This window comes from Megalobrama amblycephala, linkage group LG2, assembly GCF_018812025.1.
Source record: "Megalobrama amblycephala isolate DHTTF-2021 linkage group LG2, ASM1881202v1, whole genome shotgun sequence".
Lineage (NCBI taxonomy): Eukaryota > Metazoa > Chordata > Actinopteri > Cypriniformes > Xenocyprididae > Megalobrama > Megalobrama amblycephala.
Window position 1 is genome coordinate 16183115 of NC_063045.1, and position 144179 is coordinate 16327293.

At 37.0% G+C, this 144179-nt stretch overlaps 5 protein-coding genes and 1 long non-coding RNA gene across 9 annotated transcripts in view; 3 read left to right on the plus strand and 3 right to left on the minus strand.

Moving 5' to 3' along the window:
* The window catches only part of tle5 (TLE family member 5, transcriptional modulator), a 40783-nt gene extending 22416 nt beyond the window's left edge, over window positions 1-18367 (minus strand). The window contains exons 1-2 of one of the 2 annotated variants that reach the window (XM_048183080.1): window positions 17957-18367; window positions 3123-3211 (exon numbers count right to left, since the gene is read on the minus strand). In XM_048183080.1, the coding sequence (XP_048039037.1) occupies window positions 3123-3211; window positions 17957-17983 (116 nt within the window). In that variant the 5' untranslated portion in view covers window positions 17984-18367. The remainder of the gene's footprint in view (window positions 1-3122; window positions 3212-17956) is intronic. The other variant, XM_048183079.1, reaches the window with a different exon arrangement.
* Window positions 18368-21347: 2980 nt separating this feature from the next.
* gna11a (guanine nucleotide binding protein (G protein), alpha 11a (Gq class)) lies at window positions 21348-49460 on the minus strand. 2 transcript variants are annotated; one of them, XM_048183082.1, is made up of 7 exons: window positions 48505-49460; window positions 35146-35330; window positions 34627-34781; window positions 32007-32135; window positions 26284-26413; window positions 25403-25556; window positions 21348-25253 (listed from the first exon to the last, which is right to left on the minus strand). In XM_048183082.1, the coding sequence occupies exons 1-7, from the start codon at window positions 48638-48640 to the stop codon at window positions 25063-25065; spliced, it is 1080 nt and encodes a 359-aa protein (XP_048039039.1). In that variant the 5' UTR covers window positions 48641-49460; the 3' UTR covers window positions 21348-25062. The 2 variants fall into 2 exon arrangements, with proteins under 2 accessions (XP_048039039.1, XP_048039038.1); XM_048183081.1 differs by lacking the exon at window positions 32007-32135 and adding an exon at window positions 31539-31667 and having other exon boundaries at window positions 48505-49458.
* Window positions 49461-49617: 157 nt separating this feature from the next.
* LOC125263823 (guanine nucleotide-binding protein subunit alpha-11-like) lies at window positions 49618-67308 on the plus strand. Its single transcript, XM_048183083.1, has 8 exons — window positions 49618-50831; window positions 55687-55832; window positions 57444-57628; window positions 57811-57965; window positions 58142-58270; window positions 60433-60559; window positions 66631-66784; window positions 66902-67308. Exons 2-8 carry the CDS (start codon window positions 55709-55711, stop codon window positions 67096-67098), a joined length of 1071 nt encoding a protein of 356 aa, XP_048039040.1. The 5' UTR covers window positions 49618-50831; window positions 55687-55708; the 3' UTR covers window positions 67099-67308.
* Window positions 67309-69304: 1996 nt separating this feature from the next.
* LOC125263826 (guanine nucleotide-binding protein subunit alpha-11-like) lies at window positions 69305-78912 on the plus strand. The gene is made up of 8 exons (XM_048183086.1): window positions 69305-69473; window positions 72717-72883; window positions 73657-73841; window positions 74809-74963; window positions 75161-75289; window positions 76614-76743; window positions 76822-76975; window positions 77090-78912. The coding sequence occupies exons 2-8, from the start codon at window positions 72739-72741 to the stop codon at window positions 77290-77292; spliced, it is 1101 nt and encodes a 366-aa protein (XP_048039043.1). The 5' UTR covers window positions 69305-69473; window positions 72717-72738; the 3' UTR covers window positions 77293-78912.
* A 4616-nt stretch (window positions 78913-83528) lies between these two features.
* LOC125263824 (guanine nucleotide-binding protein subunit alpha-11-like) lies at window positions 83529-103304 on the plus strand. 2 transcript variants are annotated; one of them, XM_048183085.1, is made up of 8 exons: window positions 83529-83977; window positions 84717-84872; window positions 87545-87729; window positions 90812-90966; window positions 93726-93854; window positions 94947-95076; window positions 97882-98035; window positions 102909-103304. In XM_048183085.1, exons 2-8 carry the CDS (start codon window positions 84722-84724, stop codon window positions 103109-103111), a joined length of 1107 nt encoding a protein of 368 aa, XP_048039042.1. In that variant the 5' UTR covers window positions 83529-83977; window positions 84717-84721; the 3' UTR covers window positions 103112-103304. The 2 variants fall into 2 exon arrangements, with proteins under 2 accessions (XP_048039042.1, XP_048039041.1); XM_048183084.1 differs by lacking the exon at window positions 102909-103304 and adding an exon at window positions 98876-100831 and having other exon boundaries at window positions 83536-83977.
* On the minus strand, window positions 98775-104979 carry LOC125263827. The gene is made up of 3 exons (XR_007183906.1): window positions 104924-104979; window positions 103018-103147; window positions 98775-98906 (listed from the first exon to the last, which is right to left on the minus strand). It is a non-coding gene; the product is annotated as an uncharacterized LOC125263827 (long non-coding RNA).
* Window positions 104980-144179: the final 39200 nt, after the last annotated feature.

The following is a 144179-nucleotide window of genomic DNA, read 5'->3' on the forward strand; positions in this document are numbered from 1 at the left end:
TTCACATTTACATGCAATGCAAGAATTCCTTCCGTTTTTGTCAACTGAATCTCTTTGACCAAATATATTTACTTGAAGTTCCCCTTGAGATTTTACATTAATAAGTTGGGTCACTAATAAAATTAAGTTCACGGTTCTCTGATGTTGGTTAATGGTCACATGACATGCATACGGAAGAGGATTAGGGCCAAGCAATAATAAAAAAATAAAACCATCTCAAGATTAAAGTTGTTAAATTTCGAGAAAAAACTCGTTAAATTTCGAGAAAAAAGTCGAAATAAAATGTTGAGAATAAACTCGTTAAATTACGAGAAAAAAACTCGTTCAATTTCGAGAAAAAAGTCGAAATAAAATGTTGAGAATAAACTCGTTAAATTACGAGAAAAAAACTCGTTCAATTTCGAGAAGAAAGTCAAGATAAAATGTTGAGAATAAAGTCATTAAATTACGAGAAAAAAACTCGTTCAATTTCGAGAAAAAAGTCGAGATAAAATGTTGAGAATCAACTTGTTAAATTACGAGAAAAAAGTTGTTAAATTACAAGAACAAATTCGTTAAATTATGAGAAAAAAGTCGTTACATTTTGAGAAAAAAGTCGAAAAAATGTTGAGAATAAACAAATTACGAGAAAAAACTCGTTAAATTTCAAGAAAAAAGTCGAGATAAAATGTTGAGAATAAAGTCATTAAATTATGAGAAAAAAGTCATTAGATTATAAGAACAAATTCGTTAAATTATGAGAAAAAAAGTAAAATTTCAAGAAAAAAAGTCGAGATAAAATTTTGAGAATAAAGTCATTAAATTACGAGAAAAAAGTCATTAAAATTATGAGAACAAATTCGTTAAATTATGAGAAAAAAAGTCGTAAAATTTCAAGAAAAAAAGTCGAGATAAAATGTTGAGAATAAAGTCATTAAATTACGAGAAAAAAGTCATTAAAATTATGAGAACAAATTCGTTAATTTTTTCTTAAAATTTAACGAGTTTTTTCTCGTAATTTAATGAGTTTATTCTCAACATTTTATTTCGACTTTTTTCTCGAAATTTAACAACTTTAATCTCGAGATGGTTTTATTTTTTTTATTATTGCTTGGCCCTAATCCTCTTCCGTACATGCAGGTTAACAAATACATTTTTAAATCATATTTTGTAAGAGTTTATTTTGATTGTTTTTTTTTTAATGATTTTTATGATTTAATTACTTAATAGCTTTTCATAACATTCACAAAACCCAGTCTGAGAAACCCTGACATAATGTAGTATTTAATGCACAATGTTGTTGATGACAAAGAACGGAAAATATTTCTTTCTCTTTGTATATCAATATGGTACAAGACTATCATATTCAAATCAATGTGATGAACGAGATAGGTCAAAAGTAATCTAAAAGTAATCAAAAAGTAGTCTGATTATATTACCTTAAATGTGTAATGTAATGGATTACCTAACTACACTGCCTCCAGGTTTGAGTGTAATGATTTTGGCTACATTATATTGTAGCCAAAAATTGGAGAATATTCATAATAATCATGCTGCAACAATAAAAACAACAACATTTAAAAAAAAAAAATGAAATCAGTGTATTCCGATTATTCCTCTGACAGTAACTCGAGCAGTATGCAGCTCCTCATTTATCTCATGACTATTGCAACACCGGCAGCACTGACAATTGCCTCGCTCAGATAATGCTGCACATTAAAATGGAAGATTATACAAATGGTAGGGTATCATGGTAAGGCTAAATAAACCGTTTCAACTAAGTGTATTGTAATTGTCTTGCCAAAACTGGCGATCGTCCATTGACAATAATGAAGGCAGAAATCTGATTACGCTACTAAATCAGAGCCGGGTGTGACAACATGGAGAATGCGATAAAGGCCTGTTGACATCTGACTCACTAAATCACAAGTCATTATTTTTCAACTTTCCATGTGCTGGTTGCTCTTTTCTACTATAGTCGGATTAAAGAACAAATGACTCCTATGAACGGTTCTTTTAATGAATAGAACAACTTTGGGTCTGAATCAATCAGGCGATCACCTCACAGAATGAACTCAATGAATCAATCAGAGCAGTTGACTACATCTGACTACTTTCTGACTCATCGACTGTAGTCTGATTCAACAACAAATGACTCTTATAAACAAATTCTTTTAATGAATTGCACAAGATGACTTATGGGTCTGAATCTATCTGCTGATTCCTTCACAGAATGAACTCCCAGAATCAGTCAGAACAGTTACTGAATTAACATCTGATTCACTCACCGACTCACGAGTCATTGTATTTGCATTGTAATTGCATCGAAAGCTTCAAAAAGGACGCAAAAGCACCTGTTTTATGATACTTTAAAGGTCCATACAGCTTGAACGTTAAAGGGTTAGTTCACTCAAAAATGAAAATTATGTCATTTATTACTCACCCTCACATCGTTCTACACCCGTAAGAGCTTCGTTCATCTTCAGAACACAAATGAAGATGTTTTCGATGAAATCCGATGGCTCAATGAGACCTCTATTGCCAGCAATGTCACTGAACCTCTCAAAATCCAGATAGGTACTGAAGACATCTAAAGAAATCGTTCGTCACTAGATATTGCTGAAAAGTCCTTATTTTATTTTTTGGTGCACAAAAAGTATTCTCGTCGCTTTATAATATTAAGGTAGAACCACTGTACTCACATAAACTGTTTCAAATATATCATTAGTACCTGTCTGGGTCTTGAGAGGTTCAGTGACATTGCTGGCAATAGAGGCCTCACTGAGCCATCGGATTTCATCAAAAATATCTTAATTTGTGTTCCGATGACGAACGAAGGTCTTAAATTCAATAATAATTTTCTCAATTACTAAAAAAAAAATGAAATAAAGCTTAAAAAAAAAAAAAAAAAAAAAAAAAAAAAAAAAAAAAATCACAAAAGCACATAATAAAATTACTAAAACTTAAAGCTGAAAACATAAAAATATAAGCTAATTCAAGGAATTAATAAAATAGTAATAAACTAACACTGCCACAGAAGAAAGAACATCACACAAGTTTGGAACGACACGCGAGTAAATGATGATTATTTTAATTTTTTAAGTGAGCCATTCCTTTAAGGTGTTGAAAATGTTGGTGGATACCTGTGGTATTGTGCTTGAAGGAACTGGAACTCGTCCTTGATGCGGTCGCACGAGTCTGACGTTGTGAACTTCAGCTGCTGCGATGAAGCCTGAAACGAAAGCAATTTATGGCGGTCAATCACATTATTCAGAAAGCGTGAGTCGCAGCATCATCTGGGCATCCAGGGGATGGACCACCGCAGCGGTTTCAATGCCAAGAACAGAAAATTCCAGCCAAAACAGATGCAGCTTTCTAAACAGGAAATTTTGTAATCAAGAGTGAATTCAAGTGTACTGTATAAAATGCAGCAAATAAAATCTCACAGGGCTTACTGCAACATTCACAACTCATAATTTAGAAGGCGTCAGTCATGTCTGGAGCTCGACATCACCCAAAGGTTTTTGAATTACATGTATTCGGCTTGCAGGTGAGCTTATTTCCCTTGAGTGGGGGCCACACCTGCAGGGAAAATGCAGATGTTATTGGAACCGTTTTGCACTTTTCAGGGTAGATTTTTCCTAGACTTGGAGATATGTTGGCGGGTTTCCCAATAAGCAACTGCCATACTCGAATTTTGATGAATGCAGGCCTTCCAGCTTTCAATGTAATTCTAGCAATGCTGGAAAAAAAAAATAAAAACCCAAGATGATCTCTGCTGTTACCAATGTTTCAGATTCTGGCTACCGAAAATGAAGTCAATGAGTCAAATGAATTTGAATCTTTGGTGAAAGACTCACTTACTGAACCACAAATCATTACTATTAGAGTCAAAACAAAGCAAATTTTTGCAAAACTTGAATTAAAGATAAAATGTTCTGTGGTCTAGGTGTATTAAGTTTCATTAAGACATAGGTCAAATGGACCATTTAATTTACCAATAATTATTTTTTTTGATAACTTTTTGCCAACACCATCCCTAGCTGGTGTGTGCCTATTTGGTAAAGATAGGGCCAATGGCCTAAGAGTTAGAAAAAGTACGTTTTTCAGAAAATTCAAAATGGCCGAATTTTTTATAGATAAGATACACAGAGTTAGGTTTAGGGAAAAAAAGGGGTAAAAATTTCTAGCCCTTAGGTTTCACCTTATTATAGCGCCACCTAGTGTCGGACAGGTGTGTGTCTGTGTACCTGAGTAGCGGTGTAAGATTAGAACAATTCTGCCAATTCTGGGGTCTCTACGATTTACAGTCTCTGACACCCATATACTTTTAGGGCAGAAAAATGAAGAAGAAAATAAGTAAAAACACAATGGAGTTCCGGCACCTTACCCTAATAATAGTAATTATTATGTTTTCATGTTTGATCTTATACAAGTAAAAAGGTGCAAAGTTAACAAAAGAGAACCAAATTCAAACACTAGTCATCCATCAACATGCTGGACTTGGTTGTGTTTTATTCGGCACTCTGATCTCTTCTGAACAATCCAGAAGCTAATTCGTCATGTTATTTTCCAAATTGCCAACCCATTCTTGACTCCTTTCGAGTGTTTGGTTTTTTCCGTTTCAAAAATCCTATGCCACTCTGCGGGTGAGATCTCGGCGGATGAAATTCTCAAAACCCACGGTACTAGCAGACCAACCTTTAACACAAACTGTGTACTTAGCCCGAGCGCTCTGTGCTCCACTGCATATGAAAGAGAGGCTTGTGTCAACAGCGAGCACTTAGTGCCCAAACAGTCAAACTTTTTCAGACGCCACTAACAGTAGTCCTCACATTTATGCATGACCGCGGGAGATACGGTTTCCTTGGGGAATGCTGGGGCTGATTGGGAAAGTTTTTGAGTCGATAGCCCCTGGAGGAGTGTTGGGGAGATCACGGGTGTTACGTATGCACAATACTCGCTTTCAACGGAGGCCACGCTGACCTGCTTGCCACACCATAACGTCATCTAGACGGTTTAAGCAGGCGCTGAACAGTTAGCTGTGTGCTAAGCAGAGAGAGGGCTTTAAAACGGTCATTAATACATTAATACAAGCATGCTGAAACAGAAAAAGTGCTTAAGAGTCCTAAAGAAATGAACAGCGAGCAGAATTATGGTTCTTTTTTATAATGATTGTGAACTTTGCTACTTTGACATTTAAGTGACGTGTTTATTCAAAGCAAATTCAAGTACACTTACAAAGTCAATCCTTTTATAGAGTAACCTAGGGTTAAATGCCTGGCCCAAGTGTGCAATGGTGATTCACATTTACACATACTTAGTGTTTTTAAATATTACATTTTAAGTTACTAAGTTTAATAAAACTCTTAAATGTAAGCTTCAGTAATTAAATAGCAAAATTAGTATTATGTTAAAAGTAACAATAGGATTATCATTAGCATTATTCAAGTAAAATTTCATTTTTTACATGTGAATTGAGCAAAAGAATCACAATTTATGATACCACTTGTCAGATTTTAGTGCTAATTTGAAATATGTTATTCAAACAAAACATTTCACACAGGAGATTCCTGTCTATTCCCATTAAAGTAGATATGATCTGTAGTTGTATAACTGGAAATGGGTTCTCGGAAATATTGCAAAAATAGCTACTGAGTGATCAGACTTTCTTTTAGGGTGCTTTCACACTAGCACTTTTGGTGCACACTCGAGTTCGATTGACATCAGAGTTTGGTTCGTTTGGATGATGTTGTGAAAGCTGTCTTTCGAACTCAGGTGCACACCCACGAACCGTATAAAACACTTAAAAATGGAGGTCTGGGGTACGGTTCATGTGAACTCCAGTACGGCTCGCTGCTGATGTGAATGCAGTCGTATTAAAAATTGTGGAAGTGAACCACTATTAATGACATATGCAAGCAGAGAGTTGTATATTTCATTTCTGCTCGCCTTCAGCGTTCTTTAGAGCATTTGCAGTACATTCGCAGCAGACAGACAAGTGTCGTCACGTACTGAAGCTTTGGAAACATTGAATTGATTTGGTTCGTGAATCGCACCTTATGGGCTTCAAACCTTCAACCTTTTGGTTAGCAGGACAAAAACTACTAAGCAACACCAGCCTTAATGAAGTGATGGAAACCTTCAAGGTTGCAAAGCTTAGTCTAATGATTTTAAGCTTTAGAGCAAATCCCATATTCACTTAAAAAAAAGAAAACCACGCACAGACGCACTCATGCAGCACAAGAGCCAAAATATGGGACAATCCCTAATTTGACTCTGCCTCTGTGCGCTTCTCCTTTGAGATGCAATTAAACCATTAAAAGGCTTTATACGCTGGTGGGCAAATTGTGAGTCTTCTGTGGCTAAATGGGATTCATCATTCCCGTAATTTACAGTTGTGCCTCCCACCCCACCGTTTAACAGAAAAAGAAATGTTCTAGAAAATTCTTTCAACTCTAATGTTGGCAGTTTTTTTCCCCATCCCAAGGGATTACATACAAAGACCCAGATGTAGTTATCTGAAGAGGAGAAGAGAGTCTTTTTATACTTGAGTTACAGTGAATGTGGTTCAGTGAAATGCCAGCAAACCAAGAGGCACTAGGACCACTATAGCCCAATCCTCACCCATAGTCTTCCTCTATCTGATGCTATGTTTGGAATAGCAAACTACTAATAGCATAGCACTATTTCTGCAGTACACAGTACGTGTACCACGCACAGTATACATATAAAACACTTAGTGGACTACTACATTAGTCAAAATGTGAGGTATACAACATGCTGTGTGGAATACTGCATCCCACAATGCAATGCAATCAACTTGAACTTCCATTTCTTGATATTAATTATTTGACCAAACAGGGTTAAAGACTCCAGACTAGTATAAGAGTCGTAGAGATGGAGGAAGGCCTTTAAATGAATGATTATTATAGTGATATTAGTGTATTTATTGCACCAAAAAGTCAACTTACCAATGATTAAGCATGATTTGACCCATAAACATACACTAAATAGTAAGGCATTCACTTATTTATCACTTTTTATTGAAAATTTGGTCTGATTCATGGAGGTACAGGTTTTAAATTCTTGCATATTATTTATTATTCATTTTTAAAAATCTTAATGTGACCATGGTAACCAGGGGTAAAAACTATGCATAAATCCCAATTACCATAGTGGGATGTAAATATGATTTCTATAAAACAAACTATGGTATTTGTATTCCCAAGAAATAAATGTATACCTTGAACACAAATGAAATCAAAAACACAAAAAGAACAAAAACTAAAACTAAAAGCAACAACAACAAAAAACAGTTTAAAAGGTTAGGGCTCTTAGATTTATGTACAGTTTGACTCGCTTAAGCATCGAGTCATTTGAGGTTCTGACAGGGGTTTGTATTGATTCTGGTTGTACTGGTTCCAGAGAAAATGACAGCACATAGGGCAACAAAACATTTTGTGGCATCAACAGGAAAGAGTTCTAAAATGCAACTATGCAATGTAAAAACTTGACGATTTAACAAGAACAAACTTCTTACTTGGTAATTAAAACCTGTATCCACATTAGACTTACACCGTGTCTACACTGAACACGAGCGGCGCAATGCGACGCGTCAAATGACAATAGAACCCATTACAATCAGTGATATTGTCTACACTGGATGCGGCGCGACTCAACAAATTCCCGACAGTAAACAGATTCCCCGTTCTATTTCTGACGTAGTCCAAGTGCTTTGCAACAGTCAGTTTGTTGTGTTCAGTGTTCAGCTTTTAGCTGTTGCGGTGCGGCGCGACACGACACCGGTCAGTCTGGTAGACATGGTGTAAAGTGTTTCTTCAAAGAGGCAGAAGCATCATAGGGGCTGGTGAACCGGAAGCCACACTGCAAAAATAATGGTGGTGGCTAATCATGTTTGGGGCAGGAAGTTGATTTTGATGATTATCTCTTCACCAATCCTCGGTCACTGCTAACCCTAAACCTCTTTCGCTTTTTATGAGAAATGGGGTTATCCCATTTCCCGCTCCAATCCGTCCTCATTGATTCGTTTGAAAGGGAATTATTCAACTTATCATCACTTCAGGCGCCACATGCTCCCAAACACAAGCTTCCTCTCATTGGAAAGGCCGACGGTGGCAGTCAAATTACAGACAAATAGCTGTCACACAGCATGAAGGATACACAACACAGTGGGTAGGGGGTAGTGAAAGAGAAGAGGATCGAGAGAGCGAGCGATGGGAATGTCTGTCAAAAAGAGAGCGCAAACAGCACAGCGGCTCACGACTGAAAATTAAAAGCAGGAGGGTCAAGGTGATTGTGAGATTACAGACAGAACAGTAGCGATCGTGATTGATGCCATGTTGGTAAAGAGCTCGGCATGGGTCAGAGACTCCGGAAGACAGCCGATTACTCCTGACTCTGTAACAAATGGCACAGCCATGGGAGGCGAGCAACTGCCCACAAATAATGACCCCTTGGAAAGAACCCTGCAGACTTATGGACTTCATGTTTTGTAGTTAAACCAAATTAAGGCCAGATTGGGTTATTAACATTCTACTGCAAGCCTATTTATTTTATCACGATTATTATTAGGGTATTTTGAATTTGCTTTTATTTTTAGTATTCATTTTAATGTCAGTTTAAGTTCTGGTCAGTTTGTGTGCTTTTTTTATACTTATATTTAGCTTTAGCTTCAATTTATTTCTATTTTAGATTTAGTGATATTAGTACTCCAAGTACTATTTTATTTCAGTTTGTTTTAATTATAACTTTTTATTTTTGTCTACTTTATTTCAGATTTTTAATCATTTTAGCTTTAGTTAACAATAATAACACTGATGCAAGGTAATACAACTTAGAATCCATTGACAGCATCTGTCCACATTCTGACAAATACCAGACACCGGAAAGTGCTTTTACCTTAAAGGCATAGTTCACCCAAAAATGAAAATTTGATGTTTATCTGCTTACCCCCAGGGAATCCAAGATGTAGGTGACTTTGTTTCTTCAGTAGAACACAAAAGATGATTTTTAACTCCAACCGTTGCAGTCTGTCAGTTGTATAAAGGCAGGAACACACCAAGCAGACGCCAACGAACTAGTGACAACGAAAGCAGACTGCAGGGTTGGCTCACGTCGGTCCAAAGTTGCCCTGACACACCAAATCGATGCTCGACACCCAACGGCCAAGTAGCACGTCCATTCTGCGCGTTGAGCATGCACTCTGATGCCGGAAGTGATCGCTCGCACTCACTGACATATGCGCGAGAGATCACTTACGGCATCAGAGCATGTTTTCAGACCTCACCAACCGGATGCTCAAAGCAGTTGGACTAGTGGTGTATTAGAGGTAAAAAATTATATAAATACTGTTCGGTTTCTCGCACAAACCGATCGTTTCGTGTCATGAGCCGCAGGGTTTAATTTGGATTTGTCTGTGCATGTTTTTTTTTAATCTTATAGATGGAGTTCCCATTGCCATGCATTATACGACTGACAGACTGCAACGGTTGGAGTTAAAAATCATCATTTGTGTTCTACTGAAGAAACAAAGTCACCTACATCTTGGATGCCCTGGGGGTAAGCAGATAAACATCAAATTTTCATTTTTGGGTGAACTATCTTTTTAATTCACGTATAATGGAACAAAATATAAAATCTCATAGACTTCTATAAAAATACTTTTGAACATTTGAATCAGACATGACAGAAAAGATTCAGTAAGGGAGTCAGTTGTTAGAATGACTCAAATAACATATGACTTTGAGACATGATTCGAAATTCATCAGAAAAGAACCGACTCATCATGAATTGGACGTTGCTCATCATGTTGTTCATTGTTGTGCGCAACGAACATTCTGGTGCGGGAAACACCAAAAATTAAATCAACACTTCTCAAATTATTAAACCAATAAAATGAGGAAATAAAATATGGTTTTTCAACTTTTTTTGTCACTTTGCAACAAATTGTGTCACAATCTAAAGTCCTGCTACCACTGTAAGTGCATTACTGGTAATGTTCTTCATTTTTTTGAATGAGTCAAACTTAATTCATTAGTACCACTGATATTATAATCAATTAAAACTAAAGCCATAAAATAATGCTTCATTATTTGAAATAAAATAAATGTTAACTGATGGTAGGTTTACATGACAACGATGTAGGGCTGGACAATTCATTGAAAAGTAATCGAAACCAGAATTCAGAACCTCTAACCGAAGCAATTTTCCCATGTCGGTTATTTTGGGTTTTTAACCCTGTTAATACTTCCCCCTTACAAAAATACTTGCGTGTGTAGCCACGTCCAGTCAGTGGCATAAAAGCAACACGGAGGTGAACGCCGGTTCAACAAATAGTGATGCCGCATGAGCGGTGAGCCTTTACTAAACTTTATCAGTTGTATTTGTTTTAAGGTTTGCCAGTTTGGACATTCAAGCGATTTTAGACGATTGGATGTATACTATTTCGAGCTACCGTGCTCGCGCAGCTGCAATGTGGCACGAACACTCATACAAACAGTAGCTGCGCAAAACGTGAAGATCGTGCGCACAGAGAGGAAAGCAGAAACTAGTTGTCAGCGTTGTCCTGTGATTTATCACTAAAGTTGCTTAGAAACTCAAAAATTATGGCACATATTTTTCTACTTTTGAAGGAACTATTTACAACCCACAGCTTCACGACTAATTCACACACGCAATCACTCGTACTGGTACTGTACTAATATATCTTTATCTGATTTACAATGAGCAGAAATTTGTATGAAATGTTACGATCCAGATAACTGGATCAAAGTGAGCTGTTATGTCAGATCACTCTTTCAATAGGAAAAAATATCCCACCTTTAATAGTCAATCATATTTACAGTACAAACCTTGTCAGTGAACTATGAGGGCAAAAAAACAAAACAAAAAACAGGAAACAAAATAATCGTTCATTAATCGTAATCGAGGTAAAATGTTCAATTAATCGAGGTTTTGATTTTAGGCCTTAATCGTCCACAGCCCTACAATGATGTACTAAAGATGGAAAAGTTTTCCCTTGCATTTATGAAAATTTTAGCGTACAGACGACAACGTTGTCAAAATGATCTCCGTTCATATGGATCTGCAAGAACGACTATAAACACGGTATTATTCATGCCAGGCAAGTAGTTGGCGATGTCACTTTGAAAGAAATACTCCTCGCCAATAGACTGAACACATAATACGCATGCACATGATGTCACCGTTTTCACAAATTCATATTTTTGTAGTTTACACAGAGATAATTGTATTTCTTTCAAAATATTTCATTTGCAAAAAAAAAAAAAGTTTGCATTTTCAGGCCCCGAAAATGCTCGTGTGAATAAACGGACAAAACGCAAAAAAAGTTTTCCATTTTTTTGTTGAAAACTGCGTCGTGCAAACGGCCCTGAAATAAAATAGGTTTACAGCTTTTTCGATTTTATTTTATTTCAGTTGCCAAGGATACATCTCATTTTAATTTCTTGATGTACTAAAATAACAAACTGAAAGAAAAACAATACAGTCTATAGACCCCTTAAAAGTTTGTAAACACTGCAATGTTTCCTGGTGGGCGGGGCTTAGCTGGAGGCAAAAAGAGACGCTGGACTCAATGTTGACAAGCGTAAGCTAGCATGTTTTAGGAGGGATTTATTAAACATAGATGCAGAAGAAGATTCAGAACTGTCCGAATATGTACAGTCACTGGCTCTGCGTGACCGTGACAGCTATTTTTGTAAATTAACTTAAGTTTTGGATATTTCCTAGACAACATATGAATTACTTCAGGGAATTTTGTCAAGGCTTATTGTCTAATGTAACCTAACGCTGAGATTATGATTATGGCTAGCAAAGTGGATTATTTTAAGAGACCATTCAAAGGATGGCACACACATCTATCGCTGTATGTTTGTTTAACATTTAAGCTAGCTAGTGCGCTGAAAGTTGGCGACTTTTCACCTATAAAACAGAAACTTGCTGATTTGTACTAGATAAAACCAACACACCATTACATATGCATCGATTATTTTACCTGATATGAAGTGTGCACTGCAAACACGAGTATTATTTATGATCGTCTCCGTCCAGTCTGTACGCCGTATTGCATATAACCACAATTATCTTTTTGATTTCTGTGAAGGAATGTCTGCCGGGATCTGGTAAACCTTCAGTTTTGAACCAAAAGTCCTGTTCCTTCTATTCTGGCAGCCAAAAACACAAGACGACAACATTTTAAAGTCAAAACCTCAAACTTTTAACGCGCCTGCTATGAGTTCTTATTTATGTTTTGCCTCCAGCTAGAGCGGTGACGTCACAGTGACGTAGGCGATTAAGGGGTCTATACAAACATTAATAATATTAAAAATGACAAATGACCAAAACAACATTTCTAAAACTTTAAATGAAAATGTAAAATAAAAATAAAAACCAACTCAAAATATTAATAAAAATTATATTAGTGTCCCAATGATAGTAAAACACTGATCAGTACACAAAGACACAGTGAGCCTATGATAATTCTGCACTGCATGATCTACAAGAAGTGTAAGAAGAGAGCTGCTCGTGGTCTTTGGCTGTGGAGGCGGAAGCGCTTTAGGAAGGGTTCTTTAGCCCGGTGTGTCTGTCGACAGGCAGGTCTGTGCGAGGTGCTGCCACATTAAACAGTCCCCCACCAGGCTGCTTTGTTCCAGACCGCTGCTTTACTCTGGGGCGCAGCTTTCCCACAGCGCAAGTCCATCACTGCCAGAGAATACTGATGCAGCCCGTCTGTCTCGGTGCACACACACACACACACATCCAGAAACATGCGTGCAACATACAAAGCCTCTAAGCCACGAGCAACTGGCAAAAAACCTGCGCTAGTAAAAATAATCCTGCGACGCAATTATCCCAGCACGCGTCCTTCACACCAAAGGCCAAGAGGAACACAAACAGTTAGACAAGCTAATTAAGCCATCCGTGCCTCGTCCTTTCACCACAGTACAGGCCGAGTCTATTCACAGCGGATGCAGTATTGTCACTGGCTCTTTTGAAAGGGCCTGAATTTCTCATTTAATGCTGAAAATCAGGGAAATAAAAGGAATCAGTGACACCTATGTGCACTCTTTTTCCTTGTCCTCTCCACATACACTTTTTCAGGTGTTCGAAGACCTATTTGCGATGCTAATGAGCAGATTTGCCATCAACGACCAAGACATCTGCTCGGGAGTGTGCGTGTTACAATTTCAACCTCCACAAATAAACACTGAATTTGTTGCTCCTTATTTACCTGCTATATGGGACTAGATTGATCAAAGATTATTAGTCATGCTTGCTAAGGCACGAATTACAACGGCTACATGTTTATTAATATTTTCTTTATTAAAAATCATATTTTATAGTAGAGAGCTGCACAATTTATCGTTAAAAGATCACAATCTCGATTCAATCACCCATGCAATCTCATTCCTAAATGACAACGATTCGCCTGTGTCTGTTTAAAAAAAGAAAAAAGAAAAAAAAAAATCACTGTTAAATATGTATTTGTCATTGAATCGTTCAAGATATTCGTTCAAAAATGCTGATTCATCCAGTAATGAAACAAGTGAAATGAATGATTCAATGACTCACTAAATATACATTTTTTTAAAATAATAAATTCAGATTAAAATTAAACATTTTAAGTTGACTGCTGCAATTCACATTTTTTCAGAACCTCTAGTAAATTTCATTCTAAAAAAATCATTCTCTATTTATCCAGAATCATGCAGCTCAATTTTGTTTTTATATATTAGCAGTGCTTGTTAAGGCAAGCATTATTATTACTAAACATTTCTAAACTTGTATTAAATTACTTTATATACTTATACACACATATTATATTATATACATATATACATACATATACATACACACACACACACACACACACACACACACACACACACACACACACACACACACACACACACACATATATAAACACTTATGATGTATATTATAATATAAAATACAAAGGTTTGTGCTATACATGAAACGTGAATAAAGTAGTATCGCCAACTACTAGGGCTGCCCTCGACTAAAGATTTTTCTAGTCGTTCATTTAAGCTATTACTCGACTAATTGCACGTATATATTAATCAGCCATAAATCATAATAATGAGCCTTTAATTGCATATATAATAGGTACATAGCTTAATCAGCGCTCAAACGCACACTTAATGCTTGCCACAGCACACCGGCAAACGTAATGATTATGAGTGTGTCGTTAAAAAAAACAAAAACAAAAAACAGAAGGAGACTGTCTAAACATTTTAATAATTTATTGATAATGTTTTCAGTGTTTTCTGCTGCGGAGATTAAGTCCACGTTGCCGACTCGTCATCTCCGCAGTAGTGGATGCGCCTATATGCAAGTTTCATATGGATTACATAAAATATTTATTTTTGATTTGAATAGGTCCATTTAAAAGTAGACATTTCAAGCTTTCTATAGATATAATTATCATGTATGTAAGGCAAGTATACACAGAGTTTCGGTTCATTTATGTGACATGGCTCAAGTTCACTCAGACGGCAGAAAAAGCATCCTGATTGTTTTCATTATTTTACAAAAGCACATTTTCTTGTTATTGTGAGTTTACAGAAATAAAAGTAGACCGTTTACAGTTTGCATTACTCTAATCTGTATGACCAAAAATGATGGAGTATTTTAAGTTAAATGCAAGTGATCGCACCGGCGCCTATATGTCATGCAGTAAGCGCGCTCCCCACACAAACACATGGAAACGCACCTAATAATAGCTCACATTTATCTAGGCTAACATTAGAGCGAGTGGACTTGTAAAGTTGCTACTACTCACGTTTCAAGTGATGTGCAGACCGATCGGCGTATGACATCAAAGTACCGCGAGAGCATTTGGAGAGCATACGACTCCTTATGTATTAGATCGCTCTCCCTGTATTTTGATGTCATACGCTAATTTGGTCAGCGCAGCGCCACTGCATCTCGAACAAGCCTAATGTTTGGATTTCCTGGCGTTAACGATATGTCCGTCACAGCACGTGTGATTTCACCACTTCCTGTGGAGTTTTTTTTTCTGCGACTAAATGACTAATAAAATTTTGGTCGACCAAGCCTTTTCTAGTCAACTAACAGTTAGTCGACTATTAGGGGGCAGCCCTACCAACTACCTCTCAATACAGATTGCAATACTTATGATACATGTATTTACGATATTACCGAGTGACATCTGAAACTGTAACTCTTGCAACATTCACTTAATTTTTGTCGAGCAGCACGTCTAAATGTTAATTTCAGAGTTTATTAATTTAGACAACCACCTTTTCCATTAATTGAACTGAGAAATAACATGAATGAAAACAAAATGATAAAAATAATGCAACATTGTGAGGGAAAAGCCACAATATATTAACATATTTGAAGCACATTTTTTTCATAATTATTTCTTTTTTTGCTATTCATATTTGTTACTTCAATATTATTTTTATTTGCTTTTCCTTTTTATAACAGGACAGGAAATGGAAAAACAGACTAAACTGGCAAGTGACATGAGCCAGAATTAAACTTTCACCACTATACAAGCAAATAAAACATTTTTAGCGTGGTAAGAAAAGTAGTTGCAGTACGCAATAAATTTTTCGTAACATGCATAAGCATGCAGGGAATAAATGGCAAGTATGTGTGTGTGTGTGTCTAAGTTTATTTAATGAGCAAGATGTGGGACAACAGGGATTATCCATGGTGTTGAGGGATCTGGGGAGGGAAAGACGGAGGTCTGTCCTGCTCACTCAAGCAGACTTAATAAATCTGCCCCGCAAGCCCCACCCAAAGCATCAGGTTGGGGGGCAGCACAGAAACACACACACACACACACACTGGTGCATGTACGTTTCTGTGCCAACTCTCGCTTCTCTTTCAAGCCATTACTGCAACAATGGCTTTCAGAAATGACTCCTTGAAAAGCCACAATCAATGGCGCACTCCAATTCACAAATCCCCACCATTATGACATCACTTGTCTGGATCTCGATTCAATGAACAAAATGGAGGACAAAATGCTATTAAGTGTCATCAGACATACAAAAAATGAGATATGGTTCCAGGTACTTACTACAGTAATGTTCGTACAACGCTAACTAAATATTTTCTGTATTTTAAAGCACACACAGCGGGACGCATTTCCAATCTCTGGGGTTAAATCTGTAATCCCTGCTTTTAACTTGGTGTGTTGGGTCTTAATACTCCAATTAAGAAACGTAAGGGTTTGAAAATTTCATCACAAGGACACAAACCTCATTAGATGACCTCGGAAAAAACGGTCGCGGTGGGCTTGCAAGATTAAAAGGGCTGCGTGTACGACTACACCGGGGTGAACAATTGAAGTCATGAACTGTTCAGGCTGGTCAGAGTAAACACCTTCTGTGTCAAGTCTGGTGAGAAGTCGTTGCTATGGAGTCACAGCGCCGTGGCAACAAAGTAGTGCCGACTACAACTGGGCCCACATTTTCACATGCTCCCTGTCGGCCCTTCATTATCAGGCTGTAAAGGAGCCCTACTATCTCATCTCAAACACCTGAAAAAATGGTATATATCAGCTGGATGACCTATTCATCCAACAATTAGCCCAATGCAAAGAGGTACTGATGTTAGTCTACGTGACATCAAAACTGATCCCATTTACTTTCTTAATGGGTCAATGTCATACAAGAGTATCCACGATTTAAAAAAAAAAAAAAAAAAAAAAAAAAAAAAAAAAAATGTAGTTTAAAACAAGTGCAAAGTTTGTGTATTCTTCATATGATTTTGAAAAACTTCTATTTTCAAGGATAATTTAATGACTAAAAATGTCATGTGGTTTAACCATCAAGAAAAATGTCAGAACAGTTTATTTTTATTCTATTTTTCAAGGACAAAAGTTTGTACATTTTACAAATGTAAAAATTCATAAAAATCCTTGTTTTTTGGGGAGTCGCACCACATGACATTTTACAAACTAAACTAACCTTGCCATTTAAAGGGGAAAACATGATTTGTATGTGATATTACGTAAGATAAAAGACTTTCATTATGAAATCATCCTTATGACAGTGCTAAAACAAATAAATGAAAAATGAAACATGATCATCACAAAAGAGATGTATTCAAGTCATTGTATGTATAAAATGCATTTTGCAAATAGTCTAAACCCACTTTTAAATCACTTACCTGGGTTAGTTAGGCTGATTAGGAAGCGATTCGTTATGTGTAACTCAATCCATAAAGGAGTTCATAAGCAGTGTTAGAGACTCTACTTTGGCAAAAGATCAAGAGGTGGTGCGCAACACACACCTCGGATGTGCTGTAAGGAACACATCTTGCACAATGCAAATGCATGTCATTACAGATTACACCTTCGTTTTTTGCTGTTCTTACAAAAAAAAAAAAGTGTTCATCATAAAGGCCTGTGATTGTAGTGTTAGTTAATACATGGATTTTGGCACTACTCCATTTCAGCTACTGGCAAAATGATGAGAGTTCATCAGAAAAGACTAATACAACCTGAGATGTCAACATAAACATTTGAAATCTCCTAATTTCAAGCGTTGTTGCAAAGTACAGACTAATAAACACATATAAAGGGTTACTAAAATAATACAACACATGTTTTGAGACTGAAGTTGCATATATTAATATACAATTCACCAACTGTTAAATGTCACAGGCACTCCAAGCGCACAACATCTACATTGTTCCCATTTGCAAACAGTTATGCACTGCCAGATCACGAATTAGTGGATTTTAAGGCAAAAATGTGTGGTTTGGAAATATAAAAGGTTATAAGACGATATTATAAAATGTACGTTAAATATTTAATCTTTGCGATAAGTTTCAGCATACACGCACTTGCACGGATGCCCCTCTTGCCAATGCTAAGCTCAAGCCAGCTAACAACATCAACACAGCGCCAGCAAACGGCTCGATTTACACTCACCGAGTGCCTGGATTGTGGAAACATCATGTCAGTTTTGGTCTTCGGGGTCTTGCCTTCTCCTCCTTAAAGAATAGGGAAGCAGTTTGCTCAGTAGACGTAAATATTTGTGTGTGTTTTCTTTGTTCCGTCGCTAGCTCCTGTGCCAGCTACAGGCAGCTCGCGCTGCTGCTATGGCAATAAAGCAGCCTGATGTGTGCCGCACTGAGCGCGCTCTTTAACACGCATTCGGCATGGAAAAATTATCTGTAGATGATTTGCTGGAATCTGCTGGATTGGTATGGTGTCTCTCCTTTCCCTTTCCACGTTGAGAATGAGCTCAGACAAGGGCTGGTGTCTCTCTCCTCCCTGGTTGGAGGAAATCGAGTGGCTGTGCAAGAGATGAAGTGGAGTTTGGGAGCTGATGGCTGCTGCTGTTTTTTTTTTTTTTTTTTTTTTAATTTTGTAACAATATCAAAACGGAACCACCAAATAACAACAATATCAAGTTATTATAAAAAATATTATAAAAATATTTATTTTATATAATATGTATTTTATATATAGGCTATATATATATACACACACATAGCCTATATATATATATATATATACACTGTTTGGATTAGGCAAATGCTTAAGAGTCTTTGACTGGATTATTATTGCTGTGATTATCATGTTTCTAACATGTTATATGTTTGGCAACAGTTCACCCTAATTGATTGAGTGTGTAGCTTTTCATTTCTTAAAAAAACATGTAGGAAGACACATCATGGCCATATTCCAGGGGCCTGTTTCAGAAAGGAGGTTAAGTGAAAACTCTGAGTATGTTAACCCTGAAATGAGGGAAACTCTGGGTTTTCCGTTTCATAATGGGAGGTATGTCAAACCCGAGAAAGCAGGTTAAGTCAAGCCTGTTTCTGAAAGAGAGTTGTTGAAACCATAGTTATATTAACGATGCTTTTGGGAAACGCACCCCTGGTTGGGAGCAGGTTTTCTTCGGTAAACCCAGAGTTTCCTTCGGTCTCCTCCCACTTTTTAAAGTGCTAGTGATGTTTAAATAGTTCACTCATTCATTCACACTGCAAAAATGCTTTTCGTAATGAGTTTTTTTTTTTTTTTTTTTTGTCCTATTTCAAGTACAAATATCTAAAATTTCTTAAATCAAGATGGATTTTGCATATACGAAAATGATAATTTGTCATATTTAGTCTTGTTTCCTGGGGGGGATCTAAATTAAGTGCATTTTACTTAAGAAAAATTATCAATATCTGCCAGTGTGGTAATAAAAATAATCTTAATTCAAACGGAAAACAAGATTATTCGGAGTGTCTATTACTAAGTGCAAATTTACAGTAGCTCCGCCCACCAATGTCAGACCAGATTAAAAGTGATGCACGTTCTTGTGGCTGCAGTGATGTAGGCAGTAATGTGTTGGGTGCAGAGAATTAAGTCAATCGTGATGCGATTGACTGCTGGGTTCGAATTCGCCTTCTGCCGAGCTCGTTATTCTCACATATCACATCAGAAAGGCATTTATTTTCAATAAAAATGAAGAAAATGTTCTAAAAGTGGAAGCAAATTGCCTAACGAGTCTTTAATAATGATAAAATCATTTACACTCTTATTATTGCATCCTATTAAATCATTTTTTCTTCTTTTTTTGCATGTGGGATACCATGAAGATAAATATTAATTCAATATCTTACCATTCTACCAGTTTTCACCTTTGATATTATAACAGTGATAAGAATTAAACTTGTATTGACTCAGAAGTATGCGGACGTCCTTTTGTCACGTGCTGTTGCCATGGTGAATCGTAATATCGGAGCTCCATTGGTGATGGCTTTTCATAGTCATAGTGCACGTGCTTCACTCAGAGTCGATTGAACTAACTCAATTCAACTGTTCTGAAACAGAAAACTCAGAGTTTCCCATTTTAGGGTAAGTCAACTCAGAGTTCAAGTTTTAACTCAGAGTTGGTTGAACCTCCTTATTGAAACGGGCCCCAGGATGACAATGTCAAGATTCATCAGGCTCAAATTGTACTCAATGAATGGTTCAGAGAGCATGAAGAATCATTTTCACACATAAATCCAAACATTAAATTCATTTAAAGTCTTTGGGATGTGCTGGAATAGACTTTACAGAGTGCTCGACTCTTGCATTGTCAATACAAGATCTTGACCAAAATTGATGCACCTTTTGACAGAAATAAATGTTGTGATGTTATTTCCATTAAGAGGTGCATCAGTTTTTGGTGCAAAAAATCTTGACATTGTCTTCCTACATGGCTGTTTTTAGAATTGAAAAGCTACAGACTCATATAACATGCTAGAAACAATAATTACTGCAATAATGATCAAGTCACAGACTCTTAAGCATTTGCCTATCTAAATTTAAACAGCAACTTTTTTTTTTTTTTAGCCGGGCAGTCTGAGCGCGTATATACTGTATGAATATGCACCAGCAAACAGCTTGTGTAAATATATAAAATAATTCTATGTGTTTTTTAGTTTTATTTGATATATGTTTTATTTACATAATTTATATAAAACCTTTTAATATGTGACAATATTAGAACCACCACATAGCTCAAATATTTGTAGAGAAACATTTTTATATTTGAATTTTATCTACAATTATATAATATATAACAATATCTATATACATGTATATTATTTACATTTCATAATTTTTATTTACATAAAAATTGCAAATGTGTATGTGTATATAACATCGAGTACAATGATCTGATTAGATTTCATGGTCATTTGCATTGATGCTGATTTTAAAGTGTATATATGTATATAAAATATATATAAAGTTATGTATATATATAAATATATATAAAGTTATGTATATATATATATATATATATATATATATATATATATATATATATATATATATATATATATATATATATATATATATATACACACACACACACACACACACACACACTACATATATTGAAAAAAAATCAGCATCAATGCAAATGACTGAAGTCTGATCGGATCATTATACTCAATGTTATGATAAAAAAATTAATTTTTTTAAAATATTTACTTCAGTTTTCCTGTTCAAATAAAAACTCAAAATTAAATAAGCGCATGTAACAGACATCCAATAAATATGCTGAAATGAGACTTGATGACATCTCTGCAGCTGAAGTTATAATATAATATGCAATCTCTGCTGAACAGTGTATAAATCATTTTGTCATTCATTTAATTCTTCATGAGAATGGAGGGTAATACCAAGTTCAAATAGGGCATTTTAGTGGAAACTAAGATTATCATTATAACTACAAGGACTCTTAATGTAGTTCGTGTTTTACCAGGAGGTCCATCTACCTTATTCATCTTTCATGTAATGAATGACAAACAAAAGCTCAATACAGACCCAGATGTATAGGAACAAATTTTATTCCAATTTAAAATGGATATTTTTATCTTTAAAGGAGAAGGCTATGAAAGTCATTTTCATGTATGAATGAGGTTCAGGCAACAGTGGTTGAAATGAAACATACAAAAAGAGAAATATGTCTAAAATACTGTAAATGAACAATAATTAAGCCCCTTGTCAGCAGGGTTTTGCGTTAATACGGTTTCTCCTTTACCCGACCCTCTCCACCAAAAACAAACACATGCAATTAAAATGTCATTTCTTTTTAAAAACAGCAGTTTGTCATCTTTAATCTTAAATACAGAATAAAATTGTCTTTTTCCTGTTGCGCATTTTCCATAATCACATACTTAATGTTTTTTTGTTTTTAAAAACCGGACCATAAAATACACGAGAGTCCTTTTTAAATGATTTCCACAACATTGGCACTTGTAAAGAGTCTGGCTCTACAAATCAAAGGGATTGGCACACTCAATATAGTACATCATTTACATTTGGTATGCTTTAAAAAAAAAAAAAAAAAAAAAAAAAAAAAAGAGCCACCAACTGAACAAGAAATACATTACAAAGTAATACAATACTTTGATTTTATACACCACTACACAAAAGTTTATTTTTACCGGTTTTATCAAAAACAAATGTATTATATTAAAGTGTCCTACATAGAAGTGTTCAGGTAATGCATCGACATCAGAAAAAAAATAAAAATAAAGTAAAGATAGCTTCATATTGTACGCATCCATCACGTCAGTGTGGACCTCAAGCAAAAGCGTCATTTCTATTCATTAGTGTCTGCATTTCTCAGAGTACCAGGAACAAGTTTGGAGGAACAGATACATCACATGAGTGGAGTTAGTTTCATTACTGCAGAGTTGGTTCAGTGCATTAACCCAGGGAGGAAAAACAAATTTCATTGCAAATTGTTGAGAACGACCAAAAAACCCCTTACACACCAGTTGAATACCATATCAAGGCTATTTTTACCATCTGCACAACGTATGATGTTTTGGTACTTTTGTACTTAATGGGTACGAAATGACTGGCTGTAGTGTTTGAGTTGGATAAAGAAAGAAAGGTGTTTCTCAGATTAGGCCTAGCCCTTTCAAATGAAAAGCTGTATGTACAAGCTTCAAACGTTCACGTTCAAAAATGCCGTCATAATTTGCAGGTCCACTATTTGTACAACGAAACCGTTTGAAATTGGCATATGACGACTGACAGTACCATCCCACCCAAGTAAACATACAGTTTAAAATGAATGAAGCAAGAAGCCCCGCCCAGAAGCATGAAGGTATGCAAATTCTGGATGTTTGGGGAGAGAGGGAAAAAAAAAAAAAAAAAACTTAACTGGCCTGGCACGGGAGAATTGTTTAGTTGAGCAAAAAAAAAAAAAAAAAAAAAAAGTTCTCGTAATTTGGCAAACAATTTGTAAAACGCACCAAAAGGTCCAAATGTATATGTAAAGAAGGCTTGTAGGATTAAATGCGACAAAACAGCAAATATACAGCTGCGGTTGGGGGAAAATGCGTATAAACAACATCTTCAAAAGCCTTGTGCACTGACCAACGCTTCCAAACTATAGAACTCGTCACAAATAGAGAAACCTCCTAAAATACATTCAATTACAGGTTTAAAACAAAACAAAACAAAAAAAATTGCGCCAATAAGTGACAGTTGTGATTCAAATATTTCACTAAATCATAACGTGAGATTTTGCTATTTTTGCAAATTCCAACGAATCAGGTTCTCTCAAGCTATTTTGTTTCAATAATACAAACAAAGCCAATAAGACTGTACGAGTGCTAATGTGCGATAAATTCATAGCCAATTGGCTGAAAAAGGTGTGCGATAAATGAGTAAACGGGACTCAAAAGCGATACCGTCATGGCCCCCAAAACCAAACATGGCAAATAGAATAGTGCGACACCACCGGCACCGAGTAAAACAGTTAATACTTCATCCATCAACTTACAGAATCAAAACAGCCCATCCAAAGTCGCTTAACTTAGGCAAGAAATAGCATACTTTTTCCGCGTATCACAAGGGCCTCACAAAAGGTGCTCCCTGGATGCACTGCAAGTTGAACCTACGGAAAATGGCAACTCCTGTGGCGTCACCCGTGCTGTCCCTGATTCAGATACCCACTTCGGCGTACCTATTGCTCTATAGTCTTCATAGAGTCGGTTCATTCTCCGCCCACAATTAGCCCTTGTAATGAAAAGTATGAAAACTCACCTGAATTACATTGTAAAGATCCCAAAAAAGCCAGCTAGCTATGGAATCCAAAAAGCTAATCAAGTGAGAACTAAGATATGATACTACGAAACCAAGAGCAAACTCTTAAAAAAAACAAACAAACAAAAAAACAACGCAAGCAGAGACCAGTTAAGAATTCAACCACTGATAAAATTCTCATTTTCCTATTTGCATAAAGCGACGTTGATGAAATGGAAATTCAACTTCCCATTTTCAAGCATTTCAAATATTCGGGAAAAAAACAAAAAGAACAGAACTGTGACAATCAATTTACCAAATACCAAAAAGAAAAAAGATCACTTGCCAATGGATTTTTTACAGCAGTTGAGACTCAATCCCCGCTTTCGTTGTAGTGCGCTAATGCGGAAAAGTGAGTCCGATTACATATCTGGTCCATAAATTACATAAATAAAAAAAATAAAAAAAACTAATCGATTTCACCCTATATAGCACTTTTGTGTTGTACTGCGTTGAGTGTTTACAAACATTTCAATCACTGGATATTCATATTTCAATGTTATACCGAGTAAAAACGTATATGAATCAGCTGGGAAAGGCGTTTATTTGATTCCTTCAGTCAAACCATAAATTCAAAACTGATTTGTGTCGAAGCATGTAAACAAATCACAATCTTTAAGTAAATATCTTTGAATACTAGCTGGATCCATTTAATTATACTGATTAAACACCCAATACTGCCAACTATTGGACTGGAGGAAACAGTTTGGCGCCTAAATGATAAATTCAGCGGATACAGATGCGAACTGGGTATTTGTTGGAAAATTTCAGGACAGTTGAACACAATTCCATTGAAATCACACTTAAAATCTGCGGTGGCTCTAGTTACTCATTTTATCTTCCTCGTATTTCGGAAAAAGTCACATGGTCTTCTCTAAGTACTCAAGTAGTGATGGGAAATCTCTATACATCACTCCTAAAATAGTATTAAATCAAATCATCCAATCACCTCCACCTCTAGCTAGTGTTATAGCACGTGATTGCACAACTAACACCTGGTTAATTCAGTGATGCGAGGTCAAGTCTTTCAAGAATGTCGCCCGCTCTTCATCACGGTCACGTGCGCCTCCATCGAGTGTTTCCGTTAAGTTCGTACCTCAGTTTCATTCAGGTAGAGCCCACCTACAGCCCATCTACAGAGCAAACGAATGCTCTTTGTCATTAGGCACCGGTTTAGCGGCCCAGCCCTCGTGTTTGAGGAAGAGTGGATGATAAAGCTATCAACTGGAGGGGGTCGACACTCAGGAAGAGAGGAAAAAAACAGGCAAAGAAAAGGACTACATGAAGATCCAGTGCCTAATGGGAGTGAAGGTGTGTCCGCGCGGTTCCCGTGCGTGTGTGTGTGAGGTGTGTGAGGTGTGTAGTGCTTTCGGCCGTATGTGGGCTGCAGGTGTCTCGCTCTCTTTTGGTCTCTCTCTCTCTCTCTCTCTCTCTCTCTCTCTCTCTCACACTAGGTTGTACTCTTTGAGGTTGTGCTGAAGGATGGTGTCCTTGACCGCCGCAAAGACGAAGCGGATGTTTTCGGTGTCTGTGGCGCAGGTGAAGTGCGAGTAGATGATCTTGTCGCTGTCCGGGTTCAGGTCCACAAACATCTTCAGGATGAACTCGCGACCCGCCTGGGCGTCCCTCTGTGGACCTGCGAGTCGGTAGATGAGATAATCACTGATTATGGAGACAAAACAGGCTTATGGAAGTGAAAAAAAATGTATTTGGAAGTGGTTGCAGTTCACAAGTCTACCACATGGTGTCAGTGTAGGCTTCATCTGAATTTTAAGAGGCTGTTACCATCAAATTCAGGGAAGTAGTCCACCAGGTGAGAGTACATGATCTTCTCCTCCAGAAGGTCCTTTTTGTTCAGGAACAGAATGACTGAAGAGTTCTGGAACCAGGGGTAGGTGATGATTGTGCGAAACAGAGCTTTGCTTTCCTCCATGCGATTCTGCAGATTTTAAAAAAAAAAATACCACAATGAAAGTGCAGCCTGGCTTTGACCACCAATTACCAATTAAATTCATCAATGCATTTCCAAACATACTATATTGTACAAAATAATAATAATTATAATACTGAACTACTATTTCATGTTGTTCTCAAGATAATCCAGGGTCAAATGTGGGGTCAAATTTAAGAACAGATTGAAGAAATATTTATGTTGATGGTCAAGGGCCTTCCCATCATGTGGAATGATTTATTAGAATGTATTTAAAAGAAAAAGAAAAAAAAAGTAGTAACTAAAAATAATATTTTATTTTACATTTATAAATGTATATTATATTAAAATGTACATTTAATATTTTTATACATTACTAAATAATATCTAATAATATATTAATACATTTAAAATCTAAACAAAACATTAAAATATCACTTTAATTTATATTAATTTGAATTTTTATACGTTATAAAATAACCAATAATACTAATAATAAAAATAAATGTTAAAAACCTATAAATACAATGACAATTAAAAATAATAAAACACTTTAATATACGTATATTAATTCATACATTATAAAAAAAAATATATAAATTACTAAAAATAATAATGATAATAGATTAAAAACCTATAAATATAATAATAATAACTAAAATAAAATATACTCATTTACACTCATAAATAAACATTATAAATAAATACATAAACTATAAATAAAAATAATCATCACCTCATTGTCAGATTCAACAAGGACCTGGTCATATTCGCTCAAGGCAACCAGGAACATGATAGATGTGACATTCTCAAAGCAGTGGATCCACTTCCTGCGCTCTGATCTCTGCCCTCCGACATCCACCATCCTGAGACAGAGGTAACAAAGTATGAGTAGACATAAAGAGAATTAGTAAAACTTCCCACTTTTCCACTTGCATATGGTGACCAATGAGTACCTTGAATTAAAATTACTTTAAACTAGTCCTTAAAAGTTATGTTGGTTGTCGAGAAAAAAGCGGGCCATTTCTGAAAGAGGTTTTCACTTCCCCATGCACCATTTTCAGTGGAAAAGGGCAACTAGATTTCTCGAAGACTAACAATATTCCCCATTTATTAAATCAAATTACATCTAGTGGCCCTGCATCGCCAGCAAAATAAATGGGCACTTAAGGATGGGAACCACTTGTCATACAAAATTAGATGCACCTCAAAAATCACATGTCGGTTATCATTATATTAACATTTTGGCAGGAAAATCATGAGGTTAATCATATTACATCTGGAATTCATTCTCACAAACATGCACAAATTAAGTCGTGCGGTTTCCAGGTATCAACTGTTTGAATGATAAAACGTGAACCGAACAAGACCAGCTCAAAACATGACAGCAGAGGTTAAACATTCCCAATTTAATACAAAGAATCACAGAAGTATCGAAACGGGAAAACAAGCACGTAATTACGATTTCATCATGCGACTAGAGAGTTTGAGGGCGGGAGAACGAATCTATGGTCAAGTTTGGAGCCGGCCGTCTTCAGTTCTGAAAGAACAGTGACATTGTAAGCTGTGAATTTCACAAAGGAAGCAAAACTTACACACAAACCATTATAGATAGGCCACAAACAAAAGGAGAACTGTAGAGTTTCAGATGCACGCTGGGATTAGTAACATCCATGCAAAGACAATGAGAACAATGGACACGACGGATGGGGGGGGTGAATGAGCGAGGAAAAAGAGTGTTCAGAGACTTTGGCACTGTATCAGTAAAGCTCCGGGACAGATGGAAAAACAGATACGCAATTCTAAGGTGTTCCAGGACCAACCACAAACAAAAGAAAAAAAAAAAATACGCGCTAAAAGCTTATTCACAACAATGGCGAATATTGAAGATAACTAAATGTATATTCCTAGGTCTTGGTATATCATGGACAACAAGTAATATGACGACGGTAGACTTTTCTTTATTTGGCAAATCTAAACCTCATCGACCAATAAGATGTGAGCTTTTGGCTACATGGACGTTTCTTCATCTGTGGGCTCTTTTGGCCCTGTGGACTAAAAAAAAAAAAAAGCTTTTAAAATACTTTTCACACCAGTTTAATTAGTCCAGTAACATTTTGTGCAATAGGGAATATAAAATGTCATTTCCACCACATCTCAAATAATGTTTTTAATATTCTGTGGTAGAAAATACATCTGAAACTTTTTGGTAGCTAGCATTTATGTATTTTAAATACACAATTAAAATAGATTTTAGCATTTTATCATTTGACAATCACAGCTTTATTAGAAATGACACAAAGATATTTACTGATATTTTTCTGTTTTCTTCATACATCATGTTTCATCTCAAGCAAGCTCTTTATGAACACTTTGTTAGTGTTTGGTAAACTAAAATGTACCCTAAAAAAAAGAAAAAAGAAAGAAAATCATTAGGGCAAAAGAAATGTTTAGCATGATGCAAGTGCGTGCCAAAGTGGGACAGTTGTAAATTATTTATTTATTTGGTAATTAATCATTACACAAATATTAAAATTACTTATTTATCTCTCACTCTTAATTGTTTAATTATAATATTCACATTACATAGCTTGAAACATGAAAAAACTAATTTCTCTGCAGATTTTTATATTTTAGGTGAAGGTCTAGGGTAAAACTCGAATCCAGAAATAAAAATTAAAGAATGGTGTTTTAAAAAAATAATTCAGTAATGTCAGAAACATTGACTTTTTTTTAAGATTTTACTTTTAAAGTTTTTTTTTTTTTGTATGTACATAGTTTATGTCAATATTATTTTATGGAATTTTATTTCAGTTATTTTAGTACATCAATTTAATTAAAAATGAAAAATTTTTTACCATGTCAACTGAATGAAAATGTATATATTTTTAAAAATTCAAGTTCATGTTCATTTTATTTCAAGTAATTATTATTAATAAAAATAATAATGCCTACACTGTGCCTACAGCCAGTGTTATTTCAGAATCATTATATTAATCATCATATTAATATTTATAATTTGTTTTTATTTTTATATTTTACTTTTGAAGTTATTCATTTTTTTGTGTTTGTCATTTTTATGTGAAATCTACTGTATATCAATATGGTACACAATAATCCAATTCAAATCTAAGTGATAAACAAATTAGGTCAAAAGTAATCTACGAGCAGTCTAAAAACATTACTTAAAGTGAGTAATTATTACATTACCAACTCCAATTTGTAATCAGTAACGGAATACAATTTCCAAGTAATCTTCCCAGCGCTGATTATATCTTGCATTAAAGCAGGCGAATAACCAAACTGCTTTTCTGTGTCACTCCTGGCGTGAACAGACCTTAACACATTGCCTAAAATTACAGCGCATTACAAGAATATGGGCCATTCCCAGATCAGCAGTCAGGTAACGCTCACTGCTCCTAAATTAATGGAAATGTACGGAGACAACTCACTGGAGATTCCAGCTAAAACAAGGGAATAATCAGAGCAATTCTCATCTGTGCTATTTTTTTTTCCCCATCACACCTGCACTCGGCCTCGGTAAGGGAAAACATAAGAGAAGGGTTTTATTTTATGTAGGCAACACAGTCTCGCTAGCTCAGTCTCTAGCGGCCAGGCGTAAAGCTTTGATAAATGGACTCCTTCAGGAGCTACAACCTAAAATAAAGCCTCTTCAGCCAGCCTCCATTCCTGCAGGAGGTACAGCTGACCTACTTACTAGGATAAGCTCTCTTACTCTGGAGGACGAGGAGCCGGAGAGGAAGACAACTCAACCTTGTTACAGAATGTTTAAATGGCTGGGGTTGGGGAGTTTAGTGTGCAACCATGTAGGTTACTTAACCAAAACACTTCACCTGTATTTCATAACATCGCCTACAGGTTATTTGCATTTAGTAGTATGCAACACCTAAAACCACAAGTGGCCTTGAATGTACTAGCTCTACCTTGACATTTACCTGGAATGTGACCCAGCAACCTTCAGTTGTTTGGAAGCGTTTGGGTTTTTTTAACGCACAAACATTCACAAATGCGTTATTTGTACGTGTCAAGCACGGATCAAGAGGGAACCTTGTTGTAAGTGAAGTTATTTCTGGCGCCAGCGTGCGTAGGAGGGGTTTGACACGCTGGCTTCCAATCGATTTGCGGGCTTTTGTGATCACCTCTCTTCAGAGGAATTCTCTCTCTCATCTCGGCTCTAAACAGGGGGGTTGTGGAGGGCTTCTCGTTGCCACATCACCTGCTGAGCTGTGGTTCGTAAATGTTCCCCCTTCACAGGACTGAGCGGTAATGTTCTTTTGTGTCCTTTCAGACATTTAGTTGCAATGCGTAAAAGGTAAGATTGTGTCCCAAGCTGATTATTGTCAAAGAATTGCCTTATGAAGAAAGCGTAACGCCTCTCGCAGTTCAAAACGCTTACGTTGCGCCCTACGTCGCATCAGTTTCGTAAGTTGAATACGTAAGTTGGCCTGAAGCTATTTTTCTTTATACCCTTGTTAAATATGGATATGTTTCTTACACAAATGCATCGCTTCGCTTCAGAAGGCCTTTATTTCTTGAGCTTCATACTCGTCGGTTCCATTCACTTCCATTATAAAGCTTAAACGCATCAGGATATTTATTAACATAACTCGATTGTGTTCATCAGAAAGAAGAAAGTCATATACACCTAGGATGTCTTAAGGGTGAGTAAAGCTTGGGGTAATTTTCATTTTAAAGTGAACTAATCCTTTAAAGCATTGCTACCATGCTAGGATTTATACAGTTTCTGTAGCATTAACTTTGTGGTTGATAATTACTAGAGCTGGAACGACATGTCGACGTAATCAATTGCGTCGATTACACATTGTTTATATTCAACCCTAATTACCTGTGATGTTTCACACAAAAGAAAACTCTAGAGCAGATGCTAATGGCTAATACGGCAGCGCCGCTTTACAATACGATTGGGTTGGTACAGCATTTTGTTTTTTACGAACGTGAAAACCCCATTCTATAAACAAACTGACACAAACGGACTCACACCCACATTCTCGAAAAACCTGCACTGAATGAATGGAACCACACTTGACAACTAGTCATCTGCCACATCATATAATGTAAGAGCCAGTGAAGTGTAATAATCAAGAAATGATGATTTGCGTTTATTCGCAGAAGTAGATTTGGTAAATTTGCATCCAGGTGTGAGCATTCAAGAATGTCAAACAAAACAAAAAAAACAAAACAAAACAAAACAAAACAAAACAAAACAAAAAAAAACAAAACAAAACAAAACAAAAACGTAAATAAAATGAAAAAAAAAAAAAAAAAAACAAGCTTTAGAAAATGCATTTCATCATATCAAAGAAAAAAAAAAACCTTCAAATCACCTATTGTTTAATTTGATTGCTAAACATTGCGAGTTATATTTAAATCCCAAAAAAAAAAAAGGCAAAACAAACACGAAAGCGAAAGGCAAAACAAAAGCTTTGGTATCAAAACGTAAAATAGAAAATAAAATAAAGCACAAAACAAAAAAACACCTATTTCTTGAATTTGATTGTTAAATACTGCTAAATATATAAAATACACACAAACCATATAAAAAATAAAATAAATATATTTTATATTCAAAACAAAACTAAATAACTAGCTAAATATTTAAATATTTAAAACAAAACAAAGGCAAAATGTTTGATGTTTGACAAAAACATCAAAAAAAAAAAGAAAAAAAGAAAAAAAAGAAACCCCAAATCATTCTTCTCAATTTCGTACGCATAAAAAAAACAAAAGACACACAAAAAAAGATGAATGTTAATGAAGTTAATGATGCAAAGAGGTTAATGACTAAGAAGGACATTAACAGCCAATAACGCCACAGAAGTGGATGAACTCGTCGAACCTCGTTCTTTCAACTGGCCGAAGTGGACCAGATCATCGCACTGATTTGAAAAATGTTACAAACATGAAGACATTCAAACTGGGGGAGGAGTCCTCTCCGACATTATGATCTACCTGAAAATGATGCTTTGCAAGTCGAAGGGATATTCAATAATCCCTGTGGTAGGGATGCGAACCCTAAGCACGTCTTGTTGAGTCGGCAGATACGACGGCTCTGCGATACGGTCCAAATCACTTAGATAGCTAGAGACAAGGAGAGACGGAGAGAGAGAAGGAAGAAAACAAAATAAAGCATGGCAGCAGATCCCTTTAAGAGCTTGAGAGCTTTGGAAAAGCAGTGAGAGAATGCCGCTCGGGATCCTGGGATGCGACGGCACAACCTTCTGCTTACTCCGGTGAAGATCTCTAGTGAGTTCCCCAAAACAAAACTCTTTAAGAGTAGCAAAGAAACAACAACAGCAAAGGCTGAGCCCCGGGTGGGTGTGAGAACGCGATCAGGGAAGGCAGCAGTGCAGTTGCAGCAGCAGGTTAAAGGTCAGGAGACAGCGGCGGCAGTGAGGGTGTGCCGTGGATTGGCGATACCTGAAGATTATATTCTCCAGATCAAAGGGATACTCTATGATGCCTGTAGTGGGCACTCGGACCCTCAGTACATCTTGCTGGCTGGGCACGTATCCCGAAGTTGATATACGCTCTAAATCGCTAAGGTAACTGTGGGATGAACCGGTAAGAAACACAGGCATGTACATGTGCATATACAGAACTACATATGTAAACCTACATGGAATTTACAAACTTTTCAAATATTCCAGGCAGTTTTGGGAAAAACTCACCCTCATTCCAAACCGGTCTGATTTTCTTTCATAAAACAAAAGATTCAAGGATTTTTACGCTGCTCTTTTTTCCATTCAAACTTGCCGCAACTCATTCGGTTATGAGCCACATAAGAGTCAACAGCACGCCAAACAGATTATGATATGAGTGCGAATGAGATTCAAGGGGATTTGCAAAGCTGTAGTTAGTTCGCTTTTTACGATTAAAATGGTTATAAATGTTGCATTTTCTTCTTGGTTCGTTTTTCGTTCACAAGCCAACATTTTTAACTGACAATTTTTTTAATACAAGTCACATGTGAGTTAACCGTCCTCTTACTGGACAGAAGTGTGGCATTGACAACATTGCCACAGGCTTGCAGTTTTCTTTCTAGTAAATATATGATTTTGAGCTGGAATCACGCATAAAGATATTCACCAAACTTGAACTTTGGAGTGCAGCAAATTCACACGAGCAGATTCTTGTCCCCTGTATTCGTATGCAAATTGACTGAAGCGAAAAGAATGAAAAAACGCAGTGTGACCGGACCTTATGATCCATGGGGGCGGGTGGGGGGGATCTTACATTTCAGTTTATTCTTTTCTCAAATATATCATATGAATGCTCACAGTCACATGGGCTACTTTTATGGCATATTCTTGGGGTTTGACTACCCTGTCTCACTATAAGCTTTCACTGTATTAAAAAAAAAAAGAGCAGCGTAAACATTCGTCAAAATGTTATTTTTGTATGTGTGTGTTTTACGGGGGGAAAAAAAATTTGGAACATGAAGGTAAAAATATTAATTTGAGAAGTTCCTGGGAAGAGTGTAGATTCCATGTGGGTGTAACAAACCAATTATGCAATTTTTGACCAAAACAAATTATATTACTGTATTAAATGGCCCGTTCACACCAAACCATGATAATTATAAATAAACAGTTTTAATGAACGGTCTCATTCTATGGCCCTGTTTCCACCTGGTATTAAGATGAGTTTTTGGTCGACTGGATCACACGTGGACGACGGTAATACAGGTGTAAACGGGGTGACAACATTTTGAGCTTGTCCACTTTCGACCACTTCTAAAGGTAGTCAAAAACGCATTCGACCGGATTGCTTTCATAGTGTAGACGCTCAAGTGGTCGAATGTGTTTCAACAGCCACTAAAGACCGCCTACTCTCCGCCTACTGACCTAATGCGTAAACATTGAAAGCGCACGCTAGCCAGACGGGATTTAAACTTTGTCAGCTGAAGACCCAAGTTTGATTTGAAGTCGAAAAATGTACCAAGCACAATGTTCTCTCACCATTCCTGATTTCTTCACAGCGTTCAACGTGTTCTTCCGTCATCTCCAGGCGCGATCATATGTAAATTGTGAGAGCTTATTTTGTCTATTAAGCAAGGAACACACTAAGCCGACGCAAGTGACGACGAAAGCAGACTGCAGGGTTGGCTCATGCCAAACCGACGCTCGACACTCGACGGCCAAGTAGCACGTCCATTCTGCGCCCGTGTAAGAAAAAAATGCCTTTCCATACCAGCAGGTGGCAGTAGCTGAACAGCCAATCAGAACGATCAGATGGCCGACTGACCGTCGAGCTCAGATGATTCAACATGTCGAATTGGCTGAAAAAAAGCAGACGAGGACCAACTTCAGACAGAACACGCTGAGAAAACTTAACCAGCCGACAAACAAAAACTGCCCGATGAAAACTGGCGACCGTCCGCTTGGTGTGTTCCGGGCTTTAGATCGAAAGATCTAAAAGTGCCTATACATTTACCCGCCCATAGTCCTTCCACTTGGGGAAAAAAAAAAAAAAAGAAAAAAAAAAATCAGGACAGAAGTGGTTTAATATGGACAAAAGAGACGTATTAAAATACCAGGTGGAAACGGGTATGTGACTCCCTCGTCCACTTGTGATCAGATAGACCAAAATGCATTTTAATACCAGATGGAAACAGGGCCTATGAGAATAGAGAAGTCCGCACCACAACTATAATAAAAAACGAATCCCTTTTAGGAATCCCTTTTACAATGATGTTTTCAAGCTGATGAACGATAAAACATTGACAGCCAATCAGAATCCACATCAATTTAAAGAGCTCGACCATTTAAAGTGGCAGGCAACATAACTGCAGTGCACGCTTATAATAAACTGAACATAATCGCTTGTTGATTTGGACTCTAATATAGTTATTGGTATAGTTCTTGGTGTGAATGGGCCTTAATACTGCATTTATACATATATGACTTCATATATGACTCATTACATGTCAGAAAACAAATATGCTTCTGACTGACCTCAAGTAAAAAGAGCATTTACAAACTCATTTAGAGCAATGAAGTTAAAAGAGCTAATGGCTAATGACAGCACACACACTTACTATTTAGTGGAGTCAGAGAGCTGGTACTCTCGCCTGCGGTCGTAGGCTTCCTGGATGCCTGGATCCGTCCAGAGCATCTTTATTGCATTGATAAAGGGCTGGTCGAAGGAGCATACCTTCTCCACGTCGACCTCTCGCACCAGCAGAGCATTGGACTGTGGATAACGACACAGTACACAGTTAACAGCCCAGTTTATGACTCAATGGCTGTGTAATACTAATGACTTCCAGAGAGATTTAGAACCAACTAGGTCACAAGTTGTTGAGTTAAAGTTTAAGGATCTTCTTTAGGAAATATTAACTGATTCTTTAAAACCAAAACATGAGAATAATTAACCCATAATCCTGCTCAGAAGAAAGACAGATGACCATGGTGTGACAGCAATAAAATTTACAAGTGAGGCTTGTAGTGCTTTTTATAGCCACGTTTATGGCCTATCTGGGTTTGATTTGCATCTCGACGTGCACTCTGGGCATCAAAGAGATGATTACAGCGCAGTGACGGCCAGGGATTGTCACCTTGTTCTCTTCATATTTGAATGGGATCTTGAGGTGCTCGGTGGCACGGATCATGGCCTGCATGGAGGTGAAGATGTTCTGGTAGACGAGTTTGGTGAAGCCGCGCTTGTCCTCGTCGGTGTAGCCTGTCCCGTGAATGATGCGCATCTGTTTGATGAACGTACTCTTGCCGCTCTCTCCTGTGCCTGAAGAGAGAGAAAGAAAAAAATAAAATAAAATTGTGGAATAGGGTTAGATAATATATTGGCTTCAGTATGATACCAGCCTCTAGTATCTCAGTAAATCAATACTTTCGAGCAACAATTTAAATAAATAAATAAATAAATAAAAAAGTATAAAAGACAGCACCCCAAACAAACTACAATAATAATATATTTACTATTACTGCTACATTAATTTATTATTAGGCTGTGTCCACCAAAGCATTTTTATCCATTTAAAAGGCCAGTGCTAAGGCCAGTCTGAAAACACCTTGCTGTGAGTGCTTGAGAGTGTTTTTTCAGCTATATGTGCTATGATACGGAATATCCACGAAACTGTTACTAGTACCTAATTTTGCAAATATTTTGTTTCTGAATATAAAAATCTCGACACAATGTAACATACTTGCTCTGGCACTAGTTTTGAATAAAGAGATGTGCTTCTTGTTGCTGATTGTTAACGTTGCGATGGTTGGTCGGGGTGGTATTTGTCCCGCCCTTCCTCCACTGTGATTGGACAGCTGGGTAAAAAGTGATAGTAACGTGTGCCGCGTTTTACCCAAAAATGAACACTGTTCAACTCTTGGCAAATGGTAAAAAATGCTGAACGCTCAGCGTGAAAGAGACAATGTTTAAAAAAAAAAAAAAAAACTCAGGAAATTATGCCTTGGTGGACACGGCCTTATAGGCAGAACTAAGAACACTAGACACTTATTATACTACAAAGCATTTAATAAGGCATATTGGCAAATATTGATTTGTTAGGTGTAGAAATTTCTTACAAAACAATTAATTACACGTACACTTAATAACAGCCTTCCAAAGGTATAAAGGACAGTACCACAAACAAATAATCTACAATACATATTACAACAGTACATTTATTATTATTATTATTATTATTATTATTATTATTATTATAATACATTTGATTTTAATATATAGTAATTTGTTAAACTGAACTAAGATCACTAGACAATTATTGGCATCAGAAATCATTTAATAAGCAATGTTGACATATTGACCAATTGTTTTCGTACACATTTTCTACACTTTTCTACACTACACTTTAATTTTTTTTTTTTTTTTTACATAAATAAGCAAACCTTCACACTAGGGATGTGACTGTGAGAAAATTCTCCTACCGGTTATTCGGCATGTGACAACACTGGTAATACTGGTGTTTTTTTTTTTTTTTTTTTTTTAAATCGCTTATGAATGCCGGTGTGGCCGTGTGCATTTTACTTTCAAATTAGCGGCAATTGCTTGAATGGTGGGTTATTGCTCTTACTGAAAAACACAACAAGTACAACAACAAACATGCTTATATTAAACATTGAATGTTTATTAACAAAACAAATAAGAATACACCATGCAAGGCCTAATATAAAATAACAAATAGGCTAACTTACACAACGTTTATATAAAAAAAAAAAAATTAAATAAAATAAAACCATGGAAACTGTGGAACCAAATAAGGAACAGAATGTTTAAGTTCTTTAGTCAAGAGCAGTGAGCAATTCTAGTGCAAGTGATGAAACCAGTGCTGTGACTGAACACCGGTAACACTAACTATTGACAAGCCTACTTCACACATTTAATAAACTTAAAATTATAAAAGACAAAAAAACAAACAAAAAAAAAACGTATACATTGGATTTCAATTTTGGTCATGTGTTAATGTGTCTTCATCTTTGTCAGTATGGGCCCTGGCAAACTCTAGGCGGGCTTTTTTGTGCCTGGGCTTTAGGAGAGGCTTTTTTTGTGGACGGCACCAATGCATACCATTCCTCTGCAGTGTACACAGTATTGTGTCACGGGAAATAGTCACCCCAGTTTGGCTTTCTACTTCTTTAGAGAACTGCAGTGAACTTGCATGCCGATTTTCTTCAACCCTTCTCATCAGAGGACGCTCCCGTCGAGGTGTTAACTTTCGTGGACAACCTGGACGTCTCTGTGAGATTGTTGCAGTTCCATCTTTTTAAAATTTTTGTACCACTTTTGCTACAGTATTCTGACTGAGAAGTAAAGCTTTGCTGATCTTCTTGTAGCCTTCACCTTTCTGGTGTAAAGAAATTATTTTCTTTCTCAGGTCTTGTGACATTTCTCTTCCATGTGGTGCCATTGCTGACAGCATGAAATGGGAAGGGGTTTTAACACCCTTTTATAGTCAACTGTAAACTGGACACCTGTGTAATGAATAATTAGACTCACCTGTGGTTGAATTCTTGTTAAATTAGACATTTGTAGTCTACAATTTAGCTTTGCTCCATAGACTTTCAGTGGGGTGTACTCATTTTTGCATCACCCTAATTTGAGTAAAACTGAAAAATGTGTAATCTAAGTTCTATTATTAACCTTACTTTCATGGTCTAAGTTAAACAGATGTTATATAAAACTTAGTCTTGTCAACATTTTTGAAATTGCTTTAGTGTTCATTGAGATATCGTTTAAAATATTACTTTTCAAAGGGGGGGGTACTCATTTACACTGAGCACTGTATATTAGGGCTGGTTGACAATTTTCACGATTCAATTCGATTTCTATTCACATGCTTTTGATTCGATTGCGATTCGATTACGATTTCAATTCGATTATTTTGAATCAGTTACAGTATATGCCAAATTTTCTATAGGAAAAAAACTACACATGGGAGTCAGTTGGTACTACTATAATAATATTGAAGGTCAAAATGAACTTATTTATATAGAAACACTTAAATTACACTTAATGATTTTTTTTTATAATAAATTAAGTTTAGACTTACATAATCATATTTCTACTCCAATTCTTTTTTCTTTTTAAACAAACATTTAAATCGCGGCTGTCATAACTAATTTATTCAAACATGAATTAAATATTGAAGAACATTAAAAATTATAATGAATATGTAACGTGCATAGCTATATTTATCAGAATGTTGCTTTCTAGAGATCATTTTTCTAGCTGACTAATGAGTTTATGGTCACTGAATGTTTTTCTAAGGTAAACGTGACGTTACGTGACATTGTTTACAAGCTGTTTTATTTTACTGATGTCTTTCCGAGGTTGAAACACTGATTGAGCTATTACACGAGGCATGATACGGATTTCGGTAAGTTGTACTGTATCTTTTAACATACCTTCAGATGTTTAGTCATGTTTATTTCGTGCTGTAACTGGTAATAAAGTGGAGGAGAGGATGTTCACATGCGCTCGTGCTGCCGCTTCTCTTTAACTGAGGCGCTACAGCGATCTGTCACACATTGAAGATCGCCAAAATGGTATTTATTTTCGGAATCTCATAATAAGATGGACGTCATTTGAAATCTGAGACTTTGCTTCATATCAAAAGTAACAAAGCACAAAGATTCTTGCAATTTATTGGATGGGAGGAGCTACATGTTCTGTTCATTCATCAACTGAAAACAGACTAGACTAATCGATTCTTGGGATTTAAGAATCGATATTGGTTTGTAAAAACGAGAATCGATTAAAAATCGAGAAATTTTTAATTTTTTTTTTTTAAACACAGCCCTACTGTATATTAGCCCTTATTGGTCTTCTGTACACTTTTTCTACACTTAACGTCATACTGCCTGAACTGCCAAATCACTATTGTACAGGAGAAACAAGTAATTTGGGTTGAGTTGGTATATGACACTCCTATATTAGAAGTAAATAAATAAATAAATAAATAAATAAATAGTATGTGGGGGGTATTTTGCCACAAAATCAACTCTGAGGAGGAGATAAAAACTTTCATTCGTTCAAGTTCAGGATCTAATCTTGCGATTAACAATATTAACATCATGTAGAGTAAATAAATACAGCAGCACTTTAAAACAGAAATCCTATAAAAAGAAATATCGCCCCGTGAATTTCTTTGGTCCTGATGACTCAAGCCAGTAAAAATGTTTAAGCCATCCCCAAAGTTCAACAATATGACTTCCCTGGAAACTTGGGAGGTCTTGGACCAGCAGGGGGAAAAACAAGTCAAGTAACTGTTCCAGTTTTCGAAATGTATTACGTTCTTGACAATACAGTGTCAACAGTTGGGAAAGTCATGCTTCGATTGGTATGATAACCAGTTCCACAAGTTTTATCTTGGTATACATACGATTGACATCCTTGACAACTGCCATTTCTTTAAATAAACAAAAGAGGCCAAATTGAAAACCATGAGTGTAGGTCTATTAATCTTGAATGGCTACATAAAAACCCACTTCTCAGGTAAGGAAACAAGCGATTTTTTTGCAAGGAGAAGTTGCATGTGATGTCATTTTTCAACTTTAAATGTGCATTGCAGCGGAATCAGACTTTGTGAATTTGTAATTAAATTCACCACAGTGTTCTGGGATTCAAATTGCACAAGTCACAAACACAAGCTTTTTAAAATTACATTAGTCTCAACCAGGCTTTAGAAATCTTTTCTAGAAGCCAAGGCCGAATGGTTCGTTTACACGCTCAAGATATGCTAAACCCGTAATGGGTGATGCAGGTTCGATTTCCCATCAATTTCCTGTCTCATCTCTCCCTGAGCCGTTTCATGGGTAGTTTTAACTCCAACAGCTGGACTGTCAAGCTCCGGCCTCCCTGCTGACTATCTGCTCCCTGTCTTCATCTCCGTCTGTCTCTCTTTGTAATGCCAGTGGTTTGCTGACAGGGGAAACCCAATAAACAGCTTGGTTGCATAACCGTTGCACTCCTGGCTCCCTCAGCTTGCCAAATAGCTGCACCTCCCTGCAGCTTTACAACAGTTGCTCCATAGAAATAGCACCACAACTGTTTGAACATTACTGGAGCACCTTGATATCAGGTTTTCCTCCATATTAGGTCATTTTGTGGGAAACAAACACACAAAAGTTTGGTTGAATGACAATACAAAGACCATAAAAAGAAACTGGAGACCTGGGGCCTGTACCATGATGGTAGATGAACAAACTCAGGGTTATAGGATTAGTTTTGAGTTGACAAAACCAAACCCTCATCTGGCTTTGTTGTACCATGATGCTGATCATCAACTTTCTCTGTCAACTCAGGCTTTGATCCTGAGTTTGTGGAGCGTGTGCCTGAATCCATGACATCAGTGGCAAACAGCCAATCACATGCCTCGCAACAGAGAGAAACTCTGATTCACTTCTCGCGAGAGAGCCAGCGTGATTCAAAACTCTTTTGCTGAAGGTTAAGAGATTGAAGAAAATGAAGAATATAAACTCATTTACACTAAAGAAAATAAAAGAAATGATGTTGCTCTATCAGTGCAAGTGAAACTTGTGAAGTTAGTTTATTTAGTTGATAATATATAGCGATAGAGACTCAAACATGTAAGGTCACATGTAGTCATGCTTAAAGTTTATTTACACCTTATTTATATTACATATGAGCTATATATTAATATTCATTGAAACTAAATAATAACTGTTAAACTAAAATCGCTTGTGTAATGGATTAATAATAATATATATCATTGATATTATTTTAAATCATACATAAATCATACATATAAGTAGTCATTAAACCAGACAATTTCATCGTTAAATATTTGTTTTTATTTTGACCTTTAATTTGGGAAACTGGGGGAGTGACTTTGTGTTGGGTGTGTCAGTGTCAGTTTGCTCACATCTGATTGGTCCAATTTCTGTTTGATCTCTAACCCAGAACATAACCTGCCCTGGAGCAAGAGCCGTGGAGTGTGACTATGGTGATGAAACCGCTACAGCCACCTTCAGTACCTAAAACCATGGCACAAAAATCTGAACTTACCTGGCTAGCCAGCTAATCCAGCTTCAGACCTGGTAGTGAAACTAATGAATGTGCAAAACAAATAGTGGGTTGAATTATACCAAGTAAAGAAATAATAGACAGGTATTGATCATCGCAAATTGCTGTTTGCGACCAAATCTTATTTCCGTAATTGGATGCATATAAACAAAACACGATTGGGGGAAGGGGGTACATTTACATCCTACATTTTATCCTTTGGGAATTGATTGGATGGTGAAAAAAAAAAAAAAAAAAAAAAAAAAAAAAAAAGGTATATATTGTTATATACCAAAATGGAGCCTGACTGATTGAGAATTTTAACAAAACAATGGCTAAAAAGCTGTTTATTGGTTAAACAGGCAATTATTCAAACGTTTAGCCATGTGATCATGGTTTCCATAAAAATGTTAAGCAGTACAACTGTTTTCAACATTGATAAGGAATGTTTCTTGAGCATCAAATCAGCTTTCTGAAGCATCATGTGACACTGAAGATCACTTTTTTTTTTTTTTTTACTATATTTTTGATAAAATAAATCCAACTTTTAAACAGTACACATTTACAAAACAATGTAATCTTTTATGCTTTATTAATTAGTTCCAAAGCAGAAAAATAGGTGGCAAAAAGTATGACATTGATAAAACATTATGGGGAAAAAAAGAAAAAAAGAATTGTGTATGAAACAAACAACGTATTAATGTGAATGGTGTGAATTTTGATTTCATGAAAGCAAAATTTCCCAACTACTACACATGCACTCCTACATATGACAGGTCAAACCTCAAGGCGGTGAGGCCCAGTGTCTCTTTATTGGGGAAGGACATAGCGATCAACAACAGTGAGACTGGATCCATCCTATATTCAAGTCTGTGAGCTCACAGTGCAGCAAAGCAAGTTGCCATGGCAACATTTTTAAAGCGTTTAACACACAGCAATGATTCAAAGAGGAGCCATACATTAGCAAGCCCTGCTCTTCTTTCACCAAATATGTCAATCCTCAAACGGAAAACAAACAAAATGGCAAGCAGGATTTAGCAAATTTGTAACAATCTGTAAAAGATCATTTCTACATTTCAGCCATTTCATGATGCTGCTTGCTATAGTAACAATATAACATATAAAGCTGATAAAATGGCTTTGAAAGCACAGCAAAGCATGTTTTGTATTATAAAACACTACTTGGACAAAAGGAAATGAGGTGATGTTCCTATGCTCAACTCACTGACAAATATCAGTTATATTGATCAGTTCAATTGAAACAAGATTAAAAATAACCAAAAATGTAAAAATAATACAAATTAGGGTTGTCAAAAGTAACGATTTCGGTACCAAGTCGGTACTGAAATTTAAAAACAATATGATATAAGCATTTTCCCCTAGCAGTTTGAGCACTGTTGAGCGGATTCTTAAACACTTCAGATTGGCAACTGTTCACGTGCTCAACAGATATGTCTGCGATTGGCTACAATGATCAATGCTTCAAAAACGTCACACATTAGGGATCTGCTGATAGACGCCCGCTTTCAAACGCTCCCGTGTATCTGTGCAACCGCTCATCAAAGATGTCCATTTAGAGCATGTTTTCGAAGCGTCGAACTAGGGGAAAATGCTGGTGTCTAACTTAAATGCCTCCGATTGACTATTGTGTTCATGCGCTCAACAGATAGGTCTGCGATTGGCTACAACGATCAAAACTTCAAAGACACGTAAATAGAAACCTTTGACTGTCTTCACAGAGCACTTACATACACATGGGAGTGACTGAAAGCAGCCGCCGAATATACCCGGTACTTGATAGCAACAGTACTGCGGAAATACTGGTGTCGTCACATTTTCAAATTTCAGTACCAACTTGGTACCAAAGTACTGGCACTTTTGACAACCCTAGGTGCAACTTAGCAAATTTTGATGAAAGTCAACAATGTTTTTACTTAAGAATGACGTACACCTATGAGTAGTGCACAATAAGACCAGGAACATGTATTTTGATTTCAACTTTTAATTTTGTATTGTCAAATATATTGGCATTATATTGGCAAAACTCATTAGATAACAACAGCCAACATTATCAGCAAGTGGTCTGAGGCAGCAGCTTTATGGCAGCAATTTAACTGAGGCACATTTTGTAAGAAATTAAAATATTTTTCCATTTCAGCCTCTATTCTATAACTTACAGAGCTATCTGATTACACTCCAAAATTTATATCAGTTCAATCAAAAGTTCCAGCTCTACATAACCGGTTTCCCCTGCTAGTGTAAAATGGCGGATACCCACGGAAAATCAGCTCACATCAGCTAATACACCCATGTCGAGAAACAAGTGTGTGTGGGTGCTTGCCAAACACACATACTGGAGAACTGGAAGCAAGGGTAAGACAAAGCTTCCCTATCAACAGATGTAACATTTGAATCTTACAGTGAAACCAGACTCTGCAAATGTTTCTATAGTATATTTATTACAGAAAGTCACGCTCACAGTTCAACAAAAGAAAAAGGAAATGCCTACAGTCCTGAACTTTCAATAAAATAAATAGATAATTAAATTAATTAAAGACAATAATAAATAAAAACTATTTTTGAATTAAAAAAAAAAAAAAAAATACTATATATATATATATATATATATATATATATATATATATATAAAGAAACAAAAATACAATTATAAAAAAGCAAATGTTAAAAAAAGAAAAAGCAAAGCACTGAGGTTTTTAAAAGAAAACTAGCTAAATTCTACTTAAATTTCACAAAATTAATTAAATTAAAAAAATACAATTAAATAGCAATAAAAAAAAAAATAAATAAAAAAAATAATATATATATATATATATATATATATATATATATATATATATATATATATATATATATATATATATATATATATATATATATATATAAAAAAAAGTAAAACAATACATAAAATAAAAAAACAACAACAACAACAACAAAAGCACTGTGGTGACTTTAAAAGAAAACCAGCTAATTCTACTATGCCGGTCCGTCCTATTTCACAAGATTGAACCCGATACCGAAGCGTTGTTGAACAAACACAAACACATTCTACAGTCCCTGCAACTCCAGCTCACTGGTTTGAACATGGAAATCATGAGGTGTGTATTAGCGGGGTATTTGCATGGTTTTAAACTTGCATGCAAATACTGAATCCTTATCGTTATGTGGTTGCAAATGCTAACCCGGCGTTTCATAAACACCACCACCACAGTGGTCAGATTGCTTCGCTTGAGTGAGGAGCAGAGTTTAAAACAAATCAGTTTTTTTCGAGAGCAATTCATCGCGAGTGGGTTGAGTAATACTTAAAATTCGGATTCCAAGCGGTTTGTAGCCTATAGAGAAACTGAACGACACAAAGGCAACATGGACTTTAATAGCAATAAAGTGAAACGAAAACAGGCCATATGTTGGTTGCATGAGAACAATGTCAGCTTTGTGCTAGGTGTGTCCAAAAAAAACAAACATTCTGTACAATCTTTATTCTGAGTCATCAAGCTCCTCCGCAACACTCAGGTGTTATAGACTCTATACTGCGGCGCGCTTTCGACACTGCTAGGTAAATATTGGCTAGAACCGACCGTGTGGCGTAACAAGAAACCTGGAAGTCCGGGTTGTCATTCAGATGTGCCCGCAGCAGAAACAAGTTGCTAAGTAGCACGTTTTCGTGAATAAGGTATTCGAGTGAGTGACGGATGAGATCCTTTTCCTTGCTTTCTTTCTCTCTGGATCTCTGCATCCGGATCATGTGACACAGCAACAGCGTGCATTCATGTGTGCAGCAGAAGTGTGGGCTGAAAATGAAGAGTGGCTGCCCTCGGCTCAAGTCCCTCCAGCAGAGAACGCCAACACACACAGGCTTCTCTCTACCTCAATCAGCCTGTATCTTCAGTTCCTGCAGCAGAGAACAAAACGCAGCTCATACGCACTGGGCTGCAACAACTAACCTGTCAAAACCATACAAATCGATGAATGAAAATAGCTGACGACCAATGCTAAAACTGATTAACTGGGTCTTACATTTTGGAACGTTTATATCTAGGGATGCACAACATTACTGGTATTATATCAATAACTTAGTCAATGTTAAAGATTTTTTATTTAATTTATCAGTAGATATTGGATATTATAAACATTTCAAAAAATGTTACACTTAATCTATCACTCAATTAAACTTAATCTTTAGCAAATTTCAAAATGAATATCCATTTTCATACTGTACATTACAATGTTGCGATGCCAAAATTCATTTCTAGCAATAAAAAAAAAGAAAAAAAAAATGTATATCGTCAAAACATTAATATAATTACCAGCCAAAATTTCAATATTTTCATCCTTATCGATACCTTATTTTATTTACATCATTTTTGCAAACCATGAATAGTGTACCTTGATTTAATTTTATTAAAAAAGGTGCTAAAAAAAAGCAAATATTAAAATTGTTTAGTTGGGTCTGTGCATGAACGATATATCAGTAGTACCATACAACTTAGCGCACATTACGGAAACTTTTATTTTTTTATTAAATCGCTAGATATTGGATATTTAATAATACGTGCACATTTCAGATATTTTTACATTTTGATTAGCTTAATATCCATTTTTCATACTGTATATTATAATGCTGTGATGCCAAAATTAACTAGTAGCATTTAAAATAAAGAACTGGAATATCACCTAAAACTAAAATTTCAGTATCAGTTCATCCGATGTCAATGTAAAAAGAAAGTTAAAGTCAGAAACTGAAGTATCGACAGATCTGTTCTTCCGTATTATGACATATAACCAAGCATAACAGGTTATCGAAAAAAAAATATATATATATTAGAAATGGGCTCTACTCAATGGCTGTTGATTGGATGAGGCAGATCTGAATGAGAGCTTGCAGTCAATTGTAAGAAAGGGGAGGAGTTTGAGCAGGCAAAATGATTGGAGAAGCCCTGCATACATCACCAGAGAGAAGTCTGTTTCACCAGAAGATCGAGTTATGACATTCTGATTAAAAATTACATAGTAAAAAAAAGGTTTGGATATATTGGCCGCAATTAGATTAATACCAAGCATTTACAAAATAGTTTGGGTGAATTTTCATTTCTTGACTGCTTTAAATGTCAAACAATTGTCAAAGCTACTAAACAAAACAAACGAATCATCAAAATAAAGTTAATGAAAAAACGAAGTATTTTACCACAAAATGAGCAAGGAGGAGAAAACATTGACAACTTTAAAGGGACATTTTACCAAAACAAATTACAAAAGTAATCTCACGAATTGGTTGCTAGTACAATAAAAAGTGTAATCAGAAAAAAAATGGTTCAAATAGAGGGCGTTTATCTTTTGTATTCCAACTAGTGTTTGAACAAACATCAGATCTCACATGAACGTTGAGTATCACATGCAGCAAACTCTTCTGACACATTGCTTTGGAAGGAAACGACATCATGATAGGAAAGGTTGTCACGCTAACAAGTTAATCAAATATTCAGAGCGACAGCAAAGGCTTCAAATAAGTCATATCAGGCCTTTTTAACTACACTTTAAGAATCCGGTTTAACCAGACATCCCAAACTGACGTTTTTCTTGGAAAGAACTGGGGGGAGGAAATCAGTGTTTGAGAACTTCTGTGGAACAACACAAAGAAAACAAATGATATTAGAAACCTCAAAAAGGACTTGACGACTTGTTTACTAGAATAAACACTGAGCATATTAGCAAAAACTAAAATGTGTTGATCTGTGAGAACATGGTTTTTCAAACCCCCCAAAACCCTGAGAGATGACAACTTCCTGTCAGCTTTCAGACGGAGCAGTGGAGAGTCTACCGAGCTAGAAGCGGAAGGTTAACAGTGTTTGTTGGTCACGCAAGGCTCTCTTCCTCCACCGAGGCGTATCTTATTGCTGTCTTTCCTCTGAGAGTCTGGGCACAAAGGCTGGTTGTGTTGCACGCGGCAGAGCCCGAGCTTTCTAAGGACATGCGTTTTATGAAGCACTTTTATGGGTCAGCCCACACTACACAACAAGGCCCCGTGACCGTGTCTGTTCATCTACGCAATTTGAGGATCCCTTTCTGACCGGACCTGCAGTTTTTAACAGCAACCTAACGCGTGGCTGCCAGATTAACAGTTTTTGCCATTTTTGGGAACAGGATAGGCTTGTAGAACCACAATCTGGTCAGAATAGGTTTCAGTTTCTACGTTGGCGCTGCGTATTCTCATCCGAGCTCAAAGGATCGGTTAAAGAGATGCAATCAGAAAAGATAAAATCTGGACTCTATTTGACTTTAGCAGCAATAAACTGGGATGCAAACACTGTCCTAAATAGATTTTGCAACCCGAGTTTCAAATTAAGCCTCTGATCTAATTATTTTCATAGTTACTGCATCTCTCCCATTCTGAGAACAATGTAAGGACGCGTGTTATGAGACGCTCTAAATATTCAGATACAATCTCTCAGGCTTAAATTGCTGACTATTTAGCTTTGCTTACATCCACAAATGACCTAATGGCTCTGACACCAAAACGAAAGCAAAGAGCAGCCTAATGGTCAGATCACAAGATGAATGTAAACTGACACTCGTGAAACTCAAAGACTCTAAAACACTTACTAATGTTCATTGCTAATAAATTAACGATCTAGACTTTCAGTTTAATGGCTTGTTGGGGTACTTTCACACATGAAATTTCTACTATAAAATTTGGGAACAACTGAAATAGGACTTGAGCTATCAAATAGGAACTTTTCTGATTCTTAGAGGATTCATGTTTGATTCTTATGGTATTTTCCCGATGTAAAAAAAAAAAAAAAAAACCCTATACATCTTATTTTTTCCCCATTTCCAAATATATCAATTTTCTCTACCTAATCAAGTGGGTTTGATCCTTGTAAACCATTAGAACTGGGTTCTTTTTAGGATTTGACAAGTATGTGTTGTGGAACATCCCAAAAACACAGTGCCTATAACACATGAACTATATAAAGTAAAAATCACATGAACAACAAAAGTAATTGAAATATATTTTAAAATATTTTCCCCATGTAACCAAGCAAAAATGTAAAAACATTTACAAACAGAATTCCCTGATATTTCCATGGATCTTAGAACTGGATCTAATTAAGACAAATATCCCATCAGCATTCTATTCAGGACCTTTGACGAGCTACATTTCGTGGAATATCCAACAATCCTAAAAGCACAATGCGACACGTGCATGAATTATATAAAGTGAAATCGTATGTACGTGAATGACATATAAGCAGTGATAGTAACACATTTGCCTTATATTTCAACTTAAACCGCATGTCAGCATCACTATGCATTAGATCCACAAAGCAATACGTCAAACCTCCTCATGCATCTCTTTGCCATAATCGACGGGCACAGCAGCTGTCAGCGATGCACTTACCCAGTAAGAGGAGTTTGAGCTCCCGCCTGGCATCTCGTTTGTCTCTCCGGAGCTGCTTGTCGATCTCGGCGTTGATTCTTTTGGACTCCTTCGCCTCTTCACTCATGCAACAGGCCATCATGGACTCCAGAGTCATCACCACAGCGTTTGGAGATCCCAACCCTGATTTGACACACTGCTACGGTCCGCTTCCCTTTGCAACCGTGTCGAAAGAGGAACAGGATGGATTTGGGGGAATGTTGTTTAAAAATGCAGCATGCAATCCTGGATGCCTTATGATGGTACACGTAAATCGATGAAGCAAAATAGAGCACCACAACCTCAGCCTGCTCATACAAACGGGTCTATCAAACAAGGCCAAAGACTGGATGAGGTTGGAGGCCAGATGTGAATCTAAAGATCTCCCCACTATCAGACCAACCCAAGCCCCGTTTTTAATAATCTGTGATGACTACCAACTAGAGTCCCGGAGGGACAAACTAGCCTGCCACGACATCCGTGCTGTCCTTTGCTGTCTCGCTAAGCTAACCGCCCCAGTGCCCAGAATCACCGCAACACTGTCCATCAGCTATCCGGATCTCTAGCTAACACACGGCGGCGACAGGTGGCAGAAGACAGCCATATGCGCTTTTAAAGACGCCGTGTGCACATACAACACCGACTACAGTCCAAACATTTGATTTTGAGCATACAAAACCCGATAAGTTAATTAGCTAAGCGCACTAACTAGCTTAATTGGGTGGGCTAACCTGCTAGCTAGCCGGAATCTTTATTTACACTCCACGCGCTGATTTCACCGCTCATTTCTTTGCATCCGATTGGGGTTAATGAATATTTAAAGACGAGAAATGGACGAAAAAATGACACAGGTGTGGGCTCCTAAAAAAATCGACGGAGTGAAAAAATTTCCAGATGATCGCACCGTCCAGTCCGGTGTGAGTCGCAGACAAACCTGGAGCTGCGACAGCTGGAAAATGGAGCGTGAGTGACAGGGCGCGGAGCCAATCAGAGGTAGAAACGCGAGAGGGGGCGGGGCCTGGAATAAGGCAAGGTTGGTGGAGGAACGACTGTGGAGCTCGTGGGGCGTGTCTCGCCACAAACCCTGCTATTCGACTGAATGGACAACGCCCATTCCTAGTCAAACATATCTGGTGAAGTCCTATCCTCTGTGTATTTTAATAAAACACCTCTAATATTTCATTTAACATATATATATAAGCATATATACAAATGCGTATTACTCAAAACACTCATAGACTATACACGTGGTGCTTCCGTTTGTTGACGTGACTTGAGATACGTTGTTATCGTCAAACTATGAGAGACTTAACGTGCAGATTTGCAGTTGATTCCAAGCTCTTTATCGACACCATGTGGAAAGTGCATGAAGAAAAAGAGTCAGAAATTATATAATAGGGGCATATTGATAAAATTGCCCATTATGTGGCATTTTTAATTAAACACTTAAGAAATGTAGGCCTATCACTTTAATGAACAGGGTCCAGACAGTTTGTTCTCACTTAGTTATATGTATATAACTATTAAAATATTTATTATAGTTAGAAAAAGCTGCTACTGATCCAGCTGCATGTAGCCTACTATATCAATACTTGACTATCTATTCTGTTGTTGGTAACGAATGTATTTATCAAATATTTGCTTTTAATTAAATTGTTACTAGTAAAATTAATTAGACTAGTTGTCACACATTTTACTCCAGAGAACAGGGAAAGTGAACACAATTTTGACGACCTTTTGTGACAACATGCCCCAACAGCTGTGAAATAGCGACCACTTGTGATCGGATCACCGAAAACGCAGGAAATAGGGCCAATGGGAACCTGCCACAACACAACTTATAATAGACTTTCTGCTACATTTATACAGTAGTACAATAAAACGAACATAAATATTTAACACAGTAAACCATTGTTTGGTCAACACAAAACGTAATTAATAATAGACTGTGAAAAAACAAATGTGACAAACCAGTTCCCTGTGTGACAACTATAGCCCCATTCTCCCCTAGCAAGTAAACATAAAATAAACACAGTGGAAATAGCTACTTTTTGTTAAAAAGACGTGTAATTCACTTTAAATAGTTACTAAACTGGGAGGGATAATGTCCACTGACTCGCCATTGGTTACTCTTCTGCTCTGCAACATACTTGGCATATATTATATGCATTAAAGGCAGACTTTCGGGAAGTACAACTGTCATCTGTGGTGAACGAACGTGCAAGTTCATTTAAGGTGCCACAACAACTGTTTGTTTCAAGGAAGATGGATTTTGTTTCCCATTTACGCCGTCGGTTTTATGAATGAAGGTGAGTGATTATCTGTGTTTTCTCCGTTTTAATTGTTGTTTAATACGGTGATGTATGTCTGACTTTTCTATGATAGCTTCATCTCACGGGGAATTAAAGGTGCAATATGTAAGATTTTTGCAGTAAAGTATCCAAAAACCACTAGGCCAGTGTTATATATTTTGTTCACTTGAGTACTTACAATATTCCAAATGTTATATTCCAAATATTTGTAAATCGTGAGAAAATTGCAATTTTAACCAAGGACACGGGACATGTGAGGAGTCGCCTGTCAGTTGCACCATTTTATTTTGTAGAAACCATGGAAACACCGTAGACAAGGGAACAACTGTTTGGTTACGTTTATAGACAGAAAACTAATTGTTGTTATATAGCTCAACACGTTTAGTCTTATTGTTTAAATCTAATTTTCTTGATTTTTTGCGAGTACCATGCTTTACCATGCCTCAGAGAAAAACACTATTTTGTCAAGTAGCTAACATAGCATAATCAGATGCAGCTTTATTTTTAGTAACAGTAATACAGCATTTCCAGTGATCCAGCATTGGAAGAGTAACGTTATAACATCATTTTCAACACTCTCAAATGTATCTAATACGATAAACGTTACCTCATACTCATGACCGGAAAAGCAGAAGCGGCGCCGGCGACTGTGGCATAATAAAAGTTCCGCTGCTCGCGGCGTGTGTTGCGCAATCACTCCAGCGGCGATGTGAGGTGAAGACCACGTGGCCCAAGATTCTGCACTCAAACTTGGCGTCATCAAGCTATGCCTTTGTTTTGAATAGGCCTCTAGCGACCTCTAGCGGACAGAAATCTTACATATTGCACCTTTAATACAAAACGATCCATTTCGCTCTACAAATGCAAATTCCTACAGACAGACCTCAAAGAACGATACTCATGTTTTTTTTTTCTTTTAGCCATGTTTACCCATGTAGATTTCATCTGCTCTACGTTATAAAACCTGGTAAAACCTTAAAGGTGCCATCGAATGGAAAATTGAATTTACCTTGGCATAGTTGAATAACAAGAGTTCAGTACATGGAAATGACATACAGTGAGTCTCAAACTCCATTGTTTCCTCCTTCTTATATAAATCTCATTTGTTTAAAAGACCTCCGAATAACAGGCGAATCTCAACATAACACCGACCGTTACGTAACAGTCAGGATCATTAATATGTACGCCCCCAATATTTGCATATGCCAGCCCATGTTCAAGGCATCAGACAAGCCAGTATTAACGTCTGGATCTGTGAACAGCTGAATCATCAGACTAGGTAAGCAAGCAAGAACAATAGCGAAAAATGGCAGATGGAGCAATAATAACTGACATGATCCATGATAACATGATATTTTTAGTGATATTTGTAAATTGTCTTTCTAAATGTTTCGTTAGCATGTTGCTAATGTATTGTTAAATGTGGTTAAAGTTACCATTGTTTCTTACTGTATTCACAGAGACAAGAGCCGTCGCTATTTTCATTTTTAAACACTTGCAGTCTGTATAATGCATAAACACATCTTCATTCTTTATAAATCTCTCCAACAGTGTGTAATGTTAGCTTTAGCCTGTTAGCCACGGAGCACTATCAAATTCATTCAGATTCAAATGTAAACATCCAAATAAATACTATACTCACATGATCTGATGTATGCATGCAGCATGCATGACGAACATCTTGTAAAGATCCATTGCGAGGGTTATATTAGCTGTGTGAACTTTGTTTATGCTGTTTAAGGCAAGCGCAAGCTCCGGGGGTGGGGAGCGTGAGGAATTAAAGGGGCCGCAGCCTGAATCGGTGCATTTCTAATTATGCCCCAAAATAGGCAGTTAAAAAAAATTATTTAAAAAAAATCTATGGGGTATTTTGAGTTGAAACTTCACAGACACATTCAGGGGACACCTTAGATTTATATTACATCATGTAAAAAAACTTTTGATGGCACCTTTAAGAAGATTCTCTCAAAATCTAAAACGTGAAAAAGTGAAATTGCTAATATTAATTCCAAGAAAACAAAACAAATTGTTACCTTTTTACTTTGTATTGTAGAGGTTTCATTTATTCACCAACCATGATCGCAAACAATATGGTCAAGCATTGTTTGGATTTATTACAGTTTGTCACAGAGAAGGTTCTCTCGCAGATTTAGTAGCAGAAACCCGCAGACACGGCCTCAAGGAACACAAATCATCAGCGCTTTTTTATTCAGTTTGAGAAGATTAAGTAAAACACTGGGCAGAAAATGTATCCTTTTAAAGGCCCACTGAAGTGCCTTGAAACGCGCAGCATTATTCAATGTGTTGACGTCATTTCCACTGAAACAGGAAGACAGGGCGGGACATATCAAACAGCTCCTCTCCTTTTTAAAAATTGCCCAATAGCGTTTAGTTTATATGACATCTTGTCCAGAGCCGTTGAGCTCGGTAAAGCCGCAGTTTCTTCCTAATCTCTAACCATTTCTCCTCCTAATTTCCTCCGTATCGCTTTAAAATATAGCATTCTGTGCAGAATTAAAATGGGTCCGATACACTTTTTGGTATGCGACTCACTCATATAATCCACTCTGTGCTATCATGTCTCTGGACCGAAGCAGACTGTGTGCACGCTGCAGCAGTTCATTAACGTGAAACTAGAGCTGTCAAAAGTGCCGACTTTGGTACCTAGTCGATACTGAAATTTTAAAAATGTGACTCTTTGAGTGCTGTTGAGCAGATTCGTAAACACCTCTGATTGGCTACTGTGTTCACGGATCAATGATCAATGCTGTAAAAACGCGCTTACACGTGGGAGCATTTGAAAGCAGGCGTCTATCGCGGACCAGTCCTTTCAAAAAGAGAAAACACTGACAACTTTAAAGGGACATTTTACCAAAACAAATTACAAAAGTAATCTCACGAATTGGTTGCTAATACAATAAAAAAGTGTAATCAGAAAAAAAACTGGTTCAAATAGAGGGCGTTTATCTTTTGTATTCCAACTAGTGTTTGAACAAACATCAGATCTCACATGAACGTTGAGTATCACATGCAGCAAACTCTTCTGACACATTGCTTTGGAAGGAAATAACATCAAGATAGGAAAGGTTGTCACGCTAACAAGTTAATCAAATATTCAGAGTGACGGCAAAGGCTTCAAATAAGTCATATCAGGCCTTTTTAACTACACTTTAAGAATCCGGTTTAACCAGACATCCCAAACTGACGTTTTTCTTGGAAAGAACTGGGGGGAGGAAATCAGTGTTTGAGAACTTCTGTGGAACAACACAAAGAAAACAAATGATATTAGAAACCTCAAAAAGGACTTGACTACTTGTTTACTAGAATAAACACTGAGCATATTAGCAAAAACTAAAATGTGTTGATCTGTGAGAACATGGTTTTTCAAACCCCCCAAAACCCTGAGAGATGACAACTTCCTGTCAGCTTTCAGACGGAGCAGTGGAGAGTCTACCGAGCTAGAAGCGGAAGGTTAACAGTGTTTGTTGGTCACGAAAGGCTCTCTTCCTCCACCGAGGCGTATCTTATTGCCGTCTTTCCTCTGAGAGTCTTGTGTTGTATGCGGCAGGGCCCAAGCTTTCTAAGGACATGCGTTTTATGAAGCACTTTTATTGGTCAGCCCACACTACACAACAAGGCCCCGTGACCGTGTCTGTTCATCTAAGCAATTTGATCATTGCGTTGATCACTGTAGCCAATCACAGACATATCTGATGAGCGCGTCAACACAATAACCAATCAGAGGTGTCTACGAAACCACTCAACAGTGCTCAAAGCATCACATTTTTAAAAAAATTCAGTACCGATAGGTACTAAAGTCGGTACTTTTGACAACTCTTCGTGAAATCACACTTCATTTGGCCCAATGGAAAGCATATTTACAGTGTCTGAATCATTCCCTATCCCCTATATACTGCACTATGTGCCATTCACAATGTAGATTCTAGAAAGCATTTGATTGGTCAGAAAATCTGATGAGAAGCTGAAGTGCAGCATGATGTCAGCATATTGGCAAAAGTGAGAGACTGCAAGTTTTAAATGCTTATACCTTCTAAATGCAAATTTTGTACATAGCTTATAAATAACAGTAAGACTAACATATTCATACTAAAAGCCAAAAAACTTTTTTGATCTCATCGAGAAAAGCCCCGTTTGGGGGATTTATCTTCGTGACATCTGGCAACCAGCAAAGATAGTGGAGGCTTGTTACCAATGCAAGATAATGGAAATGAAAAAAAGATTTTTTTTTTCAGGACAAATAATCAGTGTGGCAAATATTGCAAGGATTATTTAAATCAATCGATAGAAACCAAAATCGCTATCACAATTAAAACGCGAATAATCGTGCAGCTCTAGCAAACAGAATGTCTAATTATCAATCATTTAAACAAGTAATTAATATAATTTCCACACAAAAAAAGTCCAGATAGTATTATTTTCTTTTCAACAACGAAAAAGTTTCAGATGAAGCCAATGATTTGCATGTCACCTCACAACACTTAGACTAAATGCTGGTGTGGATAAGCCTAGGAGTGGAGCGGGTCTACATTTGAACTCCTGCTCAAAGTGTTTTGTAATCACTTGGCTCAAACTGCTTTGCATGGTTCTACGTCAGAACGCCAGCTCAGTATTGGCCGACGCTGTTCACATGAGCAGCACAATGCATGCATGTGATGCTGATGCAGGAGCCGGCCAATAGGGACTTTAAGCAGCAGCTGCTGATACAATGGCAACGGCATTCTGTTGCGCATGCGCAAATTTAACTGCTACTTCTTGATGTTCTACTGTAATCTACTGTGAATTTAATACAATACTATGCTTAAAAAATGCTTAATATTATTGTTTTTTGTAGTTATTGTATATCTGCAGGAGAAATGGGGGATTATTACTACTGTGGTTGTAGCAAAATGGACAGCATAGCCAAAAATAAGGAAATCGACTGCATCCTTGCTGAGCAGAGGAAAAGAGAAAATAAACAACCTCTATTGCTTTTATTAGGTGAGATGATTCTATCAGTCCTTCATCAACTTCCACATGATCTCATTCATTTTAAGTCATTATGTGTGTTTATTTTTACTTTTTCACAAAAATATAGATTCCTCCCATTAAGGAAAACTGAGAAATATTATTTTGTCTTTTCTGGTCTCATCTTTAAAAGTGAAGGTAAACTTAGGGCATTAGATATTTGCCATTTTGTGTTTGTTACTTCATATTTTGGGATACATTTATGACATGTGATCATCTAAGAGCTGATTAGACCTGTGACTCTAAAATCTAAATTTGCTTTTCTCATCCCAAAGTAGAATTAGAGTATGTTCAGACTGTAGGCAGATCAGTTTTTTTTTCCTCAAATCAGATTTTTCTTTTCAGGCAGACTGTCCGCACTATTAATTGCAAGTAATCAAATAAGATTTGTGTGTCCAGACATTACCAACCTAACTGCATGGGTTGCTTTAGTAACAACTTATACGTACTTGTACACAGCAAAATCCCCAGAGTTAAATCAACTCTGCTCAGAATACACATGGTCCCTCTCTAAATAGTGTTAAAGTAACACTGAAGCAGAGTTAAAGTTAATGAGATAAGCAATTAATAAGGCTGTGACTTAAGTCACTTGTAGTTCTTGTGTTTTTTCTTATTTCTTCAGTGATTCTGCTTGTTAACAGCAGGTGTTCATCACTAATGCACAATCATTACTTAATTAATTGCTTAATTATCTCATTAAATTTAACTCTGCTTCAGTGTTACTTTAACACTATTCAGAGAGGGACCACATGTACTCTGAGCAGGGTTGATTTAACTCTGGGGATTTTGCTGTGTATGTGACGAGGCTTTCAAAACATATGCTAGAAAAATGGAGGTGCACCATCTTGTTCTCCAAATAAGTGCTTAAGTGCACTGTGAGTTGCGGTTGCAGAACTCCTCTGTCGCACAGGAAAATGCCAAAATCTTTGGACGTACTATTTGAACACCGTCAGTTTTGATGTTATTGTTAGGTGTTGCATTAAGAGTGACGCAAAAGACAGTTTGAAATCCGATTTGCGCAGCCAGAGCATCCAGACTGAGAGGCATCTGTAAAATTGCTGTCCAGACTTTCAAAAACCCATCTGGATAAAATCTGGAAATTGAAAAAAAAAATTTGATTTTTTCTGGCAGTCCTGAACATGTCTTCTAAAAATGGTGTGGAGATATGTTCAGTATAGGTTAGATAGTAACAGGCAGTACAGTGAAAACTTACTTAAAGCAGACAGGTTGATCTGCTTTATCAATGCAGAAATGTTTTCTGAAAACACCTGCAATTGCTGAAAAAGAAGTTGTTTAATCAGATCTTCAGTTGAATATCTTCAGTTACAAATCAACGTTCCTAAAATGTTGAATTTTAAATCAAAATTAAGTTGAAAGAATGTTTGAGGAACATTATACCTTTAAAAAACGTTCCTGGACATTTTTTACATTCCCAGAACCAACACTGAATATTTAGAGAATGTTCTTATAACAAAAGTCTGTTAGCTGGGATACCGCACCGAAATTCAGGTCCTGATTAGTTTCAGTTTTCCTGTTCTCAGGTTTTCTATGCTGAGGCACATGTTTTTTTTTGCTTTGATTTAGGCACAAAAGAAAGTGGAAAAACAACGTTTATGAAGCAGATGAGGATTTTTCATGGAAATGGCTTCTCAGAAGACGAGAGGCGCAGCTACACTAAACTGGTTTTCCAGAATATCTTCCAAGCAATGAGTGCAATAACAGAAGCCATGAGCACGCTAAAGATTCCCTACTCCAACCCACAGAACGAGGTGATCAAGACACCAAGAGTGTTTCTGTAGAGCCCGGAGATTAATCAGGGCCAATCCTGATTGGCAAAAAATAAAATACATTTAAAATAATTATTCTTTTTATCATGAATAAATATACAATATATTAAAATAGTAACAAAAAATGGCAGTCTCTTGAGTCATTAGTTCTGTGATATCTGTAGATTTATGCCCAGTGGTTCCAGGATCAGGACATACATCAGATAACTCAGCTGCAGAGAAGTTATGTAGAGGCTATTCGTCACCTATGGGAAGACCAAGGCTTTAAAATCTGCTACAAACGATGCAGAGAGTATCAGCTACTGGACTCCACTGGGTAGTAAGTGTGTTCAAGACAATTCCTGTCAACCCCTTTTACTGACTTCCTGCATCTTTATCTTCTCCTTTCCTGATGATTCATAACCATTTCAAAATCACATTCTAGGATTTTTAGTCAAAGTGATATTTGCTATTGCATTATTTTTATTAATAGTAATAACAAATATGTTTCCAAAGCTTTATTTATAACTTGGACCGCATCGCAGCTGAAGACTACACCCCTACAACTCAAGATATTCTACGTGTCCGATCTCCCACTAACGGCATTACAGAGCAGTGCATTAGTAGGGGGAGGTTAACTATGAGGTACGGCAATGGAAGTTTATGCTGGCATTTAAAAGGACAATGCACCCAAACACTGTAATTATTCTGTCGTCATTTACAAAGTGAGCCACTATCTGATTCAGAAGAAGACATCAGACACGCTTATCTGTATAAGGACAGGTAGATAGACTTCATAAACTGAATAAATAATAAATTGCAATCGTGTTCAGCATTCTGCAGCAAATATTTTTCAGATTCTCGACTATTTTAAGTCATAAATTGAGCAGGATATATTCAAATTTGGTGTGTGGCTTTGCCAAGCATGTATTATGATACTAAAGTCCAAAGTATACTTCACTTTTTATGTGTATGCAAGGGTCAGCGTACAGTGTGCATGATGCTAATTTTGTCATTAGAAGAGAACATGCATACTGTAAGTGCACCACCAGATGTTTGTAGTATGGATATTTTTCTTACAAAAAAAAACATTGCTTTGCTTCAGAAGGCATTTATTAGCCCCTTGGAGCCATATGGATTACATTTATGATGGATGCAGTTTTTTGGGGCTTCAAAATCATGAGTGCCATTCACTACCATTATAAAGCTTAGAAGAGTCAGGATATTTTATAATATAACTCCGATTGTGTTCATCTAAAAGAAGAAAGTCATATACACCTATGGCCTGAGGGTGAGTAAATCATGGGGAAATTTTCATTTTTTGGTGCACTAAGATATCGCTGTGTCCCAATTCAGGGGCTTCGTCCTCCGGAGGTTACATTTAAAGGCTGCATACGTCATCGGGGCGGTCTCATTTAAGACAAGTAACCATTAGATTGCAAAGTAAGAAAGAAATGACAGTATTTTACACCTCACAATGAATAACAGTAAATTTTATTATGGTTAGTTTTCTTAAATGAGACCGACTCGATGACGTACGCAGCCTTCAAATGCGACCTCTGGAGGACGCAGCCCCTGAATGGACCCTTCGCTAAGCCCCGCCCTCCTTAGTTACTGTTGCTACGCCTGTCAAGCTTTCGCGTCTGGCAAGTCATTTACAGTATGTATGCACCGGTGTCAGACATTTTCAAGGAGATAATTAGTCATTTTTGGCGAATAGGTGAAATATCTGAGAGAGCAAGACAAAAAGGACTGCAGTATGCATTCAAGGGATATATCCACGACATAATATGCAACTGATTAGAAAATAATTTGATCAAAATTGAAGCTAAAGCTCCCAGCGCGAGCAGCAGCGCCTCATACGCTGACCATTCAAATAGAAAACACACAATTTATTGAGGAAAAGCTTTGTTCATACACAGCAGGTTAAGTGAAATTTGTGAAAATAACCCAATAATTATAAATCAAACAGCTTATCCATAAGTCTTATGAAATAAACACAAGACGTTAGCCTGACCGCTTTGCAATGATTCTCCCGCTTATATTTTTAGCAGGCCAGGCTAACATAACTCCGTCTTGCCTTTTAATGATTTTCATTTCACGTTCAAATATATGCATTATGAAGAAAGAACCGTCATTATTTCCAAGCAATGATGTGCTGAGTTAGCTAGCTAGCTAACCTACCCGTCAGATTGTCCTACCTGGGCTTACTGCATATGCATACATCAATATTACATCATTGTTGTCATGATAAATAACGCAAAATTACTGTATATGCATTATTGTAAGGGTAAGTTAGTGTTGGGGTATGTGTAGATGTTAATAAAACCTTTAGGATACCGGGTATCAGGTTAACATAATCCATTAGCACAAAGCTTCACCATGTTCCCTCGCTCGAAAGCTTGACAGACCTCCCGCACCTAGTAATGGTTGCTAAACCACGATTGGCCTGTGGTGGTTTTCGGGCGTGGCTTAGCGAAGGGTCAATTGGGACACAGCATATGTGTGCCTATCAATCAACATTAGAGCGCCACCCTCAGGTTGAATAACGCAAGGACATTAGACCACTGCCAAAAGTGTGTCTGCATATGTTCAGAGATTAGCTTACAAAATGTTTCTCACAAACTAGTGCTAAGAACCACCTAAATTTATAGCCAGGAGCTGCTACTGGAAGACATTATGAAATGTGACAGAAAGGAAGGAAAAGTTTTTAGGGACAAATCCGGGCCTAGTATGAACCACAACAGATAATATAGAAAAGTGGATGAGATTACTAAACTTGATTTCTGGTCTTTCTGTATTTTCAGGATTGTAAATATCGGTGGTCAGAGGGGACAGAGAAGGAAGTGGATCCATTGCTTTCAGAATGTGACATCACTCATATTTTTAGCTTCCCTCAGCGAGTACGACCAACTTCTGGAGAATAACAAGAAAGTATGTTTTTGCCTCTTCTTCCCCAAAGAAATCCAGGCTCTCAGTAGTTTACATTATGCACAGTTTAGCATTATGCGATTAATTTACAACAAAACAAAACCTCCAAATTTTTATTTTTTATTTTTCTCTTGAATTACATAGTGAAATTGGACAAGCTCAGTGCTGATTCATTTTATGCTAATTCTTTTTTTGTGAATTGGAATGTATGCAAAGGATTGTGGGTGTTTGGAGGATGTGATGGATACACTTGATGCATCCTTCAAAACAGGCCAAATTAAGGATGCAAAACGAAGGCTGCCTTCAAAGGATCCTTTAAAATTGAGACAACCTTTGACGGAGCTTGATGCCTGTGGCAGCCAAGAAATTCAGCCGTACTAAGACACAGCCTTCCAATTGAGATTAAACAAGCGTATATTTCAAGTCGGTCCAGCCAATGTGCATGTGCAGTCCTAAGTGTGCGTCTCAGGACACTGGTTGTTTCTGTGGCCTCCGGAGCTTCTAACATCGGTTGCACTTTCTCCCATTGATAGTAATATGAGTGTACATTCTTGGTTTAAATTTTTAGCCTTGCCTTCTATGTGGCCAAAAGGAAAGAGAACCTGACTGAAAAGCAACCAATTAGTTTGTTTGTTTGTTTGTTTTTTTACACTTTTTGGCAAATTTGACCATTGGGGTAAACTTTTAACTATAAAGTACCCATATGACCAACTACATATCCCACAATGTTGTGTGCTCAGCTGGCATCTTTTTTCATCTGACCAAAGGTTAAGACCATAATTCATGAGATGGCGTATATGTAATAAGTTGGCAATCCTGCTATTTTTAAAAAATTGGTATATAGCAATCAGTAATCTAGTATTCCATTCTAAACATTCTGAATTCTGAATAACATACTAGCATACTATAGAGTGCAACAGTCAGGTCCTGAAAGTAAAAACTCTTGAAAGACATACATACTGTGAGGTTGTTAATCCGTGATATCTGCTTCTGCTGAATCTGTCAGGCCACGTTATTTCAGCTTATTTTTAAAATCATTTTAAACGGTGGAATTCCTGGTGAAAAACTACATTACCCATGATGCTGTACAGAAAATTACACCAATCAGAAACAACATGATCCTAAACAGATCTTTAGCTCCGCTCACTCCCATGAAGAGCTGGAACCTGATTCCAAAAAAGTTGGGACACTGTACAAACTGTGAATAAAAACAGAATGCAATGATGTGGAAGTTTCAAATTTTAATATTTTATTCAGAATACAACATAGATGACATATCAATATCATTTTAAGGGAAAAATAAGTTGATTTTAAATTTCATGGCATCAACACATCTCAAAAAAGTTGGGACAAGGCCATGTTTACCACTGTGTGGCATCCCCTCTTCTTTTTATAACAGTCTGCAAACGTCTGGGGACTGAGGAGACAAGTTGCTCAAGTTTATGAATAGGAATGTTGTCCCATTCTTGTCTAATACAGGCTTCTAGTTGCTCAACTGTCTTAGGCCTTCTTTGTCGCATCTTCCTCTTTATGATGCGCCAAATGTTTTCTATGGGTGAAAGATCTGGACTGCAGGCTGGCCATTTCAGTACCCGGATCCTTCTTCTACGCAGGCATGATGTTGTAATTGATGCAGTATGTGGTCTGGCATTGTCATGTTGGAAAATGCAAGGTCTTCCCTGAAAGAGACGACATCTGGATGGGAGCATATGTTGTTCTAGAACTTAGGATATACCTTTCAGCATTGATGGTGCCTTTCCAGATGTGTAAGCACTTTCACATATATAGGCACAGTGCGGTTAACCTGAATGTCGATTTTGAGTGTATGCACATATATAGGCACATCTTTATATATATATATATATATATATATATATATATATATATATATATATATATATATATATATATGTATATATATATAGGCACATCTTATATATATATATATATATATATATATATATATATATATATATATATATATATATATTAGGGATGGGCAATATATCGCATGCGATTCTCACGCGCATTTCGTCAGTAAAGCCGGTTCGCTGATTACCGCTAAATCGCCATCACCTGCTTTCAAATGGAGCGCCATTTAACAGACAGAGCCGTAGTTCACTGATAAGCCACGCAATATCACGTTCATATCGCAGATGAATCGCCTTCGATAATGAACGCGATATTTGCGTGGCTTATCAGTGAACTACGGCTCTGTCTGTTAAATGGCGCTCCATTTGAAAGCAGGTGATGGCGATTTAGCGGTAATCAGGGAACCGGCTTTACTGACGAAATGCGCGTGAGAATCGCATGCAATATATTGCCCATCCCTATATATATATACACTAGGGGTGACCCTGAATAGTCGACGATTCGAATATTCGATAGGAGGAGCCTGATTCGACTACCAATCTCACAGTCGAATCTTCGCAGAGGTGTTATGAGAAGAGATATGGGGGTGCTCAATATCTGATTGATTTTACATAGACATACCGGTTCTTCAGGTTAATATACAGCCTATTATATTAATACCATAAATAAAAATGTGAAAAGAAAGAAGCTTTTAATAAATATTTTTAATGTGCGTGAATAAATCCAACCACCCATGTGACCGATTAAAGTTTCACTTCCATGATCCGTGACCGGCAGAGGAGCATCTTTGCGGCAGGGATTAAATCTTTAACAATGTCTTGGATAAAGTGTACAATTGGATGCACTTTGAAATGGTAAAAGATGATCCAAAAAACGTATGATGCAAGTTATGCCAACAGCTCATGTCCTAGGACTCAATAACGACAAACACGGCGGCGCGCCTCCTCCGGCCAACGAGCTGACTATAGCGCGCTATTTAAAAAGACTCAAACGGACACAGGCAGATCGCGTGAAAGACTGGATTTTTCTCTCTCAATCAGGTAGGGTAGCTACAAATGATTTCAAACTATTTTAGACTGATGTAATTTGATGTTTGAATGTTTAGCTAAAAAGACTGCCAATCCAGTTCAGCGTTTATTGTCTCTGCAGTTAAAAGACAATTCTGGCTATAGCCTACTTTCGTTATTTTAATAATTTCTTTAATTTTAATTTATTTATTGATCACTCTGGGTTATCTAATTTAATTATTTGTGGCTTGTGTTTTGAATATATGTTCCCCTGCACTTCAGGCATTTTGCAGTTTGACTCGATCATATTTCTGTTCTAATTAAATTCTGTAAATTAATGTTTGATAAAAAAATATATATAATTTTTTTTATTAAATGAATTACATTTTTTTGCTTAAAGCTGCTTGCACAGACAGTTTAGCCGATGTAATTTGATTTGCCGACATATGAAATGTATATCTGCAGTGTGGCTTTTCTGCAGTTATTTTTATATATATATTTAAGGTTTATTGATCCAAAATGTTTTTATTCATTTTCTTCTATATCTTTGAGAGTGTTCTGTACATGTGTGGCTGTGAATGTTTATCCACATTGCCTTTCATTTGTTTAAAAAAGATAAAATCATTGTCAGTTTCGTCTATCACTTGACAGGCAGTTTGGTCGGTTTATTAGAAAGACGTTTCTCTGTGCTGTGTGTGAAAGAAAATAAAAGTTGTCTTAAGCCGCGCCCGCGGGTAGGCTATAGGCCTTAGGTCTACTTCATTTTCCGTGTCCCGCTCCATCTTGTGCACAGTTCAGCGCGCGGCCCTTTCAAAGTCCGTGCGCACTCTCTAGTGGACTGCTGTTTTTCAAGCTCAAATCACATCCCCCCCAACCCCAACATATATGATTCTACTATCAGTCGAATATAGGCAATCTGATTCGACTATGTAAATCCGTAGTCGAGGACACCCCTAATATACACACTGCCCAAGTTGCTCAAGTTTAGGAATACGAATGTTGTCCCATTCTTGTCTAATACAGGCTTCTAGTTGCTCAACTGTCTTAGGTCTTCTTTGTCGCATCTTCCGCTTTATGATGCGCCAAATGTTCTCTATAGGTTAAAGATCTGGACTGCAGGCAGGCCAATTCAGCACCCGGACTCTTCTACACTGTAAAAAATATCCCGTTGTTTCTACGGAAAAATACCGGCAGCTGGTTACCAGAACAATACTGTAAAAATGACATCAAACCGTAAACATACTTACGGAGTTACATGTGAATTTTACATTTTAAATATGTATATTTAACATTGGATTTCAGTAATATTAACATCATTGTTACACACTGTAAAAAAAAAATCCCAGTAAAATTTACGGTAAAATAACGTATTTCATTAACTGATATAATGTTAATTTACCAACCTAATGAAGTACTAATATCTGTTTTGTACCTTTATAATACACTGACAGTCACCAAACACAGTGGTGATAAGAGTCACATGATGAATCAAAGTTCATCACAAGCAGCTTTTCCACAAGCTGAGGAGGACAATATAATATATAGAAGGTGCACACAGTGTCATTCACACACACACTAAACACCATCATGGTAACATGCATGAAATTTTAAAAATGCAATAAACATTAATTTAACAACATTAGATGTAACATAAAACCCTAATGTACATAACTGATTAGAAAAAAATGAGAAAAACTAAGAAGAAACAGAGTTATTTCAACGAAAATATATCAAATGTGAAGTGTCACACAGGGAATTGTGGGAATGTCAATTTACGGTTTTTCACTGTAAATTTTACAATGAATTGTTATTTTTCACTTCCAAAAACTGTGAATTTAACGGTATTTTACCGTAAAATTACATTAAATGTACCGTTAGATCTATTACAGTTATTCACCGTATATAGTACAGAAACTTTCTGTAAACCAATTGACAGTTTTTCACCGCAGCATTTTTACAGTCTTTTACTGTTAAAATCACGGTCATTTTTTACAGTGTACGACAAAGCCATGCTGTTGTAATAGCTGCAGTATGTGGTTTTGCATTGCCCTGCTGAAATACACAAGGCCTTCCCTGAAATAGACGTTATCTGGAGGGTAGCATATGTAGCTCTAAAACCTTTATATACCTTTCAGCATTTATAGTGTCTTCCAAAACATGCAAGCTGCCCATACCATATGCACTTATGCACCCCCATACCATTCAGAGATGCTGGCTTTTGAACTGAACGCTGATAACACGCTGGAAGGTCTCTTTAGCCCGGAGTGATGCCTGCCTGCTATGGAGTGAAATTTGATGCCTGCTATAGGTCTCAAAAATACGTCAAAGACGACCACAAACTCTTCAGCAGCTGGATACCAGGCAGGAATGGGACCAAAACTCCAGAAACTCATAACCTCGATGCCCAGACATCTTCAAACTGTTTTGAAAAGAAGAGGAGATGCTACACCATGGTAAAAATGCCCCCGTCCCAACTGAGAACTGTAGCAAGCATCAAATTTGACATGAGCTCATTTAGTGGATAAATATTTAAAATTTCTCAGTTTAAACATCTGTTATGTTATCTATGTTCTATTGTGAATAAAATATTGGATCATGTGATTTGAAAGTCTTTTAGTTTTTTTATTTTATTCAAATTTAAAAAACATCCCAACATTTCCGGAATTCGGGTTGGTTGTGTGTGTGTGTGTGTGTGTGTGTGTGTGTGTGTGTATATATATATATATATATATATATATATATATATATATATATATATATATATATATATATAACATATGCATATTTTGTAATAAACTTAAAATATGTTGTTTTTATACATATAATCAACATTTGTAAATGAGTAGTTTTATATTTCTCCATTTTATTTCAATTATGTTGTTTGCAATGCTTCATGGGATTGAAGTTCTTTCCTTCACTAAAACCGTTTAGTACAGTCTTGTACCTTTGTATTTTTGTCAAATTTTTTTTTTCTTCAAATCAAAGATTGTAGTGTTGTGATTCACCTCATTGCTGATTGGCTTGGTTCATAGCTTATAACTCTTTAACAAAGACTATTTTACAATCCGCTGAAAAAGTGGGCAGGCACTCTGTATTACACTGCATTACATCATGTCAGTTTGTTCTCATATGTCTCCTGTCCTTCCTATGTAATAAATCTGTTAATCTTTGTACTCTTCCTCTCTTTGGCTACAGAACCGTATGGAAGAGAGCTTGTCACTGTTCTACACAACCATACACTCACCGTTGTTTGCTAAATCCTCCGTCATCCTGTTCCTGAACAAAATAGACATCTTGGCCGAGAAGATTCAGTTCTCGGATTTAAAAACATACTTTCCTGGATTTAAAGGTAGATTGGTGCACATTCAATTAAAGAGAAAGGCAGCATTATCTTTGTTATCTATTTCCTTGTCATACCTGATTCATTCTTCATTTTGCTTCTTTTGTGTGTTGGCGCCACCTTCAGGCAAATGTCAGGATGTTCAAGATGCCATGCAGTTCATTGAAGAGTTATATAAACAGAAAGCAGGTAGCAGTGAGAACTCCAAAAACATTTACTCTCACTTCATCTGTGCCATGGAGATCATTAACCCCCAGATACTCTTCTTGGATGTTGAACACACTGTTCTGTCACAAGTTTTAAAGAAGTGTAAAATGTTATAGTGAGCCCAGAAATGCACCTTTAGTTAGCATTAGACTGTACTGTTCTCATTGCCAATCCATCTGCATTCAAAGATTACTATTCTATAAAACAGCTTTTGCTGGATCAACATGTTTTAACATTATTGGTGACAGGGCATGCTTAAAAGAAATGTAATTAGGGGTTTCAATACACTTATCTTGTTAAAAAATAAAAAGATTTACATGCTCACACTTTTGGGATTCATTTGGGATTCATTTGCATAAGCAGATCTGATGTTTATCTATAACCTCATATATGGAGTAATTCTTATTCAGTTATTCAACATACTGTAAATTAAATAGTCATGCGACAATTCTGAATTTAACTAACATCAATAAGGCAGGGGTGTGTTCTCACTTCTCATTTTAATTCATGTATAACTGTTAAAAATAATTCTATTGTAGCCAGTAACTAAAAGTTACTAATACTGATCCTGTAGTTGGTACTTGCTAGTACCTATTTCAGCAGTTGACTAGTAGGATATCTCTTCTGTGGTTGGTAACGAATTCACTTATCAATTATTTGCTTTTAAATTCTATATTGCAATACTGTTACTGCTAACTACTGAATATTTCTCAAGGGAAAGTTTATTTTTGAAAATCAGTTTTGAAAATCTATATAGGCACATGTCTTAAAGTCTTGACTACAAAGAAAAAAACCCTTTTCATTTCCACCATTATTGCCCAGGAAAAACATGATACAGTTCATTGCACACAATGTTTCAGACTTTAGTGACAACATGCCCCAATAGCGGTGCTGTAAAAAAAAGTGACCACTTGTGATCGGATCACCGAAAACGCAGGAAACAGGGACAATGAGAACCTGCCACAACACAGCTTATAATCGACTTTCTGCTACATTTATACAGTATAAATCATTTAAACTACAGTAAACCATTGTTTTGGTCAAAAGAACCTGTAATTAATAAATTGTGTCAAACAAATGTGACAACCAGTCCCATAGCTTATTAGACTCCCTGTGTGAGAACTAGCCCTGTTCTCCCTTGCAAGTAACGTAATAAATCAACATAAACAGATAATAAACACTATGGAAATAGCTAATTTTAGTTAAAAAGGATAGTTCACCCAAAAATGAAAATTTCGTCATTACTTACCCTTAAATGGTTGTATGAGATTCTTTCTTCTGTTGAACACAAAAGAAGATATTTTAAAGGGTTAAAGATATTTTAAAGATATTTTTGTTGAAATCCGATGGCTCCGTGAGGCCTGCATAGGGAGCAATGACATTTCCTCTCTCAAGATCCATTAATGTACTAAAAACATATTTAAATGAGTTCATGTAAGTACAGTGGTACAATATTAATATTATAAAGTGACGAGAATATTTTTGGTGTGCCAAAAAACAAAATAACGACTTATATAGTGATGGTCGATTTCAAAACTGCTTCAGGAAGATTCAGAGCACAATGAATCAGCGTATCGAATCATGATTCGGATCGCGTGTCAAACCGCCAAACTGCTAAAATCATGTGACTTTGGCGCTCCGAACAGCAGATTCAACACACTGGTTCATTTGTGCTCCGAAGCTTCCTTGTTTTGAAATCGGCCATCACTATATAAGTTGTTATTTTGTTTGTTTTTTGGCGCACCAAAAATATTCTCGTCACTTTATAATATTAATATTGTACCACTGTACTCACATGAACTGATTTAAAAAAATTTTTAGGACATTAATGGATCTTGAGAGAGGAAATGTCATTGCTCCATATGCAAGCCTTATGGAGCCATTGGATTTCAACAAAAATATCTCAATTTGCATTCTGAAGATTAACAAAGGTCTTACGGGTGTGGAACGGCATGAGCGTGAGTAATAAATGACAGAATTTTCATTTTTGGGTGAACTAACCCTTTAAAGAATGTGGCTAACCACACCATTTTTTTCCTACTATGGAAGTCAATGGGTGCAATCAATTGTCTGGTTACCCACATTCTTTAAAATATCTTTTTTGTGCTCAACAGAAGAAAGAAAGAAACTCATACAGATTTGGAACCATTTGAGGGTGAGTAATTAATGACAAAATTTTCATTTTCGGGTGAACTATCCCTTTAAAAGACCTGTCAGTCACTTTTAATAGTAGCCTAACTAAGCTGGGAGGAATAATGTCCACTGACTCGCCATTGGTTCTCTTCTGCTCTGCAACATACCTGGCATATTATGCATTAAAGGCAGACTTTCGGGAAGTGTAACTGGTTTATCTGTAGTGAATGAACATGGTGCAATTGACAGAAAACTAGGCTTGGGGAAACAACTTCAAGGTGCCACAGCAATTGTTTGTTTCAAGGAAGATGGATAGCCTAGTGTTTTCAGCTTCACACCATAGGTTTTACGAATGAAGGTGAGTGATTCTCTTTGTTACCAATGTTTACTTAGTTTTTGCTGTTGTTTAATACAGGCCAACTGTTTATTTGTTGTCTACTTAAGAACTTTCACAGTTTCATTTCAGTCAAAGATGGAGAAATACATCTACATTTTATCACAGAATTGTAGAGCTATTTTTTTTTTTTTTTTTTTTTTTTACACTTATTAGTGTCGGTTGTATTTTACACATTATGTTAAAAAGTTTGGCTTATTTTAATTAAGCAACAAGCAAGAGTGCTTAATAACAAATCGATTTTGAGTGTAATATTGCTTTCATGTAGCCTACAATAATAAATAAATAAAAATTCAACTTATTTTAATTTAGCAATATCCCACTACAGTGCGGTTAACCTTAATGTCGACTTTGTGTGTAACAAAACCCCTTCCGTACCTGTTAATAATATTAGGCCGTAACAATGTCTTGTAACGTTACACGGGGGAGTGGGGGACAAAACTATTTTTTGTTGTAGTTCAGGTTTAATCTAATTTAGGTCTGAGTTAAATAGTTTACTTAAAATCTAGCAGGAAAACAGGCATACGTTCATTAAATTAATTCAAATAATAATGCACATTCACTTTTGTCACGTCACATTCAATTACAAAATGCAGACTCACGTTAAATATATATTTTCAATTAAAAAAATAGCAGTTTGCATCACTAGATATTACCGTTGTACATTTAACATTTATATCATAAAACAATAGTTGAATAATAAATGTTTAGCTAAACCCAGAGCCATACCTTGCACTGACCGTTAATTCGCGCGCTGCTTCTGTTTACAGTAAAGCCCGGCTTCTTGGATTTGATTGGTCACCTTAGTCATTTTAACGTTGACGAACGCTGTTAGACCACCCTAAAATAATAACTTTTTCAACCTTTTTATAAAGAATAATCCTCACAACACACACTGGTGGTTACAGCCCTGATATAGAGTTTTTTTAAAAAAAATTAAAAAAAAACAATATTTACAGGCTTTTGTGTTGGCACAAACTAAAAACCGGTTTGGATTAGAGTGGAGCGGGTTTACATTTCCCTACCGCCTCAAAACATTTTGTAATTACTCCGTTTAAACTTTACTCCCGGTTTTCCATTTCCAGCTCCCCGCACACTAGGTCCAAGAAACCCAAACTGCCAAATTTGCATTTAAAGGTGCTATAGAGGATGTTTTCGACGACTGAGAAACCAAAGACTGTTACTGAGCTTTTGAAATGAGCGCATGCGTAATGCTGCGTTCCAGGCAGGTTTTTGAGCCCAAGTCACGACTTACTCACAACTTTGTAGCGTTCCAGGAGTAAAAGTGTAAACAAACCAACATGGCGGACCGTACGGGGCTTATGCTCATTAACAATTGTTTCTATGGCCAAAGGTGCTTACTCCTTGCTTATTTGAGGGAAACAGAGGAGGAAAGTGGCGCATAAGGCAAGAGAAGCTGTTATACCTTTTATTTTACCATGCACTTGCATAAACACTGCATCCGTAGGGGCTGCCATTGTTGTTTCGCGGGCTATGTGACGTCAGAACCCGTAACTGGGAGTACATCAATCTAGTACGAGTTCACGGGTGGGAAGTCACGGGTTTGACTGCCGTTCCAGTGCACTTTCACGGGTAGAAGGTTGGAAAAACACGGGTTACGGGTTGCCTGGAATGCGGCATAAGAACAACCGCCCTCCTACACAGCTCATTTCGAGGGAACGCCTCCCAAAACTCGTGCACCAGTATTGGAACACGAGTGTTTGTTTACCACCGGCATTCGCTGTGTCGTGTTAGTGGATTCATTATGTCGGACTCTCCACAGGTAACTCATGATCTGCAGTTTTTACTCCTGACAAAATCATTGCATGCCGCGCCTGTGGAGTGTGGAAAGTTACTGGAGCGCACAGCCGCGCACGTGTCTCACAAGGAACGTCATGGCAAGCCAGAGGACAATCGTTTACGCGATGATCACACAAACGATTGGCTGATGTTTTTAAGGCCCTACCTCGTACACAGATGATGTTGATATTATTCCTTTCAGTGCACCTAATAAATAGGGTTTGTGTATTGCCAAGAATCTGGCGATACAATACGTATCACGATACAGGGGTTACGATACGATATATTGTGATATATTGCGATATTTCTTGTTTTTTTATTTTTATTTTTAGAAAGATATAATTTTAGAAAAAATGGTCATAAAGAACACAACCTTTGCATAAAACCTTATTTTATTTAATCAATACAGTATCATTTGCATTAATATCACTATTTTGTGCAATCTTAATAAAGGGAAAATAGTAAAGTGACTGCAGGATTCTTTAGGTGTATATGTTTTAAAGTGTCACAGTACAGCAGTTTTTAATTTCTAAACTATTTAACAACAGAAATTGCATAGTCCATTCCATTCGTATGATCAGATGCTTTCTTTCTGCTGCCACCGCTGTCAATTTTGTTGTACGTGCCTATTTTGTTACTAAGAGAAAAATGTGCAGTACATACTACATATTCTATCGAACGCCTCTCTCAGCAGCGCGGATGCCGTCAGGATGTTAAGCAAGCTCTCAGATTCAGTGCATTTCCCAAGTATTTGGATTTTAACTTGGTCTATTTTGCAAACAAAATGACTCTTGTTGATTTCCTCAGTGGCTTCTTTATAGTTGAAGCCAAGATGAGTCGACACTTCAGCTCTGTATACCGCGGGAGCTGAATAATTATATCGTATTGTGAGCTGGGTTTGCTAATGCTAACATTAGCGATGCACGCACCTTCACCTTGCGCTTCTCTGGCTCCGCGTCAGTTTAAGTTCTGAGATAACTGCCATCTAGCGATTGGGTTTTATACAGTCTGTGGTTTAAACCGAACACAAAGCCACGAATCTTGGATGTAAATAAATAAATATCGATACAGTGTTTTTGAGAATCGATACAGTATCGCCAAATATAATATCACGATATTCACATGTATCGATATTTTCTTACATAAATAGTCTTTTATCAGTTACTAAAGACAGTTTTAAGTAATATTGCAAAAATGTATAAAACAAAACATCCTCTGTAGCACCTTTAAGAACTTAAAAACATTGGGTGAATTCAGCGTGATGGGACACTTATTGCCATTGAGATGACTTGGAAAAAGTGTCCCAGTCGACTTTAATTCACCACCCTACATGGTCATATAAAAAGGAATTAAAATATAATACTGAATATTAGGCTATAATTATAAGAATTATTTATGTTTTTGTAGATGCTTAATTTCTGTTGGAGAAATGGGGCAGTACTACTATTGTGGATGTTGCATCTGTTTCTTGTCTGAAGAGGACAGGAACGCCATCGCCATAAATAAGGAAATCAAACACATCCTTGCAGAGCAGAAGAAAAGGGAACGGAGAGAAGTCAAATTGCTTTTATTAGGTGAGATGATTCTGTCAGTCTTTTATCAGAGTTGATTTAAAACATGTTGATTCATTTTAAGTCGTCATGTTTTGTTTTTTTTTTCCTCTGGAAGTGAAAGTAAATTTTGTCTGCATGAAATGTTGTTTCAGTAAAGTCATTTTGGGTATGTTATACCATCCCTTGAGGGACTTTCCTGAAATGTGATTATATAAGAGCTGATTAGACCTGTGACTCGAAACTAACTTCACTTTTCTGGTCCTGAGGTGATTTTAGTTGATGCTTGACTTTAGTTCCTCTTCACTCAGGTGACTTTTTTGTGAAAAGTTTTGCTTGAAAAGTGTGCTTGTGCTGTGAGGTTGTTTGATATTTTGCTATATTTTCTAATACAATGACAATCATACATCTTTTCATATTTACCTTGAAATCTCATGAAGTTTTTGCTTTTTGACAAGCAGGGATCAAATTCAGTTTAATGTCTTTGTTGTTGTTTTTAATCATTGCTAAGCAGGGACAGCATTTTTGCAACACAATACATAAAGACATATTTAAGGAAGAAATATCAAAACACACCTAGTGCTGAGGTTTCTGTAAAGACAACTAAATTAATGAATAATTAAAAAATATATTATTCTTATACAGGACAGATCACATTCCACTGTGCTTAATGGCAAGTGACTATTTTTAGAGCAGTGTAAAGTTATGTAATCCACTATTAGTAAGCACATTTATTTTCAGTTTTCCTGTTTGCAGGTTTTCAATGCTGAAGTGCATGATTTTTTGCTTTGATTTAGGCACTGGAGAAAGCGGAAAGACAACGTTTATGAAGCAGATGAGGATTATTCATGGAAAGGGCTTCTCAGAAGATGAGAAGCGCAGCTACACTAAACTGGTTTTCCAGAATATCTTCCAAGCAATGAGTGCAATAACAGAAGCCATGAGCACGCTAAAGATTCCCTACTCCAACCCAAAGAACGAGGTGATCAAGACACCAAGAGTGTTTCTGTAGAGCCCGGAGATTCATGAGGGCCATTTTATGTCAACAATCATATGGGTGGTGGGATTGGCAAAAATAAATGAATAAACTATATTTTATTATAGATAAATATAAAAGATTTAAAAATAAATTATTTATACATATATAATAGCACTAAGAAAAATTCACCATTTTTATCTGTATGTTTGCATTAATTTAAAGTGTCCCTATTATGCTTTTTCAGATGCTACCTTCCTAATATAGCTGTTAGAGGAAGTAAAAGGTCTACAAAAATCAAAGTGCACAATAAATGGAGTTACTGGCCCTGTCCCAAATGGCACATATGCACTTACGGACTTGTGAACTTACAATAGCTGCCGCGTACACATGATCGTGAAGTCCACGAGAGAATAGGGTGTCCTGTTTGTCATTTTAGGTTTCAGAAGAGTGCTTGAGATTACCCCCTTTTGTGGTCAATATGCGCCCCCGATGCACACTTTTGCCAAGCTCCACAGCAGATTTCTTCCCGACAGTAAAAGCGGCAAAACTAACACTATCGTAACTGTTCGTATCACTGTGTATCAAGTGCTGAGGAAGCTTCCAGAGCTGAAATTCAGTTATGGTAATTGTTTTTTTGTTTCTGACATGCTCTGTAAGATGTAGACCAATCACAACAGACTGGGTCTTCTGACCAATCAGAGCTAAGTAGGCTCTTGGAAAGATGGGGTTTAGAAAGACCAAATCCTTTATCAAACCGTTTCAGACACTGTGAGAAAATAGGTGATGCTGCAATGTATATTATGAGAATTTTTTTTATTTTTTTTTTACCTTGGTTGCATGTAAACCTTTTGTAGGAGATGTCCAAAACAAAATTAGGAACCTTTAAATAGCATAATATGGGCACTTTAATAAAGATCGGATCTTGTACTGTAATGTATTTGCAGTCTCATTAGTTCTGTGATATCTGTAGATTTATGCCCAGTGGTTCCAGGATCAGGACATACATCAGATAACTCAGCTGCAGAGAAGTTATGTAGAGGCTATTCGTCACCTGTGGGAAGATAAAGGCGTTAAGATGTGCTACAAACGACGCAGAGAGTATCAGCTACTGGACTCCACTAAGTAGTAAGTGTGTTCAAGACAATTCCTGTCTTTTACTGACTTCCTGCATGTTTGTCTATTTCCTGCTGTCTTTTCCTGATGCCAATGACAATTCACCAGAAGAATATGCAAATAATTATGCAAACAACACCTTCATAACCAATTCCACGGCACATGGTATGGTTTTTAATAAAAGTGTTTGAATTACCTGTTTCTTAAAGCTTTATTGGTAACTTGGACCGCATCACAGCCGAAGGCTACATCCCTACAAATCAAGATATTCTTCAAGTCCGATTCCCCACTACTGGCATCACAGACCATTGCTTTGCATTGGAGAAGATGACTCTCAGGTACGGCAATGACTAACCAAACCTCTTCACATTATAAGTTGTTCTGTGGAACACAAAATAAGATATTTTGAAGTAGGGGTTGGCAATATGACAAAAATCTCGTCATTTTATTTCACAATAATGACAATGTATCACAGCTACCCCTTACAAAAAGTAAGTATATTCAAGTTAATTTTATTAAAGGATTAGTTCACTTTGAAATGAAAATTACCCCAAGATTTATTCACCCTCAAGCCATCCTAGGTGTATATGACTTTCTTCTTTCTGATGAATACAATCTGAATTATATTAATAAATATCCTGACGCATCAAAGCTTTATAATGGCAGTGATAGGGATCAATGAGTATGAGCTGAAGAAAGTGCATCTATCCACATCCATCCATCATAAATATGTGCTCCACACTGCTCCGGGGGGTTAATAAAGGCCTTATGAAGCGAAGTGATGCATTTGTGTAAAAAATAGCCATTTTTAACAAGTTATGAAGTAAAATATCTAGCTTACGTGCAAGTCGCCTTCCATATTCAACGTATGCATCAGGATATTTATTAATATTTAATAAAAGAAGACAGTCATATACACCTAGGATGCCTTGAGGGTGAGTAAAGCTTGGGGTAATTTTCATTTCATAGTGAACTAATCCTTTAAGTATACTTACATAAAGCTAAATTATATTTTAAGTATACTTTATATAGTAAGTATACTAATATCAAAGTACTAGAAGTATATGTAAGTTTACTATTTCAGTACTACACACAAGACATTCTCAACAGAGTGACGAATTGACAAGTCACAATGAAAACAGACTCTATTTAGGGCTAGGGTGGTTGTGCAATCATTTTTCGTTTAATAATCTGTACTGACTGTGAATAAAAACTAAATTGTTTGTTTGAAGCTAATTATATAATTTAAAAAGACTGATTAAACTAATTAACAGTTTGTGCTTGCAAAGATAACATGGCTGTAAAAGCTGTTACATAACCTGCTTTCTGGAACACCCCCCAGGTCTGTGATAGTGTTTTGCTTCAGGGTACGTTTACACCACAACAATGTACTGTGGTTGTTCTGTTTCCTGTGTTTTGGTTTCTAGTGTAACCCATTGCTGACACACTGTATGTGATTTCTTGTGTTTAAATAACTTAGAAGGAACCTCATGCAAGCTAATTATGCAAATAATGTTTGAGGAAATCAAAGTGATCTTATTCAGAAGAAATGTGACAAAGTAAGAAGGAACAGATTTTAGGGACAAATCTAGGCCTGGAACCACACCAGATCAAACAGAAAAGTGGATGGGACTTTACTCGATTGTTGGTCTTTCTTTTCAGGATTGTAGATGTCGGTGGTCAGAGAGGACAGAGAAGGAAGTGGATCCATTGCTTTGAGAATGTGATGTCTCTCATATTTCTAGCCTCCCTCAGCGAGTATGACCAACTTCTGGAGGAGAATAACAAGGATGTATGTATCTCTCCTGTCCTTCCTGTGTAATATTGATAAATCTGTTAATCTTTGTACTCTTCCTCTCTTTGGCTACAGAACCGTATGGTAGAAAGCTTGTCACTGTTCTACATGACCATCCACTCAATGTGGTTTGCCAATTCCTCCGTCATCCTGTTCCTGAACAAAATGGACATCCTGGCTGAGAAGATTCAGTTCTCAGATCTAAAAACATACTTTCCTGGATTTGAAGGTAATTTAGTGCACATTTTAATTAAAGTGAAAGGCAGAATTAAGTGTGATTCTCATGTCTGTCATACCTGATTCACTCTTCCTTTCCTTTCCTGTGGTTTGACACCACCTTCAGGTAAACGTCGGGATGTTCAAGATGCCATGCTGTTCATCAGAAGTTTATATAAACACAAAGCAGTTTCCTACGAGACAAAGAACTCCAAAAACATCTACTCTCACTTCACCTGTGCCACGGACACCAGAAACATCCAAAAAGTCTTCACTGACGTGAAAGACACTGTCCTCCTCCTAGCCTTAAAGGAGTTTGAAATATTATGAGCCCCAAATGCACCTTCAGTTTGCATAATCATCAGCCAAATGAATGTTTTATCATTTTTTATAACAGAGCATTCTTGGACAAAATGTGATTATGAGTTAGTTTTCTATTGGCCTGTATGTATGCTGGGCTGTTGGAGAAACTATAAAACATTACACAAATGAAAAGGATAACAATACAATAAAAAGTCAGCTTAAGGTAGCAACAAGTATTATGTGGTTAAATGTCAAAATAACTGCAATATCACACACTAGAGTTGTGTGGGGTGGGGGTAAATTAAGCACGATCTGCTGTGACGTCATAATCATGTTGCATTGTGGTCTATGGATCTGCCTGAAGAGTTGCTGCGTTCATGCTATGTCAAAATTATCATTTTTCTAGATGCCAACACGTGACATTTTTCAATAATGCGTTTCTTGGTTAAAATGAAGGGGTTGAGGGTCTGTCCAAATAAACTTCCCTTTCCAACACTTCAAAATGGCATTAGGGATCCCCCAAGGGGAAGTGCATAGGGAAGTTTGTGAGTGTATGTTTGCAACCTTTTTTCCAGCCAGTAGGAACAAATTGTGTTCAAAGACGCTGTTTTTGCTCTATGTCGCCAACAAAAATAGTTCCAATCAAATCCACAGATGAAGCGTCTCGCATCGTCTCACTGGTTACTGAATGAATCCATGTTATAATTCAGTCAATGATTCAATTACCCATTGACAAAGGGTGCGTCTAATTCAGCTCCCTAGTTCAGTAGTCAGGGCACTGATCAGGCAGCTGGCTATTTTTAGGCTATTTTCAATCACAAAATCCTTCCAGTGAACTGAAACATTCGCTCCCTGAAAGGTACCACAATGCAGCATGAAAACCAGGGAGCATCGTTGCTCGCTATGTTCCCTTAACAGAAGTTCTGAAGTGCGAAACATAAATCATGTGAGACAACTCACAACACAAAATGACCCATGATCGATGATTTTTAAAATACTATTTAATTTGTGTCGGGAAACAAACATAGACTACATCGCTAGACAGGTCATGAACATAATCTAGCTAACATTTATAATTTAGTTACTGCTAGAATGTTGTACAAGCAAAGCATTTATCAAAATGTACTTTAAATAACATTAAAAAAGAATATAATAAAGATATCAGTTCTGCTGTTGTTCATAAATTGTATTAGGGAAGTTGTCATGATGCTGGAAATAGAGTCATCAGTGTCCCAATGTGTAGTGAGAGGGTCCTTACTGCCCGAATTTGTGTATGATATACTGATTCGTGACCTAGGAAACTAGGGAGTCAATTGAGATGCACGCATGGTCATCAGTTACTTGCTTGGTTCCTGAACGAATCAGACCTTTTGAACAAATCGAATGATTCCATGGCACATTCTTTAAGACAGTTACTTTCATAATTATTCAACATAATTTATTCAAAATGTTACATTAATTACATTAATCTTATAACATTATTTATGCAGTTATAATCATGCATCCATGCCACCCCTGATCTGCATTAAGGGGTAAAATACACTGTAAAAATACACCTAATGCAACTTCAGATGCAGCTTCTGTTCCATCTCTGCAGTGCAAGCATGGATTTTGCTGATACTGATTTGGTAACAGCCTATTATTCTAATTAAATTAGATTCAGTTTAAGAAGTTAACATACAGTTGTGGCCAGAATTATTAGCCCCCTTCATAAATATGATCAAAGATGACTCTAAAAATAAATCTGCATTGTTTATCCTTTTGATCTTTCATTTATAAAATTAGCAAAAATCTAACCTTTCATTGAAGGAAAAGAATTGAAAGTGGGGGGGAAATAACATTATGAAATAAATCTTTTTCTCCAAAACACGTTGGCCACAATTATTGGCACCCTTTTATTCAATACTTCTTGCAACCTCCTTTTGCCAAGAGAACAGCTCTGAGTCTTCTTCTATAATGCCTGATGAGTTTGGAGAACACCTGAGGAGAGAGCAGAGACCATCCCTTCATACAGAATCTCTCCAGATCCTTCAGATTCCCAGCTCCATGTTGGTGCTTCTTCTCTTCAGTTCACTGCACTCATTTCTTTCAGGGTTCAGGTCAGGGGACTGGGATGGCCATGTCAGAAGCTTCATTTTGTGCTCAGTGACACATTTTTGTGCTGGTTTTGATGTTTGTTTTGGATCACTGCCCCGACGGATGATCCAACCACAGCCCATTATAAGATTTCTAGCAGAAGCGGTCAGGTTTTGATTTTTTTATCTGTTGGTATTTGATAGAATCCATGATACCATGTATCTGAACAAGTTGTCCAGGACCTCCAGCACAAAAATAGGCCCACAACATTAAAGATCCAGCAGTATATTTAACCGTGGGCATGGGGTACTTTTTATCCATGTGTGCACCAAACCCATCTGGTGGGTTTGCTGCCAAAAAGCTCCTTTTTTAGTTTCATCTGACCACAGAAGCCGGTCCCGTTTGAATATCCAGTTTTGTCTGACAACTGAATATGCTGGAGATTGTTTCTGGATGAGAGCAGAGGATTTTTCTTGAAACCCTCCTGAACAACTTGTGGGGATGTAGGTGCTTTTGATCATTTTTTTAGGCTTTCTGAGATTCAAGACTCAACTTATCTCTGCAATTCTCCATCTGTGATCCTTGGAGAGTCTTTGCCACTCAAACTTTCCTCCTCACTTCACATTAGGACGATTTAGACACACGTCCTCTTCCAGGCAGATTTGTAACATTTTTAGTTGATTGGAACTTCTCAATTATTGCCCTGATAGTGGAAATGGGGATTTTCAATGCTTTAGCTATTTTCTTATAGCCACTTTCTATTTTGTGAAGCCCAACAATCTTTTGCTGCACATCAGAACTATATTCTTTGTTTTTTCTCATTATGATGAATGATTAAGGGAATCTGGCCTTTGTGTTTCATCATGTTTATACTCCTGTGGAACAGGAAGTAATGGCTGGACAATTTCATGTTCATGATCACCCTGGTGTGCTAAAAAAAAAATAAATATCAATGGGAATATACTTCAGAGATATTTTACTCATAAAAAATTCTAGGGGTGCCAATAATTGTGGCTAACGTGTTTTGGAGAAAAACATTTATTTCTTAATGTTATTTTCCCCCCACTTTCAATTCTTTTCCTTCAATGAAAGGTTAGATTTTTGCTAATTTTATAAATGAAAGATCAAAAGGATAAACAATGCAGATTTATTATTAGAGTCATCTTTGATCATATTTATGAAGGGGGCTAATAATTCTGGCCACAACTGTATAAGTTGACAGGCTATACCTTTAATAAGAGGAGCTGCTCAGCCAATCAAATTCAAGAAACCAAAACTAACTGTTTTATAACACAGATTGTAGCACTAGTGTGACACTGGACCAGCCATGTTAAATTAAAAACAATGTCAGGGATTTCCAGGAACCCTACACATACACATTATCACACTATCCACTATTCTTTAGGACAATAAGGACACAGTGTCTTTTTGTAACCAAAAAGCCACAACATCTCATGACCATTTAAATCTATAACACAAAAATAGAGGATGCATACATTTTCCACTGAAAATAGGTCATTGGACAAAAGCAATAAAATTCATACATATTCTTGTAAATCGAAGCACGTGTTTTGATTTGATGTCATTTAAAGCAGTTCGACAAATCAAACCCATTTTCAATTGTTTTAGTATCAAAGCTAAATCAATCTTTATTGCAATGCGTTTAGAGTGAATAGCAATTCCACAACTACAGCTTTCACAACAGATGGTCCAAATATACTTCACAAATAAGCTACTCTCCTGCAAGTGAAATGAACTTTTATGTTATATTATGTTATGTTATATTAGCCTATATTAAGATGAAACCGAAAGTAGTAATGTTGACCTTTGCAGGACACAAAGCAGCCAAGTTTACTCTAAAGTTTGTTTTGTGTCTACTAAGTGGATGCAAGCTACCATCTTCCTTTCTTCCTTCAAATCCTTTTCAGGTCACCAGCTGAATCAGCTGCCCAATTGTGTATGTGTGTGTGTGTGAGAGAGAGAGAGTGTATATATATATATATATATATATATATATATACAGTACAGTCCAAAAGTTTGGAACCACTAAGATTTTTAATGTTTTTAAAAAAAAGTTTCGTCTGCTCACCAAGGCTACATTTATTTAATTAAAAATACAGTAAAAACAGTAATATTGTGAAATATTATTACAATTTAAAATAACTGTTTTCTATTTGAATATATTTCACAAAGTAATTTATTCCTGTGATGGCAAAGCTGAATTTTCAGCATCGTTACTCCAGTCTTCAGTGTCACATGATCCTTCAGAAATCATTCTTAATATGCTGATTTGCTGCTCAAGAAACATTTAATGTGTACAATTGTACAAAATATTTGTATACAATATTTTTTTTCAGGATTATTTGATGAATGGAAAGTTCAAAAGAACAGTGTTTATCTGAAATCTAATCTTTTGTAACATTATAAATGTCTTTACTGCCACTTTTGATTGATTTAATGCATCCTTGCTGAATAAAAGTATTCATTTCTTTAATTTCTTTTCAAAAAAATAAAAATAAAAATTCTTACTGACCCCAAACTTTTGAACGGTAGTGTATAATGCTACAGAAGCTTTGTATTTCAGATAAATGCTGTTCTTTTGAACTTTCTATTCATCAAGGAATCCTGAAAAAAAAAGTACACAACTGTTTTCAACATTGAAAATAATCATAAATGTTTATTGAGCAGCAAATCAGCATATTAGAATGATTTCTGAAGGATCACGTGACACTGAAGACTGGAGTAACGATGCTGAAAATTCAGCTTTGCATCACAGGAATAAATTACTTTTTCAAATATATTTAAATAGTACACAGTTATTTTAAATTGTAATGATATTTCACAATATTACTGTTTTTACTGTATTTTTAATTAAATAAATGTAGCCTTGGTGAGCAGACGAAACTTCTTTTAAAAACATTAAAAATCTTAGTGGTTCCAAACTTTTGGACTGTACTGTATATATATATATATATATATATATATATATATATATATATATATATATATATATATATATATATATATATACAGTCAAACCAAAAATTATTCAGACATTTTTGATATATTTTTACTAGTGGGTGCAGGACACTATAGTTCATTTATGTAAGTGAGGATAGCAAAATAAACTGTGACATATTATACTCAAAAATTCTTCATACAGTGAACTACCAGTAAAGCTGATAAAAATTTGGAACTTTGACCCTTACCATGTTTTGCTTAAGGGTTATCTGACATAATTAAGATTATTTTTTCTGACACAGTTTAACTCTGAGATCTTGTCATATTTTATTACCATTTTTTAAAAATAAACTGTATTAATGAATGAAATGTTCAAGGTGTCTGAATAAATTTTGGTTTGACATACATGTATATATATATATATATATATATATATATATATATATATATATATATATATATATATATATACACACACACACACACATTGGGGACTATTCTTAGATCTCTGATGGCATATATATATATATATATATATATATATATATATATACACACACACACACACACACACATTGGGGACTATTCTTAGATCTCTGATGGCACCATGTGGTAACTGCCTGGAATAACATAGAAACAGGTGATATTTTCCAATATATTACAATTATTCTAGTTTGCTAGACAGCTTGATTCTCTGTTTCAAAATATACCAAAATCATTTTGACTTTCTCCAGGACTTTGACTTACTTACCTGGTTCCCATGGCGATATGTGGACTATAGGCAATCTCAATATCTCACAACACTGAGAAAAGCCTGATAAACCGGTTCTGCCTGCAAAGACAAAAGACTGACATCCACAGAGCCTGAGAGAGGAGTGTCAAATACCTGCACATCTATTCAAGAAATTAACACCACTTGTGACTTCTAAAACAGGTTTTGTACCATCTATAGGCCTATGTATAATCTATACTCATTTTCTTAGGTCAGTGTAGTAAGTAGGCCTACTGTATATTCTATTCAGTGTCAATATAAGTGGATAAGTATACAGCTTTTAGGTTTATAGTCACTTTATATAGCGTTCATTCCATTTATTAACGGATGGGTTTCAAAACTTCGGAAGCTGTCCATCAAGACGGCATTTCTGGGAGATATGATGCCTAAAAATGCTGACTGGTACACGCCTTTGGGGGCGTTCACATAGAGCGCGTTCTTGTCGGTCGGTACTATTTTCGGTCGCTATACGCATGCGCCAGATGGATGTTGCGTCGCGTCTCGAGCGTTTCGCGTCAAGATAAAAACTTTTGAAAACGCGCCTGTATTCTGTTCCGTTGCACTCCGTCTAGCAGCATTTAAACACAAGAACGCGTGCGCCACCTAAATGCCTCATACCGCAGTCTCAGTAAGCAGCTGACTACACAACCTATAGGTTTTGAGACAGCCCATATTCACTCAGTTCAAGAAGGACATTCCTGAATTGCAGGTAGACCTGTCTGAAGGCAGGGGGGAAATGATGTAACGTTTACAGTAAAATTAGGATTTTGGGGGGGAAAAACTTCTGAGAAAACTTCTACAGGAGAAAGAAATTGGTTCATATCCAGTTCGGCTCAGGGAGGAAAATGGATCGTGTTTCGTAAAGGCTTTACTGGCTCCGTACAGGTGTGTCGACGAATACAGGTGAGTGATTTGACGTCTTTATATTGCAGTCTCTATCCTTTTTTCTTGTCTTTATAAATATAATAAAAGGCACTGCGTACCTGTGATTATAAGTATTGGGTTTCGTCTTTTTCTTCTTAGGGGAAGTCCGAGATTGTGAAATGTGTTTTAAGTAGAGCTTTAAAACGATATCGGAATTAAACAATAGGTGGTTCTCACCAGAACAGTCCATTAATACATACGCAGACATTCGAATGGAATTTTATACATTTGAAGGTACACTAATGATGGAAGTTCGGCTAATGTCCGCGAATCGGTTCTTTCGAGCAGTTTTAAAAACGATTCAGTGATTCTTTTCTGTCACAACGCAAATACCTCTAGCATATTTCAAGCTCGTGTGTCTCAGTTTAGTCTGTTGCAGGCTCTTAAAAACAAAATATATTTGTACCTATAAATGCAATTTGACATAATTAATTTACATCTCTTAGTTAAAAATATTTCTGCGTACTTAATAAGATGTCAGTCGTTCACTAAAAAAACTATTGGACCGATACAGTCGCGAACGAATTGTTCAGACGGATTCGCGATCCGGTTCAATTGATTCTTTTCATAAGATGCGATTCAAAACAACATCGCTATTGTATAAGTTGTAAATTTCGTAATTCCTCCTTTTTTCCCTTCTTTTTTTTTAAGAACCTTTACATTAAAAGTAAAAGTGAACTCATATGTGGTCTTCAGAAAGTTTCATTCTGTCCTGTAGGAGAGATGGGGAGCTGCTGGAGATGGTGCTATACGACGTGCACCTGTTGCTTGTCTGAAGAGGAGAAAAACGCTATAGAAATACACAATGAAATCAAAAGAATCCTCGCAGACCAGAAGAAAAGAGAACGGAGAGAAATCAAAGTACTTTTATTAGGTGAGATCTTTTTCCCTATGCATATATCTTTTAAAGCTCAACTATGGACACTGAAGAAACCGTCCAAGGAGCTGAGATATTTGTAAATGTGGGAGTGGATCTGGAGTCATGTTAACTGTAAAGGGAGTAAACCATTATTTGGAAAATACATGTTTATGCATGTTCTTATTGTTCTAATTGAAATATGTATCACATTCCAAAGCTGACAAATAGATATATCACTTGTATAATAATTATACAAGAATGTGCATCTGTTGCTTGCCTGAAGAGGCAAAAAATCATACTTTTGTTTAAAAATAGACTTAGATGGGAAAAATTTAAAACATGCGGTAATATGTTTTTTTTATATAATATGAATATTTTTAACTGCATTACTGTTAGAGAAAATCAGAAAGCCAGAAAGCCAGATTATTGTTGTGACAAGTTAATTTAAAGGTGGGAATAAGTTTGTTGTAAAGAATATCACAGCTTTACAAGTCATTGTTGTTGAGCCATCTACCTGGAGGTAGTTGTCGATAACAAGTTATTATGACTAAACTCTTTATCAGCTTTTAAATTTGTCATGTGATGGCTTAAGGGACACATTCTTGAAGTTCTCAAGGACATCAGGACATGCCTGACATTTTTTTTCATGCTCACTGTTGTAGTAAAAATGTGCATTTTGCGATACTGCATCATTCGATTCCCTTTCTGTCACCGCTCACACTGATTTGATGATGGGATGTGTGATTGTTTGCCTGTCAAATATTTGCAGTGTGAGTCACCGATAACTAGTTAACGCTTCTCTGCTCAAATCACTTAAATGAAAACAGTAAGAGAGAAATAGTTGTAGACTTTACAGCAGAGAAAGTCCCCCGATGGTGGAGGACACCTTAGTTTGAAGGCATCCAAACATGTTCGGCCACATGCTTTCTGACACAGCATGTCTCTGTCTGTCAGTTGCGATTCAAACATCTCGCTTTGTTAACAGGACAGATAACATTCCTTTGTGCATGAGGAAAGCCTCATACGCTATCATCTGCACCTTGCATTCCTCTCGGTTCTCCATTTTTGTCATACCATGACCTGCTTTCAGAACTAGTGTTTGACATCCCTTTTCTGTTTCATGTAATATTTACTTTATTTTTTTATTTAACCTCACTTTATATTAGGTGTCTTTAAATACTATGTACTTGTGTCAAAAGAAGAAAAAAGAATTGTTAGGCACAATGTACTTATTTTGTTCATCTTGCATTGCAAAACACTTTTGCTACTATAGAGTGCAAGAGTCGGGTTCCGGAAGTAAAATCTCCATTAATTTTCTCTATAGGGAAATTGATTTTAAACAATAACTTATAAACATGTGAGCTACGAGGTTGTTAATTCGTGGTATTTTCTTCTGCTGAAGCTGCCAGCCTGCATTATTGCAGATTATATTTAAAATAATTGTTTAACAGCAGAAAAACTACATGATGCTGTACAGAAAAATGACACCAATCAGAGAGTCGGAAAAAACGAAACGCGCCAAAATAGCTCTTTAGCTCCGCCCACTCCCATGAAGCACTGTGAATCATGTAATCTCCTTTATGCTCTCAAAATACTGAAATATTTGTGTGTGTGTATTGTTGTCAAAACGATCCCATTCTCATGGATCCGTGAAAATGCTGGATTATGCTGCCAGGCCAGTAGATGGCGATGTCACTTTGTAAAGAAAACCATTAGTTGAAAACGGTGTCATGTAAACGGCCCCATAATCAACATTTGTAAATGATCAGTTTTATCGTTTTTAAATCAACTACCCTGTTCACAATGCTTCATGGGATTGGAGTTCTTTCCCTCACTAAAAACCACAGTACCTTTGTCTTGTTGTCCGATTTTCAAATACTTCAAATCAAAGTTTGTAGTGTTGTGATTCACCTTGTAACTGGTTGGGTTGGTTCATGGCTTATAATGCTTTAATGAAGACTTTTATGGGAAAAATGAATGGAAAAAATACTTCCGGAACCAGAGCTGTTGAAAAGGTGGGCAGCCACTGTTGCACCCTATAGAGTGATGCAGGTGTGACATCAGAATCTGGAAGATTCCTGCCAGATTTTCCTTTAGGGTTTTTCGATTTATGTGTAAAATAAAACCTGTAGTAAACATAATTTGACTATACTTTGACACGTTGTTCTATAATGTAAATTACACACATCTATAGCGAAAACACAAATTTTGAAGCAGTTATGTTCATTTTTGAAAACGTACGTTTTTAATAAGTAACTAGATAAGACAGTTTGGGGTGTGAGTGTGTGCAGTTTAGGTTGAAGAACAAAACATCAAAGTATAGTCAAATTACGTTTACCACAAACTTTATTTTACTCATAAACTGAAAAAACCCATTATAAAACCCCATAGGAAAATCTTGAAGGAACCAACGGTGAATTAGACTTCTGGGTTCTGACGTCAAACCTTCACCACTCTATTGAGGTGGGATAGGGGTTAGGTTAGGCACAAGTTTGGTGGTATGGGTAGGTTTAAGGGGTGGGTTAAAGGGCAAGGAGAGGGTTGACAGTGTAATTATAGATGTAATTACAGAATTAATTACAGATGTAATTACATATATATACATATATGTACACAAATAAGTGCATGTTTGAACATAGTAAAGGCATTTAATATGAAGCATGTCCTTTTATTCTTGTGGAATTCAGGCACTGGAGAAAGCGGGAAGACGACTTTTATTAAGCAGATGAGGATTATTCATGGCAAGGGCTTTTCGGAAGAAGACAGGCGTGGCTACACTAAAATGGTTTTCCAGAATATCTTCACAGCTATGAAGGCTCTGACAGTGGCGATGAACACCTTAAGGATTCCCTACGCTAACCCACAGAATGAGGTGACCTGCCAAAGAAAAGCTCTGATTTTATTTGGTTTTGAATGAGACTGTCCTCAAAACAAACAAAAAACGAACCTATAGTTCGTTTTTCAAGCACCTTATTATGACCTATATTTACGTTTTAAAGTCATGCGCCCTCTAGCTGGCATAAAAATAATGACAGTGTCATTACATTACTGTCGTCATGAAATGACGCATGACTGTCGTTACCAATCAAAATGCGTGTTCATTTAAATGCAATGTGTGGACTTTTTACACCATATGTCCTATTTCCATTTAGCAAAACTAATTTTTTTTATTAACGATTACACCCACCCCACCCCTAAACCTACCCTTATTGATTTATATTGCATATACACTTTATGAGCACATGAGTTCCCTGGGATCGAACCCACGATTGCATGATCACATGATTGCGTATTGTTATTGTAACCATAGACAGTAAAAGAAATGGACACAGCGACCCCATTGGAACTCAATTGAGACAAGTGAAGCCCATTTTTAGCGATTTTTAGCACTTCCGTTTCTGACGCGCAGACTCAAACTAAGCTTGATGACGTCAGCAACCTGTCTGACAGATGTAAATCTTCTAGTAGCTGTGCGTGCAAACTGCCATTGTTAATCTTGCAGAGACGGCGAGCTTGAGCGGGGAGTTCTTTGGCGTGAGTGAGCAGGAGTAATTATTCTGATTAATTATTTTGTATAGTATTTTAAAATGTAACGCCAGTACGCCATATTAAGTTAATGCATACTATTGCCTGCGAGCTTCTCCTCCTGTCTGTACGGTATTTTCTCTACTGTGCGACAGAGAGTCGAGTGGTTATGACGCAATCGTTAGCCTATTTTTACAAAAACTGTTTCTACGGGGCCATAATGTAACATAGAAGGTAATGGAGCCCTTTATACATTGTCGTGTATCTTTAGAAATAAATAATGGACAAATTGAGTCTTTAAACGCCTCAGATGTAAAGTTATTTGCTGTCAAAGTGACGCCAAAATGAATGGGAGTCAATGGGATGGCTAACGCAATTGAAGTTCTGCTACAAGATGGCGGCACGCGGCCGACTTCAACTTCCGGTCGACTTCCTTGGGCACTGATTGTAACACGGTTCATAGATGTGGGAAGAAGGAGGCGGGAACCGGCGAACATTCAACGTAACTTTAATTCAAAATAAACAAAGAACAAAACGAAAGTAATGCCGGCAGACCCTCGCAGACGTCTGCCGGCCACACAAACATAATAAAACGTAAAATAAAGTCCAGGCCTGGTCCTCTCTCGTCCTCCACGGTCGTCGCTCCTCCTTTTATGCTCCCGGAGCTCCTCCGTGAGAGACTCAAGGCCGGTGCGCCTCCCAGGTGTAGCTCGTTAACTCTCGCGCCACCGGCCTCGCGCCGTTCCCTCACGGCTCTCGCCCGCCCTGGTCGCCACATACCCCCATCGCCCCTCGCAGGCCGGGGGTACCTCCGAGACTGCGCTCTACTCCCCCCCGGGGCCTGTCTCGGCGGCCGCAGCACCTGGGGGTAAGGACAGACGAGACGAGAGAAAGGAGACGGAAGCAAGGGGAGCGACAGGACGAGAGAGGGGAGAGAGGAAAAAGAGAAAAAAAAAAATTCTTGGTCCGGTTCCCCGACACACTGCCGCTCGGTCCTCAGCCTGCCAAGAGGCTCTTTCTCGCGGTGCCATGCGGTGGCACTGGACGCTCGGTGGACGGCCCGATCCTCGACCGCCTCCTGGCGGCCGGCGATGGCTCCTCCGGCTGAGGGCAGCCGGCAGCGAGTCCCCCGTCCCCTGCTCCTCCCCTTCATGGCGGACGGCAGCAGGCTCCGGCCCACGGCGGACGGCGGCGACTCCTCCGCTCCCTCCAGGTCCAGGACGGCAGCCACCCCACCTCGTCCCAGGAGCACGGCATCCGGGTCTCCGTCCCACCTTTCACAAGGCTCCACACACACTCCCGCGCTGCCCGAACTCCGCAGCACCGCGATCCCCCTCAGCAGCGAGGGCTCTTCAGCGGTGCGCCTCCCAGGTGTAGCTCGTTAACTCTCGCGCCACCGGCCTCGCGCCGTTCCCTCACGGCTCTCGCCCGCCCTGGTCACCACAGTTATATATTGCAATTCTCTGCCAATTGAGCTACGCAAAACCCAAAATATGATGCAGATAAAAGGGAACAATGCATTAAAATGAAAGTGTCCTGTTGTCGATAGGGGTGCAACTTTAGTAAATGCTCAAATGGGTCATATTTCAGGGAAGTGACAAACGACCTATATAGGCGTATTGGTTGGAGAACATGTTGTTTTGAACCCCTCCCAGTTTTAAAGTTGAAATCAAGTGCACAATATTCCTTGAAACGCCCACTGATGGCACAATTTGCACAAGCCGTTACTACCTGTTACACACAGCAGTTTGAGATTATTAGTGTTTCTATGAGTGGGGTCATTCATTGAATCAAAATTACAGTATTTTTTGTTGTTTATCAAACTATACAGCATTTTGAAGATTCACTTTTTTAATATTTTATATACAATATATTTTAATATACTGTAAAATACTTTTTGACTTGTTAAAAATGTATAATAATTACTGTAAAATTATTATAAAGTATTGGTTTATAATTTAAATTAATATAAATATTTAAATTCTGTACATTTAAATATACAATGCATCTTTTTTTATAAAATATTTATAAATATTAAAAGGAATAATCATAATATAAATACAATAAATATATATGATACTTTTTATATTCATGTATTTTGAAAAACGAATAATTGGTACACTTTTTATATTTATAAATGGTATACTTATAAATATGTGTATTATGTACATTACATTATGTACATTCAAATATAAATAATCAATTATATTAAAAAAATTAAATAAAAAATGAAGAATTATATTTATAAATATAAAAATGTATAAGCATTATATACTTTTTAATATTTATATATATTATAACTGAAAATCATGAAAATTGTTAAAATAGAATAACAGTGGCAGTTCACCTTTCAGACAGATTACAATTAACAACCACACTATGTTCTTATAAACAAGCCTCAATTGTTCCTCAATTGTTTATATCCTTAGGTATATGGGCAACAGTTTCAGGAAGTAGAAATACGTCAGATAACACATTTGGACAGAATGTATGTGGAGGGTATCCGTCGACTTTGGGCTGATGCAGGTATCAAGGCCTGTTACGGTCGTCGTAGAGAGTACCAGCTTCTGGACTCTACAGAATAGTAAGTATATCTTTTGATTTTGAAATAATGACTGCACATTAGCATATATATTACATGAAAAAAATACTAAATAAATAATATGGCCATGAAATATTTATTTGAGAGCCAGCTGTAACATGTATGCTCTGTTTTGTTTAGTTTCTGTGTCCCTGTTTTCCTTAGTTCTTTGTTAGTTTCCCTGGTACTTAATTAGTTAACTCCTGTTTTGTTTTAGCCAATCATCCTCCGTGTATTTATGCTGCGTTCACGCCATGTCGTAATTACCATAGGCTCAAGATGACAACATGTGACAGTATATTCGGAGCTGTTCACGTCCTCTTGGAATTATGCGTTTTCCATAGCATCACTATCAAAGCCTAAACTAATCTGCAGCTGTCACGTGGTACAAGTGGGAGCTCTCAGAAAAGTCCCATCTTACGAGCTGTAATTACGAGTTCTATGAGAGCGTGAATGCTTTTTATAAGCTGAAACCTCAAAATTACGGTAATTTCAACATGCCGTGAACGCACATTTACGCCCCTGAGTTTCCTGTGTTGGCTACATTCACACTGTCAGTTCAAATCCGATTATTTGTGTAAACAATTGGAATATGATCTAAAAGTATTGACGTCCACATTGTGTATCGTAAATTTTCAGATCAGATTTGTGCATCCATGCCACTCTTTCGTTTTCCGGAATATCTGCATTGGTTTCTATGGCAATGATGTTACGTTGGTAGGCATACGTCAAAAGCAACAACAACCACAACATGGAGAGGTTTGCAATACAGATGTTGTCTTATTTACAACATGACATTGTGTAGCCGCCGAGCTTGACTACTGCATTATGATGAGGCAACGGCAGAAACATAGGAAAACATTCTGACGTTTACGTTTTATGTGGCGTGAGAAAATCACATAAACCATGAGAAATCTGATCAGAGCGGTCAGACTAAAACGGATTTCCAGAAATGCGATTTTCAAACCACATATAAAATCGGATTTGGACTGACAGTCTGAATGTAGCCTTAAAGCCCAAAGTATACTTCACATTTTTTACACGTACGCGAGGGTCAGTGTACTTGATGCGAATTTTGGCATTGTACGCGTGGGTCGCACATGCGCATTTACATTTTTTTTTTTTTTTTTTAGTGCAATCATTTGTTTATCCACAAGGTGGCAATTGTGCCTTCACAAGGTAGTCAAACAAAAACTGCATAAACAGAACAGACTGGAACACGTGCAAGCTACAGCGACAATGTAGGCCTAAATAGACGAGAGATTAGAAAGTACCCTCATTTGCACAACTCTAGCATGAAAGAATACAAAGATATTTACATGGGCTGTAACTCGTGGCGAGAGATTGCTCAAAACTGCACGTGTCGAACACCTGTGTACACGTATGAGTCAAATGAAGTATACTTTGCAAGGTTGTGCGTTCGACTGTGCATGTAAAAAACTAAGTATACCTTGGGCTTTGCGTGGTTGTGTATGTTTATTTTCTTGCGATCTCCTGTGTATTCCCTGTTGGATTTATTAAAGACTATTTTTGCTCCTTACTCCTTCTTCATGCGCTTTTTACAGCCAGTTCGTGGCTCCAGCAGATCATAACAGATTTGAGTATTCCAGAGAGCAGTGTAAAAAATCTAGACCTAATTATTAATATAAATAATTAAGATATTAATTATTGACATATTTCTTAAATGTTTTATAATAATCAATATTATACTAACCTTTATTCATATTCTATATGAATAAGTTATTTTGTGATATTACATTAATTAATTAAATAATAATTAATTAAATTTTATATACATTTAATATATTACAATTAAAATTTATATTAAAATATTAAATTAAATATGCATTGTTATTATTATTTATTAAAGTTTTACAAAATACATTTTTATCTAGATTTTTTAAATTAAAATTATATATTTACAATATTATTATCTAATATATAAACATATTAACTAATTTATTTCTAATATTTTATGATATTAATTAGCATTTATTAAATATTAAATGACCAATAATTACAGCTATAATTACATTAATATATTTCTCACATATATTCAAATTATTGTTACTGTATCAGAATTAACACATAATATTAATATGAATTTTAACAGTTTAATTTAATATTGTCTAATTAAAAAAAAAAAAAAAAATCACCTTAATTTCCAAATTATACTGAGCAAGGAATTTTTGTATATTCATGTATATAATGTTAAAAATCCCCTGAAATAGTTAGTGCAGATCCAAATGGCACCATTGGAGGGCAATACAGCTATATCTTTAGACAAGCATGTCTGTCCAAGCAAGTCAGTAATTCCATCTATTCTTATATTTACGATTGATGCTTTGTCTCTTATTTTAGTCATGTTTTCAGCATATTTTCAGTTCTCGGATTATCATAGTATTTTTTTTTTTTTTGTTAATGCTGTTAAAACACCTGAAGCCCTTTAAATTAAGGCAGCACTGCATATTGTTAAGCAAATTTCCTGTAAAGTATATCAGAGCGTTCTTGTTAATCGTTACCTAATCACTCCTTTACACAGTTCTGCATGTCCTTCTCATTCTCTTCTCCTGCTTCCCTGATCATGTTTTCAGTTGGTCAAACCCGGCCATGATAAGAAGCACAAACAAACCAGGACGTTTAATTAAACTGCCGTCTAAAGCACAAACACCAATAAAGCAAAAGGCAAACATCATGGCACTTTATCACACTCACACAGTTCTGAAATGTAACACTAAAGTATGTTGCATATTTTTTTTTAGCTATATGACAAATTTGGACCGTATCGCAGCCCCAGACTACATCCCCACAGCGCAGGACGTGCTGCGAGTCCGATTCCCCACCACAGGCATCAATGATTATGCCTTCAGCGTGGAGAAGATCACCCTCAGGTACCGCAAACATATTTCCTCCCGGTTTCACAGACAAGGCTTAAGCTTAATCCTAGGCTAAAATTCATGTTTGAGCTGTTTTACTGAATGCAACTTGCACTGGCATATCTTAAATATGTCAGTGCCGTTGTTTTGTCTCAAGATGCACACCACAGGCACATTTATAAAAGTTACTTAAATGTCCTAATTAAACTAAGGCCTAATCCTGGCTTAATCTAAGCCCTGTCTGTGAGACCGGCCATTCATATATTTAAAATATTTAAGTAAGATTTTTATTTTGAATTTTTTTATTTTTCAAATTATTTATCTATTTTAATTTGACCTTTTTATGATTTAAGTCACCATGAAATTAAAAATGACATTTTTTATGGAATATTGTGGTATTTATTAATATAAATGATTCATCTGATTTATCTACATCATTATTTTTTTATATTCATGGGCCCTCATAACTGTTCACTAAGGTGTTTACTGGTGTGAGGGCGGGAGAACCTGTCACTCACAAGAGATCGACCAATAGCAAACCACAACCATCCAATCAATTCCCCATGGACAAAATCAAGTCCCGCCCTACATTTTGTCTTGTTTGAGAAGTCATTACACAGTAGAGAAGAAAAAAAAAAAAAATCCGTTTCATGCCGACTTTAATTATTAGCCTTTCATTAACTTGCGAACCCCCTGCAGTTCTGTCACAAACCTCCAGGGGTTCACGAACCTCAGTTTGGGAAACCCTGGTGTAAGAAAAGTGGTGCTCAGTAATAAAATTCACTTTCTGCCTGGCAACCACCTAGACAAAAAACACCTTAGCAATAGCTAACAATTTGACAGCCTCAGTGAACATTCGAGCCTTGTTGCAGCAAGTATTGCACTTTTTCAGAAAATGTAAAAAATATTAGATTTTTCTTACAAAGAAATATTCTGTGAGTTGATTACCTGATGCAATCCAGTATATTTTGCAGTAGACATGTTTGATATATGACAGCAAGGAAGTAGGAACAAATCAATAGGGGCTGACAGTTAGTGTTGAATGTTTTTGGTTTAGACAGAAAGTTTCAAGAATAAACAATCTTACCACTTTTTTTTTCTCCGAAGGATTGTAGATGTTGGTGGTCAGAAGTCAGAAAGGCGGAAGTGGATCCATTGCTTTGAGAATGTGACATCGCTCATATTTTTAGCCTCCCTCAGTGAGTACGACCAGGTGCTGGAGGAGAATAACATGGAGGTGAGCCTCTCCCGCCCCCCAATCTGTCTGTATCTCTCTCCTTCCTTCTCATCCTGATCAATGGCTTTGATTAGTATATCTAGGGTCAGTTTCTCCCGAGTCCTGAGTCATATTTCACTGTAAATTTAAAGAAACAAATAAATTTACTTAACTTATTTTTCCATTGTGACACTGTGGCATGTAATTCAGTACTGTTAACTAAAACTACAGTATACAAACTAAAATACTGTTTGTTAGTTGAAATAAAGCTGAAATCAAATAAAATACAAACATTAGATGAAAAACTTAAACTTAAAAACCTAAACAAAAATTAGTACATCAAAGAACTAAAATTACTAAAACTGATATAAAATAAAGCTAAATATATAAAAACTAATAGAAATGACAAAAGCACAAAAAAAATTACTAAACTTAAAATAAATTTAAAACTGAAAAAAAATATATCATTTAAAATATTAAAAAACAATATAATAGTATATAAATACTATAGTACGTATTAACATTACTTTAGCATTATGAGTAATACTAAAATAACACTTGTTCAGTTATGAAAATCATCTAGTCTAGACACATGATTTTTTTCCCATGATAAATTAAAATTCAGTACAATAAATAGTAGCATAATGGAGATACTTAGTTTAATTTAAAACTGAAGGGATTTATTTTTGCATTACATTAATGTAATAATTGTATTAAATTAGATTATCATTATTTAAAGGTCCCGTTTTTCGTGTTTTTTTGAAGCTTTGATTGTGTTTATAGTGTGCAATATAACATGTGTTCATGTTTCGCGTGTAAAAAAACACAGTATTTTTCACATAATTTACTTATCTGTATACCGCTGTTTCCACTGTCATAAAAACGGGCTGATGACTTCCTTGTTCTATGAAGTCCCTCCTTCAGAAATACGTAACGAGTTCTGATTGTGCCAGCGGTTCCTGTGTTGTGATTCGACAGCTCTGAGCGCACCGTGCCCGGAAAAGTCACGCCTCTTACCATAACGTGGAGATGCACGCGCTCAGTGTTATTGTAAACATGTCTTTAATTTTACCCTATCAATTTGAGCCGGAATCAGACCCGGTGATTGGACTGTGGGATGAAAATAACAGCGTTTCGACAACATGGCGACAAACACACTCTACAAACGCAACTCTTGTGTATTCCTGTGGGCGGAGGTTAGTTAAAAAACTGTTTTAGTGACGTCATTAAAGAAGGAAGTAGAGGGATGTAGTCCAAACTGGCCGTTCGATGTAGGCGACTTCTGTTAAATAAAATATCTCGCTTGGCATTGAACTTTGAGCTTTAAATTTTTACAGATTTTATTTATACTCTAACAACAACATTACACACTAACTAAAGTTTGAAACATGGGATCACGAAGAACGGGACCTTTAAATAAAAATAAAATCATCATAAATTAAAGTGACCATGGAAATGGGCAATTTCTTAAAAGTCCCGTTCTTCGTAGAGATATTTTATTTAACAGAAGTCGCCTACATCGAACGGCCAGTTTGGACTACATCCCTCTACTTCCTTCTTTAATGACGTCACTAAAACAGTTTTTTGACTAACCTCCGCCCACAGGAATACACAAGAGTTGCGTTTGTAGAGTGTGTTTATCGCCATGTCGTCGAAACGCTGTTATTTTCATCCCGCAGTCCAATCACCGGGTCTGATTCCAGCTCAAATTGATAGGGTAAAATTAAAGACATGTTTACAATAACACTGAGCGCGTGTATCTCCACGTTATGGTAAGAGGCGTGACCTTTCCGGGCAAGATGCGCTAAACTGCTGTCGAATCACAACACAGGAACCGCTGGCACAATCAGAACTCGTTACGTATTTCTGAAGGAGGGACTTCATAGAACAAGGAAGTCATCAGCCCGTTTTTATGACAGTGGAAACAGCGGTATACAGATAAGTAAATTATGTGAAAAATACTGTGTTTTTTACACGCGAAACATGAACACATGTTATATTGCACACTATAAACACAATCAAAGCTTCAAAAAAACATGAAAAACGGAACCTTTAAGAAAAGATAATCGCATCTTCCATTTCATGACAACTTTAAATTCAGTATAAGAAATACCAAGATTTTACAAATACAATTTAAATAATATTTTCTTTGTATAATAGTAATGAGAATGAGATTTTTTTCATATTAAAATAGGCTACTGACACGTTTTATTTGTCATGAAAATAATACCACAATGCAAAACATTTCAGTGGTTCAAAAAAACATTTATTGATAAGAATTAAATGTACATAGTCTTCGCGGACTGGATCTGCTACACTGCTGCTGTTTGAGTGAAGGCTACTGCCGAAACATGCACGTGAATACAATGATGCAATGCACTCTGCTTCAAGGAAAGTAGGGAGAATCCCCTAGCAGATCTAGGCAGGTGGTGCTGGGGAGGGCGGAGGGCTAGGAAAATTCCTATGGCGCGCTGCACTGAGTTGAGCCAGTTAGGGACGGAAATAAGTAGGTTACGACAAACAGAACAAACAGATCGATTGGCCAAAGCAGTCAGCTTTAAGATAACCAATCAGCTGCTTGGAAGAGTATCATGACTGAACTATGTATTTAGGCAAACACATTTTTTGTTTACACTGAGGTGAAACATGACCTGGCCATTTCTTGACAGATCCACTTTCTATCATTTGACGTTTACACATGCCCTGAAATGCTCCGTCCTGTTCTCTTCACATGCAGCACTGATAAATTGCGTAATCTCTCTAGCACCTAGAGTCTATATCATTTGATTAACTTTTACTTTGAATGCTTCCTCTCTCCGGCTCCAGAACCGCATGAAAGAAAGCTTGTCACTCTTCTACACCACCATCCACTCGCCGTGGTTCGCCAGCGCTTCCATCATCCTCTTCCTAAACAAGATGGACATCCTGGAGGAAAAGATCAAGACGTCAGACTTAAAAAGTTATTTCTCAGGCTTTGGAGGTATGGAAAGAAGTGTTTGCACACTAACAACTGCCCTTTAGGATGGGAGTATGTAGGAAACAGAATTGATAGAGCCGTTGGAACAGGGTTTTTTTTTCCACAGAAGATGGTTTAGGATGGATATAGTTCCTTAACACTGATATGGAGCACTATTTGTGCAAATGGCCCCAGTTTGATCGCTTTAGATCTCTCGACCTCTACCCCGTTACCAACGGCAACCAAAAAATAGACAATTTTGTGCATTTGTGCAACAGAATCCCTGAAAGGGGTAATTCCATCTTTGAGATTTAAAGATAGACAGCCTAGTTGTTATGGTTAAATTCATAAAGACAGTATGCCTCACTTCATTATATATATATATATATATATATATATATATATATATATATACACACACATACAGTATATATGCAGTGCATACATACTGTAATTTATATATATTATATTAAAAATATTTATGTTATATAAATAATAATACATCAAATAATTTCAGTTATATCTGATCAGATAAACGTTGAAATAATCAAATTATTTTTGATCAAAGAAAGTCATACAGGGTCAGTATAAGATGACAAGCATTTTCATTTTTGAGTGAACTGTCCCTTTAATACAAACGAACTTTGAGCTCTTTTGACTCTAAAAGGGTTAAATATTAATTCTCAAGCAGAAGCTCTTAACAATAGTGATTTTAAAAATGTTTGCTTAGTCAGATTGTCTCTCTTTGCTTACCTCATTGTTCCCGCCTCTTTAATTTGCATGTGCTCCTCCCAGTTCAATCACTCTTAACTTCTAAGCTTGTACTAACCCCTCCCCTCCTCTGTGGTTTGGTGCCACCCTCAGGCAAACAGCGGGATGCGCAAGATGCCAAGACCTACATCAGAGAGATGTATAAACAGAAGGCTGTGAATACTGAGTCAAAGGAGTGCAAAAACATCTACCCTCACTTCACCTGTGCAACGGACACCAATAACATCCGGATGGTTTTTAGTGACGTAAAAGACACTGTCCTGATCAAGTCTCTGCAGGAATACGGAGTGCTCTGAGCAGCCCATGAAGCAGCAGTTTTAGCCAGTCTAATAAAATTAATTTGGAGGGATGCACAAATGATGACTTGAATTATTTTTCCTTGTGCACCCTCTATGCTTTTCTTTGTCTTTTCTTAGTCTTTGCTTCATCTATTCTTATATACCAACTTCTGTTTTGTCATTTTTGGGGGAAAAGAAACTTCTGTAGATTCTTGACACCGTCTACTCACCTGCTTAAAGTGACATCACTCTGAAAGTATGAGGAAGTTGTCATATACATGTATACAGCTGAAAGATTTTCAGCAAGTTCTGGTTTCGAGGGGGAGGCGAGAAGAATACAACACTGTAGCTGCCGGTGAGACTGACCTGAGACATACAAAGATCTGATATTTGACTTTACTGATTACTTAAATAGAGCAAGAGGGTGGAGAGTCACTGCACTGCTTTCTTTTCAAAAAGGACCTAAAAGAAAATAATATTTCCTTTATGTAACTTGAGCTACTATTTTTATCACACAAGCAAAAACCAAATGTAAGTTGGGGCCTTAAAGTGGAAATGTTTCTATTTTGCTTATTTTTGTAATCTAAAACAGCATTTTCATTACAAATTATATTATGTTAGAGCAATATAATCTCTCAAAATGGAGCTTATATTGTTACTGTCCTGTAATACACGTTTAAGTTGTTATAAAATGTGTGAATTGTTTTTTATATACAGTATGATAGGTTACACTTTATTTTAAGGTGTCGTTGTTACAGTGTAATTATATATTTAAGTACTGAGTAATAATAATTGAACTTATACGGTTTGGTTTAGGATTAATTGCATGAAAATCTGCATAATCTATTGTTATTACTACGTAAGTACATGTAACAAGGACTCTAAAATAAAGTTTTACTGTATGATGTATATAAAAGTTGAAAGTTCTGATGGTCTATTTGTTGTGTATAGTATAAGTATAAAACTGCACTGGAAAATATATTCATTTAGTATTAATACATACAAAATGCTTAAATTGTCATTTAAGCATTTAAATGAATCCAATCAGTCCATCTGCTGTCATTAAAATTAGAAATCATTTCTAATATTAGTGTGTTGACTGAGAATCAATCGGGAAAGATTTTGTTTTACAATAATAAGTTTATAATTAATGAGAAATAAAAGAAAAATTATCATTATGTCCTGAATTATTATAACATAAACTGGAAATTTTACTTAAGGCTAATATTTATGTTTATAATCATCACCAGCATCAAACTAGATATGAGGCATTTTCCATGAATAGAGTACAAAATTACAAATACAGGTAAAAACTACATTTTACATATTTATTTTCTATTCATTTTATACACTGTTAAACCTTGCTGTAAAAAATGGCCAAATTCTGACAGTACCAACCCATTTTCCATTAAAACAGTAATAGACTGTAGTAAACAATGCATTCTGGGTAATATTTGTCATTTTTGAGAAAGTTCACTAATATAGTACACTTGACAGAGTGAATGTAAAGAAGTGAGTGAATTCAGACACTGATGAACACCTGATAAGCAGAATCACTGAAGGACAGAGAAACAAGACCAGAAAAAAAGAAAAGAGATGAGCAGAAACATGAGAACTACAACTGACTTCAGCCACACTGAGTGTGAAACCAGTTCACAAACCAGTTTGACATTATTTCTTTCATACATGTACAGAAGTTCTTGTTGAGAATGAACAGATTTGGATGTTGATGTTTTATTGAAAATAAAAATTTATTGAAGTTTGCAGTCACCATCGTGGTGACCAGTGTCTGCTTTAGTTGGGCTCTTGACTCTTTAACATTAGCTTTCTCTGGCTGCTGTAACTGAGTGTTTATAAAACACATTTGGGTTGCACTTTATTTTACAGTACGTGCACTTACATGTAGTTACAGTGTATTTGCCTAAGAAAGTACTGGGTAATATAAGGTAACTACATTGGTTAAGGTAAGGTTTAGGGGTAGGTTCAGGGTTAGTACCTAGTTATTACCCAGTTATTGCAATTACTATAATAAGTACATAGTATGTACATGGGGAACAGGACTGTAAAATAAAGTGCTACCCACATTTGTTTTGGCAGGAAAAAGACAACATGAAGTTGATCACTTTTTTTGGCTGTTGTGATGATGCTGTAATCATCTTGGACTTGTCTAATTCATTGATCTCTTTTTTGATTGAATGGGTATTTTATATTTATTGATTATACTTTGTGATTCAACAGCGTAAGAACCAGCAACATTTCAGTAATCAGTTATTTGGAAGAATATTGAAGTCCTATATTGCATAAAATATTTCGAGCTCCTGCTTACCTTGGACAGCAGAGACATCAACAATCAGAATATGAATCTCAACAATGGTGACATTCAAAAGTTTAATGTCGCAATTCATGCTGGGTGCCAGCATAGTACAAAACTCCCAGCATGCACTGCAGAATAAATTATGCAGCTGAATGTTTTTTTATTATTGCCCACATTGTTGAGATTGATGTCTTGATTTTTGATATCTGTGTGTCACAGTATGAGTTCAGTGAATCAAGAGACCATGTGATTTATGTGACACTCAATGATTTTTTTTCTCCACATTTGTTTCTGCCATAACAAATATGACTTGCAAAAATAGTTTAAGCAGCCAGAGAAAAAAAAAAAAAAAAAACTGATGTTAAAAAAGTCAAGGGTCAAGAGCTCAACTAAAGCAAACACTATTCTCCTCAATGGTAACAACAAACCAAACAGTTTCGATAAAACATCAACATCTAAACTTTTGTTAATTCTCAATAAGATCTTCTGTAGAAATAAAGTTAAACAGGTCAGTAATGAGTTTAATAATGTGTAATGGCTGGAAGACAGTTGTAGTTCTTGTGTTTCTGCTCCTATTTTTTCTGTTCTTGTTCCTCTTTTCAGTGATTCTGCTTGTTAACAGCAAGTGTTCATCACTAATGCTAAGGTCTAACAGTGTATGTAACTTGTGAGTTTTGCTACAGTGTTACCAAAATTTGCCCAAAATGTACTAAAATACCCTATTTCCAATAAATTATATTTAAATTGTGTCTAAAAACTATTTGAGTACAATGTGTTGGTGCGGCTTGTGTTATTTCCTACCAATAAACATGAAATAAACATTAAATTTTAAAAACTAAAAAAAAAAAGAATGGGTAACAGGGTTGCAAATTAAGCCTAAATGAAGCTGTTACTCAGTAACTACATTTTTGGGACTACATTTTAGGTACTGAACAACATTTTTTTTTTTTTTTTTTTTTACAATAACTTGGGTAACAGGGTTGAAGTTTTTGACCTTGAATGTAGTTAAAACTACAATTTGTATAAAAATTGAGAAAATTAAATGAGATTATTCACTTATCTTCTCGGTAGGCCATAAAAAATACTTAGATATGTTATATAAAAATAGGGCTAAACTTTATTTTAAGATGTTTATGTTACAGTGTAATTATACATTTAAGTTCTGAGTAATAATAATTAACTACATGTAGCCTACTTACTCTAGTTAGTTGCATGTAATTATGCACAATTTATAGTAATTACTATAGTAACTACATGTAATGTGTAACAAGGACACTGTAAAATAAAGTGTTACCAAAAGTAGTTTGGCATTTCTAATTGTTTTAAAAAAATTCCTCTAATGTAAAAACAAAAAACAAAGTGTACCATATACATGGAAACTGCCTTTAATATCAATAAACTAGTTTTCCATGGTGAAATTCGAAGTTCTTTTTTCTTTCTTTTTTTCACAAATTAAAATTTTGGTTGAATTTTATTTCCCTTTTCCTTGTCTTTTATCTCAATGTTCTCCAACTCCACCCTATTATGATCCCAGGCCAAAAGCGAAACAAGGATGAAGCGATGGACTACATCAGTGATCTGTACCTTAAAGAAGCTTCAAACCGTGAAAATGGAGTACGGAAGCAAATTTACAAACACTTTACCTGTGCAACGGACACCGACAACATCCGCAAGGTCTTCTATGATGTCAAGAAAACAGTTCTCATCAAGGAACTGCAGTCTTACGGTATGCTTTAAGATGCTGAGGGGCTTCGTCTAGCACCCCAATCTGAACTGCTTCCAGGAAAGACAAATAAATTGAGAAGGTCACTCAATATGTTATAACAGAATTGAACGGATATCCCTATGAATGTAAATACAGCTAATTTGAACTTTTCTGACTGATTCATTGGAGTAAATGTTGTGTTTTGTTGGACAAGATGTTATTAAATGCTTCTCATGTTTGGAAAGATGTTTGACGAGTGTTGCTTTTTCAAATGCACATTATAAGTGACTCAAACTCGCAGTACTTTCAGATGGATTAGCATTGGGTGCCATACTTCACACACATTACTAGCATGTTTAAACATGTTGCTAGTATTATTTAGTATGTTGCAGGCATGTGTTTAAAGCAGGGGTACTCAAGTTCAGAGGCCAAGAGGGCCGCATTTCAACCAAATGAAACGTGAAAGGCCACAAGTTATAACTTGGATCGTAAGACTTTTTAGGCCTACTTAAGACAATATTTGTAGTTTTACTGTTTATTTACTAAAAGTGCAGTTTATTATCTAGCTAAGTCTTAATAGTATGGTGTCCTTTTTAAAGTGTTACTTAACATGATAAATGGCATTTAAAAAAATTATTAATAGCTTGTCTTGCTGTATTCTTAATGTACAAATGCATAAAGAAAAACAAGAACTGGTGAAAAGAAATCCTTATTCATTCCTTATTCATCCTTATTTCATTTCTTTTCACAAGAAATTTAAGGTCTGGTTGTTGTTCACTGGCTGATGAGAGTTTGTCCGTAAGACGAAAACATTGCACTTTTTATAGTCTCTATTATAGTCTTTTTATACTCCATTGCACCTTTTTAACACTTTTTATAGCACCTATTTATACTCAGAGAATAAACGTTTTATTATTTATATTATTATTACCTTTTAATTTGGTAAGAATCCAAAAATCTTTTTTTTTTTTTTTTATGTTCAATCACAATCTCATGAATTATCTAACTATAACCAACGTTGTAAACATGATAAATAAGATATTCTCCGTGAGCTCAATGATGTGATGACAGATCTTTAATGGGAGCGCTGCTTGCTTTCTGTTTATAACACATTGACATTAAGAATAAAAGGTTTGTTTTTCATGATGCTCGGCAACTTACACACTGCAAAGTTTGAGGAATGTCAACTGCATTTCATCATGGAAAAATAAGGTTACTTTGTTTTTTACTTGCGCGCACAGTCTCGAGCCTTTGATGGCGTTCACGAACACAAGTGCTCGACACATGCGCACTAGAGAGATTCATGCTTGTCTAGTCTTTTTCGCTCAAATAGTTACAATAAAATGTCTTTGTACTTGTTTAAAATTAGAGTTGCTGGTATCTTTTAATCCCCTCAAACGAGCGCTCTTCAACACGGTCGGCTATTGTGTTTGTTGTTAGTCTTGTTCTGTTTTATCCGTTTCTTTTCAGACTGAAACAACAGCCCGTTTCAGTGCTGACACCTTGTGGACAAACTAAATTAGTGCAAAAACTATTCAATGCGCGCGTGCAAAGTGCCTTCAGTTTATATTGTTCTTTGCGGTTAGAAAAACTGTGCTGCGCGCGTACACTATACGCGTTCTCTGCTGATTACAGCGTCACGCGCACTGTACGCCTACCCTAGTGTACGTGTAAAAAAACGAAGTAATATTCACGCTAATTTTGGACGCAAATTATAATAAAAATACATTTATATGTAGCATGATGCGGGCCACAAATTTAATGCTGACGGGCCGCCTGTTGAGTACCCCTGGTTTAAAGGGTTAGTTAACCCAAAAATGAAAATTCTGTCATTTATTACTTACCCTCATGCCGTTCCACACCCGTAAGACCTTCGTTCATCTTTGGAACACAAATTAAGATATTTTAGTTGAAATCCGATGGCTCCGTGATTTAGTGATGGCCGATTTCAAAACACTGCTTCAGCATCGGAGCATAAATGAATCAGTGTGTCGAATCATGATTCAGATCGCGTGTCAAACTGCCAACAGCTGAAATCACGTGACTTTGGCGCTCCGAACAGCAGATTCGACACACTGATTCATCTGTGATCCGATGCTTCCTGAAGCAGTGTTTTGAAATCGGCCATCACTAAATAAGTCGTTATTTAGTTTTGTTGGCGCTCCAAAAATATTCTCGTCGTTTTATAATATTAATATTGAACCACTGTACTCACATGAACCGATTTAAATATGTTTTTAGTACCTTTATGGATCTTGAGAGAGGAAGTGTCCATTGCTCCATATGGAGGCCTCACGGAGCCATCGGATTTTAACTAATATCTTCATTTGTGTTCTGAAGATTAACGAAGGTCTTACGGGTGTGGAACGGCATGAGGGTAAGTAATAAATGACAGAATTTTTATTTTTGGGTAAACTAACCTTTTAACATGAATTAGCACATTGCTAACATGATTTATCATGTTTTTTAGCATGAATCGACTAAATGTTAACATGTTTTAAGATTGCTAACATGATTTAACATGTTGCTAAATGCCAGAATAGCATGACAAAGGAATCTGCCATTTTATAACATAATGTCCATCATTGTTATTTCCACTACAGAATGCTATTAAACACAAGTACATCATTTGAGATGTGCTCGAAATGGCGATGTTCATGACCTAGAATGACAAAATTCTCCTGTGATGTTTGTTAGTGGACAAATAGAGAGTAGTGCACTGAATCACAGTGAGATGCAAGTGAGAGTGGCAGTTTTCAAACACCTTAGAGGTCGGCATGTAATTGTGCTCTGCATCATGCTAAAATTATAAGCAATTAGAGGCTCTTCACTCACTTGGGTCACAAAGAGCCTGTACAAGTGTGATGAGTGGTCTCTATAACATTTAGGAACAAACCACCCTGTGCGCGCAAGCACTTTGACCCATTCATCAAATAAATAGGAAAAGAGCAGAAGGAGAAGACAGGAGAAATTTGGCATGATGTCATTTTTTCAGTTGCAGTAAAGGCCTAAATCCTACCCTGTTCTTACAGTTCTCTGTCTAAAACCCATAGAAAAGAGATTGTAAATTACTTAGAAAGCACTGGACCCCTGGTAGGTTCAGTAAATAGGTTATGGCACTGGAAGTTATTGTAGTGTGGAGGAGAGAGTGAAGCAAGCGGATTAGAGGAATATCCTCAAGCTTGAGTGGGTTATGATGGAGCTGAGCGGATCCTTCAGGAAACAGACCATACAGATACTTTTGGAATAAATACAGGTCTTTCGTGCTGTGTTTGTTATTTTACGAGATTTCAAAGACATTTGGTTTTGTTTCGTTACAAGATTTATATGATGGTCGGTTTTGTTCCTTTAGGCAGAGGTGGAAAGTCCAGGGGTCAGAAAGTAAAAGTCCTGCCATATTTTTATTCCACCCACTGAAGCAGTGTTAAAGTTAATGAGATAATTAAGAGATTAATTGAGTGATGATTGACCTTTATTGAAGACACCTGATGTTAACAAGCAGAATCACCAAAGGAGAAAATCACAATTTTTTTTTTTTTTTTTTTGTAAAGTGTGTTGTGAAAATGAAATGTGAATATATGTCTTCATGAAATTTTGTTCTGATACCAAATATTTTGACAATTAAATACACATACACTTCAGGTGATGCATGGATTAGTGTTTTATTATTATTATTGCTATTATTTATCTATTTATATATTTTATAGTTCCGCTTGGAGCGGTTCAGACTGCACAGGTTACAGACATACATTTAAAACATGGTGTGTATTGAAATCTTTCTGCAGATAGAAATATTTTGTAACAATATATAACTCTCATAAAAGAACTCTTTCTTTTTTGAAAGCAAAATTAATAATTTTATTCAGTAAGGATATGTTAAACTGATTACAAGTGATAGTAAAGGCTTATACTGTTCTTTTTAACCTTTTATTCATCAATGATTCCTAAGAAAAAGTATCACAGGTTCCAAAAAATATTAAGCAGCACAATTGTTTCCAACACTGATAATAAAACAGCATATTAGAATGATTTCTGAAGGATCATGTGACACTGAAGACTGAAATAATGGCTGATTAAAATTCAGCTTTACATCACAGAAACTAACTAACCTCCTGCATGGTATGTGATCTAGGGATCATTTTTGCCCCAGGGTTACACCCTTTATTCAGTACAGTTTATCGCGACTGTACTGGGGCGTTGGGTGGTATGTGGTGTGCTGTATGGACTATTTTACACCAGGGTGACAGCCTTTATACAGTACAGTTTATTGTGACTGTACTGGGGTGTTAGGACCGACAGGCCTCTCTAACACCACTTCCCGCAGCTACCCAGTCTACCAAGAGATCTCACATCTAGACCAAGCTCAACCCTGCTTAGCTTCAGTGGGTGTGCATGTGAAAGTTTCAGATTGACTGCTGCAGGGCTTCACAAGCAATTTTCCAACCATAGACCCTTTTACGAGAAATATAAATCTCAACAATGCAAGAAATAATGACTAAGAAATAAGTCAAATTAGGTTAAATGAACATGAGCTGTGGTATTGAAAACTTAAAAAAGTAAGTTCACTTTACTTTCGTAAAGTTATTCCAACTAAACTTTACAAGTTCAAATAACTAAATTTCTCAAGTTGAAACACTTAAAATTCTATGTAAATACAACTTAACTGAGTCAATGTAAAAAGATAACTGAAAAAGTTAAGTTAAAGAAACTTGTTTGGCCTACTTGTGGCTCAGATCTGGTAAACAGGAGCGGTCCGCCCAAGTGCCATCATTCCACGCCACATGTGACCCGCCTCTCGTGTGTCATTTGGAACTCATTTATAGAGTTATGTTCATTAAAAATATATGTTTTTAATGATTAAACACTTCAGTGCCCTCCAAAGGCACCATTTTAGGTAGCCTATATAAAGGGATGGATTGTGTGTGTGAGAGAGAGTGTGCTTGTCACTCCAATACTACAATGATATAAATAATTTAATGAATAATGCCTATTTTACTACTCTTTAAACCAATAAATAAAAATGTCTCTCTCTGAAGACCACACCATCCCCCTTGAATTTTTTTTACAATGCAACTTCGGGCTACAGCGATAGTATGATGCCCATAGGCATTTCCTGGAATGAAGTGTGTTATCTACTTCTGCAGCAGGGCATATTTGGAGTTTCTGCGTATGAGCGCCCTCTGGCTTTCAGATGGAGCAGCATTAACTCTACTGATCACAGAGCCGTACAGCTCTGACAAGCTGTGCATAAAATAATCGCAGCCATTGCCAAATCGTGTGCGGTTTAATTTCAGATCAATCGTGCAGCCCTATAGAAACATGCTAGCAATGTGTTAATTCATGCTAGGAACATGCCTGCAACATGCAAAATCATGCTAAACATGTTAGCAAACTTGCTAAAACATGCTAGCAGTGTGTTAGAACATGTTAACAAATTTTTATTGACTTCTTTGAGTAAAATCTTACATTTTCAAGCTTTTCAAAATTATTTCAAACTTTCAGACAATGCATTGTCAAGCCAACATCAAAGTTTGTCATCAAACTTTACTCATCTAGTCTTATAGCTATTGTTTTATCTGCCCTAAATACACACACTATTGAATCATATTTTGGCATTTTTTTTAAAATAAATAAATAAAGATGCGTTCACATTTACCGTTGCTCGAATTGAATTTTGTAATCTAAAAAAAACAAAAACCCTTACTACAAGACATGAACTAATGAGCATTAAAGGAGGTGCTCTTTAACAAATTGTACCATATTTAAATGAAATAAATATTAAATAAAATTAATCAATAAATTTAATAAAAAATAAAAGTATTTTTTTACAAAATAAAAATATGTTCATAATGCAAATTTCAGGCCTTTATGATAGGACAGTAAGTCAAGTGGGAGAAAGAGAGGGGGACAGGATCGGGAAAGGTTCACGTGTTGGAACTCGAACTCGGGTCGCCCAAAGCGCAACAGCGCTATATGTCGGCATGCTGCCCACAAGGCTATTATGGATGGAAAGCAAAGCTCTTGTTAGTCTAGACAAACATGCAGTTGGTTTGTTCTACTGAGATTCATCTCCCTGTGTGTTGCAATCACTTTGAGACCTCAAAAGAAAAAGCTATGGATTCAAATTGCTCAGTGTCATTTTTGTAATGAGCCGCCCCATACGCTGATTAGCTCATCTGGCCGAAAGCTCAGTTGGGGAAATGCAATCCATGGCCTGCTGACAATCAACCTAAGCAAGCTGTTCAAGCTCACATCTAGAAACTAGATCTTTCTTAAATCCCCAGACCCAATTAAAGATAAAATTAGGTGAGGGAGAGAAGACCGAAGATGAAAGCAATGAGGACAGCGGTTCGGAGTGGAAATGGATGTCTCGGCTGCTTTCTTGGGTTTGGTGAAAGCCACATATTCAAGGGATGGTTCACAATCTCATTATGTCAGTTTTTCTAGCAATACATGGAGGATGTAAAGTGTAAGCCTAATTTATGCAAAAACAACTGAAAAATTGAAAAGAATGAATGACAATGGCTTTAAATATTTAAATATTACAAATTTCAGCATACACATATACATTATAAATATTATATATATGTCCAAGCGCTATGTTTGCACTTCGAATACAGTCCAAAAAGGTCAATTTTGGTCTCACCAGACCATAGCACCTTTTCCCTGATGGGATCAGAGTCTTCCAGGTGTATTTTTGCGTAGCGTAAATGAGCACTTTTCAGGAAAGGCCTCTTTATTTCAGCACTATATTTGGCAAAAAGCAAATCCAATAGAAAATCTTAAATCCAATAGAAAATCTATGGATTGACTTGAAGAGAGCAGTCTATTGCTGTTCACCACAGAATTTGACTGAACTTGAGCAATTCTGCAAGGAAAAATGGGCAAATATTCCCCAATCTAGGTGTGCAAAGCTAGTATAGGCATATCCAAAAAGATTAATGGTTGTAATTAAAGTAAAAGGTGGCTCTATGATGTATTAAATCAGGAGACTGATGACTTTTTCAACCCTAACTTTTTCTACTGTGTCTATCTATCTATCTATCTATCTATCTATCTATCTATCTATCTATCTATCTATCTATCTATCTATCTATCTATCTATCTATCTATATTGGTTGACATTAAGTTTTTAAAAAGAAAAGAAAGAAATTTGATCCTGCAGGAACATTCAGCATAAAGTGCGTAAAAACACCTATAAAGATGTACAAAACAGTCAATACACTGAAAATGTCATTTTCTTTCTTGGTCTGTTTGTGAGAATTATCTGAAGATTGCACAAACGTAATGATCACATGACAGTGCAGGCCTTGACCTGTGACTCACTGGAGCATCTGCTATTGTTCAAAGTGTCATGAAAGATTTGCTCTGCCAATTAGCATGCGAATGTATACAAGGAGCAAGTCAGACCAGCCTAAATATACTTCCTTATTTATTTATGATCAGAAGATATATTTATTCTAAGGGCTGTAAAGCCTTGTGCCAGAAACACACACTGAACATTTTCAGATGTTTAGGGTGATAATTGATACAGTACCGTTTTTATCATTTTAAACGTGCAGTTCATACCAAATACCATGTAAGGATTATGTGTAAAGCCTAATAATAGGTGTTAACGTTGACATACTGCATAGACAGATACACATTCACAGTCATGGCACCAGTTTGCCTACCCACGCGCACTAATAGACAGCGAGCCGGAAACGTGCACTGAAGTGCGTCTTGATGTGTGATCCGGCGGCACTGGTGACTGTCATTCTCTGTTAGTTGAGCTGACATTCTCCCCGCTGGGCACCTCGTGTGTGCGTCTGTATCAGCTTCCTACAAGCGACAGCCGTGGCACAGCCAACTTCACTGCCCTTGTCAGAGGGATGCCTTGTTAGATGTGCTTGCCACTCTCTCCAACAAACTCTGCTGCCCTTCCCCATTTCCTGTGATCAGGGTAGTCTAAATGCAACAACATGGGTTAGTTCAAGAGAGAAAAAATAAAATTCTCACATTCATGTCGTTTCAAACCTGTAATTTCTTTCTTTCATTGAACATAAAAGAAAATGTTTGGCAGAATGTCCAAGCTTCTCTTTTTGGTACAATGGATGACAAAAAGCACAACAAAAATACCATAAAACTTATATTTCATGTATTTTGAAGCTAAGTAAAAAGGACAAAAGCACCATAAAAAAAAATATTAAATATTCTCCACTATAGATTTAAATAGCAGCTACTGGCAGGTAATGATGGACCCAGCAAGCAAGTCGAAAACTGCCCTCATCACTTCCTCTGGGCTATTTGAGTTTAACGTTATGCCCTTCGGAATAAAAAACGCTCCAGCAACGTTCCAAAGGTTAATGGAGACTGTCTTAGGAGAGTTAAGAGGTAAGATATGCTTCGTTTACATTGACGACATCATTATATACTCACCCTCCATGACACAGCATTTCCATGACCTTCAAACTGAGAAGTTTGTCTAACATATCCATACGATTGCTTTGTGTGAGAAACAGATCGAAAAGAGAAGATTTTCTCTGAATAATTTGCAGTATGTTTCTCACACAAATATAGTAGCCTATTTCCGCCACATTAAAAAATACAAATTATGCTTTGGTAAATCATATCATGAGTTAAAAACTTAAAATGATGGCATACTAAGTCATAACTATGAAATAAAATATATCGAAACTATGAAATAAAATGACAATTATGACAAGTCGAAATTTACATAAAGACAATAATGAGATCAAAAATGAATTCAAAATTATTACATATATTACATAGAAAAAAGTTAAGATTATGAGATATAAAGTCATCAAAAAGGTCAAAATGATGAGATTTTGGGCCAGATTCACTAAACTAATTGGTGTGAGAGCGCAATTCCAGAAAAGCGCCGATGGGAGCGGAAAGTTCTGCGTATGATCTATGGATGATGCACAAATTAAAAAACACAGATGCAGCTGGATCATTTCCATAATGACAAACACAATCTACCAAGAACACTGCAAATTAGTCTCTGGTTTAAGACATGCTTTTTTGGGGGTGGTAATAATGGCGCAAAGCTTAATAAATCACCTTGCATGATTCATTTAAATACTTTCCTCCCGTAGATTTTGCGTTGAATGGGAAACTTCTACAAATGCATTTGCAATAAGGTCAACCACAAAAATAACGCTGTCCACACCTTTTCAGTGCCAATTTTTCACTGCGTGTCTTTAGTAAATCCTGACAGTAGTTTTTTAATGCCCAAAGAGGGTTTGCGCTGGTGCAAGCTGCTAAATCTGTCCCAAAAAGTTATAATTATGACATAATAAGCTAAAATTATAACCAACATTTTAACTTTTTATCATTAACTTTTTGCATACAGATGACAACGTTGTCAAAACGATCCCCATTCACACAGATCCTCGAAAACGTCTAAAATTGCTGCATTATTCATGCCAGGCCACTAGTTGGCGATGTCACATTGTAAAGAAACACTATGTGCCTATAGACTGAACCTAATATTCATGCACATGACGTCACCGTGTTCACAAATGTGCATTTACACAGAGATGATAAAGGTATCGTTTTTTTTTTAAAAGTTTGTGTTTTCAGGCCCCCAAAACGCTGTTGTCATGTAAATGAACAACCAAACGCATAAAAGTTTTCAGTTTTTAGTTGAAAACGGTGTTGAGTAAACAGCCCTTAGTATCTCATAATTTAAACTTTTTATGTCATAATGATAATATACCAAAGCATGATTTTTTTTCTTATGTGGCAGAAATGGGCTTCTATACACAAAGATACTGAATGGCTTAAAATTGGCTTTTTATTGTTTGGGAGCTTGAGAGCTGTTATTGTATGGAAAAGAGCAGCTTGGACATTTTGCAAATATTCTTCATTTCTGATGAAAAAATGGTGATACAGGTTCAAAACTGCAAGAGGATGAGAAAATAATGACATAATTGAAAGTTTGTGTGAATTATCCCTTTAAGCACAGGAAAAAAAAGATTTTCTTTTTCAGTAAAATAAGTGGGAAAAAACTGTGCTAAGCTTTTGGGGTTTTTTTTTTCCTTTCTTCTCTCTGTTGCTCTTTAAATATTTGTGCCAAAAACTAAATCCCCATGCCAAGTCATTTTGAGACTGCACTTGCAACAGGTTTTATTAATCTCAGGGTTACTTTGGTGCCTATTTAAGAATGTCAGACAGTTATTATGTGACATTTAGAAAGATTTATTCATACTGCATGAGCTTGATTATTATGGCAGGTTTGCGTGAACGTGGTTTAAACCGAAGATTTCCAATCTCATTTAAAAAAACTTAGTTTAAGCTAAGCTTTTGTTGATTTATTGAGCCAAACATAACATTATAAACCCAGTATGATAGCTCACCAAAAATTGATGTCCACCCCCATGTTAATAAAAATATGTAGCGTACTGTGGCCAAGCCACTGGAGTTCAGGTAGCTTTAGAGTGTGACTTTGGAGAGATGCTGGTCACATTAGCTGCATGGGCGGCCATCATGTCACTGTGGCACGGACTGCATTTGCTGATAAGACGCTGCCAAATCCGTCCTGCCTCACACACACACACACACACACCTACAGGAAGGAACAAGCAATTTAGGAAAAGAAATACACTGGATAGAGCCGGTTTTTAGATTCCTCTCTCTTATCAAACAGTTTCTGACACCGCTGATGTTTGGAAATCGTTGTTTGGAAATCAGCTAGGAATGTTCTGAGCACCTACTATGCAAAATATCAATATTCAACTGGTAACGCTGCCCAGGGAGGCAGGGGTCCTGAGAGGTCAGTGTCAAAGTCAATGTTCTGTGCAAATACCTGATGACTATCCTCATGAAATCTTAACTGCCCTTCATTCCCATGAAAATGAATTGTTTTTCTTCAGTTTTCCCTCCTTTTCATTTTTCATTATCTTACAGGCATTGTTGTTATCCAAAGTGAACTGCAAATAAATAAATAAGCCACCTACAAAACAAATATGTATAAATTTTAGTATTACTATTAATATTATTCATATTTAGGGCCCTATTATGTCTGTGATGCGGAAAACGTGAGCGGAATCTTGGAATCCATAAAAATGGAATTTTACTGTATAAAAATTTGTACTAATAAATTAAAAATATGGCTGTATACTTAATCAAATTGTGATATGGACTATAGTGTCTGTGAATATTAATCCACAAAAAGACTTTAATTACAAACTTTGCATGTCAAAATAAAAGTTCAGTTTAACTTGAGGAAATTATGACAGAAATATTATATATATATATATATATATACTACTGACTACTTAATTTGTATTAAATCACAAAAAAATGAAAACAACAGAATTTCTGAAGGAAAAAAAAAACATTTTAAAGGGCATTATTATTGTTAATATTTTAATAAATGATTAAATTGTTAAGGTTTTTTTAATAAAATTGACTAGACATAATTTTTGATTATTAAAATTTAATTAAACTATTAAAAATGGAATCCAGAACATTTAAAACTGGGAGTGAAAAAATGAATTTTGGAATTAATGAAACACAATTTGAGAAAAAAAAAGGGCCCCACATACTGAAGTGTAAATTCTGGCACAAAACAATGAATAAAATCTCAAATCAGTTTCAGTTCGTTGGCCTTAAAATGAGTGAAAAAAAATTCTCGTAGACACTGAAAGAGGGACCCGAATTATACTTAAAAGTGGTTCTTTTGGACTTTGCCTATACTACTGTAGCTACCTAGCAACCACCCAGAATACCCTTGTAACCACATAGCAAAGCTCTGACATTGTGTCAGCGAGTTTCACACAGGAACGTGCCACTCACATTTTCTCCTGAAATTCTAAAAATCAGGTTTCTACTCTATTTGTCTTCATTAAAGACCCAATCTGTCTGTTCTGCTCTCGCTGGAACACACACAGAGACACAAACGCACCTGTTTTGAGGCCATTAATTAGATTTAACCAAAACAGCTCAGGGCTTTTGGTTTATTAATGCTGAGAAACACCAAACACAAAATGTTCCCAATTAAAATGAAGATGAATGGCAGAGCACGTCCCCCTGTTGAGCCTCTGCGTCTAAATTATCACTGTGCAGACAAACCATTAAATACGCAGCCCTCACCCCGTCCCGACAGACTGCGCCTGCACCACCCACTGCGATCTGTCTTGCTTTCTATTTATGTCTCTCTCAGTCCTTGTTCTGTCACTATAGGTGACGAGCCAGGGGACAGTGCAGTCATAACAGCTTAAATAAAATACTCATGTTTTGCAAATGAGCTGCATATAAAAAGGCTTGACAGCTAACGAGAGATAAACAGTGTAAATAAACACCTCTGATCGATAATGAAGTAAAATATCAAAGAGTTTAAACACCATTTATCTCAGACTTGAAAGGATATAAGATGAAAGAACACCTGAAACTCTTTTAAAATACAAAAGAAACTTCAAATCGATGTTTTAACAACATTACAAGGAACCTAGTCAAAACACAATCTTTAATTTCCTTGATCTTTTCAGGGCTGCAACAATTATGTTGCTAAACATCCTGTTTGACTCTCTGTACCACATCCTGAAAGGTGCATGAATAAATCCCACCAATCCACAGCTAGTTGCGAAATGGTTGCGGAGAAACTGTTATAATTGTTGACACAAGTGTCGTTGGAAAAGCAAACATCACGAGAACAAAATGGTGCCACCGAGACGTCCAAACACCAAAAAGAGGCGGGACAGTTTTATCTGTCTCTCTTTTGCCTTAAGGCACAGAATCTGTTTTTTGCTACTGTAACTTCTGATAAGGGCAAAGGATAAGTCTAATGTTGTAAATCTAAGCTTGTGACATAAAACAAAAACAAGTAATTTGGTTATTTAATGCATCGCATTCACCTCTGGTTAACAGAAATAACTTTTGTATTCACCAGTGTATTGCAGAAAACAACTAGAAATTATATATAAAGCAATATATAGCCTATACCAAAAAAATTGAAAATTGCAGTGTAATATCTTCACTTTCATGTTTTAAATGTGTCAAATAAACTTATAATAATCACTACATATGAACTTAATTTTATCTGAAAGACTGCTGTTTTCAAAAAGAATAATTTCATACTGTAACTCGCAATTAAATACTTAATTTCACAGAATTGAACAAAATTAGAGCTTGATTGGTAATATTCTGTTATATTATCTCATTTGCTTTACACATCTCAAGCTCTTTACACACATTATTGTATCCTTGGTATCAAAAAAAGAGCTGAAAAATTATGTAAATTAGCTTAAATATTTGCACACAATAAATGTTGAAAATAAATGTGAAGCATTAAAATGCAATAATATTTATATAGATTAAACTATGAGATTTTCATAGTTTAAGACATTAAGTGCACATATAGTGGACTATATTTACTACACTATCTGAGCAAATGGTTTAGTGACATAAATCCCACTCTGGAAATCAGTCCTGGTGGATGGACAAAGCCGAAACAGTCTTTGGTTGGAAAGAGCGAGATCTCGTATTTGCATATTGAATATTAATGAGTGTTTGATTTGAGGGGGTGAACGAGACTGACCTTTCCTGCCACACTATACCAGTGATGAATCCCGCAGACACACAGAGACTCTAATTGTAATGGAGAGCCACCCAACAGGAACGCACAAACAAAAACTTGCAATGGATTTTGGCCATGCTAGTTTCAAAATGAAGATAAACTACATGCACATGACATGTTTTTTTGGCATTTTCACCCCCCAAAAATAAACAGTTTGGCCAAGCCAGGAGACCAGTTTAAACCAGCTAAGACCAACTTAGGCTGGTTTAATAATTTTTTCATGTTCATATTTTAATTGAACCACACCAGAATTTGTTTGAAAGCAGACTCTGAAAAGGTAGCTTCAAATGGCAGCGGTCACATTTAGGGTTTGTTCACACTTGGCATTTTTGTTTGGATTAAAATGAACTCTGGTGCGATTGCATTGTTTGTGTGGTTCATTTGAATAAGTATGAACGCTGCCATTCGAATCCTGGTGCGCACCAAACAATTCAACGCTTTCAAATGAACTCTGGTGAGGGTTGACTGAAATATGAACCAAAAACAGGGCATGATGTCACAAGATGTGACCCTAAAATGACAGAACGTTCAAGCATACCAGTTGTTCTCGTCATAGTCGTGATGTTGCCCGTTCGGTACAGGCATCAGAACTGAGTCTACTTGCAACAGATCTTCATTTGTGTGTGTGAGACTGAGTGATTCCTACCACTGTTTTGACTCCTTTACACATTTTATAAGCTCAAATGAACCGCACTAACAGAGCTATCACACCAGAGTTCATTTTAATTGAACCAAACCTGGCAAGTGTGAACACACCCTTAATCAAGATTAAAAATGGTCTTGGTTTAGACTAGTGGGCGTCTACCAGCCCACTGGTTATGGTCCTGAGCTGGTTATAAGCTGGTCCTGAGCTGGAGCTAGTTGCTTAGGACCAGTTTAGGACCAGCACTTGACCAGCTTAAACCAGCTCATGACCAACTAAGGACTAACTAAGGACCAGCTTAAACCAGCTCAAACCAGCTGCTATGCTTCAAAACATACCTAACCAGCATATGCTGGTTTTTTGAACAAGGCTGGTAGACGCCCACTAGTCTAAACCAAGACCATTTTTAATCTTGATTAAGGGTGTGTTCACACTTGGCAGGTTTGGTTCAATTAAAATGAACTCTGGTGTGATAGCTCTGTTAAGCCGAGTTCAGACTGCACGATTTTCAAAGTAGTCGGGTCATTGTTCCTTTCACACTGCATGACTATCTTGGCCAGCATTCAGTCGCTGCTGTGTTCACACTGCACGATGGATCGGCGACAGAAGGTTTCACACTGCATGACTTTACAATAGGAAGAATCGCTGACAACTCTGTCGGGCATGCAAACAACGTTTCACAACCAAACACACGTGAGATGTGACAAGGAAACAACGCGATATCCAGCGTGCAAGACCAGAGTTCTCACGTGAGACTGGGTTTATTATTAAAAATGGTAGCCCGCAAGAAGTTTGCAGTACGAATTGCCTGTGCGCTGATTTGCAGCGAAAACAAGAAAAAGAAAAGAAGAATATGGAGGAGGAAATGGTTGGGGAGATATTGTGATATTGATATTGCTGATATTGTGGTCTATAACTCCTCCCCGAACTCCCCGCTGCTCTGTATCTTGCTCTCTCATTGGCTGTCAGTCATTGCCGATGTAGTTTTCAGTCAGAACACTTTTCACACAGCAAGATTTTGAATCGCCGACAGGTCCAGATATTTAGCATGCCAAATATCTCACGGGCGTCGGCGACTCATCTGTGATTCTCTCAGATCGCGTCTTTGCTCATTCACACTGCATGATTGTCACGATTTGCCTGTTATTTCGGGCATTTGTAGTCGATTTCTTGAAACCTGTCGGCGGGCCAATATCGGGGCTAAAATCGTGTAGTCTGAACTAGGCTTTATTCTGTTTAATCGTAAAGAGCTTATAAAATGTGTAAAGGAGTCAAAACAGTGGCAGGAATCCCTCCGTCATACACACAAATGAAGATCTGTTGCAATTAGCCTCAGTTCTGAGCTTATAAACCGTCTACTGTGTTCCAAAAACCAGCCTTACCACCTTAAACTTTTTCCATTATGGCACTGCTACTAGTTAACGAGCTGATTTGATATATACAAATAAAACAGTATATCAGGGAGTAAACTAAAAATTTTATCAAGCAATGCCGATTCTATTGCCAAGATGTGCGTAGAGGGTTGGCTAGTTAATGCAATGGCACAAAATTAGCAAGCTCCCGTTATAATCAACTCATTTGCGGTGTACACTGGTTTATGATTGCAACAGAAGCATTCTAATTTCGCCTCCTCACTTAGACAATGTACAAAGAGCATGAGTGTGCACACCATCACACCTACAGATACAGACTGATATGGACAAAAAGCAAATAAATATGTATTTATACACAGAAATATGAACCCACACAGACTTTAAAGCAGACACCAAACAGGCGAGAGTGTTTTCTAATCGGCACATCGCAAGTAATTTTCTTCTTGAAGGAGTTCGGAGGTGAGGTCAATCTGCTATAATGTATTCTGTAATTTCAAGGCTAGTTCTGTCAGCAGGTCTACAGGGAGGCTTAAAAGCCTAGTTGACCTTTCCAATGAGACATTAGCCAGCACTTACAGTGATGGGCTGCAAAATCAGGATAGTTTATAGACAGGAAAAGGAGATCATTGTCAGCCTTGGGGCACTGAGGATAGCATGAGGCTAATGCTAAATGGCTAGTTCCCTACAGTCACTGCCATTACTGGAGTTATAGAACTCAATATTGTTGTGCTAAGAGGTTAAGAAAAGGGTGTTTGGGTACAGATGTTCTCAGATACAACCATTTTGTCATATATGCTTACATTTTTGTAAATTTATGCTTTATGCTGAACTCTTTTGTTATACCAAAATGCATTCTAAGCAAGTGTAGATGCTAATGCTCAGCCAGTGCATTGTATCTGTGCTGTTAAACCACATTGGCCTATGTTGTTATTCAAGTAGCTAGCTATAAACTACTAAGGCTACTTTGAAACCATTTTTAACTATAGTAAAGTTTTTGAGCTGTTAGCTACACTATAAGCTGCTAAGAAAATGTCACTAACTACATTGAAACTACTCTTTTAAAAAAATAGTTAGCCACAAAGAGTGGCTAAAAATGAGTCGAAAGTGCATTGATATTGCATTCAAATACACCGATTAGGCATAACATTATGACCACCTTCCTAATATTGTGTTGGTCCCACAATTGAGCAACTTGAGCTACAGTAGCTCGTCTGTTGGATCGGACCACATGCATCAATAAGCCTTGGCCGCTCATGACCCTGTTGCCGGTTCACCACTGTTCCTTCCTTGGACCACTTTTGATAGATACTGACCACTGCAGACCAGGAGTTGCACTTTTGGAGATGCTCTGACCCAGTCGTCTAGCCATTACAATTTGGCCCTTGTCAAACTTGCTCAAATCCTTATGCTTGCCCATTTTTCCTGCTTCTAACACATCAGCCTTGAGGACAAATTGTTCACTTGCTGCCTAATATATACCACCCACTAACAGGTGGTGTGATGAAGAGATAATCAGCATTGTTTACTTCACCTGTCAGTGATCACAATGTTATGCCTGATCGGTGTACAACTCTGAACTGCTCACATACACTGTTACGAACAAAGACAAAGTGAAGTGACACAAACAATGAAAAACCCCAGTACTGTAACTAAATTATGCATGATAAAATAAAGGGAATTGTATTCTGTAAAATTCAAGGTATTTCCATCTTGATTCATTAAACATTGCAAATAGAATATGATGATCAAATTAAAAGCATATATATTAATCTAATTAAACCCCCAGTCATTACCAATTATGGGGGCAATCATCAAAATTGATAATGTGTTATAATTAGAATTTCCATGAGAATATTGTAACTATAATTTTCCACTCTTGTGGCTGATATTCCCCAGTAGACTTTCCTTTTTCCCTTCCAGAATGAGTAAGCCATGATAGTGTGATAATGAGCCAAACACACCGAGACACGCACACACACACTCACACAAAGGAACTTTCATCTCAAGAAATCTAATTAGTCAAACGCTATTTGAGAGGAGAATTGTAGCAACTTCATCTTCCCCAGGCACAGAAATCCTCACCACCACTCCCACACTGATTTACTCGGATGGAGGTTAGCATGGAAAAATGAGACCAATTACAGCACAACAAAACTGAAAGATGAACATTTGTGTTTTCTAAAACCAAACAGTGTAAACAAGGCCATCTAAAGAGCAAACTGAGAAGGGAAAAAAGAAAAACGCATAAAAAGAGCATCAACAAAGGCTCAGACTGGGGACTGCTGCAGAGATAAATAGCCACGTGCCTGCCTGACTTCTGCATCCATCCATCTCTCTCTGATCTTCTCAGCCTGTATGGATGTTTTCACTGAAGCAGACAGAACCATCTGTAGTTCTGATGTCCTTTTCTGGTGAACATCCTGAGATGAGAGAGAAACATAGTGTGATGATCGGTACAAGAGTACAACCCAATATTTCAGCATAGCAAAATTACACAGTGGTGATCCACAAAACTCAATTTTACTGTAAACTACTGGCAACAGTGTTGCCAGTATATAACTGTTTTTTAACTTACAGTTTGCTACTGTTAAAATACATTTTCTGGGTGTGTCTTTTTATCTTAACCCCACAGGAACATCCTCTAGTGTCCACACTACAAAGAGTAACAGTAACATTGACGCTGTGTTGAAGTGAGATAATTAAGTTAATGTGTAAGTGATGATCGAGCATTAGTGATGAACACCTGCTGTTAACAAGCAGAATCACTGAACGAAAGAGGAATAACAAGAACAGAAAAGAGAAGAGCAGAAACACAAGAACTACAACTGTCTTCCAGTCATTGCACATTATTACACTTATTACTAACCAGTTTGACTTTATTTCTACAGAAGGTCTTATTGAGAATTAATAAAAGTTTAGATGTTGACCAACACCTTTGAAGAGACGGCGCCAACTCCTGCGAGGACTTCAGATGATGCAATATCTGGATCAACATGCGTATTCACATGCAAATTTCCCAAAAATATACAAAAATATCTTAATTTATATATGTATCTAAACAAAATATATATTAACAATTTAAAATGGCGTATATATCTATATTCGGGCTGTCAAAATTAAGGCAATTCATTTTTTTCAGTTCAATGCGTACAAATATTTAACGCAATTAACGCAGCATCCATTTTTTCTCTCATCCTTTGGAACATAAAGAGTTGTGAGAAATAAAAAAGTTCAGTACTGGTATCAGTGATACAGGCCTTCATTCATAGTGCTTATTAAAAAGATGCCATTAAATGAATATTTAAAATATACATATACATATTACAATTTACAAATATATTAAAATCTTTAATGCTAGTGTCACGATTCCTGTCACTTCCCAGACTCCAATTCCCATAATCCAGTCACCTGCACACACTCCACACTAATCACTAATCACCACACCCAGCTGCAGCACATTAACCGGACTATAAAAGACTCTCATTCACCACACATCATTGCAAAGTCTTGTTAACCTGTGTTGCAATTCCAAGTGTTATTATCCTGTCTGCCTGTCTGCCTGTTACAGATCCCGTCTTTTACCCATTTACTATTCTCTGCTGCCTACCTTTGGACTGTTTGTTGTTACCTGGACTGTGACTGATATCTGCCTGCATCGACTTCTGCCTGTACTGTGACCATGACTCTGCCTGTCCCTTGCTGTTCCTGTTTGCTCCTGTTTGACCCTGCCTGTACGACCATGCTCTTTTATAATAAAAGCTTTCAATTGGATCCCTGCCTGAGTCCCGCTTCGTTACAGTTAGGTGCGATTAATTGCAATTAATTACAGAAAAAATGTGTTTTTTTATTTTTAAAGTTATTTTTTTAATTGATTGACAGCACTAATTGTCTATATTTATAAACATAGATGGCAATATCTCTAAAATAGAGTACATAATGTATAAATACAGCAATTGTACTTCAATGAAGGTTTCCAGTGAATAATAAATACAGCATATTGGGTTGCACTTTATTTTACAGTACATGCACTTACATGTACTTAGAGTGTACTTACCTAAGAAAGTACTGGGTAATATAAGGTAACTACATTGGTTAAGGTTAGGTTCAGGGGTAGGTTCAGGGTTAGTACTCAGTTATTACCCAGTTATTGCAATTACTATAATAAGTACATAGTATGTACATGGGGAACAGGACTGTAAAATAAAGTGCTACTGCATATTGCAAATACATATATACCAGGATATTACAAATTGTTCCACAACACTGTGTCCTCCTTTGACCCGAGCTAGTCTCTCTTTTCTTCACACATTCTGCCTTCACTGCCGCCCATTAGAGCTGATGAAAGCAACAGGGTCTGGTGAGGTGAAAAAGAGCTTCATTAGCCATATTAGATTATAATAAGGATATAAAATCACTTCTCGAGCTTATTCAATTGGTCATGCCTGTCTGTAAATGTTCAGCATCTAATGCCTCTTGCTTATGTTTTAGAGCTTCGGTAAGTCACAGAAATCCAGCGGCGAGAGCCTGGCAGCGGGATGGATGAATGTGGATGGATGAGAAATAGAGTGGATAGGGAGAAAGATAGAGAATGTGTTCGAGAGATCTCTCATTGAGATTTGTTCTCTTCGCTTTCGAGAGAAGGTGCATCATGAGATGGGTGAAGCAAATCAGGAATCAAATTAAAGTTGGACCCCGAGGAGGACGAGTTGAAATGATTGGAGAGAGGACGACAGGGAATTGAAGAAGCAGGACAGAACAACCCGCTGGTTATCAGGGCAAAAGTATGGATTTTTAGTCCCTTTTTGGTATATTAAAGGGTTAATATACCAAAAAAATGAAGAAAAAAAAAAACTGTCATCAATTACTCACCCTTATGTCGTTCCAAACCCGAAATACTTTTGTTCATTTTGTACAAATAAAGTATGAGAGATTTCTGGCCCTCCATTGACAGCGGTTTAGTCCACATTTTCTGAACAGACTGGATCGCTTTGTATGATGAACACATTGAATTTAAGCTTTTATTCTCATATATACATTGATTATAGTCTTAAGGACTATATTTATGATAATTTTATAGTGCTTTTTGAAGATGTGCGAATGATGACAGAATTGGCAGCACAGTTCCAGAGTGTTTTCAAAGGTACCTTTTGCATGTTTGCAATATTTTGTCCCAATGGAGGCAGAGAAGAAGAGAAGTAAAGATGAAGGATATTCAAAGAGCAAATGAATGTAAGATAAGCGACAGGTGAGCAATGAGGAAACAACATCTTGCCACTTACCTTAAAAGCACATCTGTCAGAGCTCAAGCAAACGTCATCAGATTTTACCCCATGAGAAATCACTACAAGGAGCAAAGCAAACACATATTGTCTTTGTGTCGGGTGCAATAAAAAGCCGAGCTGTTACTGGCCACTGGCAGGAAATCACAGAGAGTTTCCTTAATGCAATGGGAATCAATACAGCTGCCAGCAGGGATTTTATGCCGCCAAGAGAGAGAATCTGAAATAAAGCTAATCCTCTCACAGCCCACCCAAGTTGCTAAAATGGGACAAGAGATTTTAAAGCGAGATTATGGTCAACACAAGAGGGAAGCTACGATAAGAGGGAGATTAAAACACAAGGGGAGAAAAAAATGTCCAAAAAGTTCACCTTGACTGATAAAATGAGGAGCCTGAAAACGCAAACTTTTTAAAATGGGTTTCAAAATGCACGTTTTTGAAAACGATACCGTTATCGTCCCTGTGTAAAATACAAAACGTGAATTTATGAATACAGTTACGTCATGCATATTAGGGATGTGCCGAAAGCCTAATCATATTGAATGATTTCTGCTCATTGTGACTGTAACGATTCGGGACTAAGATCCATTTGCAAGCTTTATTACAGAAGTAAGCGTGGTCGTACAGGCAGGGTCAAACAGGAGCAAACAGGAATAGCAAGGGACAGGCAGAATCGTAGTCAGGGTACAGGCAGTGGATCGAGGCAGGAAGATAGCATTCACAGAACAGCAGACAAGGCAAGGGTCGGGACAGGCAGCAACGGGTCAATAACGGGTAACAGACAGGAACGGTAACTACAGGCAGATAGGATATAAACGCTCGGAATTGCACACAAGGTAAACAAGACTTTGCGGTGAGGTGGTGTGTGTGACAGTCCTTTATAGTCCAAGTGATGTGCAAAGCTGTATGTGGCGATAGGTGATTGGTGTGGAGTGTGAGCATGTGACTGGCTGAGGGGGATGATGGGAATTGGAGTCCGGGAAGTGACAGGAACTGACGGTGATCGTGACATAACGCCTCCCTTCCGGAAGGCGCGTCCTCGCGACGTAAATGGCACAAATAGGGAGGGGGGGTGGGTGCATTGGAGCTACAGCGGGAACATGGTCTCCAATGCAGATTCCAGGGCAGCCACAGTGGATCAGGTGCCACGGGTAACCATGGCGGGTCAGGTGCTACGGGCAGCCATGGTGGGTCAGGTGGTTCGGGCAGCCATGGCGGGTCAGGTGCCATGGGTAGCCAGTGCAGGTCAGGAGTGCCATGAATCCACGGCGGGTCAGGTGGTTCAGGCAGCCACGGCAGGTCAGGTGGCTCAGGCAGCCACGGCAAGACAGAGTGCGTGAATGACCACGGCGGGTCAGAGTCCATAAATGTCCATAGTGGGACACAGTCCATGGGCGGCCATGACCGTACAAAGGCCGATGTCGGCAGTGGCCGGGCAGGGTCCCCACCCACAAGCTCCCCACCCTCAGGTATACTGCCCCCCCAAAAAAAGTTCTTGGGGATTTCAACTGGGTCCATAGCGGGCTCATGGCAAGGAGTTCGGGTGGCTCCGGCAGGGCAAGGCGTTTGGGCGGCGCCAGCAGGGCAAGACGCTTGAGTGGGGCTGGCATAGCAAGGAACCTGGGCGGCGCTGGCAGAGCAAGGAGCTTGGGCGGCACTGGCAGAGCAAGCAGCTTAGGCGACGCTGGCAGGGCTAGGAGCTTGAGCGGTGCTGGCAGAGCACGACTCTTGGGCGGAGCAGGAGAGACCTCTGGAGTGGTCTCCGGACCCACAGCGGGCTCTTGAAAGGCTTCTGAGCCTTGGAAGAAGAAGCCTTCTTCTTCCTCCTCCTCCTCCTCCTCCTCCTCCGAGGATGAGGCGATGGTTCACCGGTTGGAGCGGGTTCTGGAACAGACTCACTGGCTGAAGCGGGTTCTGGAGCGGACTCAATGGCTGGGACGCCCCCTACCTCCATAAGCACCGAAGGGGCGGCCATCTTGCCCGTGGGCACTGGCAAAGCAGTCATCTTGTCCATCGCGTCTAGGGCGCCTGAATGCGTTGCAACCGGCGAACTTGAATGCGTTGTCATCGGCGACTTTGAGTGCGTTGCAACCGGTGAATTTGAGTGCGTTGCAAATGGAGAACTTGAGTGCGTAGCAACCGGCGAGCTTGAGTGCGTAGCAACTGATGAAATTGCATGTGAAGCGTCCGACGGACTTGAGTGCGAAGAGACCGATTGGCTTGAGAGTGACGCGGCCGACGGGCTTGAGAGCGAAGCGGCTGGCTGGCTTGGGTGCTCGTGCTGAAATCAGCGGTGGATCAGCCACACTGGAACGCAGCATTCTCCGTTCTCGGACAGATCCAGAAAGGTGACGTGACTCTGGGCGATCAGCGGATACGTGACGTGGCTCTGGAAGATCGGCAGATGCGTGGCGTGGGTCAGGAAGATCAGCGGAGACATGAACTGTTGTTGTTGTGATGGTAGCCGCCATGTTGTGCGTGTTCCTTGGTGTGGCAGCCATTACATGATTAACCATGGTGTCGCATTTCTCCGCGACACCCACAGTAAACAGAGAGCCAACAGTCAGTAAAGCGTAATCCATGAAATGACTTAGAGATGAACGGGGTCCCTCACGGATGAGTTGTGACTTGAGTGGTTGATTCACGCCATCACAGAAGAAGTCTATGAGTGGGCAGTCAGGCAAATTTGAATACTGTGCAGTGTCCAAATATTCCGCTACATATTCCTCCAATGATCGTGTGCCCTGCGTACTCCACAACAACAATTGAGCTATGTCCATACTGTACAAATGCTCTACGGGAAAGCTGCTGGATCGTGGTGGCGGCGAAGTCTTCTGTAACGATTCGGGACTCAAGGTAAGATCCATTTGCAAGCTTTATTACAGAAGTAAGCGTGGTCGTACAGGCAGGGTCAAACAGGAGCAAACAGGAATAGCAAGGGACAGGCAGAATCGTAGTCAGGGTACAGGCAGTGGATCGAGGCAGGCAGATAGCATTCACAGAACAGCAGACAAGGCAAGGGTCAGGACAGGCAGCAAAGGGTCAATAACGGGTAACAGACAGGAACGGTAACTACAGGCAGACAGGATATAAACGCTCGGAATTGCACAGAAAGTAAACAAGACTTTGCGGTGAGGTGGTGTGTGTGACAGTCCTTTATAGTCCAAGTGATGTGCAAAGCTGTATGTGGCGATAGGTGATTGGTGTGGAGTGTGAGCATGTGACTGGCTGAGGGGGATGATGGGAATTGGAGTCCGGGAAGTGACAGGAACTGACGGTGATCGTGACAGTGACACTGAAGACTGGATTAATAATGATGAAAATTCAGGAATAAATGACAAAATATATTCAGACAGAAAAAAGTTATTTTAAATTCTAATAATATTTCACAATATTACTATATTTTGATGAAATAAAGGCAGCCTTGGTGAGTATAAGAGACTTCTTTCAAAAACATCTCAAATATACAATGCAGGAGAAAACAGGAAGACTGTTTTCTCATATATGACAGCCGCAGCACTTCAGACTGATCCGGGCCTGTTGCCTACTCTGCTATTGTCAGCCTGCAGAATCATGTGGGAAGCCGACTTGAGTGACAGTGGGAAATCGATTGAGCAAATAGTCGGACTGCTGGGATTTAGAGAGAAAGGAAACAGACAGGAAATCAGAGGTTGATGAGAGGATCTCAACAGAGAGCTCGAAGCTAACATGTTCTTCTCCCATGAGCGCTCTGAGGTGAAGCCCCAATGTGGTGTGTTGCGATGCTATTACGTGCTATATGAGCCGAGCACAGATTCCACTTGTTAGTGAAATGAAAAATGCACCTGTGGCTTCAAGTATTTGGTCTCCATTTAGTGGGGAAACATTTTTCGCTGATTCTCTTGGGCAAACTTGCTCAAGGGACCAAGTTGACTTTCTTAGGGGCCGTTTAAACAGCAGTTTTCAAATAAAAACAGAAAACTTTTTATGTGTTTTGGCTGTGTTTTGGCCTTTAAAGTCCCCCTGTAGTCAATAATTTTATCCCTTAAAACTCAAAGTTACACATTTGAATGTTTTTTCCTGTGAAAAAAATTATTAATGCCTTAAAATAGCTTGAATGTAACTCTACACCCTTGCCTCGTTTAATATACACGGATCTATGAATATGATTAGCCCCGCCTCCGCTCACTCGCACGAGCTCAGATGAGATCCACTCGGTCAACTTACTGAGGTAAACGCTGCACAATGGTATTGCTTTTTACAACACTGGACACATATCGGATATTAATATGATTAGCGTTTTGCTTGACTATGTTATCAGACAGCTAATAATGTGTTGCTAATGTAAGGCATATAGTTCATCATAACATCATAATATGCATCATGCACCCGCCATATTGCTAAATCTACCCGATTTTTCATATCAACAGAAAAATATACCGGGATAACCTTCTTTTGAGACTCCCTTGCGCGGTCAGTGATATGCTAAAGCCCGTCGGCACGTTGACGTAATTGGTTACAAGGTAGTTTGTGATGTCAGAAACACCAGTGATTTCAAACCACGGGTCTTTTTATTACTGCAGTTTTAAAGAGAAAATATTCAGAAAAGGTGTTGACTTATGAATTTGCACATGGTTTGTCTTAAAGCATGTTAAAAACACCAGATAGACACATGAACAACATTAAAAACTTGATTTTCACTACAGGGGGACTTTAAAAATGGGATTCAAAGTAGAAGTTTTTGAAAATGATACTGTTATCATCTCTGTGTAAACTACAAAAACACAAATTTGTGAAAACTTTATGCACATGAGTATTACGTTTTCAGTGTATAGGTGCGTAGTGTTTCTTTACAAAGTGACATCGCCAACTACTGGCCTGGCATGAATAATATAGCGATTTTAGATCGTTTTGACAATGTTGTAGTCTGTACAAAAAATTCTATAATATTTCAATAATAGTAACTTTATTAGGTCCATACAGCACTGAACATGCACTTTGGGCTGTAAAACTTGAAATATATTATTGTAAACTTTTCTTTTCATTAACTTCGGTAAGTACAACAAAGGAATTGTAATTGGCTGCTTTTTCTGCAGAAAGCTGATCTCTATTGATGTGTTTAATTTTGTATCGATCATTTATTGGTAAAGGGTGCGACACCTGGTGAGCCACATGATTTTTGTCAGATTTTTTGTAAAAGGGTGGCATGATTTAAAGTGAGAAAAAACACACATAACACCACAAAATTAATAAAATCCATTGCTAAAATCATTCGGGAACTTTTATTTAAAGGGATATTCCGCAAGACTAACAGGATGGAAGGAGAACACAGGGAAATCTGTTTTAATAGATCATCAATCAAAACAAACAAAAAAACAAATAAAACATGTTTTGATAGAGTGAGATTTTTTAAAATAAATTGTCTGACTCTTAATGCTAATTTCATTCATAAATACATAAAATTAAATAATACTGTCACAAATGACAAAATTACAGAATGACTGGAAATACTAACACACTCTACTTTATATTTTGGTAAATTCGTACGATCTCATTTGTGCGTTTTTATATAATCTGCTTATTTTTCTTCACTTTCGTCACACATATCATGTTATATCTCAAGCATGCACAATTGAAGGACACAAACGATAATTTGTGTAAAATTTGATATAAATAACTGTTAATAACAAATAATGAAATGGTGAAAGGATAGATAGATGTTTTTTCTTTTCATATTTACAACTGCAAGGACAAGGTTAAAACAGTAAAAGGCAAGGTAAATAGCCTACAGTTTTAAAGTGACCTTTATATAACTTAAATAAAAATTTAATTTTAATAAAAACCAACCTTCTGGGATATAAATGTAGTTTAAACACCCACACACTGTGCAATGTATGACCAAACTGCATAACCTATTTGTTGACCTTTCCAAGATTGCCATATTCAGATCAGGCGAATGCAAGTTATTCATATCCAGGTAAAGTAAGATGCAGACTTAATGGTAAGTCACCATGGCATGATTCTGAGGAACTATTATGATTGCTCACAGAGAGCATGTCCTGCTAACGCCGTCTTTGTTGTGTTAATCACTCTCTCGGCATCGAGAATGACCACACTCTTCACACACACACACACACACACACACACACACACACACACACACACACACACACACACACACACACACACACACACACTCATTCTCATATCACAGACAAGCAGAGCAGAATTTAGCCTCAGTACAACAGCAGAATAATGACACGGGGAAGCAAACATCTCCTGTCTTTTCAGCAAATAATGAACATTTCCCCTCACCGCCACCTTTTCATTTGAATGACTATTTTTATTCAGATACAGCAGCAATTTTGGGGAAATTAAATTTGTTTTTTTCTCTCTCTTTGTTAAACAGCTACTAGTTTTAGCAGCTGACATAAAATCCTCAGCCCCATTTGCATTTGCACACCATGATTAGCTGTTTTTGCCGATAGATAGTGGATATGTATAACTCACTGGTTTCTTTCTATAGGCCTATTTAGACTCAGGTTATTATAGAATGGGTATGGACATCACGTTGGTGGTTAGGTTATCGCTGACGCTGTATAGCGTATGTTATTGTTTTCATGATATTGAATGTAACAGCTGCAGAGACTCCAATAAAACCAATTTTCTTGGAAAACGAATGGAAGAGTTGTGCTCTCCAGAGGAGGCTGTGTTTTCACCCTTGGTGCTCACTGTGCACAGCTGTGTGCTATGAGCTGTTTTGCTCTTTTCCATAAAACAGGAAACGTCAGGACTTCATGCTGCTGATGATCATAGCAGTAATAATCACAGCATCATGCTGATTCATTCTATTGCCTCCTCCTGGTGAGTTTTACCATGTTGTGTAATGACAATTTGACAATAAAATGAACCTAACATGAAATGACTGTGTCCAGCTATCAAAAACATTAAAGAGGACCTATTATGTTTTTTTGTTTTTTCATTATCATTTTTAACTTTCTTTAGAGTGTAATATTGCTGTTTGAGCATGAAAAGGGGTTGCAAAGTTACAAAGCACAAAATCCACACTTGAGTTTTCTTCTGGGAATGAACAAGTCACAATATCCCTCAATTTGGGGGATGAGGCCCTGGTTGAGGCCTGGTTGAGTTGTGTTAGTAGTGTGGTGAAATTCGCGGTTATGGTAAGGGGTGTGGCTTTTCCGGAACACATTCGAAGCTGTTGATCAATCACAACACACTGGTCCAGCTGACCAATCAGAGCACATTGTGCTTTCCGGACAGAGGGGCTAAACAGGAACTAAACAGAGCGGTACTGACAGACTGAGAAGAGAGGTGCTGCAACAATGAAAAATATGTGGGAAAATTCTAATAGACCCCAAAGACTAAACTTAGACTTTGTAAAAGGGCCTAATATGGCCTCTTTAAAAAGGACTATTTAACAGTCTATTGAACTGATATTCAATTGTAGTAAAAATATTTTTAATTATGTAATTTTGGTAAACATTTTTATTATTTTATTACTATTTAAAAATATTAGTAATGTTATATTATATTTCAATAATTTATGAGAACTATAGTTTAATTTAGGCCAAACAACATCATATATATATTTATTTTATTTGAATGTAATTTTAAATAAATTTAAATATTTAAATATTAAATGATTTAATTTTGAGCAATTTGGCCCTCCATGAAATTAATTTTAAGTAATACTAAAATAAAATACAAATGAGACTTATTAATTTGTTTTGTGAATGAATGATTTTGTTTGTTTTATTTGCCATTTAATTATGTATTTGCCACATGCACTCAGTTTTGTTTGTTCTTAGTTTCTGTCTTCATGCACTTTCAGTTTGTTTTCATCAGTCACATGTGTTTCTTTGTCTTAGTTTCCCACCAGTTGTCATGGACACTAATCTAATCATCACACCTGTTCATTATCATGTCATTATCTCTGTGTATTTAATTCCTCTGTTTTCAATCTTTGGTTGTTATATGTGTTTCTGTTAAACACACTGTAACGTCTTTGTGCCTGCATTTGGATTAAACTTTGTATCTACTTAGAATCTACCTTCTTCATCTGTGACAGTGTTTAATAATTTATGGAGATAGATGGATAGATAGATGGATGGATAGATGGATGTGCTGTCTAGAATTATGATTGTGTTTTATATAGAATTAGGATTATGTTTTAGCTGCCTTCTTAAAGGGCAAAACTATTTCTCCTTTGTTCTCTAAAGTTATCTGGCTTGTCCAGGCGTCCAGGCAAAGAAAATCAAATGATAGAGCAGAAAAAGCCACCTCAAGATTTAACGTATGAGATAAAAGAAAGCAAAATGCATTTTTCCAACTCGGCTGTCCTCCATAAAGAATAGCTCACTCTTGATAAGAGGTCGGAGAAACACCTGTCGCTCTTCCTGGCTGATGCGGTGGAAGTTTCCATGAATATCGCACATGACGTCAAAGCAGCCTGCCACAATAGTGGCCGAGCCACAAATAAATCCCATTCACTGGCTTCTTTTCAACAAAACCTCAGAAGCCCAGATGCATTATGGACTGATTCATATGTCCGCAGTACTGCGCCAATTTAGAGTATAATCATGGGATATCGATGTGATATCAGCAAGAGACAATCTTTGCACAGTTTTCCCTAACAGAGATGATGTCTTGCCGCATAAAAACCTACAGTAGCAGCTACTTTCTAAAGGTGCGGTCACATTAGTGAAATTTTGGCAAAATTTCTCAGGGAAAAATGGTCCATTGTCTACTGTCGATTGTGTAGCAATGTATGAAGCACAGCTCACACAGAAGTCACGTTCAAACCAAGCAGCTTTCTGCGATTTCACTTGACCAAATTTGAACCCTATGCGAAATCTGCATGGGGACGTCTTTTGCATGCAATTTCTTGATTTCCAATCATGTGGGTTCCTACAGAAATGGCTGCATTTCACCTGTGAAAATTCGCCCCAACAATGGTAAATGTGACTGCACTTTTAAGGGGCGGTCACACTACACTTCTCATTCCAATGACTTCAATTCATACGAATGCAAATGCGGGTGAGTGGAACTTCAAGCTCATGTGAAGAAGTTTCGCTGCTTTCCAAAGCTCAAGTTTGTTGAACTCTGATTCAAATTTGTATTATGTGATACTGACCGATAGAAGATCATGATGTCACGGTATGAGCTCGTAGCTGAATTAAAACACATACATTTTGGCAGCACCTTAAATGTAATGAAATCGATAAAGAGGCCAATTTTGAATGCTACATTGGCACTCCTTGCATGACAGAGTTTAAATGTGCAACATTTCAATAGATTTTGGTGTTATCATGTTGCTAATCTACGCATTCTCCACGTTGAATTAACTATAAGAATAATTCTCTCACTCTGTCCACCATTTTGAATTTTTTTACTGAGCTCGTTACAATGTATTCTGAGATTACCTACTTTGTGAAAGATACAGTATATGCGATAATGCCTCAAAATGTAGCATTTTGCTAAGCTAATGATAATGATGTGATGTTCTAAGCATAAAAATATATAGCACACACAAATATTGGTATAAATAGTAGATTTTAAACAAAGACTATAGAATAACACAAGACTTGTCACTCGTATTGTTTTGAATGGGAGAAAGTGTAACGCGCAATATGGCGGAATAAGTCCCGCCTTCAAAATAAGAGCCAATCGCCGACTGGTAAAGTCATCGCGTCACTGCAGCGGCCGTTTGAAGCACTGGTTTCTATAGAAACAGTCAGACGCGCGCCTCCGAAATGAGGCACAAGAGACGCGCATTTAGGTCTGCACATGCTCATTAGCTTGATCCAGCCTAAAAAATACATTTTTTGTCATGATTTGAGCGTTTGGAAAAAAATTATGAGACGGTTGTTGTCAGAATTCATTGGTGATTTCAAATATGAAATTTAATCGAAAGCTTGGCAAACAGCTTTGGAGAATTTGATGTTTCCCCATTCAAAGAGATCTGCATGATGCCCAGGATGCCCGAGAGGCGTTTCAAAGATGGCCGCCGAGTGAAATGACTTGTCTTAAAGGGACTTTGTTTTAAATCACAGTAGCCTATTTTTTTTAAATCAGTCAAACTCTTTCATCATGTGGAATACAATTTTGATTGCCGCAATGTATACTGTTATTGACTTATTTACAATGTACACATGTGACAATGCTTAAAGGGATAACTCAGAGCTGGTGCCATGGGGGGGCATTTGCATGTAGGCCTACCTTGTACTGTGTACCCCCCGCCCCCCCTGCTGAATGCGAGTGAATTTGGAAGTGAAAACGAAAAGTGAGCATGCATTCGAAATTGAATAGAAATTATGTTAAATGCATGAAAACACTCAATGGATCAAGAATTCTAAAGCGATTACAACGATTGACACCCCCCCCCCCCCATAGAAATATAAATTCCCTTTAAAAAAACCCTTTATGTGCCCTGGTGCCAGCTCTGTAGATCAGCCAAAAATTATTTACTCATCCGCATATTGAAAAGATATTCTGACTGTTTAATGCTGTTTGGACCCAAAGGTTCTTCTAAATATCTTGTCTTCCACAGATGAAAGAAAGTCATACAGGTTTGGAACAACGATGACAGAACTTTAATTTTTGGGGTAATTATCACTTTAAAAATATCTTCGAAGGCAGTATATCCAAAGTCCCTTTAAGACAAGTCATTTCACTCGGCGGCCATCTTTGAAACGCCTCTCGGGCATCCTGGGCATCATGCAATCTCTTTGAATGGGGAAACATCAAATTCTCCAAAACTGTTCGCCAACCTTACGATTAAATTTCATATTTGAAATCACCAATGAAATCTAACAACAACCGGCTCATAAATTTAGTTTCTAACAGGCCCGGCTCCAGATATGAGATAAAAGGTGGGCCAAATGATATTCCAGGTGGGCCGGTCGGATTGGTGGGGGGCTTTAATGCTTTAATCTCACATGTCTATTGATATAGATAAGGCAATTGTTAGGGTTGTTTGTTATTGTTATTGTTATAAACTATTATACTATTTTGAAAAATCACATTACAAAATATAATTTGAGATAACACAAATAATATTTGCAACATTTATTATTTAAATTTTTTTGCACAAGCTGTTTATACTGTACGAAATTAGAACTTTTGTCCAAAACCTCCTCTAGGGGGGTCCGGGGGCATGCACCCCCGTAAGAAAATTTTGTACATTTTAAGGTTAAATGCATCAATCTGGTGCACTTTGGAAGCTCAAAATTAAGAGCTTCAACTCATGTACAGTGTGCAAATTGACCAAAGAAACAACATTGACTTGTACCTGGACATTAAAGAGGGTTCAAACATATTTTTAGTTGTGATATAAAGTCTACATCGTTTTAGGTGTTTTAGGATGCCAAACAATTATAACAATAAAATAATAATACATACATGACAGTAATATCCATATAGGCTATTGTAAGGGAGTGAGGTGGAACCTGACGTGTCTGTGACATATATATATATATATATATTATATATATATGGTTAGGCTACTTTACACAACTTATAGGAAAATTAAAATACTAGTTTGTAGCCAATTTCTAATCCTTGAGCTTTAATTTTGATCACCAAATAGCCAGCTGATCGTGGGGACAAAGTGCGCACTTCTCTTTAAAACACGCAGCACAAACAGACTAAATAGTATATACTTAATCACTGTATATATTTTGGTGCTTTATTAAGGCACAAAGCCATTACGGTTTCGATTTTAGTTCATTGGCAAAATACAATGTAGAGACCATTTTTGTTTTAAATTTTCGGTTCATTATGAAACGGTGGCGGCGCACAGGGTCATTAATGGGAAACACTGAATGAATGAATGCTAAAGTTGTCGTATCAGTTGTTATCATAACAAAAACGCTTCAACCGGACCGAACGAGAGTCTCGAGGCCTGCCGCTGCGCTGAGTGAGTGACAGGAGGCTGCGATGTGCGTGAACTCGCTGTCATATGGATACTGTAGAGAAGCGGTATTGGACGGTTTAACATATTTTAGAGACATGTTTAGAAAAAATTGATATTTTAGCAGCACTACTAAGGGGGAGGTTGCCGCTTGGTCTGGAGCTGAATTGAATATCACACTAATTTTGTGATTGGCTGTTATGTGGTGTGGGGCTGGTGTGGGGCCAGGGTGGGCCAAGCCTCTGATTGGGTGGGCCAGGCCCACCCTGGCCCCCCCGTGGAGCCGGGCCTGGTTTCTAAACGCTTGAATCATGACAAAAAAACCTGTATTTTTCAGGCTGGATCAAGCTAATGCGCATGCGCAGACCTAAATGCGCGTCTCTTTGGAGGCGCGCGTCTGACCGTTTCTATAGAAACCAGTGATTCTAACGGCCGCTGAAGTGACGCGAAGACTTTACCAGTCGGCGATTGGCTCTTATTTAGAAGGCGGGACTTATTCCGCCATATTGCGCGTTACACTTTCTCCCATTCAAAACAATACGAGTGACAAGTCTTGTGTTATTCTATAGTCTTTGGTATATCTGATGATCCTCAAAGTGCTTCCTACTTAGTCAGCTCACTAGGTTTTGAAACAGACAACTAGATAAATGAATTCTGAGATATCAAAGTCTTCAACTCGCTCTTAATAAATCATGGGTGAAGGCCGCAGACAGACACCTCAAATTTTACAGAGGTGTTAGTATATTGTGCCCGTCTTGAATAACATGAAAAGATTGAGAGGATATAGCCTTGGCACTTTGAGGCCCTGGACACCTGTTCAATTGTGAGATAATTCTCTTTGATTTTATGGAAGCAGTGCATTAAAAGGGATGCCAAAATACATTTCACCGTTTGTCATGTCCCCCCTCCCCATACTCTAATTAAAGCTTCGGCTGTTGTTGCTCGGTTATTAATTCACAGGTGTCTGCGTCGACTGCGTCTCCATGGCAACGGCTAGGTGTCCCATTAATCCCCCCACATTTTATCGATGCTGATTAATCCCGACCGCAAACAATGACTGCGCACTCACCTCTCTCCGTTTCTTACTGGAAAATTGGAAAGAGTTGATTGCAATTTGAGCGCATTCACGTGGAAACAGTGAAGGGTTTCAATACAGTATTGGGCTGGATTTTGATTTGCATTCTCGTTATGGTGTGTCAAATGGAATGGCCTCGTGAAGCGTAATATTTCCGTCAAACCTGATTCAGATAAGCAACAGTGCATTGACTTCAGCAGTGAGCCCCATTGAACCCTGTCAAATCAAGTGAAAAGTCTTATTTGAAAGTCATAGTTCATACAAAAAATAATACATTGTCATCATTCTTCTGTGGAAAACAAACACATTTTGAAAAAAAATGTCCATACAATGAAAGTCAATGGGGTCAAATGTTGATTAACAGTTAAAACGTTCTTTACATTTCTTCTTTTTTGTTCCACAGAAGAAAGAACGTCAAACAAGTTTGGAATGACATGTGGATGAGTAAATGATGACAGAACATTCACTGGCATAAAGCCGTCATAAAGCTTTGCTGTTTGCCATTAAATGTCAAATTTTAAGTGACATTTAGAATCTTAAACTCTTTATTAGCATTGTTCTGTCCCTGACAGCAACAAAGTGTCGGCCCAGATCTGGCCCACATCTGATCCGCATGTTATCCACATGTACCAAATGTGGGCCGGATCTCGACTATGTTGCTGTCTGGGGTAGCATCTCCAATTAAAAAAAATAAATAAATAAAATGATGCACTCAGATTGGCATCTACAAAAAATGTGCTATTAAAAACTAAAAGCAGTCAAATTTGTAAGATAAATAAGTTTATTATTAGTGGTTGTAACAAGATAACATTTTATCATTTCATTCATTCCCTGCAGGGTTTTTTTATTATTATTAAAAATATGACCAATATTATGAATCTAAATTGTATTACCCGCCTGTTAAAAATAAAATAAAGTGATCAAACTATGATTGTCTTCTGGCAAATGATAAGTTTGGTGAAAAATCCTAACCAAATCTCAGCACTGAATCTTGAGGGTGGACTCCTTTGTCTCCAAACCCTAGAAACCAAATAAATAAACATGTTTACTCGTGTTATTCAGCATCATTTTCTCAGGCTGGGCTGCACATATGGCACAATCTTCATTAAAGAGAGAGGATCTTTCATGGAAAGACCACTCCAGGAATTGCCAATCAGAATGATGTGCTTTGTGTTTTTTCCCCGAAGGCTGTACAGCTTAGAGTGAATCCTCTGGGAGTCTCTTTTATCATGACAGACATTGTGTTTCTTTTACGTTTTATACATCTCAGCAGCAAGTGTAGGGCTCCTATGATCTGTTCTCTTTGAGTGATAAATACATAATGCATGACAAAACTCTCTACTGGCCTCTCGACCCCTCTAACTCTACTATCATCACGCATAAAAAACACTATTTGCGCACATAAAAATATGAAAGCTGAATATGTATTTGAACTCACTGCCACAATGTGTGGTTGCTAAGGTATTTTGAGTGGTTGCTAGGCTTGTATGAATGTTTAAACATTCTGTCTGGTGAATGAGACCTTATGCACCAGAGAAACAAACACTCAGCCATTTTTATAATTATGTACATTTCTATGGCATCACTGTTGAAGAGTAATTAGCTGGTGAAGGGGATTTACTTATTGTAGAGTTAATGAAAGTTATCATGAGCATTGCAATGTTTGAAGCGGATGTCATAACAAATGTCAGTAGACCAGGAAGATTTAAAAACAAGTGGTTCATTCATAAATCCGTAAGATCTTACCTTCATGCTGTGGAAATACAAACCAGAAGACAGAACACATTGAGCGCTGAAAAGAGGCAGGGCAACGTAAGTCTGTAGAGACTTAAATGGGTACTTCACCGCTGGCAAAATGGGCTTTCAATAAAACGTGGCTGACTATACAGTAGAAAGGCGAAATCATTTTCGAAATTAGTGCTACCTGACTAGACGAAATTAAGCAAAAAGGCTGTTGTCTTCCCTTTTGTCAAATAGGTCGGAAAACAGCACCCATAATGCACTAGGCATGTTGCTGTCCAAGGCCAATCCCACCAGCCTGCTTTGGATATGCTTACCAGAATTAAATACCACCTTGCTTTAGTAGGAAATACTTTGTAGCAAACTTTTAGTCATAATGATGTCAACTTATATAATTCCCAGCTGCAAGAATTCAAAGAGTAAAAGTTTAGCGGGATTGAGTTACTTTTGGTTTATGTGTGTCACTGCAATGGAAAATCTGAAAAACTTCTGTGTTTGTAGACAATGTTTCAAGATGACAATGAACACAGTGTTTTAGGCCAAACAGAGGTGAAAAACTGAAAGAAACTGCAGTAAGGGCAGTTGTTCCCAACTTCCCGAAGCAAAACGCTATCACATTCAGGTAGCTGTTGCCGGTCACCGTGATTTTACCATGAAGTAAGACATGTTCCTGGATCAATATTTTGTTGATCCTGGAACAACATTCCAGTCTGAAAATTTAGTCTTAACCCTATTCCTACCTCTAAACTTAATCCTACCCATAACCTATCCCTAAAATCAGAGGGGAAAGATAGGTGAATAACATTGATGTAGAAGCACCTAACCCTGGTTGCAAGCCTAAACTTGACATAAACGGTAAACTTGTCCCTCAAATCTGATTGGTTGATTGGAATGTTGTTCCAGGATCAACAAAGATGTTGATCCAGGAACATACTTGGCAAAATCTTGGTGACCAGATGTTGCCATAGTGTTCCATTTTTACCATAATGCTGTTTAAAGAGTAGAGTCTTTCTAATCTTTCTAGTCTAATCTGTAGTTTTCACAAAAGCTTTCATGTTTTGCATCATCGGGTGGACTTTAGCTGACAAGTAAATGTAAATTTCCAGTAAACACAGAGTATGATTAAACATTGTTCATTTACATATACTACCGACATTGTGACAGAACAAACTTACAAAGCGAGTTGATTTCATTTACCATTTGTTTAGTGAATTTTCTTGGGATCCATGTAATTGGAATTTTGTGTGAGGGTGATATTTGATAAGGTGCGTTCACGCCATGTTGTATTTACCGTTATTTTTCAAGATTTCAATTTAAATTAATAATCCTTCACGTCCTCGTTGAGCTCATAATTACAGCTTGTAAGATGGGAATTTTCTGAGAGCTCCTACTTGTACCACGTGACTGCTGTACCACTTGACCAATGCAGATACATTTACATTTGACCAACATTGATTGTGTTGCTTTAAAAATGCATAATTCCCAGTCTGAGGACATGAACAGCTGTTGTCTTCTTGAGACTACAGTAATTAAGACATGGCGTGAACAAAGCAAAAATAACACAGATTTTACCTCAAATTCAACTCAGTCACATGGATTGATTTTTAGAAATCTGTTTGGTTTGAAAGTTTTTGTGAGCTGTGCTTCAAACATTTTCTTTTTACACTAATCTGGTGGGCTCACTATGCAACTAGAAACCACACAGAACACTCTGGTAACCACAAAGCAACACCCTGGCAACCAAGCAAAACACCCTAGCACATGGCAACAAGTTTTGCATAAGGAATTATCCCTTACATTCAGCCCACTATGGAAAAAAGAGACCCAGCTGAGAGACCACATATTCATGTGCTTCCCTTTGGTTTCAGGGAGCAAAAGGTAAGGGCTGTTATTGGCTAGGGGATTGCTATGGCAACAACAGAGTCGGGGAGCAAGTGAAGGGGCTGTTGCCTGTCCGTTATGCATGTGCTGGAATGGAATGGGGAGAGACGGCCATCCAAGGGGATCTGACAAATCATGAAGGATGATGTGCTACTGAATAGTTTGAAAAATATGTATTTTTTCTTTGGTGGTTATCAGTGAATGTGTGTCTAGTATCTAAAAGGCCAATGTCTTTGACATACCTTTGCCACAGAAACTTGCCAAGAAATAAAAAAAAATAAAATAAAATTAAAATGTCTTAATTAATGGGTTACAAGTTGCAAGTTCTTTAAAAAGGTATATATATAGGCTGCTCATGTGACGGTCAAAAATTACCTATTTTTTTATTTCAGTGAAAATTAATGTACTATATTTTAGTTTGATAATATTTTTTATTTAATATTTTGTATATTTAGGGGATTTTATGATACTAAATTATATTTATGGAATAGTTATGATCCAGTTTATTAACTGTTTATCAGTTTTTGAGTATAGACCTAAAAATGACAAATTTCTAAAAATGTGTTGAAAAATTTCTTGAATGCTTTGGAGCACAGATTTAAGTTTGGTCTATTTTTAAAGAAGACACTTTGTAGATTATTGCTGAAATTATTAAAGACAAGTTTAATAACATGAAAGAAAAAAGTTATAGACTTTTTTTGAATGAAAAATGCATAAAAATATATATATTTTTAATTTTATATGAAATATATATTTTCCAAAACATGTTTTATTCTAAAACTGTGAGAAAATCAAAGCCATAAATCTAAACAAGTTGTGCTTCATATTTGAGGTTGATATCTCAAAAAATTAGCTTTCAGTAAGATTTTGTTTGGGTGCAGTACCAAACGTTTCCACTAGATGAAATTAATCTCCCATTCATTTCTAATGCAACCATTCTTGACAGCGAACAGTACAAGTGTGACTCTTTGTTTTTTTCAAGACAATTTAACCTTTCCGAATCATATCCATGATTTTTTTTTACATAGCAAGTGCCAAAACCTCTACCAAGTTTCGTAACATTCCGATAAAGTAAAATTCTAGAAAACTAAATGTAAAATTTTTCGAACAAAAATGACTGAGCACCAGAGGACTAAGGAACTAATTATTTAGTGTTTTACTCGATTATGAATTTTTTTGATCTCTTTTTTTATTGTATAATGGCAAAAACATTGTCTCCACTTGTCTTTCTTGACAATCTTTCCATGACCTTTTAAGATGACTGTACCATCTTAGATTGTCTTCTCTTGTCTTTCCATCCAGCGTGAGCAATGAAGCTCACTCCAGCGATCACAGGCCTCCTCTCAGTTCAGGTTTATTGCACCTACAGGCACCAACCGGCCAATCGAAATCAGAGTGACATGCGTTCCCATGGAAACCCCAGGAACATCTGCCCCTGATGATAACAGAGAAAAAAAACATATGGCACAGGTCTGATGATCTGATATAAAATTCCAGATTTCTTGTGGATGCTTTCCAAGAGCCTATATCATCCCCACTACCAAGTAAACAGAATAATGTCATATTCAGATAAGCACTGATTTCTAACAGGAGAGATCAGTTAGTATCATTCCGTTATGAGCCATGCGAAAAACTAATTCCAGCAGATGTCAAAGAGTTCATGCTGCAACATATATTACCCCCAGCTTCCAATATAATAATAAAAAAACAATTTCTGAACTCTGTGAGAGGGCATTTTCAAAGAACATCATGTCAGAGGTGGAGAAAGGCTGTAATCCTACACAAAGGCAGCTTTAATGTCACAAACAAGTCTTGAACAAATCACCATGTTGATAAGGACTGAAGGGCTTTTAATCACAACAAATCGTGAGGAAGTAGTTGTCGTCTGCACCTGAATAATGTGCCATTTCTGGTGACAAATGAAACTGTGTCTTCTGAGACGTTTTATCAAGATTAACACTCTAGACACAAATGAATGTAGCCTAAATATCAGTTAGATTTATAAAATACAAATTATGCAGAAATTATTCATTATTTCACAAAATGCAGTCCCAGCTAACATTTTTGGTTCCCAGAAGGATATTATTTGGTTTCCAAAAAATAACCGATTGGGAACCATATGGGAACGTTAGGAAAATGTTCTGTGATTGCTGGAGTTTTGCCGCATCAACCAGTTATCACACAAAAAAACAAGATTCATATTTATGGCACATAAATAGGCGGACATGAAATATTGATTTGAGTTTAAATGGTTTTATAATCTTACCTGTATAGTATTTTAAAGCTTGTTATAAAAAGAACAAATATTTCACTACAACATACAAAATCAACTTGAGGAACACTGCAATAATATTACAGTAATTATTAAAATTAAGTCTTACGCTGCATCCGAAATCGTATACTTCCCTACTAGTATGTCAGAAAAACAGTAGGTGAAAGGTACCCAAATGACCTACACCTTCGAGTGAGATTCTGAAGTGCGGATTTAATGGACACTTTACTATCCCAAGAGGCCACAGAAGAGGATTTGTGAATGCTAGTAAAACGACGCAACTGACGCTGGTAGGTCACATGATAATGACAACATGGCGGATGTAGTACGTACGAATTTCATTCATGCTACCCATATTCATACTATATAGAACGTAATTTTAACGGTCATGAAGTAAACTCAAATTCAAATGTAGTCAGTGTTGCCAACTTAGCGACTTTGTCGCTAGATTTAGCGACTTTTCAGACCCCTTTAGCGACAATTTTTCAAAAAAGCGCCTAGCGACAAATCTAGCGACTTTTTGGACAAACCTCAGTAACTTTTCAAATGTCACCAGCACTGTCCTGTGAGCGCGAGGTCTTGCTTTCCCGCTGCCGTCATTGAGTGGCTGAGAGGAGCAGCAGCACCGTTGAGTGCACGGCATCTGACAGACGTGAATAAGCGAGTACATACGAGCACACAGTGTTGCCACGGACCAAACACTATTTCTGATTCTCCTTTGTTTTATATTTAAAGAATTTAGTTTGATGGTTTTAATTTCCATTTTTCTCGTGTGCTTATTATCACTTTATTTTACTCACTATCACAGAGCTTTAGTTCATCCAGTTTCCGAACTCTCTGAATTCATGTAATTTACAAATGTATAAAAATGTCATTCATTATATCATACGCGTTTTGTTGCCGGTCAAAAAAATAAAAAATTATATAGGCATATATATATATATATATATATATATATATATATATATATATATATATATATATGAGAACAGCTTTATTTGACATTCGGCTATATTATATTATATTGTATTAAAATACAGTAGGCTATGTGAGCACGGATTAGGAGAGAAAACACATTAGGCAGGCAGAATGCAACCGGCGTGATGACGTCACGAATATGCTAATTTACCCATGACGTCATCTAGCGACATTTAGCGACTTTTTGGGCAGGCTTTAGCTACTTTCCTTTGAAAATAGTTGGCAACAGTGAATGTAGTAGGCCTACCTACTCAGACAGTACGCGATTTCAGAATCAGGTCATTTTCGTGGTGTCTGTTGCGTTTGCACAAAAAGCGGGCGCAAATCGGCAGTGTGATACGAGACAAGATGTGAAAATAGTTGCGG

Bases quoted from the DNA above. Each gene is read 5' to 3' on its own strand.
- LOC125263826 (XM_048183086.1), top strand. From the start codon at position 72,739: ATGGGGCAGTACTACTATTGTGGATGTTGCATCTGTTTCTTGTCTGAA. The intron at 72,884-73,656 runs GTGAGATGATTC...GCTTTGATTTAG, and splicing joins AGTCAAATTGCTTTTATTAG to GCACTGGAGAAAGCGGAAAG. The intron at 73,842-74,808 runs GTGATCAAGACA...TGATATCTGTAG, and splicing joins ACTCCAACCCAAAGAACGAG to ATTTATGCCCAGTGGTTCCA.
- gna11a (XM_048183082.1), bottom strand. From the start codon at position 48,640: ATGACTCTGGAGTCCATGATGGCCTGTTGCATGAGTGAAGAGGCGAAG. The intron at 34,782-35,145 runs GTGACAATCCCT...CGTTATCCACAG, and splicing joins TCAAATATGAAGAGAACAAG to TCCAATGCTCTGCTGGTGCG. The intron at 25,557-26,283 runs GTGATGATTATT...TAAAATCTGCAG, and splicing joins TTGTTGAATCTGACAATGAG to AATCGCATGGAGGAAAGCAA.
- LOC125263824 (XM_048183085.1), top strand. From the start codon at position 84,722: ATGGGGAGCTGCTGGAGATGGTGCTATACGACGTGCACCTGTTGCTTG. The intron at 87,730-90,811 runs GTGACCTGCCAA...TTATATCCTTAG, and splicing joins ACGCTAACCCACAGAATGAG to GTATATGGGCAACAGTTTCA. The intron at 90,967-93,725 runs GTAAGTATATCT...ATTTTTTTTTAG, and splicing joins CTTCTGGACTCTACAGAATA to CTATATGACAAATTTGGACC.
- LOC125263823 (XM_048183083.1), top strand. From the start codon at position 55,709: ATGGGGGATTATTACTACTGTGGTTGTAGCAAAATGGACAGCATAGCC. The intron at 58,271-60,432 runs GTACGGCAATGG...CTGTATTTTCAG, and splicing joins AGGGGGAGGTTAACTATGAG to GATTGTAAATATCGGTGGTC. The intron at 66,785-66,901 runs GTAGATTGGTGC...CGCCACCTTCAG, and splicing joins ATACTTTCCTGGATTTAAAG to GCAAATGTCAGGATGTTCAA.